Here is a 132,030-nt window from a genome sequence, read left to right as displayed (position 1 = left end):
TTAAAAAGTTGTGTGTGACTTTCTAGGTTGTAGCATGGTTCGTGTATTCGACCACACTTTCAAAAACATGCCTACACGTGATTTGAATCTTCAAACTTGAGTCGTATATTTGTTAAACTTGTTTGTTGGGGTCTTCTAATGATGAGAATACTCCATCCGTTTCAAAATATAAGCAAAATTTATTTTTTAGTGTCATTCATTTAATGATGTATGTGTGGTCACATACATCATTAAATGAATGAATCTAAAAAGTGAATTTTGTTTATATTTTGAAACGGATGGAGTATATGTCAAATTAAATTGATAGCTCTAGCAATGTCATCTTCTTCGAGTCTTCCTACGTCATCATCCATTATTTTCCATGTAGTCAAGCCCATGATTGATTCATTTAATTTTTTAATAACGACTTCAATAATTCAAGTGGGATAAAACTATTAAAAAAAAGGCTAAAACCCACTTTTTGCCCCCTAAGTTTGCAAAAGTTGCGATTTTGGCCCCCTATTAAAAAAAATAGCATTAGTGACCCCCTATGTTTAGGGAAATATGCTCTTTTGACCCTCTAACATAAGGGAAATATGCTTTTTAGACCCCTTATCTTTAGAAAAAGTTGCAATTATGCCCCTTTTTTGGGACACGTGGCCTCTTCTCAATAATTTTTGGACGAAGGGTGCCAAAAATGCTATTTTTTTTAATAGGGGGCCAAAATCGCAACTTTTGCAAACTTAGGGGGCAAAAAGTGGGTTTTAGCCTAAAAAAAACCACAGATAGTACTTAAATTTTAATTTCATATAAAAATTGGCATTGATTAGTCTGAGTTCCGAACTTCTGAATAATTTATTTGGTTTTTTTAGAGAAATTTATTTGGTATTCTCATAAAACACATAAAATTACACGAAAATTACTATGACTTATCTGCCTTAAAGTCGCTGAATCACAATACAAATACACTCGATGTTTGGGGTCGTATTTGAAAACAATAATATTACACCCGCTTTCCAAATAAGTATCTTAAAATTGAAAGATAAATAAGAATTTTGTAGGTTAATAAAGACTATAAAAAAAAAAAAAAGACATTATAAGTCCAAATGCTTTCTAAATGGTACCCAAGACCACTTGCTCGAAATAATAAAGACTATTTTATAGGTTAATCAAAGATCATGCATTCAAATCTATCCCTAAAAATGCACCGGTTCATACAAAAAAATGCTTTCTAAATAGTACCGGTAGTTTTTAAAAATTAAAAAAGTCATAAACTAAGAAACAAGTTTATTAGTCATTAACATAGAAATCACCTAAAAAAACAAATATGTATAAATAAAAACAATAAGATGGGGATAATGATAAAAATTAATGAGATGAGATGGAAGTAAGCTATCAATAATAATAAGTGACAATGATATCTTTCTCCCATTTACTTAGCCGCCAAGCAAATCATACACTTAAATAATTAACAATAGTGACCAAACACATTCAAGTTTGAAATTCAAAGAATATACTATACTTATGTTAAGAAATTAGATGACATTGATGTTTAATTTCACATATTCAATTTAGATCAAACACTTAACATGTAAACATTGAAGAATATTTAACCAAATAAGTAAAATGAAAATTTGACTTGTACACTAAAGTTGGAAAATTTCTGTGGTTCACATGTGCATAGGGCTGGAAATGAGTCGAGTCGAGTCGAACCTGTCTGAGCTCGACTCGACTCGATAAGAATTGGCTCGGCTCGAAACTCGGCTCGAGTTCGATACGAACCTTTTTTCTAACTCGAGTTCGGCTCGTTTAAAGTTTACGAACAACTCGGTTCGGCTCGTTAGGTTCAACTCGAGGACCATAATTCAAAAGTTTTTTTTTTTTGTTTTTGTCAAAAAAGTATATCTTGACCTTTTAATTTTCTTTTTAAAACAAAAAATGATCTAAAATAATACCATAGAATACAAATGGCCACTCGAAAAATTATACTATTGCAGCACAATATTATTAGTACTGTAGCAATACAAAAGGCCTCTCAAAATAATCTCCACTGTAGCACAATGTGTTTGCAGCACTTCGCTTTTATATATACTCCGCTTATCTAATGTTTTTCAACTCCCCGATGTGGGACTAATATTAGTTCACACATATTTGGTTAAAAGCCTACACAAGACAAGAGTATGTTATTAGCTTTTTCTTTTCTTTCTTTTCTCTCTTTTATTACAATTATTATTATTTGTTAATAGTAATTCCTCTCTAAAAACAAGTACATAAATATTACAGCAAGCTTGTAATAAATTGCATAATATATATCGAGTCAGTTTATGAACCAACCGAGTCGAACTATATACAGCTCAAGTTCAACTCATTTATTTAACGGACTTAATTCTCAGCTCGAGTTCAGCTCATTTGATTCATGAACCAAGTTCAACGAGTTAATTATCAAATCGAATTTCGAACTATTATCGAGTTGGTTCGGTTCATTGTCAGCCCTACATGTGCATAAATTTTCTAATGATCCCTAGGTTCCACCGTACCTGGATATTTCTTAGTAGGCCCCCATATGACACTTCCAAATTATTTTTTACACTTATGACAAAATCTTTGATATAATAAAGGCTTATTTGATATAATAAAGGCTTAAATAGGTCTTTCGTCTCTGCAAATATAGGTCATTTGAATTTTCGTCCTTGAAGTTACCAATCTTTCCAATCTACCACTGCAAATATTAATCATATGAAAAATGCTCCTAATTACATCTGATTAGTAACTTCATGGACGAAAATTCAAATGGCTTATATTTGCAGGGACGAAAGACCTATTTAAGCCAACTACCTCTCCCAATCATCACTTGCCACATGGGCACCACGTCGCTAATGACAACCTACCTCAGCAAAAAAAAAAACTAATTAGGACCAAAAGTCAAATTATTAATATTTGCAGTGGCAGATTGGAAGGATTAGTAACTTCATGGACGAAAATTCAAATGACCTATATTTGCAGGGACGAAAGACCTACTTAAGCCTATAATAAATAATCACTAAACAGAACCACATAATCACTATTATTCACAAACTACTATAATCATCTTCCTGAAGCTTGTGTTAATGTTGTTTTTTCTTGTTACATTGGTAGCAAGTAAAGATAACAGTTTCATCTATAATGGTTTCCAATCATCTCATTTGTATCTTGATGGTATTGCTAATTTAACCTCCAATGGCTCACAAAGACTCACTAATGATACCATGCAAGAAAAAGCACATGCTCTCAAGGCAATTGTTTTCTCTTAGCACTGCTTTAGGATAGGATTCCGACTCGAGAAAATCTCTTTTCTATGAAAATTAAAGTTGATCCTAGTGGTGTTTCTTGTGTTTTTTTTGTTGTTGCAAGAGTTGTGTTATTTGAACAAACAATTATATGATAACTTTTGAAACAACCAAAATTTTACAAGGAAATGAAAGTATTAACAACAAGAGAGAGAGAGAGAGAGAGAGAGAGAGAGAGAGAGTAAAAACGTAATGTGAGTAAGAGAGAGAAATTTGTCACAAATGTTGTTAAAAAATGCTGTACAAATATCATTTCTCCTTTTGTAATGAGACTGTTGAGTCGGTTAGTCACCTTTTTATTAGATGTCCTTTTTTATGTTAGGTATAGTATCATGTGTTTAGGTAGTTGGGCTGGGAGTTTGTTTTTGCGAGTATTCTTAGTTTTATGTTCGATTTAGGTGGGGGAAAAATGAGAGGTTTGATTTCTTATTAATCGTGCAAACTGTTATGTGGTCCTTGTGGAGATCCTGAAACACTCACATCTTTTTGGGGAAGGAGACGTTTGTGCTCCAGATGGTGGATATTGTTAAATTCACCTCTTTGAAAGTGGTTTTTAGAAAAACACTTTGGTCACACTTGTTCCTTCTATGAGTGGGATCATGAACCAATTATGTCTTGGCACTGTTGGTGACTTGTGATAGATTTGTCTCGGGTTGGTTGACTGAGGGGTTTTGTTCCTAGTCTTTCTCTTGTTCGGTTGTGGTTGAGTGTTCTTGATGGGAGTTTAGCTGTTTTCCGTTGGTGTTTTAGTTTTCTCTCTTGTTTTTCTTTGAGAGGGATTCTATGTATTTTTATTATTGCTTGACTTGAGTACTACTTGTACTCTAATTTCTATATGGTTGTATTCTTGCATGAGATTTCTCCTTTTTATGTATAAAATATATATTTGTCATTAAAAAAAAAAGAAGTTATCCAATATATTTACCAAACAGAGCCTAAATGAAGTTCTTATTCTTTTTTAAATTATGAAACTCAAATAAATTTCATCCGATAAATAAAAAAAGTATCAAGATAATTGTTGCTAATACATTTTCTTTAAGATTTTTTTTTTTTACGAAAATAAAATACCTCGTATATTGAAAACAAGAGACCACAAAGATCATTTCGGAGACAAATTGAGAAACAATGTAAGACGGGAACTTCTATCCACACAGCTTTTCTATAATCTATCTTTCTAAGTTGTCTTATTTTAGCAACTAGAAAGCGTAATGCAACCGAGTCACTATGAAAACAATCACAATTTCAACAAATTTCTAGTGATTTTGAAAATTATAATTCATTCATACACTCAAATATCAAATAGAGTTCCAATTATTGTAGGGAAAAAGTTGTGACTTTGAAGACCGTAGCATAGCATGCTTCATGTATTCAACCACACTTTCAAAAACATGCCTACACGTGATTTGAATCTTCAATCTAGATGTTAGACTTTGTTTGTTGGGGTCTTCAAATGATGAAGATGTGTCAAATTAAATTTGATATAGCAATGTCATCTTCTTCGAGTCTTCACACGTCATCATCCATTATTTTCCAAACAGCCAAGCCCATGATTGATTTTTATTTTTTTTATCAACTAGTTTAATTGTTATAAAATTCACTCTCTAAAGTTTGAACCCTATATTCAAGATACTGCAACATTCTTATCAATTGAGTTATGCTAATGACTTCAAAACATTAAAGTGAATTACAAGTAAAAATCTTTGTGAGAGATTAAGGTTTCCATGTTTCTATATTCCCAATTATAGAGTCACTGACTTATGTTTGTCTCCTTTTACACCGTGTATTAATGGATTTCTTTATCTATTTAGAAAATATATTTAGAGCTTGATAAGAATGTTGCGAGACTTGGTAAGATGACACTTTCCAAGAAAATAACTCAAGTTCGACAGTAGAGTCACCTATTTAAAAGGTAATTTAGCCTTGGTAAAAAAAAAAAATATCAGATGTCTCATTGTCGAGTTGAAGATTATTCTCATAGTGAAGTCAAAGAGCATCAGCCATGACGATCTCTTCGAGCTCTTACTTGGGATCAAAGACTTTCATTACGGTTGCTTAGTTAATAAAAAGGAACATACTTTAGGTGTAAATACTATCAATGTTTGCGATCGTATTTGAAAAACAATAATATCACTTCCGCTTTTAAATATAAGATTCTTGAGAAAAAAATGTGTGCATATTTTTTCTATTCTAAAGAGCCTAGAATTACGCATTCATCGTTGAGAAGTGGAAAATTGTAGATTTGAATATGTATCCCATAAAATCTCTAGTTTTCTATCATTTGAATAGTATTTACCAGACCTTTTTTGTCCCATTTTGCAAGATTATCTTTTAATTTTCGGTTGTATTTATTTTTCTTTTATCAACATTCATCTAATTATTTACCCCTTCTTTATTTTTTGGTAAAATTTTTACCCCTTCTTCTACAACCTACAATAAATATTATAATCTGTCAAAAAAATAAAAAATAAATAAGAAACAAACTTAATCTCTTTGTTTTTGAGAGAACTAAATCTCTCTTTCAAGAAACAAACTTATGAAAAATATAAAAACTATTATCAAATTTAATATATTAATGCCAACTTTCTTAAATTTAGTTACTTAGCCAAAATGTCTTATATTTAAGGACAGTGTGGTGATTGATTCTTATTGGGCGCCAATATAAAATTATTTATATACACTAATGGTGCATATATGTTTCTTATATCTTTCTTAACTGATACTATAGGGAATAATATTTGAACTAGTTTGCATGATAAAATATATTAAAATTGAAAGATAAATGAGAATTTTGGATAAAACAAAAGATATTATAAGTTCAAATGCTTTCTAAATAGTACCAGTAGTTTTTAAAAATTAAGTCTTACTAAGACGACAAGTTTATTAATCAAAGAGTCAAAAAAAAGTTTATTAATCGAACGTCTCTATTTTAACAATAAGATGGATAAGATATCAATAATCAGTGACAATGATATCATTCTCCAATTCATCCCACCACCTCTTCATTCATTATTTACTTAGCCGCCAAGCAAATCATAGACTTAGATAATTACCAATAGTGACCATTCAAATCCACACATTCAAGTATGAAATTAAAAGAATATACCATACTTATTTTAAGAAATTAGATGACATTGATGTTTGATTTCACACATTCAATTTATATCAAACACTTAACATGTAATGATGTAAACATTGAAGATATTTATGCAAATAAGAATTTGACTTGTACACTAAAGTTGGAAAATTTTTGTGGTTCACATGTGCATAAATTTTCAAATGATCCCTACTACAGGTTCCACCGTTCCTATTTCTTAGCAGGCCCCCATATGACACTTCCAATTTTTTTTTTCTTTCACTTATGACAAAATCTTTGATATAATAAATAATCACTAAACAGAACTATAGAATCATTATTATTCACAAACTACTATAATCATGTTCCTCAAGCTTGTGTTGGTGTTGTTTTTTCTTGTTACATTGGTAGCAAGTAAAGATAACAGTTTCATCTATAATGGTTTCCAATCATCTCATTTGTATCTTGATGGTATTGCTAATTTAACCTCCAATGGCTTACTAAGACTCACCAATGATACCAAACAAGAAAAAGCACATGCTTTCTATCCAAATCCTATAGTTTTCAAGAACACTTCTAATGGAAGTGTTTCATCTTTCTCAACTACTTTTGTATTTGCCATAAGACCTCAATATCCAACTCTTAGTGGCCATGGAATTGTTTTTGTTGTTTCTCCTACAAAAGGGCTACCAAATTCACTACCAAGCCAATACCTTGGTCTTTTTGACAAATCCAACAATGGAAATACTAGCAACCATGTTTTTGGTGTTGAACTTGATACTATTATTAGTAGTGAGTTTAATGATATCAATGATAACCATGTTGGAATTGATATCAATGATTTGAAATCAGTAAATTCAACTCCTGCAGGATATTATGATGGTAATGGTCAATTGAAGAATTTGACACTTTTCAGTGGCTATCCTATGCAGGTATGGATTGAATATGATGGTGAAAAGAAAAAGATTGATGTTACTTTAGCTCCAATTAATGTTGTTAAACCAAAACAACCTTTGTTATCATTGACCAATGATCTTTCTCCAATTTTGAACAATAGTATGTATGTTGGATTCTCATCAGCTACTGGTTCAGTTTTCACTTCTCATTATATTCTTGGTTGGAGTTTTAAGGTTAATGGTCAAGCTCAAGATCTTGTTATTTCCGAACTTCCTAAACTACCAAGATTTGGTGAGAAAAAAAGGTCCATGTTTTTAACTGTTGGATTGCCTTTGGTTTTGCTAAGTTTGGTTTTCATGATAACTTTAGGGGTTATTTATTATATCAAAAGGAGGAAGAAGTTTGCTGAGTTGCTTGAAGATTGGGAGCATGAATATGGCCCTCATAGGTTTAAGTTCAAAGACTTGTACTTTGCTACAAAGGGTTTCAGGGAAAAGGGTCTATTAGGAGTTGGTGGATTTGGTAGAGTCTACAAAGGTGTGATGCCAGGTTCCAAGCTTGAGGTTGCAGTGAAGAGGGTTTCACATGAATCAAGACAAGGGATGAGGGAATTCGTGTCGGAAATTGTTAGTATCGGTCGTCTTCGTCATAGGAATCTTGTTCCGCTTCTCGGCTATTGCAGGCGAAAAGGTGAGTTACTCCTGGTCTATGATTACATGCCTAATGGAAGTTTAGACAATTATCTATACAACCAACCAAAAGTGACCTTGAATTGGAGTCAAAGATTTAGAATCATCAAAGGTGTTGCTTCGGGTTTGTTTTATCTACACGAAGAATGGGAGCAGGTTGTGATTCATAGAGACATAAAGGCTAGCAATGTGTTATTAGATGGTGAATTGAATGGTAGATTGGGAGATTTCGGTCTTGCAAGGTTGTATGATCACGGTGCAGATCCTCACACAACTCATTTGGTTGGAACTGTAGGGTATCTTGCTCCTGAGCATACTAGAACAGGTAAGGCTACTAAATTTTCTGATGTGTTTGCTTTTGGTGCATTTCTTCTAGAGGTTGCTTGTGGTAGAAGGCCGATTGATAATGTAGCGGAAAATGAAAGTGTAATTTTGGTTGATTGTGTCTTTGAGTGTTGGAAAAGAGGTGATATTCTTGAGGCAAAAGATGTAAATTTGGGGACAAACTATGTGTCTGAAGAGGTTGAGTTGGTGTTGAAACTTGGATTGTTGTGTTCACATTCAGAGCCTTTGGCTAGACCATGTATGAGACAAGTTGTGCAGTATTTGGAGAGGGATATACCTTTACCAGATTTGTCTTTGCTTAGTTTATCTTCTTCTGGTTTAACTTTTGGGTACCAACAATGTTTTGAGGACTTTCCTTTGTCTTATCCTTCTTCGATGGGCAACACAATGTCACAGACTTCTGTGTCTATCGCTGATTCACTTCTCTCTGGTGGTCGTTAGATTTTGGTAAAATGGATTAAAGAGAGATTGTTAAATCAAATGTAAAATCATATTTGAGTTAATAGTGTAATAGATACATTTTTTTTTGTTTTTTTTTTGTTTTTTTTGACAAATATAGTGTAACAGATACATGAAATCGTGTTTTTATGTATCCAAAATAGTACCAGTTACATGTCATTATATGCCATAGAAATGTTATTATAATGGATACCATAGTATAGGCCAGCATGACAGCATAACATTTTAGCTACAAGCAACACTGAACTAATTTAGCACAACATTAGTTGATTTTTATCATTTATCACTAGTTCAACTTCAACCTGAACCTAGCAGCAGAAGATGGATCAATTTACAGAATCCTCCAAATACGAGCATCAATAACCAGACATATATTTGCTTCTGTATTTTCTAGAATATCATCGAAATACATCTTAAGGTTTTTCCATAAAGCCTCAGCAAAGTTCTTTAGCTTTTCTCCTTCACTCTTTCTATTTTCTTGAACACTTGTACTTTTAGATATCCACCTATAATATTGAGCAACTAATCAATATCAATAAATAGGGCTTGTCAGGATTAAGTTATCAGCATGCATAGAATGAGCCTTAAATATAAATATAAACATTGTAGCCATCAAGAATTTTTAGGTAAGCACCACCTAGCATAGGCAGATCATATAACATAAAACAAAAGACCGAATAACCTATTTGTCTTAAAATAGTATTCGTCGCGACATCGTGCAAGTTATCCCCTAAAATTAACATATTCTAAAATGATCATTGAAATTGAAAATTTTCAATCACATTAGTCTCTTCAAGACAATTTCAAGGACTATATTGACCAACCAAAAGGACTAACGTTAAAAAGCCCCATAATAACACCATAACTAGGGTAAGAAAAACAGAAACTATGATAAAGTGTTGGACAAAAAATGAAGAAGAACCAGAAAATTGAAAAGAGAGTAAAGTTTTTGGAGAACAAAGTTATGTTATTAGGTTACTTTTTAAGGATACTCTAAACCTCTAAATTCCTTAAAAATTCTCTCTTTTAGAGTAGAAAGATTGCTCAACAAATATGTCAAAAACTGTATTTTATAGCTGTCAATCCCGAGTAAACTGCCTCGTGATTTACCTCCATCTCCCCGCAACTTGCCAGCACATATGACCTATGAAACAGGCTGACTTGAAATGGCCTACGATTTTTCCATGAAGAAAAACACGAAATTTTGACTGAAAACCAACATTATCTTTATCCATCCTTCCACAACATATTCATTCATCATTTTCTTAGCAACCAAGCAAATCATAGACTTAGATAAATCAATAGTAACCGGTCAGATCCACACTCAAGTGTGAAATTTTTTTAAAAAAAAACTATGCTTATTTGAAGAAATTAAAGGACATTGATGTTTGAATTTAACATATTCAATTTAGCATCAAACACTCAATACGTAAACATTGAAAATGTGTAGTTGGGAAAGAAAAAAAACGGTGGTTCAAATGTGCACAACTATTCAAATGGTCCCAAATGAGTTCCACAAAAATTCATTTTTACTAAACTAAATGAAGACATTTCTTAGTAGGACCTAAATGAGATACGCAATTTTAGTAACCATTTGATGTTTCTTTTGGTGATAATTCATAGCATAGTTAGGTTCCAAGACATTTCTTAGTAGGAGCCAAATTAGACTTGCAATTTTTTCTTCACTCAGGACAAAATCTTATAAATAAATAATAAATAATAAACACTGAACAGAACTGCATAAGCATTATTATTCACAAACTATAAGCATGTTCCTCAAACTTGTGTTTATGATGTTTTTTCTTGTTACATTGGTACCAAGTGAAGACAACAGTTTCATCTATAATGGATTCCAATCATCAAATTTACATCTTGATGGTATTGCTGAGTTAACCTCCAATGGCTTACTAAGACTCACCAATGATACCAAACAAGAAAAAGCACATGCTTTCTATCCAAACCCTATAGTTTTCAAGAACACTTCCAATGGAAGTGTTTCTTCATTCTCAACTACTTTTGTATTTGCCATAAGACCTGAAGATCCAACTCTTAGTGGCCATGGAATTGTTTTTGTTCTTTCTCCTACAAAAGGGCTACCAAATTCACTACCAAGTCAATACCTTGGTCTCTTTGACGATTCCAACAATGGAAATCCTAGCAACCATGTTTTTGGTGTTGAACTTGATACTATTATTAGTAGTGAGTTTGATGATATCAATGATAACCATGTTGGTATTGATATCAATGATTTGAAATCAGATAATTCAACTCCTGCAGGATATTATGATAGTAATGGTCAATTCAAGAATATGAGCCTTTTCAGTGGCTATCCTATGCAGGTATGGATTGAATATGATGGTGAAAAGAAAAAGATTGATGTTACTTTAGCTCCAATTAATGTTGTTAAACCAAAACAACCTTTGTTATCATTGACCAAAGATCTTTCTCCAATTATTAACAATAGTATGTATGTTGGATTTTCATCAGCTACTGGTTCATTTCTAACTTCTCATTATATTCTTGGTTGGAGTTTTAAGATTAATGGTCAAGCTCAAAACCTTGTAATCTCTGAACTTCCTGAGCTACCAGTATTTGCTGAGAAAACGAAGTCAAAATTTTTAACTGTTGGGTTGCCTTTAATTTTGATAAGTTTGATATTCATGATAACTTTAGGGGTTATGTATTATATCAAACGGAAGAAGTTTGCTGAGATTCTTGAAGATTGGGAACAAGAATATGGCCCACATAGATTTAAGTTCAAAGATCTATACTTTGCCACAAAGGGTTTCAGGGAAAAGGGGCTACTGGGAGTTGGTGGATTTGGTAGAGTCTACAAAGGTGTGATACCAAGTTCCAAACTTGAGGTTGCTGTGAAAAGGGTGTCTCATGAATCAAGACAAGGGATGAGGGAATTTGTGTCGGAAATTGTTAGTATCGGTCGTCTTCGGCACAGGAATCTTGTTCAACTTCATGGCTATTGCAGGCGAAAAAGCGAGTTACTTTTGGTTTATGATTACATGCCGAATGGAAGTTTAGACAACTATTTATACAACCAACCAACAATGAGGTTGAATTGGAGTCAAAGATTTAAAATCATCAAAGGCGTTGCTTTAGGTGTGGTTTATCTTCACGAAGAATGGGAGAAAGTTGTAATTCATAGAGACATAAAAGCTAGTAATGTGTTGTTAGATTCTGAATTGAATGCTAGATTGGGAGATTTTGGTCTTTCAAGGTTGTATGACCATGGTGCAGATCCTCACACGACTCATCTGGCTGGAACTATTGGTTATCTTGCTCCGGAACATATTAGAACAGGTAAGGCTACTAAATATTCCGATGTGTTTTCTTTTGGTGCATTTCTTCTTGAGGTTGCTTGTGGTAGAAGGCCTATAGCTAATGTAGGGGAAAATGAGAGTGTAATTTTGGTTGATTGCGTATTTGAGTGTTGGAAAAGAGGCGAGATTCTTGAGGCAAAAGATGTAAATTTGGGCACTGATTATGTGTCTGAAGAGGTTGAGTTGGTGTTGAAACTTGGCTTGTTGTGTTCACATTCAGAGCCTTTGGCTAGACCAAGTATGAGACAAGTTGTGCAGTATTTGGAGAGGGAACCTTTGCCAGATTTGTCTTTGCTTAGTCTATCTTCTTCTGGATTAACCTTTGGGTACCAAGAATATTTTGTGGACTTTCCTTTGTCTTATCCTTCTTCTATGGGCAACACAATGTCACAGACTTCTGTGTCTATTGCCGACTCACTTCTCTCTGGTGGTCGTTAGATTTTGGTAAAATGGATTAAGATGAGTTTGTTAAATCAAATGTAAAATCATATTTGAGTTAATAGTGTAATAGATACACGAGTTTTATGTAGTGTTTGAGTTTTAATTGTAGTATTTTTCTCCTATTTGAGTTTTAATTCATTGATTAAAGTACTAATATTTGCAACACCATGAAATATCTATCTGATGCGTCGCCATAGTCACCACTTACATGTCATGAATATAAGCCAGCATAACAGTTTAACTACAAGCAACACTTGCACAAAATTAGTTTATTTTTATTATTTATCACTAGTTCAACTTCAACCTGAACCTACAGCAGCAGAAGATGGATCAATTTACAGAATCCTGCAAATACCAGCATCGATAACTGGACATATATATATTTACTTCTGTATTTCCTAGAAAATCATATGAATACATCCTACGGTTTTTCCATAAAGTCTCAGCAAAGTTCTTCAACTAGTCTCCTTCACTCTTTCTATTTCCTAGAATGAGCCTTAAATATTAAATTTGAACAACACAGAATAATTATAATCACTGTCATGGACGATGTCATAAGTTACCAACAAATACAGTGAGGAATTTCAAATTTTCCATTCATCAGACAGCATCAACATATGAACTAATGTAGCCACACCTAGCATAGGCACATCATTTAACATAAAACAAGAGTAGATAACCTATTTGAGTCCCAAAATAGTGTTGGTCACGGCGTCGTCACATGATTTAGCCCCTAAAATTAACAAATTCTAAAACGATCCTTAGAATTGAAAATTCAGTCACATTAGTCTCTTCAAGACAATTCCAAGGACTATACTGACCGACCCAAAAGGACTAACATGAACAAAGATTTTCAAGTTAAGGATTATTTTGGACTTCTAAAAATGAGAAGTAGTCGAATAGTTAGAGATAAAGAGAAACCATAAAAAGCTCTAGAATATGTAGAATTAATACTTCATATTGAAGGTGTGTTTGAGTGTGTAACATGTGTCGTGTCGTGTCTGGTGTTTGTGTGAGTATTTTATTGACTGTATGCAGTATGCCTAACTAATGAAAGATCTAGAATTAATTTATATTCATAGATGTAGTCCATGGTAAATATGATGTAGTCATTAGATACATGTAATAGACCCTAGGAACGCTATGAGAGATAGTAGATGATGATATAATTTTATACCAAAGATTGTATATCCAACATAATTATTTTATGCTGTATGTAAATAAATTTTCAAAGAAATAAAAAAAAGTTATAAAATTACAGACATTCATAATTAACAACCTAGTATAGAAAAACAGAACAATGGGGGATTGAGTAGCAGCGGAGCAAGAAAGTAGGGTTAAAGAAAAAGACAAGTTGCAAAGAGGATTATGAACAAATGAGTAAACAAAGGACTAAGAAGAAGAAGAATGTGTGTGGTTGAGGTTGAGTAGCCGGAAATGCTAAAAACCAGTAGGGGTGCCAAAAAATGTCAGTACGAGCTGGAAATACCATAACTGATCAGTGAGCTATAACCAGTATTGTCTATTGCGGCATAGCGGTTCGTTCAAATTCTACTATGGTACAGTACTATAGTGCTGCTATAGCTGTTATTAATGACAACATTTTTGTATAAAAGGGCTTATTGCAGAACAATAGCAATTTGGTCAAATTCTTCTACTCATCATCAGTACTATAGCGCCTCTAAATTTGACAGCATTGGCTATATAACACTCTGCAAACTGAAATCTGTAAAGCAGCCACCAGCCATAATGCACTGGTACAAAACACAGTTGATGACACTGATTTACTGTGTACATATCTTATACATATAACATAATACATGGACATTATGTGATTAACTAGATTTTGACCCGCGCGTTGCATGGATGCTTTGAACTATTTTCACATTTGAACTATTTAGTTGATTGGAAATCTATAAGAATAGATGGATTTTTAGGCTTTTTATTTAATTTACTTTGCTTATAAATTTTTGATTGTTAAATCACACTTCAACATATTAATTCACGAGTGTTTTATTTGAATTTTCCTTTGCAGTCGGCTTTTCTATTCAAATCATCCATTCTAAGGAAACATCCAATGTCATGTGGCATAAATGGTAGATATTTGAGTCTCTTGAGCATTTGTTTTAGGGTACCTGGACTGTGTGAATGAAAAAGAGCTCATTTATAGATTATTGGATCTCAGTTACCTCGTGGGATTAGTCATGGATTTGCGCAAAGGTTATACCTTGATTTAAAAAATAAATAATACTCTATGGAAAGGAAATCAAGTTATCTCCATTTCAGGCCAAAAAAAAGGTGGCCATCATTTTTTAAATTTGACCATCATTTTGATTTAGTTCAAAGATATTGAAGATAAAAATAAAAATTAAAGCTAGTGGAATAAGAGAATAATTGTAGTTGTACAAAATAGAGAAAATGAATTACAAAGATATATACTAAAAGCAAAAATCTTCTTATCATCGAAAGAAACAAAATTCCAAGAGTTGTATATAGGATCACACCATCAAAATCATGATTTGTGAATTGTACAGCAGACGTAGAAAGAAACAAAATATATCTAAATAATTAAAGTTGATAAAAAAGAAATCAAATGGACACAGTGTATGAAAAACTAATTAAATAGAAAGAATGCTAAAGATTTATTGGGTTATTTGAAATTAAATTTAGTCTTCCACCACTTAGAATGAGACATTTCTTAGTAGGACTCAAATGAGATACGCAATTTTAGTAACCATTAGATGTTTCTTTTGGTTATAATACGTAGCAAAGTTAGGTTCAGGTCCTTTATTAGTAGGTCCCAAATGAGACTTGCAATAAGACAAAATCTTGTAAATAATTAATAATAAACACTGAACAAAACTGTATAAGCATTATTATTCACAACCTATAATCATGTTCCTCAGACTTGTGTTCATGTTGTTTTTTCATGTTACATTGGTAGCAAGTGAAGACAACAGTTTCATCTATAATGGATTCAAATCATCACACTTATATCTTGATGGTATTGCTGAGTTAACCTCAACTGGCATACCAAAACTCACCAATGATACAGAAAGAGCCCAAGGGCATGCTTTCTATCCAAATCCAATAGTTTTCAAAAACACTTCTAGTGAAATTGTGTCTTCTTTCTCAACTACTTTTGTATTTGCCATAAGACCTCAATATGCAAATATTGGTGGCCATGGAATTGTGTTTGTTATTTCTCCTACAAAAGGGCTACCAGATTCACTACCAAGTCAATACCTTGGTCTATTCAATGAATCAAACAATGGAAACAGTAGCAACCATGTTTTTGGTGTTGAGCTTGACACTCGTCAAAATTTTGAGTTTGATGATATCAATGATAACCATGTTGGTATTGATATCAATGATTTGAAATCAGCTAATTCAACTCCTGCAGGATATTATGATGGTTATGGTCAATTCAAGGATTTATCCCTTTCCAGTGGATATCCTATGCAGGTATGGATTGAATATGATGGAGTGAAGAAAAAGATTGATGTTACTTTAGCTCCAATGAGTGTTGGTGCTAGTAATAAACCAACACAACCTTTGTTATCATTGAGCAAAGATCTTTCTTCAATTCTCAACAGTAGAATGTATGTTGGATTCTCATCTTCAACAGGGTTAATGGTAGCTTCTCAGTATATTCTTGGTTGGAGTTTCAACGTTAATGGTCAAGCTCAAAACCTTGAAATCTCTGAACTTCCTAAACTACCAGTGTTTGCTGAGAAAAAAAAGTCGAAAATTTTAACTGTTGGGTTGCCTTTGATTTTGCTATGTTTGGTATTCATCATAACTTTAGGGGTTATGTATTATGTCAAATTGAAAAAGTTTGATGAAGTTCTTGAAGATTGGGAACATGAATATGGCCCACATAGATTTAAGTTCAAAGATCTATACTTTGCCACAAAAGGTTTCAGTGAAAAGAGGCTACTAGGAGTTGGTGGATTTGGTAGAGTCTACAAAGGTGTGATACCAAGTTCCAAACTTGAGGTTGCTGTGAAAAGGGTGTCTCATGAATCAAGACAAGGGATGAGGGAATTTGTGTCGGAAATTGTTAGTATTGGTCGTCTTCGGCACAGGAATCTTGTCCAACTTCATGGTTATTGCAGGCGAAAAAGCGAGTTACTTTTGGTTTATGATTACATGCCGAATGGAAGTTTAGACAACTATCTATACAACCAACCAAAAGTGAGGTTGAATTGGAGTCAGAGATTTAGGATCATCAAAGGTGTTGCTTCAGGTGTGGTTTATCTTCATGAAGAATGGGAGAAAGTTGTTATCCATAGAGACATAAAAGCTAGTAATGTGTTGTTAGATTCTGACTTTAATGCTAGATTGGGAGATTTTGGTCTTTCAAGGTTGCATGATCATGGTGCAGATCCTCAAACAACTCATTTGGCTGGAACTATTGGTTATCTTGCTCCTGAACATATTAGAAGAGGTAAGGCTACTAAATTTTCTGATGTGTTTTCTTTTGGTGCATTTCTTCTTGAGGTTGTTTGTGGTAGGAGGCCTATAGGCCGTGTAGGAGACAATGACAGTCTAATTCTAGTTGATTATGTGTTTGAATGTTGGCAAAGAGGTGAGATTCTTGAGGCAAAAGATGTACATTTAGGAACAAATTATGTGTCTGAAGAGGTGGAATTGGTGTTGAAACTTGGCCTGTTGTGCTCACATTCAGAGCCTTTGGCTAGACCAAGTATGAGACAAGTTGTGCAGTATTTGGAGAGGGATACACCTTTTCCAGATTTTTCATCGCTTCGTTTATCTTCTTTTGGTTTAACTTTTGGGTACCAATTATTTGTTGGGGACAAGACAGTGCCATATGCTTCTGTGTCTATTGCTGAATCTGTTCTCTCGGGTGGTCGTTGATTTCAAATGGCACGTCTAATTGATGCTTAATTGGTGCATTTTGATTTTGTAATGTATTAGATTTTGGTAAAAAGGATTAAAGACAGTTTGTCATCTAAATAGTGAAATCATGTTTGCGTAAATGGTTTAATAGTTACGTAAAAGCATTTTCTCATTAAACTTTTTTTGTTTTGATTTTGCATATACTTTATCGAGTCCAAGTTTGTATCTATTTTGAGTAGACGAGAGACTACAATTATTATTCAGTAATATCACAGAGATCAAAGGGTAAACAAAGAAATAACCTGCAAAACCTCAAATGCAATAAGGCAACCACTAAATAATTCTGCATATGCACATATAAGATTAAGTTATTGGGATGTATAGAATGAGCCCTAAAATTGAACACATCATAATCACTATCATGGACGACTTCATACGATACAAACGAATGCATTGATGAATTTCAAATTTTCCATTCATCATAATACTCATACTTCTAAAATGATCACTGAAATTAAAAAATTTCAACCAAATTAGTCGGTATGAAACAGTTTGAGAGTAAATTGACCAAAGCCCTAGGAAAGAATAATCTAATTGAGATCCAAGGAGAAAACTAGAAAAAGAGTTTGATATTTACTCTAATGAGATCTCATTATCCAAGATGTTTACAAATTGTTTTCCAACATAAGAATATCAGGCAAAAACACTCAACCCTCACCCTATTAGTTCCTTAACTCCATTAGAGTAGAAAGATTGCACAACATGCAATTTTTCAAAAATCTTATCAATAATAAACACCGAACACTCGAACAGCTAGAACTACAGAAGCATTATTCATTCACAAACTATAATCATGTTCCTCAGACTTGTGTTTATGTTGCTTTATCTATAAATACAGTTGATTCCAATCATCACATTTATATCTTGATGGCAATGCTTTCTATCCAAATCCTATAGTTTTCAAAAACACTCGGTAAAAGTGTGTCTTCTTTCTCTACTACTTTTTTATTTGCCATAAAATCTGAATATAAAACTCTTAGTTAGAACAGGTAAGGCTACTAAATTTTCTGATGTGTTGTTTTTGGTGCATTTCTTCTTGAGGTTGTTTGTGGTAGGAGGCCTATAGGTCGTGTGGGAAACAATGAGAGTCTAATTCTAGTTGATTATGTGTTTGAATGTTGGAAACTCTGTTGTCAATGCAGAAATGCGGCGCGGCGCGGCCAACTCAATAGTTGGCGTGGTGCGGGAGCGGGGCGCGTAGCGGGCGCTATTTCGGTAGTGCGGCCACTAATAAATTTAATACTAGATACCATACTATTCAAAAAGAAATACTAAAATACCTTAAACATTACTCAAAATTTCACGAAGTATTCATAATATGAAATAAAAGGGATAGCAAAATCGAAAATGCCTAATACCAATTATATACAACTAGTATAAGTTATTGTTTTACTATTTATAGGTCCGCTTTGGCCGCTTTCAACTTTTGACACGCGCTGATGCGGCCTGGTGCGGTGGTCCTGATTTTTCCGCTATAGCGGTCGGCGCGGCCACTATTGACAACAGAGGTTGGAAAAGTGGTGAAATTCTTGAGGCAAAAGATGTATATTTAGGAACAAATTATGTGTCTTCTGAAGAGGTGGAATTGGTGTTGAAATTTGGCTTGTTGTGTTCACATTTAGAGCCTTTGGCTAGACCAAGCATGAAACAGGTTGTGCAGTATATTGCTGAATCCGTTCTCTCTGGTGGTCGTTGATTTCAAAAGGCACCTCTAATTGATGTTTAATTGGTGCATTTTGATTTTGCAATGTGTTAAATTTTGGTAAAATGGATTAAATAGGTTTGTTATCTTACAAGTGAAATCATGTTTGAGTAAATAATTTAATAGATACATGAAAGCATTTTCTCATTAAAAAAATTTGTTCTGATTTTGCATATACTTTATTTTGTCCAAGTTTTATCTATTGAGTAGATCTAAGAGACTACAGTAATTATTCGGCAATAGCAAAGAGATTCAAAGGGTAAACAAAGAAATAACCTGCAAAACCTTCAAATGCAATAAGGCAACCACTAAATAACTTCAGAAATTCTATTTGTGGTATAGACTCGGAGAAGCTCTTTATTTTTGCTCCTGCACTCGTTCTATTTTCGTGGACACTTCAGTAACTCTGCATATGCCCATATAAGTTATCAGGATGCATAGAAATAGAATGAGCCCTAAAATTGAACAGATCATAATCACTATCATGGACGACTTCATACGATACCAACGAATGCAGTGATGACTTTCAAATAGTAGGCAAAGCCCACCAAAGCATTTCTTCTATAACACATACAATAAGACATGCTTCAATCTTCCCTCAAAAAAAAAAGACATGCTTCAATCTTTACTAGCTAATCACTGGTTAATGAACACAACAGTCATGATAGAGAAATTCTACTTGATATAAGAATTAATCATTTTATTCTTAAGTTCAATGCGAAATGCATAATTATCACTCATCATTAACGCAACCATTTAATCATAGATTATAAAGGATCAAAGAATCCATCTTATCGTTTACAAGAGCCAGTATTTCACTTTTATCTAACGTTGGTGCAGCAAAAATTAGGTTTCTGTGTGTGTGTGTGTGTGTGTGTATTCAGTGTGTACATACCTATTGATGTAGATAACATACAGACATAATGGAAACAAGGGGGACAATAATATTTACCTTCAGACTCACTTTGCATCGGTGGAGAGTTCAGAATATTCCATACGTGAACGAAGATTTTCAATTTAAAGGATCATTTTGAAATTTTAACAATTTCAACCCCTATAATCTCATAGACTTTTGGTGATTCACTCTAAATCAAATATAACATTTTAAGGAAAAAAAACATTGTATTGGCCATAAGATGAGCACAAAAAGTACTCAAGTCAAGTCTAGCCAAAACAAAACAAAACAAAAGGAGCACTCCCACATTAAAACAAGACTAAAACAGTAGAAAATCATCTAAAACCTCTTGTCAGGATCATCCAACCTCATCCGAACAAGAGGAAGACTAGCACTACAACATATATGAGATTTAGTAACACTTGAAAATTGTAACTAAATCAAAAAACAAATGTAACTATTTAGATCTTGTAAAATTTGATAAATGTTAGGCAAAGCCCGTGTTAGTAAATGGTTTTAGTAACACTTGAGAGTCTTATTAGTAACAATTAAAAAATGTAACATTTTTTATAGTTAATTAGTAGCCACTAGCCAATCTCTAACGAACAATTTTACCTAATTTTAGCAAATTCTGCTGTGATAAACAAGATCAAAGATTGAATACATCAATCACCAATCACCAACTAGATTTTGTGCACTAAATATACAAAAACTGCAAGTTCTAAAATAATAAAATTAAGAATAACAAAAAAAATGGTTTCTTATCATGTCTTTGTATTCCTCTTGCAACATTTTTTAGGTGTTTCACATTACATGAAGTACAAAACACCAAGCTCATTTTAGCAATGTTATTAAACACAAATTGAAACAATTTTGTTGGGAGATACTCACACGGCAGTGGCATCGTTTAATACTGAAGTAACGGTTCATCCACCTCATTCCTGGATAAGCACGCAATTGCAAAATAATAGAGTAAAATTTCATTGAGTCAAATTATCAAACACCTCACACGCAACACAATAATACAAAAGGAAGAAGAGTAAGAGAGAGTCACATAATTAAGGTTGAGATGAGGGTGACAATGATGGAAACGATGTCATCTTTGGCCGCGAATGGAACATCGATGCTCCCACATTCAAGGTGTTTCTGACAAATTCAATGAGGATTAGACAAATAGATGAAATCTTCTCAGGAAATTACCATGAATTGAGAAAATATCCTTCATAACACTAAGATGAAGATTCTGAGACAAACACCATAGATAAGTGTTGAATTGGGAGATGAACAAAGTGAGCAATCGATTGAAGAATTGAGCGATGAACGGAATTGATGATGATGATGGTGAAGAATTGATGATGAACGGAATAGAGAAAGAAAGTTAAAGTAGAGGAAATAAGAAAATCAAGAAATCTTAATCCTTTATTATAAAAGCTAGAGTTGTTTGGCTACAATGTTTGCCCTAATTCACCATATTTTGCCATAATGCCTAGCATTTTTCCCTCCTAAACAAGTATTAATTGCTACTCTAATATCACCGTTCAAACTCTATTTTCACATTTGATCACACCATTGATTCAAACTCTAAAAATGTTTCCTCATATAACTTCGTTAATGCAATTAAAGACGTATTAAATGCTAATCAATTCATTCAACAATCCCCTACACTAATTGTTAATCAAAAAAATCATAAACATCCATTAAAATGAACTTATATCAATTGGTCACGAAAAATAAAAGCTAGACTTGCTTGGCTACCATGTTTGCCCTAATTCACCCTATCCTTTATTATAAAAGCTAGAGTTGTCAAGCTATCATATTTGCCCTAATCACCCCCTCTTTTTCCCTCCTAAGCAATTAAATGATCTTAGCCGTTTATGTGAATTCCTTGCTAATCTAATCTCAGTCGTTGATTCAAATGATATGTTTTAAACTACTCATTTCCTATCTCATACAGATGCGTCATAATGTCCATTAAAATCGTAGTTAATGTCAATCAAATCACCATAACTCCCAACGATTAGTAAACTTTTCTATTTAGGGAATCATATCGTATGTATTCATTTAGTGAGTAAAATCGTAACTACTCATTTCCTATCTCATACAAATGTGTCATAATGTCCATTAAAATCGTAGTTAATGCTAATCAAATCACCATAACTTCCAACGATTAGTAAACTTTTCTATTTAGGGAATCATATCGTATATATTCATTTAGCAAATAAAATCGTAGTTAATGCCAATTAGTGCCCTAATTACCCCCTTTTTTCCCTCCTAGTCAATTATATGATCGTTGCCATTGATGTATTCATTAATCAATGCAAATAATGCAAATAAAATCGTAACTACTCATTTCCTATCTCATACAGATGCGTCATAATGTCCATTAAAATCGTAGTTAATGCCAATCAAATCACCATAACTCTCAACGATTAGTAAACTTTTCTATTTAGGGAATCATATCGTATGTATTCATTTAGCGAATAAAATCGTAGTTAATGCCAATTAGTGCCCTAATCACCCCATTTTTTTTCCCTCCTAATCAATTATATGATCGCTGCCATTGATGTATTCATTGTTGGTTACTGTGGTTGATGGAAAACTATCTTGCAAATGATGCAAGGAATGCAAAAGCGCTGTTCCGAGGTAAATATGCCGCTTTTTATATGAAACATATCAATGCAAATAATTAAATTGGATTATAACTGATATCATTAATCAATCCATTGTAGGTTCAAGCTGCATGTCATTGTCATGGATGATTCTGGCTCGACAACATTTGTTCTCTTTGATCGTATTGTCACCCAGTTCATAGGAAGGAATGTCCAAGACTTGATTGCAGAAATTAACAAGGTTGCTTTCTTATTCTTAGTTTTATATTTTATATGCAGATTCAAGTCAACACTAATCACTACAAACTCTCATTTGCTTGGTGCAGCCTGAGAACAAGTCAATTGGTTATCCTATTGATTTCAACTTTTTTGTGGACAAAAAAATGCTCTTTAAGGTGGAGGTTAGTGATGGTAATATCAATAGGAAGTGGAGGAACTATGATGTCAAAAGGGCTACTGATGATGTTGAAGTCATCAATGAATTCATCAAGAAATACAATCTCAAGGTTTTTTTTTGTTTATATTTTTTTGTACTATCATATAGGTATGGATTCTTGCGCATGCCGTTATATATTAGAATTTTGACACGGAAGAAACTGTCTTTTTAACAGGATTCAACTGATGATGATGGTGTTGATAAGGAATTAGAGTTGACTGCGCTGGGTAGTGATGCCAATAATTTGGTGAGAAATTTATAAGCAGACTAATTGATCTTATGCCTTTTTTAGCATCCTGATGGCCGAATTATATCAAGTCTAATATTTTTAAACATTTCAGTCACTTTTGCGCAATCACAACTATATGAAAATTAATCGTTTTGCATATATCCTCTCTCAGGTGGGGTGTAGCATTACTACAGATACCTTTGTCAACATGCTGCAGGTTTCAAAGATGATTTTGTTGGAACAAAATGTGTTTAACAATGAACCTTAAAGGGTTTTGATGATAACAAGGTATTAAAAATTGTAAATTGGACTAGCTAATATTTGTTCAAGTGTACAGGACCATAATTATAAAGTTACATCATCATTGGTTCTGAATGAGCAAATAAAGAGCTATGGAAACAACAAAAATTTGAAGCTTGGACGCTCCTGAAGGCATCTTGCTACTGAAGAGAAAAAGCGCTCCTGAAGAAATAGCGCTCCTGAAGTAAGCTGCTCCTGAAGAATAGTGCTTCTGAAGACAAGAGGTCCAGAAGCCACATCATCAGAAGCTGCGTCATCAGAAGCTGCAGAAGTCATATCATCAGAAGCTGCCTCATCAGAAGCCATTTCACCAGAAGCTGAATATCAACTGGATTTGCAAAGAATCAAGAATTGAAGAATCATCAATGCAAAAGCTGTCTATTGGATTCGAAAACACAAACAAAGGATTAGTGGAGTTTGCAACGGTCATTTCAAAGGTGTTTGAAGGCGTGTGTTTGCAATTTGGACGAAAGCGTTGACATTGTACTTTGTACGAATTGTACAACCACGTTCTCCACTACTCTGTTTTGTGTCCGCACTACAGGACAAGAAAACAGCTCCAGAATACGGTTTCGCCTGCATAGATGTTCCTTTGGATAAGGAATGGATTTCAAATTTGTTCTTCATAGGACAACAGCCAAATCAGGCAAAAGATTATTGGTGAAAGATCAAGCTTCAACAACGACTCTTTGGTGTGTTGGCAATTTCACAACGTCTCTCTCACACCTCTATATAAAGGAGTGAAGACTTAGAGAATTGGTAATGCAAGAACGCTGAACGAAAGACTCACAAGATTTTCACAAGTACCAAACCTCTGCTGAAATTGTTCTGCATTCACTTAGAATTTCTGTGTCTCAAAGTCATATCTTAGAAATTCTTAAGTCCATTGAGTCTGTATCTGATTTGTATTGTGAGCACCTCTGATTGTATATCAAGTGTTCAACCTTAAACAATTTTCTGTGTAATTTTGTTTAGTTAGGAAGTCTCTTGCAGTTGTGCTTGAGCAGGAAGTCTCTTGATTGTGTTCTTGAGCAAAGGAAGTCTCTTGCTTGTGTGCTTGAGCATTGGAAGTCTCTTGCTTGTGTGCTTGAGCATTTGTAATCAGATATTACTCATAGTGAAATCTCCTTGGAAGTGCAAGGGGGACTGGACTACTTCCGGATTGTGGAAGGAACCAGTATAATTGCTTTGTGTCGTTCTTCTTCTCTCTCTCTCTGTTTTATTCCGCTGCATTTAGATTCTGATTATCACTTCAGAAGCTGTCTCACTTAGCTTCTGATCAGTGTGTTCAGTTTTTAGGAGAAACGAAGAATTTTTCAAAAACACAATTCAACCCCCCTTCTTGTGTTTTTCTCACCTTCAATTGGTATCTAGAGCCTTGGTCTGTTGTGTATCACTTAACCGTGCAACAGTCAAAGATCTGAGAAAAACATGACTACTCCTCCTCCTGATGGTGATACTAGCTATAAAAATGTTTCACATGATTATAGTGATAGTAAGAAAACCAGTGTTGGAAAAGTTCCAAAGTTCAATGGAGATGCTGAAGAGTTCTCTTGGTGGAAGACCAATTTTTACAGTTACATCATGAGCCTAGATGAAGAATTGTGGGATATTCTGGAAGACGGCGTTGGTGGTTTAGTCCTTGATGAAGAAGGAGCTGCTGTGGATAGAAAGAAACATACTCCAGAACTGAGGAAACTTTACAAGAAGCATCATATTATCAGAGGAGCTCTTGTCACTGCCATACCCAAAGCAGAATACATGAAGATGAGTGACAAATCCACTGCTAAAGCTATGTTTGCTTCTCTCTGTTCAAATTATGAAGGGAGCAAGAAGGTCAAAGAAGCAAAGGCTCTCCTGCTTGTACATCAGTATGAGTTATTCAAAATGAAGGATGATGAAACTATTGAGGAGATGTACTCAAGGTTTCAAACCTTAGTTTCTGGTCTACAGATTCTAAAGAAGAGCTATGTTGCTTCTGATCATGTAAGCAAGATTCTCAGAAGCTTACCTGCCAGATGGAGACCGAAGGTGACTGCCATTGAGGAAGCTAAAGATTTAAACACTTTAAGTGTCGAAGATCTTGTTAGTTCTCTCAAAGTTCATGAGTTAAGTCTTAATGAACATGAGTCTACTAAGAAGAGTAAATCAATAGCTCTTCCATCCAAAGGCAAGTCATCAAAAGCTCTCAAAGTGGTTGAATCTGAAGAGGAAGAACAGTCAAGTTCAGATTCTGAACCAGATGCTGCAGAAATGGCCATGCTCTCAAACAGACTTCAATATCTGGCCAAGAAGAACAGAAAGTTTCTCTCCAGAAGGGGTAACTCCAGAAGCTCAAGGAAAGAAGATCAGAAGGGATGCTTCAACTGTAAGAAGCCTGGACACTTCATTGCTGAATGCCCTGATCTTCAAAGAGAAAAGTCAAAGGACAAGTCAAAGAGGTCTACATTTAAACCAAGCAAACTCAAGAAGCAGATTAAGCAGAGTTTAATGGCAACCTGGGATGATTTGGGTAGTGAATCTGGATCTGATAAAGAGGAAGCTGATGAAGATGCAAAGGTAGCTGTTGGGTTGGTAGCAACAGCAACTTCAGAAGCTGGATCAGATTCAGACTCAGAAGATGAAAACGAGGTATATTCCAAAATTCCCAGAGATGAACTTGTTGAGTCACTTAAAGAACTTCTTACACATTTTGAAGTAAGAACCAATGAGTTGAAGGATTTAAAAGAAAAATATGCTGATTTGGTACAACAGCAAAAATCAACTCTATTGGATCTGAAAGCTTCTGAACAAGGACTTAGGGGCTTTGACTTCATGTGTAAAACATATGAAGATCAGCTCAGGTTCTTATGTCAGAAGCTACAAGAAAAGTGTAATGAAAAACCTTTAAGTAACCATGAAATTGCTCTTGAAGATTTTATTATATCTGGCATTGACAGAAGCAGAGTAGCTTCTATGATTTATAGCATTTACAAGAACAATGGCAGAGGAATTGGTTTTCCAGAAGTGAAACTTGATAAAACCAATCTAAAGTCTTGTTGTGAATGCATCAAGGAAGGTCTGAAAACATTCTTTGTACCAGAAGGGGCTGAGTTGGAAACTGTTGTTCAATCAGAACCTGAAGCTTCTAGTTCTAAGGCTAAGATTACTTCAAAGCCAAAGAACTCTAAGTCAAAGGCTATGATCAAATCTGATTCCAAAACTTCAAAGGTTAGGATCCTGAAAAGATCAGAACCTATTCCTCAGAGTCTGGTGAAACCAAAATCTGGGATTCTGAAGTCTAAGTTTCAGAAGAAGACAGTTACTGCTTCTGAAGTACCAAAACCTAAGGTGATGGTTAATCAGAAGCAACCCAACTCACAGCACAAGGTACAAGAAGTGAAGAGTAAAGCCTTAAGTACTAACCTTCCAGGACCCATAGAACAATGGGTACCTAAATCTAAAAATGTCAATGATGCAGGTATGTCTAAGAGCAGTGCCAAAGCAAAGATCATGGTACCTAGACAGTGGTTGCTCAAGACACATGACAGGAGACAAGTCCATGTTCCTCAGCCTAACAATGAAAGAGGGAGGAAATGTGAAATTTGGAGGCAACCAGTCAGGCAAGATCATAGGTACAGGAACTATTGGTAACTCCTCTACCTCAATTAATAATGTATGGTTGGTAGATGGTCTTGAACATAACCTTTTGAGCATTAGTCAATTTTGTGATAATGGTTATGATGTGCTTTTTGAAAAACCCAACTGTACAGTAATCAACAAGGAAGACAAATCCATTGTGTTTAAGGGAAAGAGAGTTGACAATGTCTATAAAATCAATTTTTCTGAACTGGCTGATCAGAAGGTGGTTTGCCTACTATCAGTGAATGATAAGAAATGGATGTGGCACAGAAGGTTGGGACATGCTAACTGGAGGTTAATCTCTAAGCTTAGTAAGTTACAACTTGTGAAAGGGCTACCAGACATTGACTATCATTCAGATGCACTCTGTGGTGCATGTCAGAGAGGGAAAATTGTGAAATCATCTTTTAAAACAAAAGATATTGTTTCAACCTCAAGACCTTTAGAATTACTCCATATTGATTTATTTGGACCAGTGAGTACTGCATCCCTATATGGAAGTAGATATGGATTAGTCATTGTTGATGATTACAGCAGATGGACTTGGGTGAAATTCATAAAGAGTAAAGATGTTGCGTGTGATGTATTCAGTAGCTTCTGCACTCAAATTCAATCTGAAAAAGAATCAAAAATTTTGAAAGTCAGAAGTGATCATGGTGGAGAATTTGAAAATGAGCCATTTGAAGCTTTTTGTGAAAAACATGGAATTTTCCATGAATTCTCTTCTCCTAGAACACCACAACAAAATGGGGTTGTAGAGAGAAAGAATAGAACTTTACAAGAAATGGCCAGAACCATGATTCATGAAAACAATTTACCAAAACATTTTTGGGCAGAAGCAGTGAATACAGCATGCTATGTTCAAAACAGGATCTATATTAGACCTATTTTGGAGAAAACAGCATATGAACTCTTTAAAGGAAGAAAACCCAATATCTCTTACCTTCATCAATTTGGATGTACATGTTACATTCTGAACAACAAGCTCTACCTAAAGAAATTTGATGCCAAGGCCCAAAGAGGAATCTTTTTAGGTTACTCTGAAAGGTCAAAGGCATACAGAGTGTATAATTCAGAAACACTTTGTGTTGAAGAATCTATGCACGTTAAATTTGATGACAAGGAGCTTGAAGATAAAACTTCAAAGCAAGGTGAAAGTTCTGCAGAGATACAGGTTCCTGAAGCTACTCCAGAACCTGATCAGATAGCTGAATCTGAAGATAGTTCAGAAGCTGAACCCACATCAGAAGCACAAGATGAAGCTGCTTCTGATGAAGCACAAGATGGCTCACATCAAGCAGATCCTCCCAGAAACACATTCAAACACAAGTCTTCACATCCTGAAGAGCTAATCATTGGAAACAAAGATAGTCCAAGAAGAACAAGATCACATTTCAGACAAGAAGAGTCAATGATTGGACTAATCTCAATGATTGAACCTACAACAGTTGATGAAGCACTTTCAGATGATGGATGGATCCTAGCTATGCAAGAAGAGTTGAATCAATTTCAAAGAAATGATGTGTGGGATCTGGTACCCAAACCTCAGCACAAGAACATTATTGGAACAAAATGGGTATTCAGAAACAAGCTGAATGAGCAAGGTGAAGTAACAAGAAACAAAGCCAGACTTGTTGCACAAGGGTATAGTCAACAAGAAGGCATTGATTACACTGAAACGTTTGCTCCAGTTGCAAGATTGGAAGCAATCAGGTTACTTCTTTCCTATGCAGTTAATCATGGCATAATATTATATCAGATGGATGTCAAGAGTGCATTTCTCAATGGTGTCATAGAAGAAGAAGTGTATGTTAAGCAACCTCCTGGATTTGAGGATATTAAATATCCTGACCATGTTTTTAAATTGAAGAAATCACTATATGGCTTGAAACAAGCTCCCAGAGCTTGGTATGATAGACTAAGTAATTTCTTAATCAAAAATGATTTTAAGAGAGGACAGGTTGACACTACACTCTTCAGAAGGACCCTTGGGAAAGATATTCTTGTTGTGCAAATATATGTTGATGATATAATATTTGGTTCTACTAATGCATCTCTTTGCAAGGAATTTTCTGAGTTAATGCAGGATGAATTTGAAATGAGCATGATGGGAGAGCTGAAGTTCTTCCTTGGCATTCAAATCAATCAATGCAAAGATGGAGTCTATGTTCATCAATCAAAGTACACAAAGGAGCTTCTGAAGAAGTTCAAACTCGAAGATTGTAAAGTGATGAACACTCCAATGCATCCTACGTGCAACCTGAGCAAAGAAGATGAAGGAACTAAAGTAGATCAGAAGCTGTATAGAGGTATGATTGGTTCTTTGTTATACCTCACTGCATCTAGGCCAGATATTTTATTCAGTGTATGCTTGTGTGCAAGATTCCAATCAGATCCTAGAGAATCTCATATGACTGCTGTCAAGAGAATCTTCAGGTATTTGAAAGGAACGACCAATCTTGGACTCCTTTATAGGAAATCCTTAGATTATAAGCTAATTGGATTCTGTGATGCTGATTATGCTGGTGATAGGATTGAAAGAAAGTCAACCAGTGGCAATTGTCAATTTCTGGGTGATAATCTTATATCCTGGGCTAGCAAAAGACAAACAACTATTGCTATGTCTACAGCAGAAGCAGAATACATTTCAGCTGCAAGTTGTTGTACACAACTACTTTGGATGAAACATCAGTTGGAAGATTATCAGATAACTGCTAACAGTATTCCCATTTATTGTGATAATACTGCTGCTATTTGTTTGTCTAAAAATCCAATTTTGCATTCAAGAGCGAAGCACATTGAAATCAAACACCATTTTATCAGAGATTATGTTCAAAAAGGAATTTTAGATATACAATTCATTGATACTGAAAATCAATGGGCTGATATATTTACTAAGCCTTTAACTGTTGAAAGATTTGATTTTATTAAGAAAAATTTGAACATGCACTTTGTATCTGATTAAATGCTTGCTTGCTCCTGAATAGGATTTTAGGTTCTGAAGTTAGTTCAGAAGCGGTAGTCCATCAGAAGCTCTTTATTGAGGTTCTGAGGAAAACTCGCTTCTGATGATGACGTCAGCATCTGAAGTCCAGAAGCTGGATTTGTTGCTTCTGAATAGTTGAATTAGTGGAAACGTTGGAAGTTACCTTTTAAAAAGTAACTTCTGGCCCACTAACTTGGTAGTTACTCTGTGAACTTCTTACGTGGCCTATATGTGTTGGTGTATAACTAAAAGGGCAATGATGATTTAATAGCTTTGAAAGTACTTTTCACGCGCCCCCAATTCTGTCATTAATGTTATGTTTGTTTGTCTCTTTTGAATTGCAATCGTTTTACTTTTAACACTTTGACAATTCACACACTACTCACTCACAACAAACACATTTGCTCTCAAACCTCTTGCGAAGTAAGCGCATTCTCTCAACCTTAGAACCCTAAAATCTTCATCTTCTTCAAATCTTCGTAAATCATCAAATGGCATCATCAAGCTCGCAACGAGAAGATTCAGTGTCTACTTCACGAATGGTCCCTGAATATGACTACAGAGGAAGAAGCATGAAATTGGAAGAATGGGATTTGCAGGTTCAGATAGAGAATCCAGTGGACTTTGATTCTCTGAATTTTCATAGGTGTTCAATCAGAAGCTACTATGAAGAGCAAGGACTCATGGATTATTTCAAAATGTTGAATGGACCAACATATGAAGCTCTGGTTAGACACTTCTGGGTAAGAGCAAAATTCTACAACAAAGCGGCATCCTTAGCTGAGGAAAGTCAGATGGTGCTAATGTATCCTGAATTAGAAGGGAAAACAAGAGAAGAAATGGGTCTTGCGCCATTTGTGGAAGATGAAATCAGGTCCAGCATCTGTGGTATTCCAATAAGACTTGCACAATGGCACATAGAGTATGTTCTCAAGGCTGCAGCCTCTGGATACTACTCTGGAATTGATCTTTCAGATGCTGCTGAAAAACGCATTTGGAAAAAGCAAGCCAACTTGGTGATATACAATTCTGAGAAGGAGAAGAAATATGCTGAATTGAGCATGGGAACTAAGATGCTTCTGAAGATTCAGAATGAGAACCTGTTTCCAAGTGGTGACTGTGTAAAACCAAATCTAGCTCAGAAGGTCCTTCTCCAGCACTTCATCAAGAAGGAAAAGGTGAATGTGCCCAAATACATGTTCAAGTACTTGGTAGAGTGTTTGAAACAGAGTCAGCTACTGGATAAACCCTTGGTTCCTTATGGAAGACTCCTCTCAGAGATATTCTATCAAGGAGGTATCTTGGACAGTCTCAGTCAATCTCAAGGCTTCACAGATCAGCTACTTGACACAAAAACTGGAAAATTCATTAATGCTCATACTCTCTTGAATATGAAGCTAATCAGTGAAGTCACCAAACTTCAAACTGATTTAAGTGAATCATTTGTTAAGTCTGATCTTATGAAGGACTTTCCACCCATCTGCAAGAAGGATCCCATTGAAGTGCAGATGTACTATATCAAGGAACATTTTGAGGCAACCAATGAGAGAATCAGATTGGAAGATATTCCAGAGGAAATGTATGGTGGTGCTCTGCCACGAGCCAGAGGCAGAAAGTCAAAAAGGAAGATAACTGCAGAGCAATATCTAGAGGTTGAACAACCTGCTAAAAAGGCAAAAGTTGCTACTGACAAGCTCAAAATTGGTAGTTCATCAGTACCTTCTATTGAAGAAGCCATTGAAGACATGGATTCCAGGTTGATCATGGGTGTTGGCATTTCTCTTGATCAACCTGCTATACCAAAGAGGAAGAGGAAGCCAGCCTTGAGGAGGACCAAGGATTTTCCTCATATCACCTCTACAACTCAAGATTCTTCTGATTTGGAGTTAAAGGAGTTACAAGAGTCTTGGAAATTGCTGCTGAGCTACAAGAGTCTGTAGTCTCAGAAGCCAAGAAAATGTTGCAGATGACCAGTGAGTTTGCTCAAGAGGATTCTGATCCTGAACCAGAGAAGGTAATTAATATATCATCAGATTCCGCATCCAAATCATTATCAGACTCTGATGATTCTGATGATGATATACCCTTAGCTCAACTGTTTCGAAAACCAGTAAAAAGCCAATCAACATCATCCAAAACCAACGATAAGCCCTCTCAGTCAACTACTTATGAACCAGTTGGTCACATAATTATTGAGAAGTTGGCTGAACTGGCTGAGCAGAGAGAAAGAGTCATTGATACTATTTTTCGCCTTCACCCTCAACCTCTTAACATTCAACCTCTCAACATGATTCCTCCAGAAAATGTTGAGTCTACAACAGAAAAGGCCTCTGAAACAACTCCAGAAGCAGCTGCTTCTGAAAATGTTGTTTCAGAAAACCCCCATCAACAAACACCTGAACCACAAAAACCCACAACACCCCCACAATCACCAATAGCCATCATTGACCCCCAACTCAACAATCAAACAACAACTTCACCACAACAACCACCAACTGAAACTGAATTTCAACCTTTACCTGAACACTCTCCAGAACCAACTCCCATGGATGTTGACATCTCTCTAGTCAATGTTCAAGACTCAACCTCCACCACACACATTGATTCTGACCAGCCTTCATCTTCAAACACACAAACACACTTTACCATTCCAGTTCCTAACCCTGTTCAAGATTTGGAAATCAGTGATTCTGATCTTGAAATCCTTGAACAACCACCCTCAAACATCCTGGAATCTGGATATATTAATTCTGAGCTTCTCTCAATCCTGAGTCAGTTGCATAATCTTGTGGATCAACGAAGGACAATTGATCTCACAAGTGCATATGATGACTCCTGGGCATCTCTTCAGAACCGGGCAACTGAGCTAATTGAAAGCATAAGGGTTAAATGCATCAGAATCAAGCAAGCTTCAGTCAGAAGGCTAATGGAAAATCTGAATCAGAGTCTTAGAGTAAGAAGTTCTACACTGCTCCTGGCAAACCAGCCTTTCTTCTTTGAAACTGATTACTTAACCAGAGAAGCCAGGTTGTGTAAGCTTCTGAAGAAACAGATGGCACAGCAGCAGCAAGAAGCTAGAGAAAGGGAACAAGCTCTTCTTCAGAGGCAACAACAACTTGAAGAACTGTTGAAGAAGAAGATTGAAGAAATGGAAGAGATGAAGAAACAACAACAAACCAACCCTTAGTTTCACACCCTTGTGTTTTTCTTTGTTTGTTGTCTGTTTTAAAATTTCTTAGTCCATGCTTCTGAAACCATCTTGTCTTATTTCTCTTGCTTCTGAATGCTTACTGATTCTGACTGTTTAGCTGCTTCTGACAATTGATATGCATGTTCATATATTTTGCTCTGACTTATTTAGTTCATTTTCTTTTATACTCTCTCCTGTTTGAGTTTTTCTCATATCTTTTTGTCTTTTATGCTTAAATTTATTTTAATTTTTTTTGATAATGACAAAAGGGGGAGTATATGTGACAAGTATTTAAAGGCTCTGAGCCCCATTAATGGCACTTGAAATTTTTGAAAACCTTCTATCATTTTTTTTACCTTATTGGTATAAGCTATGAACGAACGAAGGAGTATCAAAATTCAAGTAAAATTAATTGAACCATTCTTCTTATCTATAAATTAATTCTTTCAATGATTCAATTTTGTTTTTAAGCTCTGATAATATTATTGTGCGAAAAATGAATTTAATTAACCTGGATAGAACTTAGGGGGAGCTTACAAACCTCACCTTAAAGACTATCAGACTCAGGGGGAGTTTGAGCTTACAAACCTCAGATTCTGAGCTTACAAACCTCAGAACCCCAAAGTCAACTTGTTAATTAGATTAACAACAATTGATCAATTTTAAATACTTTTGTTTGTCATCATCAAAAAGGGGGAGATTGTTGGAACAAAATGTGTTTAACAATGAACCTTAAAGGGTTTTGATGATAACAAGGTATTAAAAATTGTAAATTGGACTAGCTAATATTTGTTCAAGTGTACATGACCATAATTATAAAGTTACATCATCATTGGTTCTGAATGAGCAAATAAAGAGCTATGGAAACAACAAAAATTTGAAGCTTGGACGCTCCTGAAGGCATCTTGCTACTGAAGAGAAAAAGCGCTCCTGAAGAAATAGCGCTCCTGAAGTAAGCTGCTCCTGAAGAATAGTGCTTCTGAAGACAAGAGGTCCAGAAGCCACATCATCAGAAGCTGCGTCATCAGAAGCTGCAGAAGTCATATCATCAGAAGCTGCCTCATCAGAAGCCATTTCACCAGAAGCTGAATATCAACTGGATTTGCAAAGAATCAAGAATTGAAGAATCATCAATGCAAAAGCTGTCTATTGGATTCGAAAACACAAACAAAGGATTAGTGGAGTTTGCAACGGTCATTTCAAAGGTGTTTGAAGGCGTGTGTTTGCAATTTGGACGAAAGCGTTGACATTGTACTTTGTACGAATTGTACAACCACGTTCTCCACTACTCTGTTTTGTGTCCGCACTACAGGACAAGAAAACAGCTCCAGAATACGGTTTCGCCTGCATAGATGTTCCTTTGGATAAGGAATGGATTTCAAATTTGTTCTTCATAGGACAACAGCCAAATCAGGCAAAAGATTATTGGTGAAAGATCAAGCTTCAACAACGACTCTTTGGTGTGCTGGCAATTTCACAACGTCTCTCTCACACCTCTATATAAAGGAGTGAAGACTTAGAGAATTGGTAATGCAAGAACGCTGAACGAAAGACTCACAAGATTTTCACAAGTACCAAACCTCTGCTGAAATTGTTCTGCATTCACTTAGAATTTCTGTGTCTCAAAGTCATATCTTAGAAATTCTTAAGTCCATTGAGTCTGTATCTGATTTGTATTGTGAGCACCTCTGATTGTATATCAAGTGTTCAACCTTAAACAATTTTCTGTGTAATTTTGTTTAGTTAGGAAGTCTCTTGCAGTTGTGCTTGAGCAGGAAGTCTCTTGATTGTGTTCTTGAGCAAAGGAAGTCTCTTGCTTGTGTGCTTGAGCATTGGAAGTCTCTTGCTTGTGTGCTTGAGCATTTGTAATCAGATATTACTCATAGTGAAATCTCCTTGGAAGTGCAAGGGGGACTGGACTACTTCCGGATTGTGGAAGGAACCAGTATAATTGCTTTGTGTCGTTCTTCTTCTCTCTCTCTCTGTTTTATTCCGCTGCATTTAGATTCTGATTATCACTTCAGAAGCTGTCTCACTTAGCTTCTGATCAGTGTGTTCAGTTTTTAGGAGAAACGAAGAATTTTTCAAAAACACAATTCAACCCCCCTTCTTGTGTTTTTCTCACCTTCAGATTTATGTAGTATTTCCTTCCCACGAACATATAACTGTCTACTACGTTTTAAATGTATAGTTTTTTTCATATAATAAAGAAATTTATAGAATCATCCTAACCGTTTTCTTATGACTTTACAAAGCAATACGCGGTTAAAACTTTTAATTGCTGCAATTAATAGGAATTACTACCAATTGATTTACAGTGATCATTTACATTAAAAACTTTCTATAAAGCCATACGTGGTACAAGTGAAAATTTCCATGAATTATTTCTTATGACTTTACAAAGCAATACGCGGTTAATGCTTTTAATTGCTGCAATTAATAGGAATTACTACCGTTTGATTTACAAGGGTCATTTACATTAAAAACTTTCTATAAATCAACGCGCAATGCAAGAGAGAATGTCCATGAATTAACGTTGTGAGTATTTACAAAGCAATACGCGGTTAAGGCTATTAATTGCTGCAATTAATAGGAATTAATACCAATTGATTTACAATTGTTATTTACATTAAAAACTTGAGTAAATTACACCCACCTCCCCTTAAAGATGCTTGAATTACACTCCCCTCCCCTCTTATGTTAAAATACACACTTCCCTCCCCTCTTATTCAAAACATATTAGAAATTTTTTCACTCCCCTCCCCTGAGAGAAGCTTGAATTACATTCCCCTCCCCTCTTATGTTAAAATCTACACTTTACTCCCTCAATATTTTTTTTTATTTCTAATAATCTAGCAAAAAAAAATAATAATCTAACACAATTCGAAAAAAATAGTATTGCGATTCTATTTTAATATAATAAAAATTTGAATACATATTTTTTCGCTATTTTTTATTCATAATTTCATTAACATGTAGTTTTAAACTATGTTATAAAATATGAACAACCCAAAATAAAATTAAAATATGTGAAAAATTACTAAACACAATAAAACATGGTTATTTAAAAGTTAATTTTATACCACAAATTATAAAATCAATAGCAAAATATTTAAATTTAATTATCATTGACATTTAAATTATAAAGAAATGAATTAATTTTTCTTAAATGGTGATTCAAAATTAATGTATATCATAAAAATATTTATTTATATTAAAATAGATTAAAGTGTAGTGCACGTTTAATTATTAATGGAGGGGGTTGTAATTCAAGCATCTTATAAGGGATGAGAGTATAAATTTTACTTTTCAAGGGAGGTGAGTGTATCTTTTAACATAAGGGAGGAGGGGAGTGTAATTCAATCATCTTTGAGGGGAGAGGAGTGTAATTTACTCTAAAAATTTTCTATAAAGAGTTGTCTTCTCCCTATAACTTTGTGCAGATTTTCGATTCAAAGGGTGCGATATTCGGCGATGTACGTGTAAGTGAGTTTCTGTTTATATATTGAAGTCATATTTATACATCTAGCCATTATAAACTAACCTATTGGCGCTATATAATATATATTTTAATTTTTTTGTTGTTTTGCTTTTTTTCAATTCCAGTAATTTATACGATTGAGTTTCAAACCTTTTTGTTATGTATACTACCATTTCATTTTGTTATGTATGATATAAAACTTCTATCGCCAATGTATGGTTACATTATTTTTATTGTTCCGATCAACTTTTACGTGGTTGGACCCGTGCGGTAGCACAGGTCATTGGTCTAGTATATATAAATGTTAAACAGTTCTGATAAGTTTGCCCTAATTAATCCTGCCTTTTTTGGTGGATCTGAGTAACTTTTATTAAAAAAAGAGTTTGCAAGGAATTGAACCAGGTACCCTATGCTTGGACCCGTGCGGTAGCACAGGTCATTGGTCTAGTATATATAAATGTTAAACAGTTCTGATAAGTTTGCCCTAATTAATCCCGCCTTTTTTGGTGGATCTGAGTAACTTTTATTAAAAAAAGAGTTTGCAAGGAATTGAACCAGGTACCCTATGCTTTCACTTTACAAGTATAACCACTATGCCACTTCAATTTTTGTTGAAATATTGTTGCTTCCAAAATTGAAATACATGACTAAAACATTTTTTTTAAAGCCCCAACCACCTTAGCAGTTTCCTCTCTCATAGCAGTTATTTTTTATTATTAGCGGTACCTTTATTGATAGTAGTTCTTTTTCATATTTTTTTTGGTGTACGCTTACTACGTTATACGATATTAAAGTTGCATCTTTAAAATTGTAGATAATTTGACTGATCTAGATGATAATTTTACAATTAGAAACTTCACTTTTTTCTGTAATTTTGCCGACCTCTTTGTTTCTCCTATTAATAGTTTAAATTGGTGTAATTTTTGCAATTTTTTGTTGCTTTTTGCAGTCATTTCATAGCATAGTATTGAGTATAATCAATATGATATTTATATATGAAATTCTACAAAACCCGTGCATCGCACGGGTTAGAGTGTAGTTGAGCTAAAAATAATGTTGAAGTACATATTAAAATGAGTGCATGCAACATTTTTTAAGAAATGTCACCATAAGACGTTGCTAAAAATAAATTTGAAATAATAATATTTTAAAATGAAATTCAAAAAAGAATTTTAATTTTATATCATATATATATATATCTTATATAATTTTTTTTTTTAAGAAACAGAAATTAAATATACTAACACTGACACCGCAATTGTCACAGCACAAGGTGTGCCAAAACAATCACGAAAAGAATACAGTCAAGTCAATCATACACAACAGTCAGTTGATCCCCATACATAAGAGCGGATTCGACCACCGACTATGAATATCGAAGCTAAAAACAACATTACTAGCTTTCAACCACCACAAGGAATAGGATTTGACTTTATCTAACATTTGTGGTAGAGAGCTTTGTTTGTTTCTAAATAACCTGTCATTCCGATCATTCCATATAACCCAAACACATAGGCGCCATATAAGGTGAAATAAAGATGTCCGCGATTTCAAACCACCTACATAATGGATAAATTGCGACAAATGGTCTGAAATAACATGAGATTCAACCCCTTCAACTCCGAGCCACGCCCGCACTAATGACCAAGTTTAAATAAAATTACTTCTGCTTCCTTGGCAAAATAATTATAATGATTTCATTCAAAAATAAATAGTAGCAAACTTTAAATATCAATTTCTTAAACCATTTATTCAAAATAAAAATAATTTAGGATAGCTTGAATCAAGAAGTAACTTTAAGGTAAGTTACTCAAGCTAATAACCAATTATAAACATGAATTCACTAATTCATAAGACAAATATTTGTAGTCAATAAATAAAGGAAAAAAAAAACAAATGTGTAATCTTTGCTCCTAATACACACAAAAATGTGGAACAAATATATATCACCTGAAAAGAAAGTGTTATTTTTCATTGATACATAAAAATACATAACAAATTTCAAAGAATTGATGCTATGAACAACGTTGTAGAGAGGTGCACACCCTTGGAGAAGACTTTCTTAATCTTTTCCCACACTTTATAGCAAGTGGTAAAAGCTTGGTACTGTACTTGAAGATGGGGTGCTATTAAAAACCATATCACGTTGCATATGGATGCATCATTTTTTTTTTTCATTTTGTGTGATGAACCGTGGCAATATCTTTGCTTGTTTGGTCAAGTGATCTTCAAGACTTTGACTGTGAAACCAGAGCTTGACTGCACAAGCCCATGTGTTGTAGTTTGTTGTTTTGGATAGTTTCTCGCACGAGGTGAGCGGAACTTTGGTAAAAGTGAAGGAATCAATGCTAGAATTATCACCCATGAGTGTTGGAAGGTGAAATTTGTTATACAGAGGGGTGTTTGGTGGTGGGAAGGGAAGTGAAGATTCTAACATCCAAATTTTTATTATTAGTTTATTAATATTATAATTATGTGAATATTAATAATATTACTAGTATTTAGTAATTTATGTGTTATTACTTTTATTTAATGTCAATGAATTGATGGTTAGTTAATTATGAGAAATTAAGTAAATAGAAATGTATAAGCAAATAGGAGGTTTAAGTGAGTAAATGAGTAGTGGTTTATTTGTGGAGAAAATAAACATGATAGAAACTAAGTCCATTAAGTGAGGTTAAAAAACCAAACCCAAACAAGAGAATATACATATAAAGAAAGTATACAATGATCGTCATAAATTCAAAAAAGCAATTAGAGGTGACAAGATAGAGATATAATATCTAGTGTCAAAGTTGGAAGAATCCAAATATGTTTATTTCACAAAAGCAAAATGTTAGAGTGAAACTATCCAGGATATATTTTGGGCTCATTCCCCAGATCAGTTAAGTTGTCTAACAATTTCCCGACTGTTTTGATTATGGATTTCAAGTACAAAACCAATATGTATAGGATGTCATTGTTTGAGATAGTTGGAGTCACCTCAACCGATATGACATATTCGGTTGGTTTTGCATTTATGACGGCTGAGAAGGAAGATAACTTTACTTGCGTTTTACAGATGTTGCTTAAACTTCTTAAGTAAAATAGTGATATGCCTAAAGTGGTTGTGACTGACATGGATACAACTTTGATGAAAGCGGTAGCAACTATTCTCCCTGAAACTAGTGCAAAACTTTGTTATTTTCATGTTGGTAGAAATGTTAGAGCAAAATGCCTAACATACTGTAGAGTGAAACCAAAGGTTGTCAAAGTGGATGGGAAAGAGAAGATTTTCAACAAGGTGAAGCCAACTGAGATAGTTGATACTTTAGAGCATGAGAAAATGTAGTAGAATCTCCTACTCAGGATTCGTATACAAGTGCGTTAATGCAGTTCCGAGTTATTTGTAAAATATTTCCAAAATTTCTTGACTATCAAAGTACAATTTTGGATATTGTTAAGGAGAAAATAGTGAGGGCATGGACAAACCGTGTCTTGTATCTTGGGTGCAGAACCACCAACAGAGTTGAAGGGACTCATGGTAGAATCAAGAAATATTTGAGCCAATAGTGTGGGTGATATGGGTACTTGTTGGGAAAAAATACATTAGATGTTGATAATCCAGTTAACGAGATAATGCATCTTTTGGTAACAGTATTAATAGAATAGTCATACTTATGAATAACTGTGTTGAGAAACATGGCACTCAATATTAATAGAATAGTCATACTTCTATGGTTTAGTCATACTAAAATCACAAAATAACAATCATTATTCACACCTACTGAAAATTTTACAATATCAAGGATAACACTTTTCTACCACATTCTTAACATGAACCGTTGTTAGTCACACATGTTCTACATACAATTGAGAACAATAATAAGCTCATCGTCTCTCATATCATATATATTATTCAAGTATGTGCACATAAACTATATTATATCTATATTGTGCCAAACAGTATCCATTTAGAAATACTATGAACTATCAGTTAATAGGTTGTATTTTCTCTTTGTTGCAATGAACAAAAATCATCTCAAATTACTATGGAACTTAAATCATAGACTGCATTATCTCTTCATTGCAAAAAATGGTTATCATTAAGACTATGAACACTTAGCTCATAGGCTGCATTCTCTTTTCATTGCAGTGAACGGTTATCACTTTCTTGATCTTCACAGGAACTGTTTCATATATTGAAAGCAATGTTTCAATCCCTTTTGCCTCAATAACCCTTTTTATCCTCCTTCTTCTTCTCCCAACACAACCCCTATTCATCTTTCTCCACCTTCCAGACTCGGGTGAAGAATAAAAGCCAATCTTATATCTTTTATGAAAAAATATTCAATTTGCCATTGTTAAACCATGGCCAAATCACGTTAGAAAACGGGATTTTTTTTTTTTATTTTTTTTTTTATTTCCTATAATGAGATCTCATTATCTAAGATGCATATAAATTGTTTTTTCCAACCCTTAACCAAAAAAAAAAAAAAAAATTGTTTTTCCAACCTAAAAATATATCTCAAAAACACTTGACCCTCATGCTTTAAGTTTCCTAACTCCATTGGAGTAGAAAGGTTGCTCAACAAATGGGTGAAAAACTGCATTTTATAGTTGTCAATCCTAAGCAAATTGTCCACCGATTTGCCTCCATGAAGAAAAATATGAAATTTTGAGTGAAAACGAACATATTTATCTTTGGTCTTTGGATAATGCTAACCAGGGGCACTGGTTAAGGAAGCAAAAAGTGGAAATTTTAAGCCAAAAGAGGAAGTATTTAATGCATTGATTACACAACTTTAAATGCAAATATTACCCTTTTTTGGTCATTATTTAAGCATTTAATGTAAATATTACTATATTTGACTTCTTAACCAGTGCCCCGGGACACCGGTTAGCATGGCTCATTATCTTTTTATCCCTCCACCTCGTATTCATTCATCATTTTATTTGCAGCATAATTTTTTTGGTTACAAAAAGTTTAGGTGGATTCGGCTCCGGTCACCACCAGGGTCAGGGCACGCCTCCGGGCCCAAAGGGCACTTATAGAGGTACTTACAGATCACCCACCAACACTGCCCTCACATCGGCAGAAGGAATCAAACACACAACCTTCTGCAAGGAAGTGACCCGTTCCTTACCAACTGAGCCAACTGAGCCAAGGAAGTGGCAGCATAATCAATAGCATTCAAGTGTGAAACTAAAAATAATAATACTTATTTTAAGAAATTAGACGACACTAACGTTTTGATTTCACATTTATTTATTCAAATGTGTAACACATTCTTTTCACTAAACTAAATTAAACATTTCTTAGTAGTAGCCATGTGATGTTTCTTTTAATAATAATAATTCGTAGCTAGTTATATTCCAGGACATTTCTTAGTAGGACACAAATGTTGACTTGTAATTTTTTCTTAGGACAAAATCTTATAAACAATAAACATTGAACAGCAGAACTACAGCAGTGTTATTCATTCACAAACTATGATCATGATCCTCAAGCTTGTGCTTGTGTTTATGTTGTTTTTTCTTGTTACATTGATAGCAAGTGAAGAAAACAGTTTCATCTATAAATACAATGGATTCCATTCATCACATTTATATCTTGATGGTATTGCTGAGGTAAACTCAAATGGCTTACTAAGACTCACCAATGATACAGAAAGAGCCATAGGATATGCTTTCTATCCAAATCCAATAGTTTTCAAAAACACTTCCAATGGAAGTGTTTCTTCTTTCTCAACTACTTTTGTATTTGCCATAAAATCTAGGTATCCAGCTACTTGTGGCCATGGCCTTGTTTTTGTTGTTTCATCTACAAAAGGGCTACCAGATTCACTACCAAGTCAATACCTTGGTCTCTTTAACAGTTCCAACCTTGGAAACAGTATCAACCATGTTTTTGGTGTTGAGCTTGACACTGTTCAAGATATTGAGCTTGATGATATCAATGATAACCATGTTGGTATTGATATCAATGATTTGAGATCAGCTAATTCAACTCCTGCAGGATATTATGATGATTATGATCGTCTCAAGAATTTATCCCTTTCCAGTGGATATCCCATGCAGGTATGGATTGACTATGATGGAGTGAAGAAAAAGATTGAGGTTACTTTAGCTCCAATTAGTGTTGGTTTTAATAATAAACCAACACGACCTTTGTTATCATTGACCAAAGATCTTTCTACAATTTTCAACAATAGAATGTATGTTGGATTCTCATCTTCAACAGGGTTAATTTTAGCTTCTCATTATGTTCTTGGTTGGAGTTTTAAGGTTAATGGTCAAGCTCAAAACCTTGAAATCTCTGAGCTTAATGAGCCAACAGTATCTGCTGCCAAAAAAAAGTCAAAATTTTTAACTGTTGGGTTACCTTTGATTTTGCTAAGTTTGATATTCATGATAACTTTAGGGGTTATGTATTATATCAAATTGAAGAAGTTTGATGAGGTTCTTGAAGATTGGGAACATGAATATGGCCCACATAGATTTAAGTTCAAAGATCTATACTCTGCCACAAAGGGTTTCAGGGAAAAGGGGCTACTGGGAGTTGGTGGATTTGGTCGAGTGTACAAAGGTGTGATACCAAGTTCCAAACTTGAGGTTGCAGTGAAAAGGGTGTCACATGAATCAAGACAAGGGATGAGGGAATTTGTGTTGGAAATTGTTAGCATTGGTCGCCTTCGGCACAGGAATCTTGTTCATCTTCATGGCTATTGTAGACGAAAAAACGAGTTACTTTTGGTTTATGATTACATGCCGAATGCAAGTTTAGACAACTATCTATATAACCAACCAAAAGTGAGGTTGAATTGGAGTCAAAGATTTAGAATCATCAAAGGCGTTGCTTCAGGTTTGGTTTATCTACATGAGGGATGGGAGAAAGTTGTAATTCATAGAGACATAAAAGCTAGTAATGTATTGTTAGATTCTGAATTCAATGCTAGATTGGGAGATTTTGGTCTTTCAAGGTTGCATGACCATGGTGCTGATCCTCACACAACTCATTTGGCTGGAACTATTGGTTATCTTGCTCCTGAGCATATTAGAACAGGTAAGGCTACTAAATTTTCTGATGTGTTTTCTTTTGGTGCATTTCTTCTTGAGGTTGTTTGTGGTAGAAGGCCTATTGATAATGTAGGGGAAAATGAAAGTGTAATTTTGGTTGATTGTGTGTTTGAGTGTTGGAAAAGAGGTGATATTCTTGAGGCAAAAGATGTAAATTTGGGGACAAACTATGTGTCTGAAGAGGTGGAGTTGGTGTTGAAACTTGGTTTGTTGTGTTCACATTCAGAACCAATGGCTAGACCAAGTATGAGACAAGTTGTGCAGTATTTGGAGAGGGATACACCTTTGCCAGATTTTTCTTCGCTTAGTTTATCTTCTTCTGGTTTAACTTTTGGCTACCAAGAATTTTTTGAGGACTTTCCTTTGTCTTATCCTTCTTCTATGGGCAACACAATGTCACAAACTTCTGTGTCTATTGCTGATTCACTTCTCTCCGGTGGTCGTTAGATTTTGGTAAAATGGATTAAGGTGAGTTTGTTAAATCAAATGTAAAATCAGTTAATAATGTAATTGATACATTTTTTTTTGGACAAGTATAGTGTAATAGATACATGAGTTTTATATAATGTTTTGAGTTTTAATTTAGTCTCTTTCTCTTATTTGAGTTTTAATTCATTGATTAAAGTACTAATATTTGCAACACCATGAAAAATCTATCTGATGCTTAGCCATAGTCAACACTTACAAGTCATTATATGCCTTAGAAATGTTATGTAAATGACAATGGATATCATTGTATATGCCAGCATAACATTTTAATTACAAGCAACACTATGAACTAAATTTTGTACAAATTTAGTTTATTTTTATCATTTATCACTAGTTCAACTTCACCCTGAACTTACAGCAGCAGAAGATGGATCAATTTACAGAATCCTGCACATACGAGCATTGACAACTGACCATATATTTGTTTCTATATTACCTAGAAAATCATCAACACACATCCTACAGTTTTTCCATAAAGCCTCGGCAAAATTCTTCAACTTTTTTTCTTCACTCTTTCTATTTTCTTGGACGCTTACTAATTCTAGATATCCACCTATAATATTGAACAACTAATTAATATCAATATACAGGACTTGTCAGGATTAAGCTATCAGCATGCTTAGAATGAGCCTTAGATATTAAAATTGAACAACACATAATAATGATAATCAGTTCAACATAACAGCGGCTGTCGATACCGTTTTGTAACGGCCGTTTCTGTGGTACCATGCCGTTTTTTAAAACCTTGATATTAATCACGTGATGAGGTACAAATTTTCCATTCATCAGACAGCATCAACATGTTAATGTAGCCATCAGGAATTTTTAGGCAAGCACCACCTAGCATAGGTACATCATTTAACATAAAAACAAAAATAAAGGACAACCTATTTCAGTCCCAAAATAGTCTTGGTTACGGCATCGTCACATAATTTAGCCCCTAATTAACAAATTCTAAAATGATCCTTAAAATAGAAATTTTTCAATCACGTTAGCCTCTTCAAGACAATTCCAAGGACTATATTGACCGACCCAAAAGGACTAACGTGAACGAAGATTTTCAAATAGCTAGAGACAAAGAGAAACCATAAAAAACTATGGAATATGTAGAACTAATACTTCATATTGAAGGCGTGTTTGAATGTGTAACATGCGACATGTCTGGTGTTTTTGTGAGTATTTTATCGACTGTAAGCCTAACTAATGAAAGATCTAGAATTAATTTATATTCATAGATGTAGTCCATGGTAAATATTATGTAGTCATTTGATACATGTAATAAACCCCAGGAACGCTACTGAGAGATAGTAGATGATGATATAACTCTATACCAAATATTATATATCCAACATAAATATTTTATTCCTTATGTAAATAAATTTTCAAAGAAATAAAAAATGTTACACAAAATTACAGACAATCATAATTAACAACCTAGTCTAGAAAAACAAAACAATGAGGGATTGAGCAGCAGCAGAGCAATAATGTAGGGTTAAAGAATGAGACAAGTTGCAAAGAGGAGTATGAACAAATGAGTAAACAAAGGACTAAGAAGAAGAAGAATGTGTGAGGTTGAGGTTGAGTAGCCGGAAATGCTAACAACCAGTGGAGGTACCAAAAAAATGTCAGTACGAGCCGGAAATACCATAACTGATCAGTGAGCTATAACCAGTGTTGTGTGTTGCGGCAGTTTGTTCAAATTCTACTATGGTACGGTACTATAGTGCTGATATAGCCGTTATTAATGACAACATTTTTGTACAAAAGGGATTATCGCGGAAATATAGCAATTTGGTCAAATTCTTCTATTCATCAGCACTATAGCACCTCTAAATTTGACAGCACTGGCTATATAACACTCTGCAAACTGAAATCTGTAAAGCGGCCCCCAGCCATAATGCACTGGTACAAAACACAGTTGATGACACTGATTTACTGTGTACATATCTTATACATATACATAATACATGGACATTATCTGATTAACTAGATTTTGACCCGTGTGTTGCATGGATGCTTTGAACTATTTTTACATTTGTAGAAAGATATTTAGTTGATTGGACATCTATAAGAATAGATGGATTTTTAGGCATTTTATTTAATTTACTTTGCTTATAAATTTTTTATTGTTAAATCACACTTCAACATATTAATTCACTAGTGTTTTATTTGAATTTTCCTTTGCCGTCGGCTTTTCTATTCAAATCATCCATTCTAAGGAAACATCCAATGTCATGTGGCATAAATGGTAGATATTTGAGTCTCTTGAGCATTTGTTTTAGGGTACCTGGACTGTGTGAATGAAAAAGAGCTCATTTATAGATTATTGGATCTCAGTTGCCTCGTGGGATTAGTCATGGATTTGCGCAAAGGTTATACCTTGATTTAAAAAAGCCGACATTTCAGGCCAAAAAAAAAGGTGGCCATCATTTTTTAAATTTGACCATCATTTTGATTTAGTTCAAAGATATTGAAGATAAAAATAAAAATTAAAGCTAGTGGAATAAGAGAATAATTGTAGTTGTACAAAATAGAGAAAATGAATTACAAAGATATATACTAAATGCAAAAATCTTCTTATCTTAGACGACCTTGATGATTCAAGGGTGCTGTTACTTTCATTTTGAACCTATCCCAAGAGTTGTATATAGTGTACATATAAATTTTGCAAATTTGATTATCACACATCAAAATCATGATTTGTGAATTGTACAGCAGATGTAGAAAGAAACAAAATAGATCTAAATAATTAAAATTGATAAAAAAAAAATATCAAATAGACACAGTATATGAAAACTAATTAAAAAGAAAGAATGCTATAAAAATTTGGTTAAATGCATTATGTTTACAAAGTGTTCCCAACCCAACAATCTCACTTAGCCTGTGTTTGGTTGAGGTGAAAAAGAGAAGAGAGAAGTTGGTGAGAGAGAAATTGAAGAGAGAATGCCAACTTCTCTTATTTGGAAGACCAAAGAAATACGGGAGAGATGCTAATTTGGTGTGGGTCCCACTCTTTTGATCTTCTCCCCAAACCTGCGATGAAAGACGAGAGAAGTTCTACTTTTCAATTTTTTTTCCATTTTTGCCCTTATCTTCTACATTAGCGGATGGATGGCAAAATCATAATCAGTCTACACAACTTGTTCATGTGCTGGTTGATGAGTGGGTGACATTTTCTATCTATTATCCGTTTCCTTTTCTTTGATACATGACAGGTATCATAATCAGATCTGTGTGTTAAAGAGTGAGCTGAACTGTTGAAGCAGGGGAGTATAGTGAGCTGATATTCATTTGATTTTAAATTAAAAAATGGAAAATGCTAACAAGTGCCCTTAGGGTACTTGATAAGAGACTTAAAGTAGTAATTTTTTTTTGGAAATTGTGCATTCAACTTATTGAAATAGTAAAAAGTAACTTTTTCTACATGAAATTTCACAATTATTTCCTTTTTTGATTCCTTAACCATTGCCCTAAGGGCACTGGTTAGCAAGACCCTTAAAAAATACATGGAGGTGGAGAATGGAATGGATAATTGAGGATTGAATTGGTGAGGATGCCGACATGCCGTTACGGTGGGGGAGTGTAAACAGTGCATTGTTGAATTTTCTTGTATTATTTTTTTAACGTGATTTGGGATTTAAAAAATCAGGGGTATTTTAGTATTTTCAAAAATAACCAATACTTCTCTCTTCTCTATTTCTTCTCTCTTTCTCTTATACCAAACCATACCTCAAATCTACTCTATTTCTCACTTTTTTCTCTCTTACTAACTTCTCTCTCACCTATTTCTCTCTTCACAACTTCTCTTCTAAACCAAATACACGCTTGAAGACACTCAACTCTTACTCTTACTTCTAAATTTCCTAAAAATGATCTCCTTTAGAATAGAAAGATAAAGATTCCTCAACAAATGCATTTTATAGCCATCAATCATTTACCTCCATCTCCCCCGCAATTTGCCAGCATATGTGACCGATGGAACATGCTGACTTGAAATGACCTACAATTTTTCCATGAAGAACAATATGAAACATTATCTTTATCCAACCTTCAACCGCTTAGAATGAGACATTTTTTATTAGGACTCAAATGAGATACGCAATTTTAGTAACCATTTGATTAATGTTTCTTTTGGTGATAATACTCCCTCCGGTCCTTATTATAAGAAACAATTGACTTTTTTGGTTCATAGAATAATTAATGTATCTTGTTATAAATATAGACTAGATATATCACTTACACAATGAACCTAAAAAGTCAATTTTTTCTTATAATAAGGACCGGAGGGAGTACGTAGCTAAGTTAGATAAAGGGACATTTATTAGAAGGTCCCAAATGAGACTTGCAATAGGACAAAATCTTATAATTAAACAATACTTCCTTCGTCCCTTATATCTAACCACCCATTTGACTTTATTTTTGTCCTTAAATCTAAACCCCTTTTCAAATTACTAGATGCATTTATTATTTTTTCCTAAACATACCCCTAATTAATACTACTAACTTATCTTGAAATTTAAAATGTCAAATTTAATACATATACAAACAAAGGACAATATGGTAATATTAACACACAAAACAGACATAATAATTACACTAACAGTTTTTTTTAAGAAATGTGAAAAAAGCGAAGGGAGGTTACATTAAGGGACGAAGGGAGTAATAAATAATAGGCTAAAATGCACTTTTCCCCTTAACTTTTAAAAACTTGCAATTTTGGCTCCGTAAGTACAAAAACTACAATTCTGACCCCCTAAGATTTAGCCCCTTTGCATCTTTAGTTGTTTTGGTCAATTTTGACCGGTCAATGCCTATGTGGCACGCCACGTGTGTAATTATTAAATTAAAAAAATTAAAAAAACCATAAAATCATTTTTAAATTAAATTAAAAAAATTAAAAAACCATTAAATTGTTCTTGCCCTATTTCTATCTCCTGCTTCATCCTTCAAAAAAAAAAACATCATCATCTTCATAATTCATAAACCCTTCAAAATAAAAATCACCCTATGTTCTTTCAAAAATTACAATTTGTTCTTTCAAATCTTTCTCCTGCATCTACAAAATTCAAAAGCTTAAAATATCATCATCTCTTTCTTTCAAACCCAGAAATCATCTCTATCACTGTTTGAATTGAAACCCAAAAATTATCACAAATATGGCAAACCGTAATTACAAAAATGAAAAATTGACTTGGGGATATGAAGGGAAACGTTTTGACGAAGATGATGTAGATGATTAGGGTTTAAGGGGCTGGTTTTTGGGTCTCAGTTTTGATGTTTGAAGGGAGTTGGTCGCTGTTGCTGTTCGGTGTTGGGAGAACTTGTATATAGCTGTTTTTTGTTCATTTTTTGGCTATACCCAATTCTGTAACTTTCATTTCCTGCCTTGTTCCTGTTGCTGTTTCGGTTTGGCGGGTAGCAAGGGACTTTTTTGTAACAGCTAGCGAGTGAAAGATTTGAGGGAATGTAGCAACGGTTCTTAAAAATCATCCTATGTGCCCACCAATTTTTCACTTTTAAAAACATTGTTTGAAGAACCAACAATGTTTATACGCAGATTTAGAATTTGAATGGAGGTTTCCAGGTTTGGATTTAATGGTTTGGAGTTTTAAAGATTGTGTTTTTAGATGATTTTTAAGATGAAATGGTTTGGATTTTTTTTTGGTTACAAAATGGTTTGGATTTAAGATGAAATGAAGATTAAGATTTGATTTTTTTTTCTCTTATTTTTTTTATTTTTTTGATTTAATTTTTCATTTATTTAATTTAAAAATATTTTATGATTTTTTAATTTAATAATTACACACGTGGCGTGCCACGTAGGCATTGACGTAGGCATTGACAGGTCAAAATCGACCAAAAGGACCAAAGATGCAAAGGGGCTAAATCTTAGGGGGCCAAAATTGTAGTTTTTGTATTTAAGGAGCCAAAATTGCAAGTTTTTGAAAGTTAGGGGAAAAAGTGCACTTTAACCTAAATAATAAACACTGAACCGAACTGTATAAACATTATTATTCACAACCTATAATCATGTTCCTCAGACTTGTGTTCACGTTGTTTTTTCATGTTACATGGGTAGCAAGTGAAGACAACAATTTCATCTATAATGGTTTCCAATCATCTCATTTGTATCTTAATGGTATTGCTGAGCTAACCTCAACTGGCATGCCAAAACTCACCAATGATACAGAAAGAGCCAAAGGACAAGCTTTCTATCCAAATCCAATAGTTTTCAAAAACACTTCCAGTCAAAGTGTGTCTTCTTTCTCAACTACTTTTGTATTTGCCATAATACCACAATATACAAATATTGGTGGCCATGGAATTGTTTTTGTTATTTCTCCTACAAAAGGGCTACCAGATTCACTACCAAGTCAATACCTTGGTCTATTCAATGAATCAAACAATGGAAATAGTAGCAACCATGTTTTTGGTGTTGAGCTTGACACTCGTCAAAATTTTGAGTTTGATGATATCAATGATAACCATGTTGGTATTGATATCAATGATTTGAAATCAGCTAATTCAACTCCTGCAGGATATTATGAAGATTATGGTCAATTCAGGAATTTATCCCTTTCCAGTGGATATCCTATGCAGGTATGGATTGAATATGATGGAGTGAAGAAAAAGATTGATGTTACTTTAGCTCCAATAAGTGCTGCTGCTAGTAACAAACCAACAGAACCTTTGTTATCATTGACCAAAGATCTTTCTCCAATTCTCAACAATAGAATGTATGTTGGATTCTCATCTTCTACAGGGTTAATGGTAGCTTCTCAGTATATTCTTGGTTGGAGTTTTAAGGTTAATGGTCAAGCTCAAAACCTTGAAATCTCTGAACTTCCTAAACTACCAGTGTTTGCTGAGAAAAAAAAGTCAAAATTTTTAACTGTTGGGTTGCCTTTGATTTTGCTAAGTTTGGTATTCATGATAACTTCAGGGGTTATGTATTATGTCAAATTGAAGAAGTTTGATGAGGTTCTTGAAGATTGGGAACATGAATATAGCCCCCATAGATTTAAGTTCAAAGATCTATACTCTGCCACAAAAGGTTTCAGTGAAAAGAGGCTACTAGGAGTTGGTGGATTTGGTAGAGTCTACAAAGGTGTGATACCAAGTTCCAAACTTGAGGTTGCTGTGAAAAGGGTGTCTCATGAATCAAGACAAGGGATGAGGGAATTTGTGTCGGAAATTGTTAGTATTGGTCGTCTTCGGCACAGGAATCTTGTCCAACTTCATGGTTATTGCAGGCGAAAAAGCGAGTTACTTTTGGTTTATGATTACATGCCGAATGGAAGTTTAGACAACTATTTATACAACCAACCAACAGTGAGGTTGAATTGGAGTCAGAGATTTAGGATCATCAAAGGTGTTGCTTCAGGTGTGGTTTATCTTCATGAAGAATGGGAGAAAGTTGTTATCCATAGAGACATAAAAGCTAGTAATGTGTTGTTAGATTCTGAATTTAATGCTAGATTGGGAGATTTTGGTCTTTCAAGGTTGCATGATCATGGCGCAGATCCTCACACAACCCATTTGGCTGGAACTATTGGTTATCTTGCTCCTGAACATTTTAGAAATGGTAAGGCTACTAAATTTTCTGATGTGTTTTCTTTTGGTGCATTTCTTCTTGAGGTTGCTTGTGGTAGAAGGCCTATTGCTAATGTAGGGGAAAACGAGAGTGTAATTTTGGTTGATTGCGTATTCGAGTGTTGGAAAAGAGGTGAGATTCTTGAGGCAAAAGATGTACATTTAGGAACAAATTATGTGTCTGAAGAGGTGGAGTTGGTGTTGAAACTTGGATTGTTGTGTTCACATTCAGAACCAATGGCTAGACCAAGTATGAGACAAGTTGTGCAGTATTTGGAGAGGGATACACCTTTGCCAGATTTTTCTTCGCTTCGTTTATCTTCTTCTGGTTTAACTTTTGGGTACCAATTATTTGTTAATGACGAGACAATGCCACATACTTGTGTGTCTATTGCTGAATCTGTTCTCTCGGGTGGTCGTTGATTTCAGACGGCACGCCTAATTGATGCTTAATTGGTGCATTTTGATTTTGTAATGTATTAGATTTTGGTAAAAAGGATGAGAGTTTGTTATCTAAAAATTGAAATCATGTTTGAGTAAATGGTTTAATAGTTACATAAAAGCATTTTGTCATTAAACTTATTTTGTTTTGATTTTGTATATACTTTATTGCATCCAAGTTTGTATCTATTTTGAGTAGATTAGAGACTACAATTATTATTCAGTAATATCACAGAGATTCAAAGGGTAAACATAGAAATAACCTGCAAAACCTCATATGCAGGAAGGCAACCACTAAATTAACTTCAGAAATTATATTTGTGCTAAAGACTCAGACAAGCTCTTCATCTTTTCTCCTCGACTCGTTCGATTTTCCTCAACACTTCAGTAATTCTGCATATGCACATACAAGATTAAGTTATCGGGATGTATAGAATGAGCCCTAAAATTGAACACATCATAATCACTAGCATGGACGACTTCATACGATACCAACGAATGCAGTGTTGAATTTCAAATTTTCCATTCATCATACATAATACTCATACATCTAAAATGATCCCTCAAATTAAAAAATTTCAACCAAATTAGTTTGTTTGAAACAATTTGTGAGTAAATTGACCAAAGCCCTATGTAAAGAATACCTTTACCATTCTTGTAGACAATAAGAACAATCTCTAATTTCTATCCATTTTTCAAGTCACTCAAACCTAAATTGAGATCCAAGGAGAAAACTAGAAAAAGAGTTTGATATTTACTCTAATGAGATCTCATTATCCAAGATGTTTACAAATTGTTTTCCAACATAAGAATATCACGCAAAACACTCAACCCTCACCCTATTAGTTCCTTAACTCCTTTACAGTAGAAAGATTGCACAACAACAAGGTCTAAAATTGCATTTTATAGCTGTCAATCACGAGTAAATTACCCGGTGATTTGCCTCCATCACCCTGCGATTTGCCAACACATGTAACCGATGGAACATGTGGCTCAAAATTTCACCACGATTTTTGCATGAAGTAAAATATTCCCTCCGTCCTTTTTTAGAAGAACACTTTACAAAAATCACGGGTACTAATAAAAGTCTTTGGAGTAATAAATTTGTCTGAAATGTGTGTGACTATTTCTAAATTACCCTTTGTATAAGAGTGCATTCAATGTTAATTTTCATATTCTAAGATAAATTGATAGTAAGGGGTGTATTGGAAAAAAAGAGCAATAAATGTAATTAGTAATTTGTAGAGGAGTCTTATATTTAGAGACAAACATTTTTTTTTTTTTTTTTGCAAATAGTCTTATATTTAGAGGCAAACATTTTTTTTTTCTTTTCAAATAGTCTTATATTTAGAGACGGAGGGAGTGAGTATGAAATTGAGTCAAACCAACATATATCTTTTTATCCTTCCACCACATATTCATTCATCATTTGATTCTAAGCATAATCAATAATCAATAGTAACCGGTCAAGTCCGCACATTCAGGTTTAAAAAAAAAAAACTACTTATTTTAAGAAATTAGAACACATTGATAATTAAATTTCACATATTCAATTTAGCATCAAACACTTAATATGTAAATGTTAAAACATATTCACCCACTACTACAGTTGGAAAAAAAAAATTGTGATTCAAATGTGCACATTTATTCAAATGTGTAACACATTCTTTTCACTAAACTAAATGAGACATTTCTTAGTAGGACCCAGATGATAAGGCAATTTTAGTAACCATGTGATGTTTCTTTTAGTAATAATTCGTAGATAGGTTCTAGGAAATTTCTTAGTAGGACCCAAATTAGACATGCAATTTTTCCTTCACTTAGCACAAAATCTTATAAATAATAAACACCGAACACTCGAACAGAACTACAGAAGTATTATTCATTCACAAACTATAATCAAGTTATCTTACAAGCGAAATCATGTTTGAGTAAATAATTTAATAGATACATGACAGCATTTTCTCATTAAAAAATTTTGTTCTAATTTTGCATATACTTTATTTATTCCAAGTTTAATCTATTGAGTAGATCTAAGAGACTACGGTTATTATTCAGCAATATCAAGGAGATTCAAAGAGTAAACAAAGAAATAACCTGCAAAACCTTCAAATGCAATAAGGCAACCAATAAATAACTTCAGAAATTCTATTTGTGCTAAAGACTCGGAGAAGCTCTATTTTTTCTCCTGCACTCGTTCTATTTTCGTGGACACTTCAGTAATTCTGCATATGCCCATATAAGCAATCAGGATGCATAGAAATAGAATGAGCCCTGAAATTGAACAGATCATAATCACTATCATGGACAACTTCATACGATATCAACGAATGCATTGATGACTTTCAAATAGTATGCAAAGCCCACCAAAGCATTTCTTCTATAACACATACAATAAGACATGCCTCAATCTATACTAGCTAATCACCGGTTAATGAACACAACATTCATGAAAGAGAAGTTCTACTTGATTTAAGAATTAATCGTTTTATTCCTAAGTTCAATGCGAAATGTGTAACACCCCGTTCTCAAACAATGTAATATTAATAATTAAAATCAGAGTAATCACACAACGGAGTGTCACACTACTTTTCAAAATTTCATAAATAGAAAATATCTAATTATTTAAATACCAACATTTAGAATATCTTAATAAACTGCAGCGGAATAGTTCTTTAAAAATATAATTTCAACTAAATCCTACATCAACGAAATTATTGGCACAAAGGCCTCAACGTAATAGGCATTATCCTCAACAATAATAAATCCAACAACGATGTCTTTTCAAAATATGATACATAAAAGAAATGAAGAAGACATTCGCAACGATCCCCATCCTAATATGTATCAGAGCCCTAGACACTTGAGCCAATCAACCTACAGGCCATCATTACCTGCACATTACCCACGGTCGAGACAACATATACGCAGAAGGGGTGAGAAACTTATCCAATAATAATAATATATAATTCATCAAATTAATGAAAATAACAATATATCACAACATGCATCATTAATAATGTATATAAAGAATGCATGTAACAACAACATAATCATTTTCAGCAACAAGGTACAACAACAACAACAACAACAACAACTTTACCCACAACGACACCGATAACTCGACAATTCGACAACGACAACAACTCGACAATACTACAACGACAACAACAACTCAACAATGCTACGACAACAACAACTCAACAATGCTACGACAACAACAACTAATGCATCATGCAAGTGGTACCAATCTACGCGCGTTGAATGCTAAGCATTCCAGGGCATAAGCCCCCAACAAATTGGATGGTTAAAGCATCCCAGGGCATAAGCCCCCAACAGATGAATGATAAACATTCCAGGGCATGAGCCCCCAACAGATGTGAGTATCCAAATGGACTCAACTTGTGTATATCAACGTACAACTTCAACAACGACAACAACAACAACAACGTATGTGCCTAAAACAATTATGACACACTCCCCAACTTCGACAATCGAATGATACAACAACGTCAACGACGGAAAGGAAACAAGATAGCATATATATAAATCAATTACATTCATCTCAAAGTCTAAAACATCCCCCAAAAGCAATTAAGTTTTGATCAATAGAACATAAGTCAAATATCCATAAAACACCTCAAATAAATCCCTAACACTTAAGTTTGAAGTTGGGAAACCAACCATAAGTTTTTGGACTAACTTGGGATTAGTTATGCTAAGTTTTCTTAAAGTTTTCTGAAGACCCACTTGGACTATTTTCATCATAACTCAAAAACTATGAATCATTTTCATGTCAAATCAAAACCATTAGAAAGCTAACTCAAATATCTACAACTTTTATGTTTACACCGAAAGCTAATTCAACACGGAAAGGGGTGAAAAAGACACAAGAACACAACAATCGAAGTTCTGACAGCACGCAACGAAAACACAACAAGCAGTCACCCATGAGGGGCTGCCTTGCTGCGCCCAGGCGTGGAAAACTGCGCCCAGGCGTGGGAAGGCAGTAGCCACCTGCGCTGCAGCTCTGTGCAGTCCCATTTTTTTCGGTTTCACCGTTTCGTTCGTAAAAACCTAACCGTTACTCCGAATCCGATTCCGTTTTCGCCTACGCGTTCTATTCGACAAATCCTATTATATTTTACTGAAAAATCATATTTTCAAATCTCAAAAACAGCTTATCCCAGAATCACTTATTTCTCAAAAACACTTAAAATCACTTTTTCTCATAATCTCAATTTTCATCAACCCAACCCTAAATTTGATAAGGAACATTGCCTATGATAAATCTAAGACCTGAACATCAATTTAACATAACTTCAATGAATTTTCTATTCTATTAACAACCAAACACATCTTCAAAACCTAATTTCTCAAACAACCAAAACTATGAACATCAAAATAAGATTTACCCTAATCCCCAAAACTCACAACCTGCAACCTTTGCCAAACCCAATTTCAGAAAACATACTTAAAATTAGAGAATATGAATCCCAATTTCTGATCACCCAAACCCCCAAATGATTTGCAACAATGTTTGTAGGTTCTATGGGAAACATAGCAGTCAAAACAACATAGAAAACATGCATTCTCAACATAATTCATTTCATTATAGCAACCTAGCATAACTTGCTAACCCTAAAATCAAGAACACAACAATTCATCAAATTTCAGAATTATACATATTATTAGTGAAAGGAATCCCACCCTTACCTTAATTCAGCAAATTCTACAGCAAAAATGGTTGGATTCTCTCTTCCTAGCTCTTCTCCTAGCTTCCTCTTCCTTCTCTCAAAACCAGTTTCTAAAGTTTTTACGTGAAAATGTTTCTGCCTCCTTTTCTTTCTTTTTTTCTCCCAAAAACTATAACCTCCCCTCTTTTCATTTAACTCCCACTAAACTCACATAATTACTATTTAATTCCCTTTAATTAAAATAAATAATAATTCTATATTATTTCTATTTCTCATATTATTTCCTCAAATAATAAAACATTATTCATTCAAATAAAACACAACTCCATAAATCATATAATAAAATAAAATTACACCATATATCACAAGTTAGCACTACCTTTTTTTTTTCTTTTAATAAATAGTCTTATATTTAGAGACGGGTTGACTATGTCAAAACAAACATACTCCCTCCGGTCTTATTTATAAGAAACATTTGATCTATTTGATTCATTGCATAAATGGTGTATTTGGTCTACATTCTAGACAAGATACATCAATTACTCAACGAATCTAAAAAGTCAATTTTTTTCTTATAAATAGGACCGGGGGTATATCTTTTTAAGGAAATGCTAATGAGGGCCTCAAGGGCACTCTTTAAGAACTTTAAATAGTACTCCCTCCGTCCCATTTTAAGTGAGCATTTTGCTCATTTCACACGTATGTATAAGTGAAAGAGAGAAAAATGTTTTGAGTGCCCTTGTCAAGTATTGATGTATTCCTCTTTATCATAAGTGCAACGTAGAATATATTGAATTGGAAGTAGTGAAAGTAGTATTAATTATACTTATAATTGGAAAAAAGTAATTAATATTATATTAAAAAGTGAAATGAGTCAATTTTTTTGGAACAATATTTTTTTACAAATGACTCGCTTATTATGGGACGGAGGGAGTAAATTTTTATGAAAAATTGTGCATTCAATGCATCGGAAATTGAAGTGTTAAACTTTTACAATGAATAATTTCTTAATTGAGAAACCTTAAAGAGTGTCTTAAATGCACTCGTTAGCGAGACCCATCTTTTTATCCTTCCACCACATATTCATTTATCATTAGATTTGCAGCATAATCAATATTATCCTGTCAAGTCCACACGTTCAAGTTTGAAAATAAAAAAAATAAAAAACTTATTTTAAGAAATCAGACGACATTGATGTTTTAATTTCACATATTCAATTTAGCATCAAACACTAAATATGTAAACGTTGAAAAACATTCCCCTGCTACTACAGATGGAAAGAAAATTTGTGGTTCAAATGTGCTCATTTATTCAAATGTGCTCTTTTCACTAAATTAAATGAGACATTTTTTAGTAGGACCCAGACGATAGGGCAATTTTAGTAACCATGTGATGTTTCTTTTAGTAACAATTCGTAGCTAGATTCTAGGAAATTTCTTAGTAGGACCCAAATTAGACATGCAATTTTTCCTTCACTTAGCACAAAATCTTATAAACACCGAACACTCGAACAGAACTACAGAAGCATTTTCATTCACAAACTATAATCATGTTCCTCAAACTTGTTTTTACGTTATTTTTTCTTGTTACATTGCTAGCAAGTGAAGAAAACAGTTTCATCTATAATGGATTCCAATCATCAAATTTATATCTTGATGGTGATGCTGAGGTAACCTCAAAAGGCTTACTAAAAGTCACCAATGATACAGATACAGCCAAAGGACATGTTTTCTATCCAAATCCAATAGTTTTCAAAAACACTTCCAATGGAAGTGTTTCTTCTTTCTCAACTACTTTTGTATTTGCCATAAAATCTATATATCCAGCTCTTTGTGGCTATGGATTTGTTTTTGTTTTTTCTCCTACAAAACGGCTACCAAATAATTCACTACCAAGTCAATACCTTGGTCTCTTTAACAGTTCCAACACTAGAAACAGTAGCAACCATTTTTTTGGTGTTGAGTTTGACACTATTCAAGATTTTGAGTTTGATGATATCAATGATAACCATGTTGGTATTGATATCAATGATTTGAAATCAGCTAATTCAACTCCTGCAGGATATCAGGATTATCATATATTCAGGAATTTATCCATTTCCAGTGGACATCCTATGCAGGTATGGATTGAATATGATGGAGTGAAGAAAAAGATTGATGTTACTTTAGCTCCAATTAATGTTGCTAAACCAATACAACCTTTGTTGTCATTGACCAGAGATCTTTCTCCAATTTTGAACAATAGTATGTATGTTGGATTCTCATCAGCTACTGGTTCAATTTTCAGTTCTCATTGTGTTCTTGGTTGGAGTTTTAAGGTTAATGGTCAAGCTCAAAAACTTGATATCTCTAAACTTCCTGAGCTAAGAACATTTGATCCTGAGCTAAGTATACTTGTTGAGAAAAAAAAGTCAAAATTTTTAACTGTTGGGTTGCCTTTGATTTTGCTAAGTTTGGTATTCATGATAACTTTAGGGATTATGTTTTATATTAAATTGAAGAAGTTTGATGAGGTTCTTGAAGATTGGGAACATGAATATAGCCCACATAGATTTAAGTTTAATGATTTGTACACTGCCACAAAGGGTTTCGGGGAAAAGGGGCTATTAGGAGTTGGTGGATTTGGTAGAGTCTACAAAGGTGTGATACCAAGTTCCAAACTTGAGGTTGCTGTGAAAAGGGTGTCTCATGAATCAAGACAAGGGATAAGGGAATTTGTGTCGGAAATTGTTAGTAACGGTCGTCTGCGGCACAGGAATGTTGTCCAACTTCATGGCTATTGCAGGCGAAAAAGGGAGTTACTTTTGGTTTATGATTACATGCCGAATGGAAGTTTAGACAATTATCTATATAACCAACCAAAACTGAGGTTGAATTGGAGTCAAAGATTTAGAATCATGAAAGGTGTTGCTTCAGGTTTGGTTTATTTACATGAAGAATGGGAGAAAGTTGTAATTCATAGAGACATAAAAGCTAGTAATGTGTTGTTAGATTCTGAATTTAATGCTAGATTGGGTGATTTTGGTCTTTCAAGGTTGCATGATCATGGTGCTGATCCTCACACAACTCATTTGGCTGGAACTATTGGTTATCTTGCTCCTGAACATATTAGAACAGGTAAGGCTACTACATTTACTGATGTGTTTTCTTTTGGTGCATTTCTTCTTGAGGTTGTTTGTGGTCGGAGGCCTATAGGCCGTGTAGGAGACTATGAGAGTCTAATTCTAGTTGATTATGTGTTTGAATGTTGGAAAAGAGGTGATATTCTTGAGGCAAAAGATGTAAATTTGGGGACAAATTATGTGTCTGAAGAGGTGGAATTGGTGTTGAAACTTGGATTGTTGTGTTCACATTCAGAACCTTTGGCTAGACCATGTATGAGACAAGTTGTGCAGTATTTGGAGAGGGATACACCTTTGCCAGATTTGTCTTCGCTTAGTTTATCTTCTTCTGGTTTAACTTTTGAGGACAAGACAGTGCCATATGCTTCTGTGTCTATTGCTGAATCGGTTCTCTCTGGTGGTCGTTGATTTCAAATGGCACGTGAAATTTATGCTTAATTGGTCCATTTTGATTTTGTAATGTGTTAGATTTTGTTAAAATGGATTAAAGAGAGTTTGTTATCTAAAAAGTGAAATCATGTTTGAGTAAACAGTTTAATAGTTACATGAACGCATTTTCTCATTAAACTTTTTTTGTTTTGATTTTGTATATACTTTATTGCGTCTAAGTTTGTATCTATTTTGAGTAGACGAACGAGACCACAATTATTATTCAGTAAATTCAAAGGGTAAACAAAGAAATAACCTACAAAACCTTCAAATGCAATAAACCAACCACTAAATAACTTCAGAAATTCTGTTTGTGCTAAAGACTCAGACAAGCTCTTCATCTTTTCTCCTCCGCTGTCCACTCGTTCTATTTTCTTCGACGTTTAAGTAATTCTGCATATGCACATTTAAGATTAAGTTATCAGGATGCATAGAATGAGCCCAAAAATTGAACAGATCATAATCACTATCATGGACGACTTCATACGATACCAACGAATGCAGTGATGACTTTCAAATTTTCCATTCAACATGATACTCATACTTCTAAAATGATAGCCGAAATTAAATCATTTCAACCACATTAGTTTGTTTGAAACAATTTGAGAGCAAATTGACCAAAGTCCTAGTAAAGAATAGATTTACCCTTGTTGTAGACAATTGAAGTACTTGTAGTAAGGTAAAGCCCATAAAAGCATTTCTGCTATACCACATACAATAAGACATGCATCAATCTGTACTGGCTAGTTACCTGTTGATGAACGCAACATTCATGAACGAGAGCTTCTACTTGATTTAAGAATTCATCATTTTATTTCTACGTTCATTACGAAATGCACAATTATCACTCGTCCATAACACAACCAATTAACCATAAATTATCAAAGAATCCATCTTACCGCTTACAAGAGCCAGTACATCACTTCTATCTACCGTTGGTGCAGCAAAAGTTAGGTTTCTGTGTGTGTGTGTGTGTGTATATATATATATATATATATATATATATATATATATATATATATAAATAGGATTCATTATTGAATGTGTACATATCCTATAGATTATAGATAACAGAGACATAATGGAACCAAGAGGGAATAATATTTACCTTCAGACCACTTTGCATTGGTGGAAAGTTCTGAATATCCCATTAGAATCCAAATTGTATTTGAAGCTTTGAATACGTAAAGTTCTTGAAGCTCTGCTTATGGCAAAGAAAGGTTGTTGAGGATTTGAGTCTGGTTTGCATTTGAATCCAAATTGCCTTTGAATGGCGTCGAAATTGCAGATTGCTCAATCTGAGTAGTTAAATTGTTACTGTTTCCACCTGAAGCTGAACGTTTGGAGAGAAATTGCACATTTTTTGTTTTTAGAAACTGAGAATGAACGAGGGATTTCAATTTTAAATCCTTGGAGATGGAGAGACTTTCATCTGATCACACGTAATAATTCAATAAAATCAAATCAAATTTTGACGAGATTTTTCGATGGATTTTTGTTGTTGGGATCCAAGAGAGAAAGGGAGAAATGATGTCTGGACAATCACTTTTTAAAGTATTTTTATGACGACTTATCTTTCATATTTACAATATATTTTTACTTTCTCTGCTTTAATTTTTGTGTCAATACATTTTTTTTTTGGTAAAATTATGGTTGTTCAAATAACACAACTTTTTATTTGTTCTATTGTTGTTGTTGTTGGTGTTTCACATGAGGAGGAAACATAAGAGAGAAGATGAAGAAGAGGAATAGACCGGAAAAGGAGAGTGTTTTAATTTTTTTTTGGGCAAAGACCCGATTAGCTTTTAAGTTTCAAATAGGTGATTTAAGTTGTTAATTTGATACATTCAGTTGAAGTTTTTTAAATTTTTAAGTTTCAAAAAGGTCTTTAAAAGGGTATCAGTGTGCTAAATTAACAACTTAAAGGACCAATTTGAAACTTAAAAAACTTAAAGGTTTAATCCAGTATTTTTTCAAATTTTTTCAAACTTAAAGAATTAAAAGAGGTATTTGGCGTTTATTTTTTCTGGGTTTATTTTAGGGAAAGTTTGAAGATTTTTATGAAGGTATGAATATGAATGATTAAGATGAAGAAGATGAAGAAATGTGAAAAAAGTTTGGTGTTGATGGTACACTATTAGATTTAGTAGACATGCATTATCTAATAGTTGTCGTTTCAGAAAAAAAAAATTAAATGGTTAATATTAAATAAATTAACGACGTCTTTGGTGGACCACTTACAACGTGTATCCATCTTATACATTGTGAACGGATTTGACTGAGATGATTTATTTGCCTGACGAAAGATAACTTAAGGGACCAAAACGTAACATTAATTAGTTAGGGAACCAATATCCATGTTAGTGCTGTTCTATTCGGGTTCTCGGATGGTTCATAGAGGGTTTTCTAGATTGTGATGCAGGGGTATTCTTTTGGCGGCGCTACCATAGTTTATTTCGGTACTTTGCTAGGTTTGTTCTTTGTTTTTAGATATAGCCTGGTGTATACCTCGCCCTCATAATTGCTTTTGTATTTCTTGTTCTTTCCGCGAGTTTGGGTGTTTCTTTCACCCTCTCGACGATGAATAAATTTTGTCGTTTCAACAAAAAAAAAAAAAGGGAACCAATATAAAAACAACAAATAAATTAAGGGATTAAATATGCAATTTAGCCTAATTTTTACTACCAAAAAACTTAACTCAAGTTTCCCGGAAAACTTTTAAAAATTTATTATTTTTTGAGTGAAGTTTTTTTTTGAATTTGCAAATATTATTACGCTAAGCTTGCACGAAATGCGCAAAGCCCGCAAAAGAGGAAAAAGAGGTGCAAATATCAAATATACGTCCGGCACTATGACAGCCTGACTACTCAAAAAAAAAAAATGCTAAAAATTTGGTTAAATGCATTGGCAAGCCGTACATGGTTGGAAATGCAGATTTTGGTAGGGTTCACTGTCACTCTCTCCTTGTGGGAACGGCTTGTCATGGTCTCTTAATGCCTATGTAGGTTCTCAGACATATCTACACAACAAAAGACAATAAAAAAATCAATGAAAAACTCATTCAAGCATTTCATCAAACACTTGTAGTACAAAATATACAACATTGATCTATTGTATTATTTCAACTTTTACTACAGCATTGAACTTAAATTTAGTTTAAACAACATTTATAGCCAAAATATGCATATATATATATATATAGGATCACAACCTACCCAAAATATCAATAATTTATCCAATCATAAACACTTAACATTTCTACCAAATTTTGAAGAAAAAAATCATATAAAACTAACTAGGGGTGTAATTGGTTCGGACAAAACCAACGAAACCGAAAGTCCAAACCGAAAAAATATCCGACCTTGTTTGGTTCGGTTTGAAACCAACCGAACCAATCAAAACCGATCTAGTTTGGTTTGGTTCACGGTTTTTCATTTCGCGATCCGTGAAACCGATGATAACAACACTCCTTATTTTACTAATATTATCCTACCTCACACAAACTTATGTTAGGCCCAAAATTAAAATACAACAAAAAATAATTTTTAATCCATTCATTTTCTCTCATCATCATCTTCATCTCATCTCAACTCTTTCATTTCTACTAAAAAAGAAACTCTAGCTGTCAACCACACCAAAACCATTGTTCATCGCCATCGGTCACCGCTGAGATCGTTCATCTCTTGGTTAGTTTTATCATGTTTATGCCATTGATTTATACTCACTATATTTCATTGTTTTCCATGTTCATTTTCTATGCCATTGATTTATACACGTTTTCCATGTTCTTTTTGGAATTTTTGTGTTTGTTGATGAATGATGCATGTATGGATCATGGATGATTGAAATATTTGAGTTTGATGAAGTTATTTTTGAAGAATGATGGATGAATGGATCTTGGATCATGTGTATGAAATATTGAGTAAGGTTAGTTATAAAAAGTTGTTTGAAAAATAGAGAACATGAAAAGAAAAAAACAAAATATGAAATACAATTATACAAAGTTCTATGAAATGTTTTGTGAGAATATGATTTATTTTTTTAGTTGTATTTTTAAACAAACCGATCAACCGAACCAATCCAAACCGAACCAAACCGATTATTTTGGTTCGGTTTCTTTTTTGAAAAACAGTGAAAACCGAACCAATCCAAACCGATGAAGGTTTCATCGGTTCGGACATTTTTTTGACTAAAAACCAATCCAAACCGAACCGTTACACCCCTAAAACTAACAATGTCATTAGAAGAGATTATTAATACTTGTAGAATTGAAGAAATTGGATGAGATTCGTTTGAGTGATATAGGAGGGAGTGGGTTGAGTTTTCGTGTTTCAAACAAAAGTGTTAACTATTTTTTCTTTTATAGAATAAGTCCAGAACACGTGTTATTACTGTTTTGGAATGACACAACTGCATTTGAAAGCAATTACAGTTGCAAAATGACCGAACGACAGTTAACGGCCGCTGGGTAGCGAACGACAGTTAATTGCCAGGTATTAAGGAAATTGTAGGATACAAGAGTAATTTTTGAAGCTTAAAAGCGATTTTCATATTTGTTTACCCAATTCAGCCCAAAATTACCTATGTTAGAGGAAGAGATAATCTTTCCAATCCATTATGCAATGAGTGGTAAAAAGAGGTTACAAGAAATTAGATCTGAGAGCTCACATGAACAATCTTTAAATTTCTACCTATTTTTCAAGTCACTCAAGTCTTCCTCTAATGAGATCTCCCTATCCACGTGTTTACAAAGTGTTTCCCAATCCAACAATCTCACTCAAAACACTCAACTCTTAACCTTAAAGTTTCCTAAAAATTCTATCCTTTAGAATAGAAAGATTCATCAACAAATCGGTGAATAACTGCATTTTATAGCTGTCAATCCCGAGTAAATTGCCCCAGTGATTCACCTCCATCTCCCCGCAATTTGCCAGACATGTGACCGATGGAACATGCTGACTTGAAATGCTGATTTTTCCATGAGACATTTATTAGTAGGACCCAAATGAGATACACAATTTTAGTATCCATTTGATGTTTCTTTTGGTGATAATTCGTATCTAAGTTAGGTTCCAGGACATTTCTTAGTAGGATCCAAATTAGACTTGCAATTTTTTCTACACTTAGGACAAAATCTTATAAATAATAAAATAATAAACACTGAACAGAACTGTATAAGCATTATTATTCACAACCTATAATCATGTTCCTCAGACTTGTGTTCATGTTGTTTTATCTTGTTACATCGGTAGCAAGTGAAGACAACAGTTTCATCTATAATGGATTCCAATCATCAAATTTATACCTTGATGGTATTGCTGAGTTAAACTCAACTGGCATACTAAGACTCACCAATAATACAGAACATGGAATAGGTCATGCTTTCTATCCAAATCCTATAGTTTTCAAAAACACTCTCAGTGAAAGTGTGTTTTCTTTCTCAACTACTTTTGTATTTGCCATAAGACCTCAATATCCAACTCATAGTGGCCAAGGAATTGTTTTTGTTGTTTCTCCTACAAAAGGGCTACCAAATTCAAAAGCAGCTCAATACCTTGGTCTATTCAATGAATCAAACAATGGAAAGAGTAGCAACCATGTTTTTGGTGTTGAGCTTGACACTCGTCAAAATTTTGAGTTTGATGATATCAATGATAACCATGTTGGTATTGATATCAATGATTTGAAATCAGCTAATTCAACTCCTGCAGGATATTATGATGGTTATGGTCAATTCAAGGATTTATCCCTTTCCAGTGGATATCCTATGCAGGTATGGATTGAATATGATGGAGTGAAGAAAAAGATTGATGTTACTTTAGCTCCAATAAGTGCTGGTGCTAGTAACAAACCAACAGAACCTTTGTTATCATTGACCAAAGATCTTTCTCCAATTCTCAACAATAGAATGTATGTTGGATTCTCATCTTCAACAGGGTTAATTGTAGCTTCTCGGTATATTCTTGGTTGGAGTTTTAAGGTTAATGGTCAAGCTCAAAACCTTGAAATCTCTGAACTTCCTGAGCTAAGAACATTTGATCCTGAGCTAAGTATACTTGATGAGAAAAAAAAGTCAAAATTTTTAACTGTTGGGTTGCCTTTGATTTTGCTAAGTTTGGTATTCATGATAACTTTAGGGGTTATGTATTATGTCAAATTGAAGAAGTTTGATGAGGTTCTTGAAGATTGGGAACATGAATATGGCCCACATAGATTTAAGTTCAAAGATCTATACTCTGCCACAAAAGGTTTCAGTGAAAAGAGGCTACTAGGAGTTGGTGGATTTGGTAGAGTCTACAAAGGTGTGATACCAAGTTCCAAACTTGAGGTTGCTGTGAAAAGGGTGTCTCATGAATCAAGACAAGGGATGAGGGAATTTGTGTCGGAAATTGTTAGTATTGGTCGTCTTCGGCACAGGAATCTTGTCCAACTTCATGGTTATTGCAGGCGAAAAAGTGAGTTACTTTTGGTTTATGATTACATGCCGAATGGAAGTTTAGACAACTATCTATACAACCAACCAACGGTGAGGTTGAATTGGAGTCAGAGATTTAGGATCATCAAAGGTGTTGCTTCAGGTGTGCTTTATCTTCATGAAGAATGGGAGAAAGTTGTAATTCATAGAGACATAAAAGCTAGTAATGTGTTGTTAGATTCTGAGTTCAATGCTAGATTAGGAGATTTTGGTCTTTCAAGGTTGTATGATCATGGTGCAGATCCTCACACGACTCATTTGGCTGGAACTATTGGTTATCTTGCTCCGGAACATATTAGAACAGGTAAGGCTACTACATTTTCTGATGTGTTTTCTTTTGGTGCATTTCTTCTTGAGGTCGTTTGTGGTACGAGGCCTATAGGTCGTGTGGGAGACAATGAGAGTCTAATTCTCGTTGATTATGTGTTTGAATGTTGGCAAAGAGGTGAGATTCTTGAGGCAAAAGATGTACATTTAGGAACAAATTATGTGTCTGAAGAGGTTGAATTGTTGTTGAAACTTGGCTTGTTGTGTTCACATTCAGAGCCTTCGGTTAGACCAAGTATGAGACAAGTTGTGCAGTATTTGGAGAGAGATATACCTTTGCCAGATTTGTCTTCGCTTAGTTTATCTTCTTCCGGTTTAACTTTTGGGTACCAAGAATGTGTTGAGGACAAGACAGTGCCATATGCTTCTGTGTCTATTGCTGAGTCCGTTCTCTCTGGTGGTCGTTGATTTCAAAAGGCACGTGAATTTGATGCTTAATTGGTCCATTTTGATTTTATGTGTTAGATTTTGGTCAAATGGATTAAAGAGAGATTGTTATCTGAAAGGTGAAATCATGTTTGAGCAAGTAGTTTAATAGATACGTGAAAGTTTTTCTCATTACTCTTTTTTGTTCTGATTTTTCATATATTTTAGCGTGCAAGTTTGTATCTATTTTGAGTAGACGAATGAGACTACAATTATTAGTCAGTAATATCATAAAGATTCAAAGGGTAAACAATAAATAACCTGCAAAACCTTCAAATGCAATAAGGCAACCACTCATTCTATTTTCTTGGACACTTTAGCAATTCTGCATATGCACATAAAAAATGAAGTTATCAAGATGCATAGAATAAGCCCTAAAATTGAACTGATCATAATCACTATCATGGACGACTTCATACCATACTGACAAATGCAGTGATGAATTTCAAGTTTTTCATTCATCATAATACTCGTACTTCTAAAATGATGCCTGAAATAAAAATAATTCAACCGCATTAGTTTGTTTGAAACAATTTGAGAGTAGATTGATCAAAGCCCTAGGTAAAGAATGCCTTTACCATTCTTGTAGACAATTGAAGTACAAAGCATTTCTTCTATACCACATACAATAAGGCATGCATCAATCTGTACTGGCTAGTTACCAGTTGATGAACACAACATTCATGAAAGAGAGGTTCTACTTGATTTAAGAATTCATCGTTTTATTTTTACATTCATTACAAAATGCATAATTATGACTCGTTGATAACATAACCAATTAATCATAGATTATAAAAGGATCAAAGAATCCATCTTACCGCTTACAAGAGCCACTATATCACTTCTATCTACCATTGGTGCACTGCAGCTCCTACACAAAGAAAGTTCGGTTTCACTATTAATCCCTTATTCATTGTGTACATATCCTATAGGCACAGATAATACACGGAGATAATCGAACGAAGGGGAACAATGATATTTACCTTGTATGGGCCATCCTTTTGTTTTTAATGGCATATATATAAGGAAAAAACTCCTAAAAGAGTACCGACAGATGCAAAGAATGAATACAAAAAGTACTCAAGTCAAGTTCAGCCAATACAAAACAAAAAGAGCACTCCCACTGTAAAACAAGAGTGAAACTAAAACAACACTAGAAAATGATCTAACCTCTTAAGGATCACCCAACCCCAGCTGAACAGGGGGAAGACTAGGAGCAGAACTCCATAGTCAACCAACGCCTAGACAAATACACATGACACTATCGGTGCCAACACAAAATGAATTCATGATCCTATTAATAAAGGAAAAGGTATGACCAAAATGTTTTCCTAAAAGCCAACTCCAAGAAGTGAATTTAACCATATCCACCAACTAGAGCACAAACGTCTCATGCCCCCAAAAAAATGTGAGCATTACAGAATCTCTACAAGATCACATCACAGTTTTCCAGACTAATAAGAAATGTATGGGCCATATTTGAAATGCACTAAACTCTAAAGAATGCCTTAATGCATGTAAGACAGTTGAAGGACCTATAGTGGCTATAATTGTTACTAGTTAATGAAACAGAAGTTCTACTTGATTTCAGCAAATCATTTTAATGGTACATTCAATGTGACATGCATACTAATCACCCGTCGATAACATAGTCAATCAATCATTGATTATAGAGGATAGAAGAGTTCATCATACCTATAGCAAGAAGAGCCAATATGTCACTTCTCTTTACCGACAATGCAGCACTGACAAAAAGAAAGTTAGGTTTCATAAATAATCTCGTCCTCCTCCTTCCATCACTGAGGTTATGTGCCACTCTCCTCCAGTGGGTTGGTTTCAAGCTAATATAAATGGTGCAACCCGTAGTTCTCCAGCCTCTTTTGCTACCGGGGGAAGATCATATTGGTTCTGCTCTGGGTTATCTTAGAATCTACTAGGGTGTTCGTTTTGTCATCCATATGGAGTTATTTCTTGCTATTTGCGCTATTGAAATAGCGTATTTGTGTAATTGGCAGAGTCTCTATCTCGAATGTCATTCTAAGTTGGTGGTTAAAGCTCTCCATATGGGGTTCCTTGGAGTCATGCTACTAGATGAAGGAATTATTTGTATCTTTGTAGTCGGATAAATTTTAGAGTTTCTGACATCTTAAGGAAAGTTAATGTTTGTGCCAACAAGTTAGCGACCTCTAGTATTTCTCATGATTCACATTGGTGATCGATCACTCTTAATTTTGTTGTTGAACTTGAAGTCATTTTTAAAAGAACAATGATATTTGTACAACTATGTTTTTCTCTTTTTTATTGGTTAAAAATAATGGAAAGAGAAAAAAGAAGAGAGAGGAAAAGAACGTCGTGTAAGTATGTAAGAGAAAGTTATCCAAAAATTGTCACAATACAGTTGTACACGTATCATTTTTATTTTTAAAAATAGGGTTACGCCCCCTAATGATTGTTTTCATTAAGTCTCTTTGTGACGTTTTTGCTAAGCTTTCACTTTGTACCTTTTTTTCTTCATAGTTTTATCGCATTGGATTTTCATGATTTTAACAAAGCAATTGCTTTTACTGATATAGTCCCCGGTATTGTTCTTTATATTTTCTTTTATATTAATGTTATTTTCTGAGGTGTTGCCATAACTTTGGGATGGCAACTTAGTTAGGATGTATTGTGCTTTCTAAATACTAGCATTTAATTATATCAAAAATAAATAAATAGTAGTAGCGTTTAAAAATTGGCTTAAATATTGTTCCAATCCCCCTATTTTAGCAAATCATTTTTAATTGTATAAAATTTGCTGTCCCCTGTTTCAGAAATTTTGACTAACACATTATTTCAATCATTCATTCCCACTCTCTTGTATTATTTTAGTTTACCTACTTTTGGCTTTGAATACTTGATCACGACTCATTTTCACACCCTATTTTTTAAGAAGACTCTCATAATTATACCCTTCATTTTCAAGTAAGGTTAGCTAATTGTTTTGCCACAAAATCAAATTGGGTGTCAAAATCATGGATAATTCAAACTTTTTAAAATAGGGAATCAAAATTGCGAAATTAGAAATTGAAGATCAAAATTGTGATTTTGCCAAAACAATTAAGGGGACCAAAACTACATTTAAGGATAAAAAAATTAAAATCAAATTAACAAGATAAGTTTATTTATTAATCAAGTGTATCAGTGTATGTATTAATTTTAATAAATAAACTTATTAACATAAATAAATTGAAGAAAATAACCATTTTGGTCCATCGAAGTGCACCTCATTGTCATAGTAGTCCCTAACTTAAAAAAAAAACACAAAATAATCCACCACTCTGAAGGTTAACTGAAGGTTTGCCAGCTTATGTGGTAGTTGAAGAGGCCACTAGGCATATTGAGGTGTACCCAGGGACAAAAATGAAAGTAAATTCCTTTCATCTTTTTCCTTCATTCTTCACACATCTTATTTCATATCTCTAATCTCCAAACATTTCTCTATTGTTTTTTTAAATCTTTGAAGCTAGGATCACAACTTAACAAACACAAATCTAGATTGATTTAAAAGTCATTATCATCATCAACAAGAAAAGCAAGGTTGTCCCTCCTCTACTTTCCGTCTCTATTATCACAATAATTGTTTATTAAATCTGAAATAAGCCGATTCCTCCCAATTTTTTTATGGAGAATGTTAACCAGGGTCTCGGGACATTAGTTAAGCATCAAATAAAATAAGTTTTTATTAAAAAGTAATGTAATTATCACTTAATAAAAAGTGACAGTTTACTTCTTCAAAACAAAAAAGTGATAGTTTATGTTTCCAAGACAGAAAATTCTATTTATAGATTCCTTAATCAGTGTCCTGGGGACCTTGGTTAACAAGACCCTTTTTTAATTTATAAGAAATAGGATTGAAAGGAATGGTTTTGAATATTTGTGAGTGATGAGAAGTCCGTATATTTAAATGAGTGTTTCAATCTCTTTTGTCTCAATAAGACAATAACTAATAACAATATTATCCTTTTTCATTCTCTCTCCATGCATCATTAAATCTTTAACAAGGTTGGTTTCAAATTTCAATATTCATTATCAATGTGATGACGTCTTTAACAGATGATCTATTAGTAGCATTGTAAGCATTTATTGAACCTTAAGGTCCGCATTGGCCCTGGTGAGCCCCAGAAGTCCAACTCATCTAAACTTTTGTATTTAGTGAAAATATTTAAAAAGTTGATAGTTTTTCATGACCTTACATGGGGTGTGCTTTATTTAATCTGTTTTTTTTATTATAAATAAAAGAATGAATTGCAATATAAGTAACTTGAATTACACTCATCTTAGAAAGAGGGCGTCTGGTTTATAATACCGAACTAAGAATTTTAAATTTGAAACTGCACTCAGACTCCCTAGACCTCAGCAATTCCAGCTAGCTAGACTCGTTTTATTTCAGCAGTCTTAGACATCCCCAGGATCTGCCGTTATTTCCTGACTATCGAACAAAGGATTTTCCCTATTGTTAGACACATTAATTTTTCCATCTACATTACTTTCCTGTATTACAACGAAGCACCGGTCACCCTCCTTATTATAGTAGAAGCCATGTGATTCATTGAAATTAACTTCTTGAGCCTTCTGTTCCATCACCCCTTTGCATCTTTTACGTTTCTTAAGATCAGAACCTTCTTCCAGCTCCTCATTTGAATTGTTATCCAGCAGCATGCGAGATTCAGTTAACACTAGCAATATCCAAACAGCCAGCCATACCACTAATTGGTACAGTATTCAGAACAAGAGATGTCCCAACTTGAAATGAAGTTTGCATCGTGTCTGCCGTTTCACTAGTTGTAGCTGCGGGCACATCCTCCTTAGCAACATTAGAATTGTTTGCATATCATGTCTTTCACATCCCTGGACCACTTGTTCTCGTGCAACATTTTATTTCCTTTATAGTCTGACTTCAGCACATCAGACCACAACCGAACAACATGATCAATCTCCTCTTCATAACGCTTTGAACAATTTTTGTCCAAATGCTATAGAATCCCACACCTGTAGCAAATGGAACTAGTAATTTATAGCGAGTCTTGTATTTAAGGACAAACAATTTTTTGTAAATAGTCTTATAATTAGGGACAGATTGAGTATGAAATTGAGTCAAAACCGACATACATATTTTTATCCTTCCACCACGTATTCATTCATCATTTTATTTGCAGCATAATCAATAGTAATCGGTCAAGTTCACACATTCAAGTATGAAATTAAAATACTTATTTTAAGAAATTAGACGACATTGATGTTTTAATTTCACATATTCAATTTTGCATCAAACACTAAAAAAATATGTAAACGTTGAAAAACATTCACCTGCTACAACAGATGGAAAAAAAAAATGGTGGTTTAAATGTGTGACACATTCATTTATACTAAACTAAATGAGACATTTCTTAGTAGGACTCAGATGATAAGGCAATCAATTTTAGTAACCATGTCATGTGATGTTTCTTTTAGTAATAAAGTAATTCATAGCTAGGTTCCAGGACATTTCTTAGTACGTAGGACCCAAATTAGACATGAAATTTTTCTTTCACTTAGCACAAAATCTTATAAATAATAAACACCGAACAGAACTAAAGAAGCATTATTCATTCATAAACTATAATGATGTTCATCAAACTTGTGTTTATGTTATTTTTTCTTGTTACATTGGTAGCAAGTGAAGACAACAGTTTCATATATAATGGATTCCAATCATCACATTTATATCTTGATGGTATTGCTGAGTTAACCTCAAATGGCTTACTAAGACTCACAGAAAGTGATACAGAAAGAGCCAAAGGACATGCTTTCTATCCAAATCCCATAGTTTTCAAAAACACTTCAAGCGAAAGTGTATTTTCTTTTTCAACTACTTTTGTATTTGCCATAAAACCTCAATATGCAACTATGCGTGGCCATGGAATTGTTTTTGTTCTTTCTCCTACAAAAGGGCTACCAAATTCACTACCAAATCAATACCTTGGTCTCTTTAACAATTCCAACAATGGAAACAGTAGCAAACTTGTTTTTGGTGTTGAACTTGACACTGTTCAAGATTTTCAGTTTGATGATATCAATGATAACCATGTTGGTATAGATATCAATGATTTGAAATCAGCTAATTCAACTCCTGCAGGATATTATGATGATGATGGTCATCTGAGGGGATTATCCCTTTTCGGTGGATCTCCTATGCAGGTATGGATTGAATATGATGGAGTGAAGAAAAAGATTGATGTTACTTTAGCTCCGATTAATGTTGGTTTTAATGTTGTTAAACCAACACGACCTTTGTTATCATTGACCAATGATCTTTCTCCAATTCTTAACACTAGTATGTATGCTGGATTCTCATCTTCAACAGGGATATTAACAGGTTCTCATTATGTTTTTGGTTGGGGTTTTAAGGTTAATGGTCAAGCTCAAAACCTTGAAATCTCTGAACTTCCGGAAATAAGAATATTTACTACTGAGCCAAGAATATTTGATGAGAAAAAAACGTCAAAATTTTTAACTGTTGGGTTGCCTTTGATTTTGCTAAGTTTGGTATTCATGATAACTTTAGGGGTTATGTATTATATCAAACGGAAGAAGTTTTCTGAGATTCTTGAAGATTGGGAACATGAATATGGCCCTCATAGATTTAAGTTCAAAGATCTATACTTTGCCACAAATGGATTCAGGGAAAAGGGGCTACTGGGAGTTGGTGGATTTGGTAGAGTTTACAAAGGTGTGATACCAAGTTCCAAACTTGAGGTTGCTGTGAAAAGGGTGTCTAATGAATCAAGACAAGGGATGAGGGAATTTGTGTCGGAAATTGTCAGTATCGGCCGTCTTCGACACAGGAATCTTGTTCAACTTCATGGCTATTGCAGGCGAAAAAGGGAGTTACTTTTGGTTTATGATTACATGCCGAATGGAAGTTTAGACAACTATCTATATAACCAACCAAAAGTGAGGTTGAATTGGAGTCAAAGATTTAGAATCATTAAAGGTGTTGCTTCAGGTTTGGTTTACCTACATGAAGAATGGGAGAAAGTTGTGATTAGAGACATAAAAGCTAGTAATGTGTTGTTAGATTCGGAATTTAATGCTAGATTGGGAGATTTTGGTCTTTCAAGGTTGCATGACCATGGTGCAGATCCTCACACAACTCATTTGGCTGGAACTATTGGTTATCTTGCTCCTGAACATATCAGAACAGGTAAGGCTACTAAATTTTCTGATGTGTTTTCTTTTGGTGCATTTCTTCTTGAGGTTGTTTGTGGTAGGAGGCCTATAGGTCGTGTAGGAGAATATGAGAGTCTAATTCTAGTTGATTATGTGTTTGAATGTTGGAAAAGAGCTGAGATTCTTGAGGCAAAAGATGTATATTTAGGAACAGATTATGTGTCTGATGAGGTGGAATTGGTGTTGAAACTTGGCTTGTTGTGTTCGCATTCAGAGCCTTTGGTTAGACCAAGTATGAGGCAAGTTGTGCAGTATTTGGAGAGGGATGTACCTTTGCCAGATTTGACTTCATGGCTTGTTGTAATCTTCTTCTGGTTTAACTTTTGGGTACCAAGAATGTGTTGAGGACAAGACAATGCCGTATTCTTCTGTGACTATTGCTGAATCTGTTCTCTCTGGTGGTCGTTGATTTCAAAAGGCACATGAAAATGGTGCTTAATCGGTCCATTTTGATTTTGTAATGTGTTAGAATTTGGTAAAATGGATTAAAGAGAGTTTGTTATCTGAAAAGTGAAATCATGTTTGAGTAAATGGTTTAATAGTTACATGAAAGCTTTTTTCATTAAACTTTTTTTTGTTTTGATTTTGTATATACTTTATTGTGTCCATGTTTGTATCTATTTTGAGTAGACGAACGAGACTACAATTATTATTCAGTAAATTCAAAGGGTAAACAAAGAAATAACCTGCAAAACCTTCAAATGCAAAAATCCATCCACTAAATAACTTCCGAAATTCTATTTGTGCTGAAGACTCAGACAAGGTCTTCATCTTTTCTCCTCGACTCGTTCTATTTTCTTGGACACTTCAGGAATTCTGCATATGCACATAGAAGATTAAGTTATCAGAATGCATAGAATGAGTCCTAAAACCGAACACATCATAATCAATATCGTGTCTGACTTCATACGATACCAATGAATGCAGTGATAAATTTTAAATTATTCCATTCATAATAATACTCATACTTCTAAAATGATCCCTGAAATTAAAATAATTCAACCACATTAGTTTGTTTGAAACAATTTCAAAGTAAATTGACCAAAGGCCTAGGTAGACAATAAGAATACAACATTAGAATCCAAATTGCCTTTGAAGCTTTGAATACAACATTAGATTAAGTTATGGCAAGGAAAGGTTGTTGAGGATTTGAGTCTGGTTTGCATTTGAATGGCGTAAAAATTGCAGATTGCTCAATCTGAGCGGCACCAATGCACCTCTATGGCGGTGAAGAAAATGGCTTATCATCGTTAAATTGTTACTGTTTCGACCTGAAGCTGAAGATTTGAGAGAATTCGTGTTCGTCGCCACGAGTAGTATCGAATCCAGATCCGCGGGCAACAATTAACTTTTTATGTTAATTTTTAGGGTAATTTTCATTCCATATTTCCATTGCTAAACGAAATCAGAGGAGACGGGACGTGAAACCAAGAGTGCAGAGAGAAGCAGAATGAGCGCGTTGGTGAGACAACATAGGAGGGACAGTTGAAATTAAACAAAAATATTATCTGAAAAGTTAATGTTAATCTAACGGCTCTTATTGATTGCTCTCATCTCTCACGTTAAAAATTCCTCTCCTTTCAAGTGCACTTTCATACCAAAAAAAAAAGAGGATGTTATGGCTGGAAGGGCTAACCAAAATTCAGGCTATATATATTATATAGATAGATTAGATATATAGACCAAATGACAGTTTTTGAAAGTTTTAGCACAAAATAAGCTTCTTTTTTTAAACAAAGGAAACTTGCCAGGGAAGCAAGCTCCATAAAATATATTAGAAAACAAAAGAAGGGGGGGGACATCAACCTAAACCCTCAAGGAACTCAGCAAAATCTACAATAAGGTAAATACATCCTATTTCTAAAAAAGTCTGTTCTAATTTGAGGTGGAATATTATCCCACTATACTTATTTTAAGATAGTAGACGACACTGATGTCTTGATTTCACATATTCAATTTAGCATCAAAAACTTAACATGTAAACATTGAAAAAACATTTACCCACTACTACATTTGGAAAGAAAATTTGTGGTTCAAATGTGTAACACATTCATTTTTACTAAACTAAATGAGATATTTCTTAGTATGAATCAGATGATAAAGGCAATTTTAGTAACCATGTCATGTGATGTTTCTTTTAGAAATGATTCGTAGCTAAGTTATGTTCCAGGACATTTCTTACTAGGACCCAAATTAGACTTGCAATTTTTTCTTCACTTAGGACAAAATCTTATAAATAATAAACACCGAACAGAACTACACAAGCATTATTCATTCTCAAACTATAATCATGTTCCTCAAGCTTGTGTTTATGTTGTTCTTTCATGTTACATTAGTAGCAAGTGAAGACAGCAGTTTCATCTATAATGGATTCCAATCATCACATTTATATCTTGATGGTATTGCTGAGTTAACCTCAGATGGCATACCACGACTCACCAATGATACAGAACAAGTAATAGGTCATGCTTTCTATCCAAATCCTATAGTTTTCAAAAACACTTCCAGTGAAAGTGTGTCTTCTTTCTCAACTACTTTTGTATTTGCCATAATACCTCAATATCCACCTTTTACTGGCCATGGAATTGTTTTTTTTCTTTCTCCAACAAAAGGGCTACCAAATTCACTACCAAATCAATACCTTGGTCTCTTTAACGATTCCAACAATGGAAACAGTAGCAACCATGTTTTTGGTGTTGAACTTGACACTTCTCAAGATATTGAGTTTGGTGATATCAACTATAACCATGTTGGTATTGATATCAATGATTTGAAATCAGCTAACTCAACTACTGCAGCCTATTACGATGATCACGGTCAAATCAGAACTGTAGACCTTTCCAGTGGAAATCCTATACAGGTATGGATTGATTATGATGGAGTGAAGAAAAAGATTGATGTTACTTTAGCTCCAGTTTATGTTGTTAAACCAACAGGACCTTCGTTATCAATGACCAAAGATCTTTCTCCAATTCTTAACAATAGTATGTATGTTGGATTCTCATCTTCAACAGGGTTACTTGCAGCTTCTCATTATATTCTTGGTTGGAGTTTTCAGGTTAATGGTCAAGCTCAAAACCTTCTAATCTCTCAAGTTCCTTATAAAAGAAAGTCAAAAATTTAAACTGTTGGGTTGCCTTTAATTTTCCTAAGTTTGGTATTCATGATAACTTTAGGGGTTATTTATTATATCAAACGGAAGAAGTTTTCTGAGATTCTTGAAGATTGGGAACAAGAATATGGCCCACATAGATTTAAGTTCAAAGATCTATACTTTGCCACAAAGGGTTTCAGGGAAAAGGGGCTACTGGGAGTTGGTGGATTTGGTAGAGTCTACAAAGGTGTGATACCAAGTTCCAAACTTGAGGTTGCTGTGAAAAGGGTATCTCATGAATCAAGACAAGGGATAAGGGAATTCGTGTCGGAAATTGTTAGTATCGGTCGTCTTCGGCACAGGAATCTTGTTCAACTTTATGGCTATTGCAGGCGAAAAAGGGAGTTACTTTTGGTTTATGAGTACATGCCGAATGGAAGTTTAGACAACTATCTATACAACCAACCAAAAGTGAGGTTGAGTTGGAGTCAAAGATTTAGAATCATCAAAGGTGTTGCCTCAGGTGTGGTTTATCTTCATGAAGAATGGGAGAAAGTTGTTATCCATAGAGACATAAAAGCTAGTAATGTGTTGTTAGATTCTGAATTTAATGCTAGGTTGGGAGATTTTGGTCTTTCAAGGTTGCATGACCATGGTGCAGATCCTCACACAACTCATTTGGCTGGAACTATTGGTTATCTTGCTCCTGAACATATTAGAACAGGTAAGGCTACTAAATTTTCTGATGTGTTTTCTTTTGGTGCATTTCTTCTTGAGGTTGTTTGTGGTAGGAGGCCTATAGGTCGTGTAGGAGAAAATCAGAGTCTAATTCTAGTTGATTATATGTTTGAATGTTGGAAAAGTGGTGATATTCTTGAGGCAAAAGATGTATATTTAGGAACAAATTATGTGTCTGAAGAGGTTGAATTGGTGTTGAAACTTGGCTTGTTGTGTTCCCATTCAGAGCCTTTGGTAAGACCAAGTATGAGGCAAATTGTGCAGTATTTGGATAAGGATATACCTTTGCCAGATTTGTCTTCGCTTAGTTTATCTTCTTCTGGTTTAACTTTTGGGTACCAAGAATTTGTTGAGGACAAGACAGTGCCATATACTTCTGTTTCTATTGCTGAGTCTGTTCTCTCTGGTGGTCGTTGATTTCAAAAGGCGCGTGAAATTGATGCTTAATTGCTCCATTTTGATTCTGTAATGTGTTAGATTTTGGTAAAATGGATTAAAGATTGTTTGTTATCTGAAAAGTGAAATCATGTTTGAGTAAATAATTTAATAGATACATGAAAGCTTTTTCTCATTAAACTTTTTTGTTCTGATTTTGCATATACTTTATCGTGTCCAAGTTTGTATTTATCTTGAGTAGATGAACCAGACTACAATTATTATTCAGTAATAGCACAGACTCAGAGATTCAAAGGGTAAACAAAGAAATAACCTGCAAAACCTTCGAATGCAATAAGTCAACCATTGATTACTTCAGAAATTCTATTTGTGCTGAAGACTTAGACAAGCTCTTCATCTTTTCTCCTCCACTCGTTCTATTTTCTTGGACACTTCAGTAATTCTGCATATGCACATATAAGATTAAGTTATCAGGATGCTTAGAATGAGCCCTACAATTGAACACATCATAATCAATATCATGGATGACTTCCTACGATACCAATGAACGCAGTGATGAATTTCAAATTTTATCAACATAATACTCCTACTTCTAAAATGATCCCTGAAACTAAAAAATCCAAGTCTCAAGTTGTATGAATTCTAATGATTTAGAATAGAATTTGATACAAAAGAGAAATTATAATAAGCTAATTCACTAATACTTGTTTACTAATACTTTGTTCCTGTAACAATCCCCTCCCCTTCAAACATCCTTGTCCTAGAGGATGAATAATCACAAGTGCCATGTTTAAGAGGCAAAGCTTTCCAATTGATTAGAACTTTAAGAGCAGAGACACTTCCCCAATTGATAATTTTCTGATGTAGAATGGCCATAACAGGGTCAATATTAGCAGCAAACTTCCAAGTACCATGCTTAGGAGGCAAATTCCTCCATTTGAGCATAATTTGATAAACAACAATAGTTCCCCTATCAACCATTTTTCTATGTAACACAGCTACCAACTTTGTGTCTTGAAAGATTAGCAAATATCCCTTTGTTAAAGGGTGCTGGTGCACATATATTTGACCATTGTACATAAATTTGAATTACTCTTTCTGCCAGATCCATATATCCATCATGGTCAAACTTAACGACTATGCATAAAAATTTATTCCCAGGAATCACAAGTCCATAATTTCTCACCATCATGTTAAAATTTAGTGCAACATCAGCAATTAAACCTACACTTTGAACTTCAGCACAGGCAGCTTGGTCTGGTGTGATTCCAAGGGAGATTGGCAGTGCCTCACAACAGTGCAGTTTCAAAATAGTAGAGATGTGTGAATCTGATCCATTTTGTAGCATGAACAAGGTGTTTGTTTTCCATGACTCGTTGCTAAAATGATACTCCCTCCGTCCCGGAATAACTGACCCATTTTCTAAAAAAAAGTGTCCCAAAATAATTGACTCATTTCAATTTTCAATACAACTTTCATCATTCCCAATACAATATAACACTAAATAATACTATTTTTATCATTCCCAATACAATATATTCCATTTTCCCCTTTATTTATACATTTTTCTTAATATGTGTGAAAAACAAAATTGTGTCAATTAAATTGGGACGGAGGTAGTAAAACAAATGCTGAACACAAGATTAATGGACCATGCCTTTGGATTTTGCCAATTTTTTAGCCTCATGGTTCTAAAAGCATCTTTAATTATCCTGGCAGAACTTTCAGATAAGAATTTCACAGCCTTCAATTCTGAAATAAACGTCATATTGTCTTCAATCTTCATGATGCTGGAGAATACATTTTATATTCAGATCCCGCCTCGTCAAGGAATAAAACTCAAGATGTATTAACACAACAACTATGTTTCCAACAAATTTTTTCATAGATGCAGACAAGACTTCTTCCACAAGTATTGTTGCAACATTCATAGAGAAAGTGAAAAGTTTATTGGCATTAATCCCTTACACCACCAAAAACACAGAGAAGTTGGGCAGCAATATGACAATGGGTCTCAATATCATGGTCATAATTGGTGTAAGCAATAGATTTGAGGTAATTATCATTAGGTGCACAAAACTGAAAGCCCAAAACATATCTCCATGGTGGAGTATGATGTTGTAATTCCTTACAAGCTATGAAGCAAGGACACAGACACCGGAAACGACACTCACACAGACACATCAACACCGATCAAATTTTGAGAAAATGACATAATTCATTGTACTCACAAGTGTCGGTGTCTGACACGACACTTGTCGGACACTGGGATACACCTTCAATCAGAAGTGTCGTTGCAACAGAGCTTACAAGTGGTGATCTTCAGGACCAAGCATCCATTATAGGGAATAAGGAAAAATTGAAGGATTGTGACAATACCCTCTTCATCAAAGTTTGAGCGCCGTCTTTCCAAACAATTTTGTCATTCCCCGGTTAAGGAAATGTTCATACCAAAAGCAAGAGAATGAAATGATATTGATGGACAACCAAATCTCATTCACCAAGAGATTCTTGCTACGTCTCTTTGAGCACACTTACCATTCATCAATAAAGATCTAATGGCAGGAAAATTTACCACAGCATGATGATGCCTTCCAAAATTTAAAAACTCCAAAGAGCACAAAAGAAATATGTTGAATACAGTGTAACGACCAGGAGCAATACATATCAAAATTAGGCCTTTAGACAAATGCAAAGTAACATTTTCCATTATTCATGTACCTGCTACTGATAGCATTCCAAACAGCAATATGACACTTTCACATTTCATCAAACAGCTGGTGGACAGTTAGCGGCATTGGAAACAAATACATTTCTGAATATTGGATTGATGTGATACACATGGTGGTAACTGGTAAGTAACAGATACAAATTAAGCAATGAAAATTTACCGGTATCAGGTGGTTTTGGTGGTGGTGCAATCAGTCAGTGATTAAATTTGGAGTGTAAAGGTGTTATGTGCTTTGGTGGTCAAGAATCAATGGAAGGTATTCTTCTGGTTGTGACAATCCATTGGTGTGTGATGCTGAAAAGCCCTCGCATGGTGCTCGAGACCTTCGCTTTCTACTTCAACTTCGTCTTCATTCATATCCATCGCTTTCGAGTTCCATGAACTTTCATCCTTGTATTCTTCAGGTTCGACTTTGTCTTCATGGATATCTTAACGTTCTTGTGCTTTAATTGAAAATGATCCAAAGTAAGAGGTTCATCGCATAAGTATCAAATCTCGGATACATGACGGTACATCATCATAAATGTGGGAGCTAGCATGAGATGGAGCTACCCTAACTAATTCATGAGCGACCCCATTAAAAAGTTAAAAATAACTAAATGATGTGTATTTTTAATAATTAATTGATATGTATTTGTGTATATGTATGTCCATATAATGTGGCGAAATGTTTGTGGTCATATAAGACTTACTTCCATAGAAGACACTAAAATTGAGTCTAAATGAAGATTTGTAGAAAATTCTCTAAGTTTTCTAACGAATCAAAGATCGCGTCCATCGCACATCTAAAACTCCAAATATAAGTAAAATAAGAAAGGAGGACGTCACCAACGAAAACAACACTTTAAACAAAAATTAATTTAGTTCTTTTAAAGTGTGCATTATCCACCTTAAAAAAGAAATTATATTATTAAAATGTTCAAGGTGATCTTTAAAATGTTCAAGGTGATCTTTACAACTTAGATCTTTTGAACTTGTTATGATCCTATATTTTGAGTAGGCAGCTAGACATTTCTTCAATTTATACAAAAATAGATCGTCTTTTAAATAGGTGAATCTAAGAATCGAACTCAAGTTCTTTTCCTTGAGAGAGGGATCCCAACACCATGTTTATTATGTTATGTATTTTTATTGGTTGCTGAATTTGTTATTGGTTTCTTACATACCAAACCAAATTTTATGGATACCACTACGTTCACCTTATAATTTGAACTCAAGTAGATTTCAAAGAGAGGCTGTTAGGTTAGACCAAAGTTTTTAAAAAGTTACATTAAGCTTAAATTAAAGGCTTAAATACATAATACACCAAAGTCAATTTTTCTATTTTTTAAAATATACCAAGTCTATTAGCAAAGTCTAACCTATTCACCCCTCTAATTACAAAAAAGATCACTTGTTTTTGTCTAAAGTGACTCATAAAATAAAAGTAGCATCCCCTCAAATTTCAGAGGACTATACTACAATTTTCATTGCAACTGTTAAATATAGTCATCACTTAGTCTGAAATTTTGACTTTTAACAAGTTCTCAATAATAAACCTAATCCATTGATTAAAGTACTAATATATCCAACAATGGATATGACTACTTCCATAAAGAATTTATCTGCTGCTTTCACCATAGTCACCACTTTCCGTGTCATTATACGCCAACATAACATTTTAACTACAAGAACCACTCCCTATGAACTAATTTTCAACAATATTAGCTCATTTTTTTCATTTATCATTAGTTCAACCTAAACCTTCAGCAGCAAGATAAGCAGCAGAAGATGGATCAATTCACAGAAGCCTGCAACTTGACATACACTTGCTTCTGTATTTCCTAGAAAATCATCAAGAGACATCCTGTTGTTTTTCCATAAAGAGTCGGATAATTTCTTCATCTTTTCTCCTTCAGTCTGTCGATTTTCTTGGACACTGAGTAGCTCTGCATAACCACCTATAATATCGAGCAACTAGTCAATTTCAATGTCAATATACAAGAATTGTCAGGATTAAGAAACAAGCAAGCATACATTGAGCCTTAGACTTGAACACATCATAAATATAATCACTGTCATGGACAATGTCATACGAATAGAGTGATGAATTTAAAAATTCCCATTCACTGTACAACATCAAAATATGAGCTGATTAAACCACCATGAATTTTTAGGTGAGTACCACCTAACATAGGCACTCCACAAAAGAGTGAATGATTTATTTAGTCCCGAAATTTATGGATCGGGTGATTTAGTCTCTAAAATTAACAAATTTTAAAATGTTCAGGGAAATTGAAAATTCTCAAACACATTATTTTATTCAAGAATATTTCAGGGACTAAATTAACCAAACCAAAATGACTAACTTGATCCAGGATTTTCAATTTAATGATCTTTTGGAATTTTGTTGATTTCAAAAACCAAACTGTACGACCCCTGAAATTTCATAGACTAAAATGGTGTGATTTCACTGTGAAAAAAAATGTAACATTGTATGAGCCACATTACTAAAGAATGTCTTTATGCTTGTAGACAATTTGAATTACCTAGTACACAATTCCCACCTAAGCATTTCTCCTATACCATATGCAGTAAGATATGTATCGATCTGTAGTGGCTATAATTGTTACCATTTGATATTTATGAAAGAGAAATTCTACTTGATTTAAGAAATCATTTTATTTGTATATTCACTGTGACATGCATAATTATCACTCATTCATCGATAACACAGTCATCATAGATTATAAAGGATCAAAGAATCCATCATACCACTTGCAAGAGCCACAGTATCATTTCTCTTTACCGAGGACTAACGTTAAAAATTTCGACCCCTATAACATTTATTGAGCCATATTTGAAATGCACTTGGCTCTAAAGAATGCCTTAGTGCATGTAAAACAGTTGAAGCACCTATAGTAAGCAAAGCCCACAGCCCACTTAAGCCTTTCTTCTGTAGTTGCTATAATTGTTACCAGTTGATGAACACACCATTCATGAAACAGAAGTTCTACTCGATTTAAACAGATCATTTTATTCAAACAATTCATTGTGACATGCATAATTATAACCCGTCAATGACATAATCAACCAATCATTGATTGTAGAGGATCAAAGAGTTCATCATACCTATAGCAAGAGCCAATATGTCACTTCTCTTTACAGACAGTGCAGCACCTAAAAAAGAAAGTTTGGTTTTACAATTAGTCCATTACATAGTTTTTAACCCCGAATTAAATAAACAGTACAGAAAAAGTTGAGATGGCTCCATTGTAGAAAAAATGGTAAGCTCATTTTAGGTGGTGTGGGCATGTGTGAAAAAGCCCCATAATAACACCATAACGAGGGTGAAAAAAAACAGATACTATGATAAAGTGGTGGAGAAGAAATGAAGAAGAACCAGAAAATTGAAAAGACGGTAATGTTTTTGGAGAACAAAGTTATGTTATTAAGTTACTTTCTAAGGTTACTCTAAACCTCTAAATTCCTTAAAAATTCTCTCCTTTAGAGTAGAAAGATTGCTCAACAAATTTGTCAAACTGTATTTATAGCTGTCAATTCCAAGTAAATGAGACATTTCTTAGTAGGACCCAAATGAGATATGCAACTTTAGTAACCATTTGATAATACGTGGCTAAGTTAAGTTCCAGGACATTTCTTAGTAGGATCCAAATTAGACTTGCAATTTTTTCTTCACTTAGGACAAAATCTTATAAATAATAAATAATAAACACTGAACAGAACTGCATAAGCATTATTATCCACAAACTATAATCATGTTCCTCAGGCTTGTGTTCATGTTGTTTTATCTTGTTACATTGGTAGCAAGTGAAGAAAACAGTTTCATCTATAATGGATTCCAATCATCAAATTTATATCTTGATGGTATTGCTGAGGTAAACTCAACTGGCTTACTAAGACTCACCAATGATACAGAACAAGAAATAGGCCATGCTTTCTATCCAAATCCTATAGTTTTCAAAAACACTTCCAATGGAAGTGTTTCTTCTTTCTCAACTACTTTTGTATTTGCCATAAGACCTCAATATCCAACTCTTAGTGGCCATGGAATTGTTTTTGTTGTTTCTCCAACAAAAGGGCTACCAAATTCATTACCAAGTCAATACCTTGGTCTCTTTAACAAATCCAACAATGGAAACATTAGCAACCATGTTTTTGGTGTTGAACTTGATACTATTCAAAATAGAGAGTTTGATGATATCAATGATAACCATGTTGGTATTGATATCAATGATTTGAAATCAGCTAATTCAACTCCTGCAGGATATTATGATAGTAATGGTCAATTCAAGAATATGAGCCTTTTCAGTGGCTATCCTATGCAGGTATGGATTGAATATGATGGTGAAAAGAAAAAGATTGATGTTACTTTAGCTCCAATTAATGCTGTTAAACCAAAACAACCTTTGTTAACATTGACCAAAGATCTTTCTCCAATTCTTAACAATAGTATGTATGTTGGATTTTCATCAGCTACTGGTTCATTTCTAACTTCTCATTATATTCTTGGTTGGAGTTTTAAGATTAATGGTCAAGCTCAAAACCTTGTAATCTCTCAACTTCCTGAGCTACCAGTATTTGCTGAGAAAACAAAGTCAAAATTTTTAACTGTTGGGTTGCCTTTAATTTTGATAAGTTTGATATTCATGATGATAACTTTAGGGGTTATGTATTATGGCAACGTATAGTTTGCACCACCAATTATATGGGTCCAAGTTGGACCACTTTTTTCTACCATTAAGATTGTATCACCCATAAAATCTTATCATGGTCTATACACACTAAATCCAACCCTCAATTACATCTCTCTCATCTAATTCATTCATCTCTCTGCATTCTCTATTAACTAGTATAGTGACCCCCAAGCACAGGAAAATAAAAAACTTTTTTTATCAAATGTATAGATTTTATATTATGTTATCTTAAAGTTATAAGTGTGGTTATAATTCAAATTTGATATGGAAAAAAATATCATCTTAATTTTGTTAATTTTGTATATATTTTGAAATATCTAAACATTGCACATAACGATAAAAGTATTTGGATTTATACTTATACTAATTATTTGTAGTATAAGATGTACTAATTGTTAAACTTAGCATATGTAATATTTTTGCAAAAATACACCGACGTATTGTATATTATTATTTGTTGACATAATGTATTTTATTAATCATAAAAACTAAAAAATTTGTATTTTTTTATATCATAGTCAGTGTCAGATGTATACACCTAGTCTGTGAATGAACCCGTTAATTTTTTACGGGTGTGTATAAATATAGTTTGGGCTACAAAAACGCCGATTGTTATTTGTTTTTATTTTTTACAAAACCAATGCTCTAGTGTAAATATTAGACATGGCAACGGGGCGGATCGGAGGCGGGTTTGAGTATCCCCGTCCCTGCCCCCGCCCCCGTCCCCAAACCATATCGGGGGTAAAAATTGAACACCCAACCCCGCCTCCAATGGGGACGGGTCTCCCGGCCCCGCCCCAACCCCCACCCGCGAAAACTTTATTTTTTATAAAATATTTAAAAAATGCATATTATTTCATTTTTTCATAACAACAAAAACACAATAATTATATTAATAATTTTCTATGTAATAAACTTATTTCAAAAGAGCAAAATAATTATTATAAATATGTTTCTAAAGAGTAATAATATATTAAAATAGGTTGGTGCTTATGGAAATAAGATTATAAAATCTAATAAACAAAATTTTAAAAAGCGGGTGCGGGGCTGGGTGTAAGCATCCCCTGCACCCGGCCCCGCTCCCGTACTAAAACTCCAAATTTCCCCCACATCCGCACCCGGTTAAATCGGATTTTCCCCGTTAAATTCGGGGCAGGGGCGGCTGGATCTGGCGGGGGCTGGGTTTGCTGCCATGTCTAGTAAATATTGTATTTTAGGGTAACAATGATGTAAAAAAAAATAAAAAATTTCGCGTATTGTTATACCTGAAAAGTGCATTAATTAAAAGTCAATGGTAGGAGGATCTGCTTATATAGAAATTGCATGTCCTGTAATGACCAGTACGCCTTACAAAGAAATTAAAAAAAACGACTTGCAAACAATACGCAACTTTAGTTTTCTAAATTATAGCAACAACAATTCTAAAACATAATCAATGATCATACTTTTTGAAAAAACTTCACGATACTCAACATTTGTGGTCTCCTTGCAAACATTATTATCTTCATCCAAGATGAGCAGCTTCAAACCTTTTCTAGAATTAACTCGAGAGACAGCGACATAGAGTTGTCCATCCGTGAACACGGGTTAGGAAGATAAACTCTCACTCGAGATAAAGATTGACCATGACTTTTATTTATTGTCATTGCAAAACAAAGTGTCAATGGAAATTGTCTGCGCCTGAATTTGAAGGGTAGTCCTAGATCACTCGGAATAAGATTCATCCATTCCTGGGAATGAATACCCTGGTACCTGTCCTTTTTCCTGTTATTACGGTAGCAGCTATCGTGCTCTTCCCTAGATGTGTAACTGTCAGCCTCGTACCATTACACAGTCCATTGACCTGATCGATGTTTCTCAATGATAAGCTAGTGTGATACCCATGCTAAGCACGGGAAATTAACGTACTTATTTTTTTTTTTACTTAAGGAATTAACGTATTTATTAATGTTTTATAAAATACTATTTTTAATCGAAAACTAATTTACACAAAGTTAACGAGTATTTAAGTTATTTGATATATAAATCAATATAATTTTAAAATAACTTTAATATAAATTATAAAGCTTTTTGACAAAAACTATAACTTGTAATATTGGTAGTTTTTGTAAAAAAATATTATATAGTTGTATTAAGATATTTACTTTTACAAATATAAAGTTTATATATGCAGTTTACAAATATATATATATTTTTAAAACTAATACTTTTATCCTAACTAATAAATTGTTTCGGGGGAAGGACAATTGTTTGAATCTCTCCAACATGATAATATTTACCCCAAGAATATATTACATTGACATTTAAAAAAAATAAATATTTACTATTGTCAAATTCACCTTTTGAAAATGGTTTTTCCTATAAGGTCTATGGTAGCCCATGTTCCTATTATGATTAGCAAGTCTTTAAAGATATAGATACACACTTCGAACCCGTACCGAATGTAGAAATATATTAATATGTAACATGCAAGTCTCTAAATATTATCCATACTTTTGTGATATTTTGTAACTTTTTAAGATTTTTTTTAAAAAAAATTATGTGTAATTATTTATTGATCCAACCTAACGAAACTTCATTGCATCGGGTAATAGATTACAATGAAAACCGATCCATCCTGTGAACACCTATAGGCGTGGATGCAACAACATGTATGAAACACCAAGTATATATAATCACAAATGGTTTGACCAATTTTCTAAACTTGCAATTCTACAGTTATCTTGTAGATATCTTTCACATGAGTATTTTTAGAAAAAATTTGGTGTGATTATAGTCACACCAAACCATATGGTGCATCCGCCCATGGACACACACAAACACGCTCATAAGAATGATATAAAATATCATAATTTTTTTTAAAAATCAATAAATAATATATTAATGTAATACATTTGTAAATGTTTGGTCTGATGGTAAAAAGATAGATCTTGGACATTAAAGAGAAATCAACAAATTATATCAACTTGTGATAAAATGAAATGGATTGGTTTTCCCTTTTTATTTTAATAATACTTAATATTTTAATCTATTAATGTATAATTATAGTTATAAAAAATTGAATTTTTTATTTATTATTATAATTATAATTATTAAAATTTGAAAATAATGAGAATGTCCTTATTTGAAAAACATCATTACTCATTAAGGAAAGTATTCATTAAAATTAATATTTATTGAAAATATTACAATTTGATAATATCATTAAAATTGCTTATGATTCTCTTAGATATTTGTCTTCCTTCTGTAACGCCCAGTTTGAAATTGTCTAGAATAATCAATGGCGCATTACAAAGTGATATTGGATACATTAATTATACAATATAAAGTCATCTTCAAGTCGAGAGTCAAGATACAAAAGTCTCCGAGTCATATGTTACATTATTACACGCCAAAGTTTTTGCTCTTAAGTCTAGATACATGGTCTACGACACAACTTAAATAATATAACATATGCATCTCTAGTCCAACTTCGCGTTGGTTTCTTGCATCCCGATCATTCCAAAGCTTTTTCCTTACCTTTTCCTTGCGTAACCTGTGAACCTGAACAAATAAGGAGTTGGGTGAGACATAATGCCTCAGTGAGTTCTATCTAGCCCTAGGCTAGTGATAACCTCGGGGAAAACTTATGGTTATCACGTGTTTAGGATACAACCTGCCGGTTGATTATACGTGTGTGGTTTATCTTAACTAGACGGTTGTGCATACTAGGCCCGTCGTAGTCTCTTCTCAACTTGTTATAGGTTTAACATCCTACACGTGTCATGGCGGCTAGGGGAAGATATCTAAGCCGCTATGCCAAGATTCGCTCTATGCATCAAGGCCTAAACAAGTCATGATCACGAGGTGAAACTAAACCGAACGATTAGGGAAACCTAAGATCGTAGACGGCATACTTCTTAATCTTGCTTCTAAACTTATACATAACAAACAATGCTTTACGTACATATGCACAATTTATATGTTCATATATATATACAATCACTAAATTAAAAGTTAGCATTGAACAATCAAGATTATCTGAATACAACTTTTACGGATTAGTCCCGGGTGGAGTAACCCCGGAAGTTAATCCCTTACTACCGGTAGTTATGCCTAACAAGGTGTACCGGACTCCCTTAGTGAAGTGCGGGTCCCTTACGGCTTACCCCATTCCCTTATGAGAACCTTTTATATCCAACCTTGGAAGGAATACAAAAGACACCACACTTTTACTTCTTATCGGCCTTGGCCATTTAATTCATAACTTAGCTTACTTAACTTCGTATGATAAGACATAAAATCGTACATGTCCTAGACTTATTAAACCCTAGCTTGACTATCTACTTCTCAACTATCTATGTCGAGGTTCTAGGTTATTACCCTTACTTTGTCATACAACAAATTCTATCCGATCATAAACATTTCTTCGCTCATGTGTCATGCCTTATGTAACACCCCATTTTCCCAACGTAAAAATTTCATCATAAATCAGAGTTTTTCGTAAATCATAACGGAATGTCACATACTTCATGAAAATCATAAAATAGATAATAATAATTATCTCTCAAAACTCAACATCAAAATCTAAAATCTTGCAGCGGAAAATAGTTCAACATGATCAAAGTCTTGGCACGCAGGTCTTATTAGAAAATCTCATAATTTTAATTCAATACTTAATCATAAAAAGGTTCATCAAGGACACATAAGGAAAGATTGAGAGAACCCAACTCTTTACCAACACCCTTAGCAAACCTTACTTTGTTCTATCTTATGGAAGATTGAGAGAAGATTGAATGATGTTGTGTGAAGATCATGTGTAGAGGGAAGTAGAGGAAAGAAAATTCTTAGAGAGAAGGAAGAGCAAAGTTGTAACCCTAGAGAGAGAGTGGAGAGAAAATTATGAAGATTTGTGGTCCTAACCCACATAAATTATCTTCTCCACATGAAAGGTCCAAAATACCCCTTGCCTCATCGCTTGCATTTTATCGTTCCAATTAATACATCAGTCTCAAAAAGCGGGATGTTACATTCTACCCCCCTAAAAAAAAAATTCGTCCTCGAAATTAGAGCATACCTGAAAACAAATGCGGATACTGATCCAACATTTCTGACTTAAGCTCCCACGTAGCTTCCCCATCCGGTGAACCTTTCCAAAAAACTTTCACTATAGGAATTTCTTTTTTCCTGAGGGTTTTGACATCACGATCTATTATTTCTTCTGGTTCCGGCTGAAATGTCAAATCCGATCTCAAATCTATAGAATCTAACTCAACAGGTTGGAAAGGGTCCGGAATGTACTTCTTCAATTGCGATACATGAAATACATCATGCAATCCCGACATAGCTGGAGGTAAAGCTAATTGGTAAGCCACTGGTCCGATACGCTTGAGTATCAAAAACGGTCCCACATACCTTGGACACAACTTCTTAGTTCTGAAAGCACCCCTTAAACCTAACTTAGGGGTAACCTTGAGGAATACATGATCACCCTCACTAAACTCCAACGGTCTTCGTCTCTCGTTCGCATAACTCTTTTGACGACTCTGAGCTATTCTAATCTTTTCCTGAATTGACTTGATTTTCAGAGTTGTCTCTTGAATGATTTCAGGTCCAATAATGCTCTTATCTCCAACTTCAGCCCAACACAAAGGAGTTCTACACTTCCTACCGTACAAGGCTTCATATGGTGCCATTCCAATACTTGAATGATAACTATTGTTGTAGGAAAACTCTATCAAAGGCAAGTGATGATTCCAACTTCCACCATCTTCTAGAATACAAGCACGTAACATATCTTTTAGGGTTTGAATGGTTCTCTCCGACTGACCATCAGTCTGCGGATGATGAGACGTGCTTAGCCTCAATTTAGTTCCCAATGCTCGATGAAAAGCCCTCCAAAAGTGTGAAGTGAAGATTGGATCCCTATCTGATACAATACTCACTGGAACACCGTGTAACTTAACAATCTCTGAAATAAACAAATCCGCATATTGCGATGTCTTGTAGGTAGATTTAACCGGTAAGAAATGAGCCGACTTGGTTAACCGATCCACAATTACCCAAATTGAGTCATGTCCTCCTTGAGTACGGGGTAGACCCCCTACAAAATCCATAGTAATACACTCCCATTTCCATTGAGGAATCTCTAATTGTTGTAACATCCCAGCCGGTCTTTGATGTTCTATCTTGACTTGTTGACATAGTATACACCATGCTATAAATTCTGCAATATCAGTCTTCATACCAGGCCACCAGTAATCCTTCTTTAAATCCTGATACATCTTGGTGGAACCAGGGTGAATTGAGAAACTACTCTTGTGAGCCTCTTCCAAGATCAGTCTTCTAAGTTCTTGATCATTTGGAACACATACTCTTCCTTCAAACAAGATTGCCCCATCCGAAGCTATAGAGAATTCCGGGTGAACACTTCTTTTCTGGAGTTCTGAATCAACACTCTGCGCTTAAACTATTCTTGACCTCAAATCGCATGAGACTTCCAAATTATGCAAACAAATACCTTCACCAATCTCCGTGACTCTAAGGTTAAGGTCACGAACCTTCTCATACATTTTACTAACGTGCATCATAACTTCAGCTTGAACTAAGACCTTGCGACTTAAAGCATCCGCTACAACACTGGCCTTACCCGGATGATACTTCAAATCGAAATCAAAATCCTTAAGATACTCCATCCAACGCCTCTGCCTCATATTTAAATCCCTTTGGTCAAATAAATATTTCAGGCTCTTGTGATCACTAAACAACTCAAAATGTGCTCCATAAAGGTGATGCCTCCATATCTTCAAAACAAAAATTATAGCTGCCAACTCTAAGTCATGAGCGGGGTAGTTTTCTTCATGCGTCTTGAGTTGTCTAGATGCGTATGCCACCACATTGTTTTCTTGCATAAGTACTCCACCAAGTCCCTTAGACGAGGCGTCACAAAATACAACATACTTCTTTTCTGGGTCTGGAATTGTTAAAACTGGTGCCTGCGTTAACTTCTTCTTTAGAGTCCTAAAACTCTTCTCACATTCTTCATTCCACACAAAAGGCATATCCTTCCTTGTGAGTCGGGTCAAAGGTAAAGCGATTTGGGAAAACTTCATGATGAATCGCCGATAATAACCAGCTAATCCCAGAAAGCTTCGAACTTCAGAAACATTCTTTGGCCTAGTCCAATTCTTAACGGCTTCTACCTTTGATTGATCAACGGCTACACCACCCTGAGAAATAACATGACCCAAAAACTTGACTTCCGATAACCAAAATTCACACTTACTGAACTTTGCAAACAATTGCTTCTCGCGAAGGATATCCAACACTATCCTTAGATGTTGAGCATGCTCTTGCGGATTCTTAGAATAAACCAGAATGTCATCAATGAAAATAATGACAAACTGATCTAAATAAGGTTGGAAAATCCGATTCATATAATCCATGAAAACTGCTGGAGCATTTGATACTCCAAAAGGCATAACCAGAAATTCATAGTGCCCGTAACGCGTTCTGAAAGCTGTCTTGGACACGTCAGAAGACTTGATACGTATCTGATGATAACCCGATCTAAGATCAATTTTTGAGAACACAGACGCTCCCTTAAGTTGATCAAGGAGATCATCAATTCTTGGCAAATGATACTTGTTCTTGATAGTCACCTTATTCAGCTGACGATAATCAATACACAGCCTCATGCTGCCATCTTTCTTCTTGACCAGCAATACCGGCGCACCCCATGGTGACACACTAGGTCTGATAAAATGCTTCTGAATAAGATCTTCTAATTGCGATTTCAGTTCCTTAAGTTCCAAAGGAGACATTCTATAGGGCGCTACCGACACAGGTTCGGCTCCCGGAATCAAATCAATCGAAAACTCAACCTCTCTTTCCGGTGGCAAGCTTGTGATGTCGGCCGGGAAGACATCCAAATACTCACTGACTATTGGAATATCACTGGGGCTTAATGCTGATTCTGGCGTCACAGTGAGCATTACATAAAAACCCTTATCTTGCGCACAAATAAACTGAGCCATCTGACACGTGTGCTTTATCAGTTCTGACAACACTACTCCTTCTTCCGTGTTACTGGTAGGCATGTAAATAGTTTTCTCTGCACACCCTATATCTACATGGTTCACTGACAACCAATCCATGCCTAATATCACATCTAGTTGCTTCATCGGCAGACACACCAAATCTATATAATACGTCTTACTAGACACGGTAATAGGACAATTTTCACAAACATGGTTCGCTACGATTCCTCCATCTGTAGCCGTAGTTACCATCATAGGAGGATTTAATAACGAAACTGATAACTGGAGAGCTTCGACACATGAAAAAGAAATGAAAGAACAGGATGCACCACAATCAAATAAAACATTTACAGGATTCTGACCAAGGAACCACCAATCAAATCTTCATTAGCCTGCGCCTTCTTACCATCCAATGAGTACACCCTTCCTTTGCTCATTGCGGTATTCACACCTTTGCCCTTGTTCCCTCTAGTTGGACAATCCGCCATAAAGTGTCCTCTCTGGCCGCAAACATAACACGAATCGTCACCCAACTTGCATGGCCCAGCATGAGTCCTCCCACACTTCCGGCAAGCAACAAAAGGGTTGGGTGAACCCATCTGTCTTCCCTTCTGAGGAGACCCCTTCCGAGGAGACCCCCTTGGCTTCAACTTGTCATGATGTCTATCGACGAAATTGCCTCTTCTTCTATCAAAGGACGTGGTACCCTCTTTGACAGCTTTATCAAAACCTCTTTCAGCCTCCAAACTATTATGCACCATCTCATCGAAATTTGTTAACCTTTGCTGACTGACCACAGCATAGAGTTCACCTCTCAAAGCATGCTTATATTGGTTAACTTTCCACATCTCATTACCTGCATACTCATGATGAGTAGAGTAATAAGATAATTCCTCAAACTTCTTCGTAAAATCTGTCACCGACATGTGACCTTGCCTTAAGTGTAAAAATTCATGTTCCTTCCTGACCTTGTATGACAAGGGAAGATATTTCTCTTTCATCTCTTGCTTGAAATTCTCCCAGTTCAACTCTATCCCATTAGTCACCATTCTACGGCGAGCAGTTTCCCACCAATCCTGAGCTGCACCTCGGAAAAGATTCGTTGCAAAAACCACCTTATTCGCCTCAGTACAATGGACCATCAGAAAAATCTTTTCCATTTGCTTGATCCACCTCTTAGCTTCGGGTGGCTCACCGCTACCATCGAACTCCGGGGGATGGTTTCGATTAAATTCTCGAAAAGCTGGATTCCCCACAACTGGAGGTGGTGGAGGGGGCTGATGATTAACACCCGGACCTTGCTGCATAGTTGCAGCCCACTGCTGCTGAGCCTGAGTGTTCTGCTGCATCTGCTACTGCATCATATTCAACATCTGTTGGTTCTGTTGCATCAACTGTGCCCACATCTGAGCATCAGGGATAACATTCTGATTAGCTCTTGGTCGGCCTCGTCCTCTTTGTGCTCCAGACATTCTCGCTCAAACTGTCATATTTAAGTCAAAGTGATCAATTTCAACCAAATATAACAATGAGGACAACATCCTAAACTCAAAAGAACAGCTACTTGGATTGTATTATTAATGACCCAAGGCACGATCTGAATCGACCGGCTCTGATACCAAAATGTAACGCCCAGTTTGAAATTGTCTAGAATAATCAATGGCGCATTACAAAGTGATATTGGATACATTAATTATACAATATAAAGTCATCTTCAAGTCGAGAGTCAAGATACAAAAGTCTCCGAGTCATATGTTACATTATTACACGCCAAAGTTTTTGCTCTTAAGTCTAGATACATGGTCTACGACACAACTTAAATAATATAACATATGCATCTCTAGTCCAACTTCGCGTTGGTTTCTTGCATCCCGATCATTCCAAAGCTTTTTCCTTACCTTTTCCTTGCGTAACCTGTGAACCTGAACAAATAAGGAGTTGGGTGAGACATAATGCCTCAGTGAGTTCTATCTAGCCCTAGGCTAGTGATAACCTCGGGGAAAACTTATGGTTATCACGTGTCTAGGATACAACCTGCCGGTTGATTATACGTGTGTGGTTTATCTTAACTAGACGGTTGTGCATACTAGGCCCGTCGTAGTCTCTTCTCAACTTGTTATAGGTTTAACATCCTACACGTGTCATGGCGGCTAGGGGAAGATATCTAAGCCGTTATGCCAAGATTCGCTCTATGCATCAAGGCCTAAACAAGTCATGATCACGAGGTGAAACTAAACCGAACGATTAGGGAAACCTAAGATCGTAGACGGCATACTTCTTAATCTTGCTTCTAAACTTATACATAACAAACAATGCTTTACGTACATATGCACAATTTATATGTTCATATATATATACAATCACTAAATTAAAAGTTAGCATTGAACAATCAAGATTATCTGAATACAACTTTTACGGATTAGTCCCGGGTGGAGTAACCCCGGAAGTTAATCCCTTACTACCGGTAGTTATGCCTAACAAGGCGTACCGGACTCCCTTAGTGAAGTGCGGGTCCCTTACGGCTTACCCCATTCCCTTATGAGAACCTTTTATATCCAACCTTGGAAGGAATACAAAAGACACCACACTTTTACTTCTTATCGGCCTTGGCCATTTAATTCATAACTTAGCTTACTTAACTTCGTATGATAAGACATAAAATCGTACATGTCCTAGACTTATTAAACCCTAGCTTGACTATCTACTTCTCAACTATCTATGTCGAGGTTCTAGGTTATTACCCTTACTTTGTCATACAACAAATTCTACCCGATCATAAACATTTCTTCGCTCATGTGGCATGCCTTATGTAACACCCCGTTTTCCCAACGTAAAAATTTCATCATAAATCAGAGTTGTTTCGTAAATCATAACGGAATGTCACATACTTCATGAAAATCATAAAATAGATAATAATAATAATTATCTCTCAAAACTCAACATCAAAATCTAAAATTTTGCAGCGGAAAATAGTTCAACATGATCAAAGTCTTGGCACGCAGGTCTTATTAGAAAATCTCATAATTTTAATTCAATACTTAATCATAAAAAGGTTCATCAAGGACACGTAAGGAATAGAAGTAAAAGCAGGTTCCCATCCCGTTACGTATCAGAGCACCTAGACACAATGTGAGGAGTCTACTCACGAACACAGCTAGTCATGGTTACCTGCGCGTTACCAACGTAAGGGCAACATTACAACAGAAGGGGTGAGATTTCTCAAACAATAATATTAAACATATAAATCATATAAAGTACATTCAACAACTTAAACATCATTAACATATCTTAAACTCCATTAACTAACATCATTAATCACCTACATTAGTCATATACTTCATCAAATAGCTTCAATTATTAATAATAAAACATCATCAAATAATAGTCGCAACACATTATTATAATCATGTAACATCTTATCATAAATCACATAACATCTAACATCAACAATAATAATAAGCATCAACATCTAACATCAATAATAATAATAATAACCATCAACATCTAACATCAATAATAATAGGCATCACCATGTAATTCACGTAATAGCATTATCAAAACATAGCATTTATTGGAAACAACTTCATAACCAAGTTCAATAATCAACTTCGTAAACAACATCATCATCATTAAATCATAATCACAATCAAATACCATCATCGAATATCATCATTAAATCATCATTAAATATAAGTTATGACGACTCTACAATGCAACAACAACTTCAACAACAACTTAGACAACTTCAACATGCATGTGGTACCACCAGGGCATTAAGCCCCCTTCGCTAAGGTCATATTTGGATATGTCGGGCGTTAAGCCCCCATCGCTAAGGTCATAAAGAACATGTCGGACATTAAGCCCCCATCGCTAAGGTCATAAAGAACCTGTCGGGCATTAAGCCCCCATCACTGACTATGCAACGACACAATCTTCCTACAACTTGGAAAACAACGTGAACATCTTATACAATTCCATTAAAATGGACAACTTCTTAAATCATGACAACTTAGACTGACTTATACATCTTCACTAAAACTCAACAGCAACAAAGACAGCGTATGGACAGCTCACAACATATTATCATCATTGAATGCATTACACTAACTTTAAGCATCACAGTTATTTACTTAATGTATTTATAACAACGTCACTTTACTTATAACATTAAATCAAGGTTCAACAGCAACAAACAGCGGCAAATACAGCATATAACAGTGCTTGAATATCATATCATCATTAAAGAATTGTATCATATCAACTTAATCATCAAAAAGAATCACATAAAGCATATTTATCAATATCATATTAATCACAACCTATACCATATTAATTTGGTTTCCTGGACAGCTCCTAATGTCCTAAACAATCTTCATCTTACTTCTTGGATCAACTCATAACTATTAAGGCACTCAAAACCATCTAAAACTTGGCCTAAATGCAACATCATGATTTCTGCCGGTTACTCGCCACTGCGAGTGATTTGCTCGCCATTGCGAGCTTCTGGTATTACTCGCCACTGCGAGCGATTTGCTCGCCATTGCGAGCGGCTACTGGTTACTCGCCATTGCGAGCGATTCGCTTGCCATTGCGAGCGATTTGTGTCAGTACGGCCAGAATCCTAAAAATCTCAACTTTTCATCTATTCTCATGTTTCTAACCATCAAACTACTTCTAATAACATTCCTATGGGATATCTAAGGTCTGTTCATGATTCTCTCATCAATTTTACGGTTCTTCATCATCTAATCATCAAAATCGCTCATAAACCCTAATCCTCTTAATCTCACAAATTCTCCCCAACTTTGTTAGATGTAATCTAATGGTTTACAGACTTAATATTAAAGCAAGATAGTCTCACCCTTACCTTAGATTATTTCCTGAATCAGCAGCAGCGTTCTTCTTTCTTAAGGTATTCTCCTCTTCTCTTGACTTTTCTCTTCTCTTCTCTTCTAACCCCCAAATCCACTCACACTAATAATCCTCATATTCTAATAAATAATAGGCTTAATTAAACCTTTGGTCCTCTAACTTATTTCTTGTTTTCATTTTGGTCCCATAATTTTAAAATTTTCCTTTTTGGTCCCTCAAATATGCTCTGTCAGTCAAATTGATCCAAGTCTGTTAACTTTAACTCCAAATGTCTATGGTGGACCAACATTATAGATGGTCCACCATAGATCTTATTAATTTTGTTAATTTCGACCCTTTGATTTTTTTTATCATAAAGGAGACCGTTAGATCATGTAGATCCATTATATCTTATGATACACCGTCAATAACTAATTTATGTACCAATTCTTCCTCTTCTTCCTCCTCCCTCATCACCATACATTATTCATCATAATATCATCTTAAGCTCTAAACCCAGGAATCATAAAACATAAATCTATCAAAATCCACAAATCAGTAATCACAAAACACACATAAAAGCTTTCCCTTTCATACACACTGCAATTTCTAAGATTCAAAATTTTCCCTTTCAAAATCAAAATCCATAAAAGCTTTCCCTTGCATCTGACAACAATCGAAATCCATAAAAACTTTCCCTTTCACGCGTATAACCCATACACTTCTCGAATTCACCCAAATCCCTAATCGCTCGTGGATTTCTATCTCCCTTTTAACCTCAAATTGACGCCTCAGATTAAACCCAGATTCAATTCTCCAGTTGCATTCACAAAACCGCTTCCCATGTCAAAAGAAGTAGGTGGAGTTTGGCTTAGATCTGGAAAGGCATATGGTCGTTGAGCCATTATTGGTCCACCACTCTTGTCATTCTGAGAAGCAGTAGTTGAAAGTGAAGAACCAATGTCAACGGGACTGAAATTTGGAAACTTTTGCTTAATTAATGCAGCAAGACCTGCAATATGTGGTGTCTCCCTTTTGGTTTTTGATTTGTATTCAACTTTTGATTTAGATACAAGGTTTGTATTTTATTGTTGATTTTGAGTTGGATTCTTCATCTTTTGTGTTTCATGATTGATTCTGCGTTTGGATTTAATCTAAGAAGGAGAAGCTTGGGATGTTGTTGATTTGGATTTTGTAGATTATGAATTAACTATTTGGATTTGATGATAACGATGAATAAGAAGAGGGAGGCTGGGTTTGAAGATGAACATGAGGGGAGCAATTAAATTGAATTGAAAAAAAAAAGGAGGCTGAGATTTTAATTCAAGAAGTGTATGGGTTTTTAATTCAAGAAGCTTTATTTTTTTTTTCGTTTGATATCAATATGAAATAAATTGAATCGAAATCCATAAGTTGAAGATGATGAAATCCATAAATTTGATATTTAAGTGAAGGATTCAATCAATTCTAGCATTGTTTGAGTTTGGTTGTTAAAAAAATTCTGGGTTTATGTGAATATAATGTTGAAGATGAAGAATAAGAAGATTGAAGGAGATGAATAAAAGTAAAAAGATTAGGTGTTGATGGTTCACCATTAGAAGCAATAGACAAGCAATCAAACGGTTAAAATTACATCATGAAAATTATGCATTTAAAGACTAACGGTGAGGACTACTATTACTAACGGAGATGTACTTGAGGGACCAAATGGGAAAAATTTAGAGTTATGGGACCAAATTGAAAACAACAAATAAGTTGAGGGACTAAAGGTTCAATTAAGCCTAAATAATATTTCTCTACTAAATATAGTCTTCCACTAAATATATAATAATACACCATATAACAAATAATAACATATTTCATCAAAATATATATGTATATAATATTTTAACACCAAATAACAAATATACCTCTTCATCAAATAACAAATATATTTCTACACAAAATAATCCCACAACTTAATATTTATTTTATTTTCGAATCTTATTTTATTAAACAATAAAATAAGTCACAACGTCTCATAAATTTCTCTAAAATCATATAAATCACATAAATCTTATAAATCACACTAATCATATAAATATATTCTAAACTCATTTAAAATAATTAAATAAAAAGGAGGGCGTTACACCTTATACAACTAAATACTTGTCTCACAATCAAGAAAACATTTTTAAAGACCACGCCTTGGAGTCATGTATTGAGGGATTTTCTACTGTAAAAGAATGCTCGAAGAAACCGGACCGAAGTTCGTTAAAAAGGGGATGAATCGAGCAAACAGGGTGATGTGTCCCTGTAGCTCGCCATTGCGAGCTTGCTTACTTGCCATTGCGAGTTCACTAACTCGCCACTGCGAGTTGGTTGCGAGTGGACACTCCAGGACGAGTGTTTTGCTCGCCTAGGCAAGCTGTTTGCTCGCCGTTGCGAGTTATGACAGTCCAGACCTGCAAAAGTGGTGATTTTGACCCAAAAACCTCAATACAAAACATCCCAAGGCATATCATGGTACTAGAGGTCTTATGGAACTTGTAAAACATCCATTGAACAAGTATTCACAAGTATAAAGATGCATGTCACAAAAGGGGTAACTTTCCTATGTAAAAACCCTAGAAAAATTTATAGTTTTCTTACAAGAATATCACACATCCCTTGGATAGGATCTAACTAAGAACTCACCTTAAATAAGTTTGACAACAAGCCCAAATTCTTGGAGACAAAGTCCTAAGAGCAAAACCCTAGTTGAGAGAGAAGTGTGTTGGAGTAGCTTGCTTCCAACTCTTTACCAACACCCTTAGCAAACCTTACTTTGTTCTATCTTATGGAAGATTGAGAGAAGATTGAATGATGTTGTGTGAAGATCATGTGTAGAGGGAAGTAGAGGAAAGAAAATTCTTAGAGAGAAGGAAGAGCAAAGTTGTAACCCTAGAGAGAGAGTGGAAAGAAAATTATGAAGATTTGTGGTCCTAACCCACATAAATTATCTTCTCCACATGAAAGGTCCAAAATACCCCTTGCCTCATCGCTTGCATTTTATCGTTCCAATTAATACATCAGTCTCAAAAAGCGGGATGTTACACCTTCATAGGTTTCTTTTAATATGAAAAAAAAAAATTATATAACTATAATATTTAAAATCTTAACAAATTTAAAAATAAATATCAAAATCATTTTAACCATGTACATTAGATTAAAAATGATTTGAATTTTAGAAAAATCAAAGTATTTTTATTTATACTTGTTCAACAGATTAAATGGTCATGTCTATTGAATGGTGAATATTTCCTCATTAAAGGTCTAAGACAATGGTAATGCCTATTGAATGGTGAATATTTCCTCATTAAATGTCCATTAAAACAATGGTTTCTTAAGAGCAGAGACACTTCCCCAATTGATCATTTTCCGATGTATAATAGCCATAACAGGGTCAATATTATCAGCAAACTTCCGAGTACCATGCTTAGGAGGCAAATTCCTCCATTTGAGCATAATTTGAGAAACAACAATAGTTCCCCTATCAACCATTTTTCTATGTAACACAGCTACCAACTTTGTGTCTTGAAAGACTAACAAATATCCCTTAGTTTAAGGGTGGTAAGTAGCATAACGTGTTACTATCCTCAAGACTGCTGCTGCACATATATTTGACCATTGTAGATAAGTTTGAATTACTCTTTCTGCCACATCCATATATCCATCATGGTCAAACTTATCAACTATGCATAAAAGTTTATTCCCAAGCATCACAAGTCCATAATTTCTCACCAGCATGTTAAAATTTAGTGCAACATCAGCAATAAAACCTACACTTTGAACTTCAGCACAGGCAGCTTGGTCTGGTGTGATTCCAAGGGAGATTGGCAGTGCCTCACAACAGTGCAGTTTCAAAATAGTAGAGGTGTGTGAATCTGATCCATTTTGTAGCATGTAACAAGGTGTTTGTTTTCCATGACTTGTGGCTAAAATGATAAAACAAATGCTCAACACAAGATTAATGGAACATGCATTTGGATTTTGCCAATTTTTGAGCCAGATGGTTCTAAAAGCATCTTTAATTATCCTGGCAGAACTTTCAGATCAGAATTTCACAACCTTTAATCATGAAATAAACGTCATAGTGTCTTTGTGATACTAGAGAATACATTTTATATTCAGATCCCACCTCGTAAAGGAATGTAACTCAAGATGCATTATCACAACAACCATGTTTCCAACAAATTTTTTCATAGATGCAGACAATACTTCTTCCACAAGTATTGTTGCAACATTCGTAGAGAAAGTGAAAAATGTATTGGCATTAATCCCTTCCACCACCAAAAACACAGAAGTTGGGCAGCAATATGACAACGGGTCTCAATGGTCATAATTGGTGTAAGCAATAGATTTGAGGGAAGTATCATTAGGTGCACAAAACTGAAAACCCAAAACATACCTGCATGGTGGAGTATGATGTCGTAATTCCTTACAAGCTATGAAGCACAGACACAAACACCGGAAACGACACTGACACGGACACGTCAACACTGATCAAGTTTTGAGAAAATGACATAATTCATTGTAATCACAAGTGTCAGTGTATTGTCGGTGTCTGACATGACACTTGTCGGACATTGGGACATGCCTTTAATCATAAGTGTCGGTGCAACAGAGCTCTTGCTTTTGGTGAACATATGCTTAATTGGGGGAATGAGAAAAATTGTTTGGAAAGACAGCTTGCTCACACTTTGATGAAGATGGTATTGTCACTTCAACGGTGCAGGTCGAAGCACAATCCTTCACTTTTTTCTTATTCCCTATAATGGATGCTTGGTCCTTAAAATCACCACTTGTAGGAGCAATACATATGAAAACTAGGCATTTAGACAAATCAAAAGTAACATTTTCCATCTTATTATTCATGTACCTGCTACTGATGACATTCCAAACAGCTATATGACACTTTGGCATTTCATCAAACAGCTGAAGGACGGTTAGCGGCATTGGAAACAAATACATTTCTGAATATTGGATTGATGTGATACACATGGTGGTAACTGGTAAGTAACAGATACAAATTAAGCAATGAAAATTTACCGGTATCAGGTGGTTTTGGTGGTGGTGCAATCAGTCAGTGATTAAATTTGGAGTGTAAAGGTGTTATGTGCTTTGGTGGTCAAGAATCAATGGAAGGTATTCTTCTGGTTGTGACAATCCATTGGTGTGTGATGCTGAAAAGCCCTCGCATGGTGCTCGAGACCTTCGCTTTCTACTTCAACTTCGTCTTCATTCATATCCATCGCTTTCGAGTTCCATGAACTTTCATCCTTGTATTCTTCAGGTTCGACATTGTCTTCATGGATATCTAAACGTTCTTGTGCTTTAATTGAAAATGATCCAAAGTAAGAGGTTCATCGCATAAGAAACATAAACTCATTTCCATCTTTTCTTCAACTGCAATGGCAGTCAAAATTTTCATTAGTGTGTATTTAGCAGTCATAATCACACAAGTACACAACCAATTAATCATAGATTATAAAGGATCAAAGAATGCATCTTTACTGCTTACAAGAGCCATTATATCACTTCTCTCTACCATTGGTGCAGACCTACACAGAAAGTTAGGTTTCACTATTAATCCCTTATTTGAGAAAAGTTAAAAACTTTTTTTTTTTTTGAAGAAAGAAATTCATTGCTTTTCATTAGCTATCAAATCTCGGATACATGACAGTACATCATCATAAATGTGGGAGCTAGAGATGGAGCTACCCTAGCTAATTCATGAGCGACCCCATTAAAAAGTTAAAAATAACTAAATGATGTGTATTTTTAATAATTAATTGATATGTATTTGTGTATATGTATGTTCATATAGTGTGGCGAAATGTTTGTGGTCATATAAGACTTACTTCCATAGAAGACACTAAAATTGAGTTTAAATGAAGATTTGTAGAAAATTCTCTAAGTTTTCTAACGAATCAAAGATCGCGTCCATCGCACATCTAAAACTCCAAATATAAGTAAAATAAGAAAGGAGGACGTCACCAACAAAAACAACACTTTAAACAAAAATTAATTTAGTTCTTTTAAAGTGTGCATTATCCACCTTAAAAAAGAAATTATATTATTAAAATGTTCAAGGTGATCTTTAAAATGTTCAAGGTGATCTTTACAACTTAGATCTTTTGAACTTGTTATGATCCTATATTTTGAGCAGGCAGCTAGACATTTCTTCAATTTATACATAAATAAATCGTCTTTTAAATAGGTGAATCTAAGAATCGAACTCAAGTTATTTTCCTTGAGAGAGGGATCCCAACACCATGTTTATTATGATATGTATTTTTATTGGTTGCTGAATTTGTTATTGGTTTCTTTCTTACATACCAAACCAAATTTTATGGGATACCACTATGCTCACCTTGTAATTTGAACTCAAGTAGCTTTCAAAGAGAGGCTGTTAGGTTAGACCAAGTTTTAAAAAAGTTACATTAAGCTTAAATTAAAGGCTTAAATACATAATACACCAAAGTCAATTTTTCTATTTTTTAAAATATACCAAGTCTATTAGCAAAGTCTAACCTATTCACCCCTCTAATTACAAAAAAGATCACTTGTTTTTGTCTAAAGTGACTCATAAAATAAAAGTAGCATCCCCTCAAATTTCAGAGGACTATACTACAATTTTCATTGCAACTGTTAAATTAAATATAGTCATCACTTAGTCTGAAATTTTGACTTTTAACAAGTTCTCAATAATAAACCTAATCCATTGATTAAAGTACTAATATATCCAACAATGGATATTACTACTTCCATAAAGAATTTATCTGCTGCTTCATCATAGTCACCACTTTTCATGTCATCATACGCCTTAGAAATGTTATGTACATGACAATGGATACCATAGTATATGCCATCATAACATTTTAACTACAAGAACCACTCACTATGAACTAATTTTCAACAAAATTAGCTCATTTTTTTCATTAATCAATACTCCAACCTAAACCTTCAGCAGCAAGATGGCAGCAGAAGATGGATCAATTCACAGAAGCCTGGAAATACAAGCATCAACAACCGGACATATACTTGCTTCTGTATTTCCTAGAAAATCATCAAGAGACATCCTGCTGTTTTTCCATAAAGAGTCGGATAATTTCTTCATCTTTTCTCTTTCATTCTGTCGATTTTCTTGGACACTGAGTAGCTCTGCATAACCACCTATAAGATCGAGCAACTAGTCAATTTCAATGTCAATATACAAGAATTGTCAGGATAAAGAAACAAGCAAGCATACATTGAGCCTTAGACTTGAACACATTATAAATATAATCACTGTCATGGACAATGTCATACGAATAGAGTGATGAATTTAAAAATTCCCATTCATTGATTAAGCCACCATGAATTTTTAGGTAAGTACCACCTAACATAGGCACTCCATAAAAGAGTGAATGATTATGGATCGGGTGATTTAGTCTCTAAAATTAACAAATTTTAAAATGTTCAGGGAAATTGAAAATTCTCAAACACATTATTTTATTCAAGAAAATTTCAGGGACTAAATTAACCAAACCAAAATGACTAACTTGATCCAGGATTTTCAATTTAATGATCTTTTGGAATTTTGTTGATTTCAAAAACCAAACTGTACGACCCCTGAAATTTCATAGACTAAAATGGTGTGATTTCACTGTGAAAAAAAATGTAACATTGTATGAGCCACATTACTAAAGAATGTCTTTATGCTTGTAGACAATTTGAATTACCTAGTACACAATTCCCACCTAAGCATTTCTCCTATACCATATGCAGTAAGATATGTATCGATCTGTAGTGGCTATAATTGTTACCATTTGATATTTATGAAAGAGAAATTCTACTTGATTTAAGAAATCATTTTATTTGTATATTCATTGTGACATGCATAATTATCACTCATTCATCGATAACACAGTCATCATAGATTATAAAGGATCAAAGAATCCATCATACCACTTGCAAGAGCCACAATATCATTTCTCTTTACCGAGGACTAACGTTAAAAATTTCGACCCCTGTAACATTTATTGAGCCATATTTGAAATGCACTTGGCTCTAAAGAATGCCTGAGTGCATGTAAAACAGTTGAAGCACCATTCATGAAACAGAAGTTCTACTCGATTTAAGCATATCATTTTATTCAAACATTCATTATGACATGCAGAATTATAACCCGTCAATGACATAATCAACCAATCATTTATTTTAGAGGATCGAAGAGTTCATCATACCTATAGCAAGAGCCAATATGTCACTTCTCTTTACAGACAGTGCAGCACCTAAAAGAGAAATTTAGGTTTTACAATTAGTCCATTACATAGTTTTTAACCCTGAATTAAATAAACAGTAGAGAAAAGGTTGAGATGGCTCCATTGCAGAAAAAATGGTCAGCTCATTTTAGGTGGTGTGGGCATGTGTGAAAAAGTCCCATAATAACACCATAAGAAAAGTGGTGGAGAAGAAATGAAGAATAACCAGAAAATTGAAAAGACAGTAATGTTTTTGGAGAACAAAGTTCTGTTATTAAGTTACTTTTTAAGGTTACTCTAAACCTCTAAATTCCTTAAAAATTCTCTCTTTTAGAGTAGAAAGATTGCTCAACAAATATGTCAAAAACTGAATTTTATAGCTGTCAATCCCGAGTAAATTGCCTCGTGATTTACCTCCATCTCCCCGCAGCTTGCCAGCACATATGACCGATGGAACAGGCTGACTTGAAATGGCCTACGACTTTTCCATGAAGAAAAATATGAAATTTTGACAGAAAACCAACATTATCTTTATCCATCCTTCCACAACATATTCATTCATCATTTTCTTAACAACCAAACAAATCATAGACTTAGATAATCAATAGTAACCGGTCAAATCCATACATTTAAAGTGTGAAATTAAAAATAAAAAAAACTATGCTTATTTGAAGAAATTAGACGACATTGATGTTTTAATTTCACATATTCAATTTAGCATCAAACACTCAATACGTAAACATTGAAAATGTGCAGTTGGGGAAAAAAATGGTGGTTCAAATGTGCACAACTATTCAAATGGTCCCAAATGAGTTACACAAAAATTCAATTTTACTAAACTAAATGAGACATTTCTTAGTAGGACCCAAATGAGATATGAAACTTTAGTAACCATTTGATGTTTCTTTTGGTGATAATTCTAGCTAAGCTAGGTTCCAGGACATTTCTTAGTAGGATCCAAATTAGACTTGCAATTTTTTCTTCACTTAGGACAAAATCTTACAAATAATAAATAATAAACATCGAACAGAACTACACAAGCATTGTTCATTCACAAACTATAATCATGTTCATCAAACTTGTGTTTATGTTATTTTTTCATGTTACATTGGTAGCAAGTGAAGACAACAGTTTCATATATGATGGTTTCCAATCATCAAATTTATATCTTGATGGTATTGCTGAGTTAACCTCAACTGGCTTACTAAGACTCACCAGTGATACAGAAAGAGCCAAAGGACATGCTTTCTATCCATATCCTATAGTTTTCAAAAACACTTCCAGCGAAAGTGTGTTTTCTTTTTCAACTACTTTTGTATTTGCCATAAGACCCCAATATGAAGCTTATGGTGGTCATGGAATTGTTTTTGTTATTTCTCCTACAAAAGGGCTACCAAATTCACTACCAAATCAATACCTTGGTCTCTTTAACAATTCCAACAATGGAAACAGTAGCAACCATGTTTTTGGTGTTGAGTTTGACACTGCTCAAGATTTTGAGATAGGTCATATCAATAACAACCATGTTGGAATTGATATCAATGATTTAAAATCAGCTAATTCAACTCCTGCAGGATATTATGATAATAATGGTCGATTCAAGGATTTATCCCTTTCCAGTGGATATCCTATGCAGGTATGGATTGAATATGATGGAGTGAAAAAAAACATTGATGTTACTTTAGCTCCAATTAGTGTTGGTTTTAATGTTGTTAAACCAACACGACCTTCGTTATCAATGACCAAAGATCTTTCTCCAATTCTTAACAGTACTATGTATGTTGGATTCTCATCTTCAACAGGGATATTAACAGGTTTTCATTATGTTTTTGGTTGGAGTTTTAGGGTTAATGGTCAAGCTCAAAACCTTAAAATCTCTGAACTTCCTGATATAAGTAGATTTGCTACTGAGCCAGGAATATTTGATGAGAAAAAAAAGTCAAAATATTTAACTGTTGGGTTGCCTTTGATTTTGCTGAGTTTGGTATTCATGATAACATTAGGGGTTATGTATTATATCAAACGGAAGAAGTTTGCTGAGATTCTTGAAGATTGGGAACATGAATATGGCCCACATAGATTTAAGTTCAAAGATCTATACTTTGCCACAAATGGATTCAGGGAAAAGGGGCTACTGGGAGTTGGTGGATTTGGTAGAGTTTACAAAGGTGTGATACCAAGTTCCAAACTTGAGGTTGCTGTGAAAAGGGTGTCTAATGAATCAAGACAAGGGATGAGGGAATTTGTGTCGGAAATTGTCAGTATCGGCCGTCTTCGACACAGGAATCTTGTTCAACTTCATGGCTATTGCAGGCGAAAAAGGGAGTTACTTTTGGTTTATGATTACATGCCGAATGGAAGTTTAGACAACTATCTATATAACCAACCAAAAGTGAGGTTGAATTGGAGTCAAAGATTTAGAATCATTAAAGGTGTTGCTTCAGGTTTGGTTTACCTACATGAAGAATGGGAGAAAGTTGTGATTCATAGAGACATAAAAGCTAGTAATGTGTTGTTAGATTCGAAATTTAATGCTAGATTGGGAGATTTTGGTCTTTCAAGGTTGCATGACCATGGTGCTGATCCTCACACAACTCATTTGGCTGGAACTATTGGTTATCTTGCTCCTGAACATATCAGAACAGGTAAGGCTACTAAATTTTCTGATGTGTTTTCTTTTGGTGCATTTCTTCTTGAGGTTGTTTGTGGTAGGAGGCCTATAGGTCGTGTAGGAGAATATGAGAGTCTAATTCTAGTTGATTGTGTGTTTGAATGTTGGAAAAGAGCTGAGATTCTTGAGGCAAAAGATGTATATTTAGGAACAGATTATGTGTCTGATGAGGTGGAATTGGTGTTGAAACTTGGCTTGTTGTGTTCGCATTCAGAGCCTTTGGTTAGACCAAGTATGCGGCAAGTTGTGCAGTATTTGGAGAGGGATATACCTTTGCCAGATTTGTCTTCGCTTAGTTTATCTTCTTCCGGTTTAACTTTTGGGTACCAAGAATGTGTTGAGGACAAGACAGTGACAGATGCTTCTGTGTCTATTGCTGAGTCCGTTCTCTCTGGTGGTCGTTGATTTTAAAACGTACGTGAAATTAATGCTTAATTGGTGCATTTGGATTTTGTAATGTCATAGATTTTGTTAAAATGGATTAAAGATAGTTTGTTGTCTAAATATAGAAATCATGTTTGAGTAAATGGTTTAATAGTTACATGAAAGCATTTTTCTCATTAAACTTTTTTTGTTTTGATTTTGTATATACTTAATTGCGTCCAAGTTTGTATCTATTTTGAGTAGACGAACGAGTTTACAATTATTATTCAGTAAATTAAAAGGGTAAACAAAGAAATAACCTGCAAAACCTTCAAATGCAATAAACCAACCACTAAATAACATCAGAAGTTCTGTTTGTGCTAAAGACTCAGACAAGCTCTTCATCTTTTCTCCTCCACTCGTTCAACTTTGACATTTCAGTAATTCTGCATATGCACATGTAAGATTAAGTTATCAGGATGCATAGAATGAGCACTACAATTGAACAGATCATAATCACTATCACGGACGACTTCATATGTTAGCAACGAATGCAGTGATGACTTTCAAATTTTCCATTCAACATGATACTCATACTTCTAAAATGATAGCCGAAATTAAATCATTTCAACCACATTAGTTTGTTTGAAACAATTTGAGAGGAAATTGACCAAAGTCCTAGGTAAAGAATACCTTTACCCTTGTTGTAGACAATTGAAGTATAAGGTAAAGCCCATAAAAGCATTTCTTCTATACCACATACAATAAGACATGCATCAATCTGTACTGGCTAGTTGCCTTTACCCTTGTTGTAGACAATTTGATTTATGAATTCATCTTTTTATTCCCACAATCATTAGGAAATGCATAATTATCACTCGTCGATAACACAACCAATTAACCATAGATTATAAAGGATCAAAGAATCCATCTTACCGCTTACAAGAGCCAGTACATCACTTCTATCTACCGTTGGTGCAGCAAAAGTTAGGTTTCTGTATATATTTAAATAGGATTCATTATTGATTGTGTACATATCCTATAGTTATTGATAACAGAGACATAACTATACGTAAAGTTCTTGAAGCCCTGCTTATAGCAAAGAAAAGTTGTTGAGGATTTGAGTCTTGTTTGCATTTGAATCCAAATTGCCTTTGAATGGCGTCGAAATTGCAGATTGCTCAATCTGAGTGGTTAAATTGTTACTGTTTCCACCTGAAGCTGAAGGTTTGGAGAGAAATTGCACATTTTTTTGTTTTTAGTGGTCTGTTGATTGAGAAACTAAGAATGAACGAGGGATTTCAATTTTAAATCCTTTGACTCAAAATAAACTGGTAATTAACCATACTTTGAAACTTTGAATTTTAACAAGTTCTCAATAATAAACCTAATCCATTGATTAAAGTACTAATATATCCAACAATGGATATTACTACTTCCATAAAGAATTTATCTGCTGCTTCACCATAGTCACCACTTTTCGTGTCCTTAGAAATGTTATGTACATGACAATGGATACCATAGTATATGCCATCATAACATTTTAACTACAAGAACCACTCACTATGAACTAATTTTCAACAAAATTAGCTCATTTTTTTCATTAATCATTAGTTCAACCTAAACCTTCAGCAGCAAGATAAGCAGCAGAAGATGGATCAATTCACAGAAGCCTGCAAATACGACAATCGACAACTGGACATACACTTGCTTCTGTATTTCCTAGAAAATCATCCAGAGACATCCTGCTGTTTTTCCATAAAGAGTCGGATAATTTCTTCATCTTTTCTCCTTCACTCTGTCGATTTTCTTGGACACTGAGTAGTTCTGCATACCCACCTACGATATTGAGCAACTAGTCAATTTTGATGTCAATATACAAGACTTGTCAAGATAAAGTTACAAATGCATAGAATGAGCCTTAGAATTGATCACGTCATAAATATAATCACTGTTATGGACGATGTCATACGAATACAGAAGATGAATTTAAAAATTCCAGTTCATTATACAACATCAAAATAAATAACTGATTAAGCCACCAGGAATTTTTAGGTAAGTACTACCTAACATAGGCCCTCCACAAAAGAGTGAATAGTTTATTTAGTCGCAAAATTATATGGATCGGGTGATTTAGTCTCGAAAATTAACAAATTTTAAAATGTACAAGGAAATTGAAAATTCTCAATCACATTATTTTATTCAAGAAAATTTCAGGGACTAAATTAACCAACCCAAAATGACCAACTTGATCCAGGATTTTCAATTTAATGATCTTTTGGAATTTTGTTGATTTCAAAAACCAAATTGTTCGGCCCCTGAAATTTCATAGACTAAAGTGGTGGTTCACTGCGAAATAAATGTAACATTGTATGAGCCACCTTACTAAAGCATGTCTTTATGCTTGTAGGCAATCTGAATTACATATAGTACGCAACTCACACCTAAGCATTTCTCCTATACCATATACAGTAAGATATATATCGAACTATAGTGGCTATAATTGTTACCATTTGATATTTATGAAAGAGAAATTCTACTTGATTTAAGAAATTATTTTATTTGTACATTCATTGTGACATGCATAATTATCACTCATCGGTAACACAGTGATCATAGATTATAAAGGATCAAAGAATTCATCATACCGCTTGCAAGAGCCACTATATCATTTCTCTTTACCGTTGGTTTAGCAGCAGCAGCAGCACCTACACAGAAAGTTAGGTTTCAGTACTGAAATAAATAAATGGCGGAGAAAAAGTTGAGATAGCTCCAATTGTAGAAAAAATGGTAAAGCTTGTGTCAAGTGGTGTGGGCGTGTGTGAAGATGACCTGTTATAGTTAGAGATGCTATGAAAATGTTCGAATATTTAGAAGCAAAGAGAAACCAGAGAAACATATATATAGGCCTAACTAACAAGAGAGATCTAAAATTAAAGATATACATGTAGATATAGTCCATGATAAACATTATGGTATCATTTCATCCATATAATAGACCCATAAAAACGCAATTGAGAGATAGCAGGTGATGAGAGGGCTTCTATACCAAAGATTATATATCTAAAATAAATACCTTATGTTTTATGTATAAATATGCTCTCAAATATGAAAGTTTCCCAAAATTAAAGACACTCATAGTTAAAATTTTAAAAACCTTAGTCTAGAAAAACAGAACAGGGGATTGAGTATGATTAAAGTGAACTAAGAAGAAGTGCGTGTGTGTGTGTGTCTGTTGGGGTTGAGGACAGTTTCCAATTATCTGACACCAAATGTCAGGGAATGATGAAAATCTAAAAAAATAAGTGTTGGAAAGTCACAAAAGCGACACAAATGGCCACAAATGGACATGGTTGTGGCAATGAAACACCAGCACAGTGCAATAGCGTTCTACAAACTGAGATCTCTAAGCGGCCACCAACCATAATGCACTGCTGCTATAAACTACAATTGACAACCTTGACTCATTGCGTACATATCTTATAGATATAGATAATACATAATAAGTGGGCATATAAGGTAACCAAGCGGCACAATAATATTACCTTCAGGTTCAGTTTCAGGTGGTGGAAACTTAAAAATCTCTGAAACTCTTCTGTAGAGACCCTGTCAATGATTTTCCAGTTACAATTACTAATTGAATTGCAATAAAAATTATAGGTGGGGCATCAAAAAAAGCATGGCAATGCTAAAAATTTCAAGTGAGACATTCTTAGTTTTTTTTTTTTTTTTTGTCAAGTAGCCTAGTGGCTAGAAATTCACCTTTTTATGGTGGTGAATAAGTAAGGAGTCCGGGGTTCGAACCCCGGACCTGGCATATATAATGCAATTGCAAACCCTACCAACTGGGCTAAGCTCACAGGGACAAGACATTCTTAGTTTTGATGTTCCATGAGAAGTTTTAATGTTATAATAGTACTTGAAAATATTTGTATTACAGAACTAAACCCCTATAGCCCCCCAAAGCCAAAGCTCCTCAGAGGAGAGGCTTTCCTCTCTCTGACCAACCCACAAGGTTCCTGTAAAAGAATGTAAACTATGTGTATTATGTGTGTCTATAATGAGATCACACACCTTGTATTTATAATGGTTTTACAATAAATACATTGAATGCTTAATGAGTAAACACCAGCCTAGGAAGTTGCATACTCTAGGAGTAATAACAATCAATCTAGAGTTGTACCATTAGAGGAATATCTAAAGATTCTTAATTTTAACAGTTTGTAAGTGAACAGATGATGAATGATACCCTCACATTCCCTTATATTGAAAACAAGTCACACAATAGACTCCCCCTCTGCCAAATCGCATTCCACGCTCCACATTCCTATATTTTCCTAATAAAATTATGCACACAGTGCCGCTTGGGCAACTGCTGTACCATTTTTCCTTTTGGTCCCACATTCACATTTTCAGTCCTAACAACTTGTTAGTAAATAATCCCTCTTTAATATTTATGAAAAAAAAAATCTATCATAAAACAAATGGCACTAGATGTTTTTAACAAACTATATTCGTTAAAAACTCAACATTCAGAGAGTTCTAACCTCTTGAACCACAAGCGAACTTGACTTCTGCTCAATCGCTTTACGCCTATACATAAGAGCCATATTTGTTAAGACAGCACCCAGCTTGGGATGTTTTTCGCCTGCAACAAATACAGAACAACAAGACATTAGGAACAGTATGCCACAACCAGGCTCAGTGATAATGCAGTATGAACTTTTAAATTGAGTTCAGGTAACAGTAACAGATCAAAAGAATAGACAAGTCACCATAGATCTGATCTGCCTTAGTCAGTGCCTTTGTCAAAAGCTCCTCTGCATTACGGAAGTTCCTAAAACAAAAGTTATTAATTATTACCGATATAGCATGTTTGACGACATAAAAATTAAAAACGAACATTTCGTAAGGAAAACCATACAAAAACCATGAAGCCTACCCCAAATGTGATTCAAGCTGTCCTAAAGCGCACATGGCTTGCATCATTAAACCCTCCATGCTCATGTTACCACCTCCTAAGTATACATTGCCCCTCTCTTTAAGTTCAGTGGCTCCTACTAAAACATTCTGGTAAATCTCTTTTGCCATTGAGTAGTTCTGCCTAGTTTGTTGGAACTCCGCATACGAAAGAGCAGCAGTGCCTACATTACAATTTACAAAACATCAATCCACGGTCGAAGAATGACTGATACAGTACCACAGAAAGAAAGTTACCATCGCATATGCGGAGAGCTTTGTCAAAGAAAGGTTCAGCTGCAACAGGAGCATACATAATAAGCATTTGTCACAAATCAGCAATAAATTGAAAACAAATAGGCAATTACCAGCATTTAGCACTACCTGACTTAATATCTCCCTTCACAAGTTCAACCAGCCCTTTAATCGCTCTAGCACGAACATTTAGAGCTTCATAATCTTCTGTTTTCTCGTTCTCCACAAGCTCAATACATTTATCAGCCACCGCAGATGCCATATCATCCTATGTTTGAAAAAAATATGTAAATAAACACAAGTGTTCTGTAAAAAAGCGGCCAAGTAATTTACATCAACTAACAGATATCAACCTGTTCCAACTCTAGATGAAGTCCTGCCTGAGCTTCATATGCAGCAACTACAACAAGAAACCAAGATACAACTTAAAAAACACAAAAAAAATCCTCACTAAAAATAAAAACAAAAACTCTAGCGAATGCAGTAAGCAACAAAAGATGTTCAAAAGAATTTACCTCTGATTCCCAAGTAAGAATTACTCAATTCTTGAACACCATTGAGCTGCTCAATTGCATCATCATAATCTCCTCTAACAAAATTAAATGAAAAACATATATCTAATGAGTTTTAACAACCAACCACAAAATTTAGCTCAAAAATGAAAATTAAGAGACCAATCTCAAAGAAATAACCTCTCACTAAACAATGTAGACATAGTAAGCAAAGCAATTCCTTTGGAATTCTCATGTTTTGGGTCATTTCCTTCAGTTAACTCAGTAGTAAGACAATGCTTCAACACCAAATAACCCATGCCATATGATCCAACTATTCACACAAAAACAAACAAACCCAAAAATCAAAACCAAAAAGATGTTAGCTTTCAACAAAACACACAAAAGAGTCATCAAAAAAACCAAAAAAACGTTAACTTTGAACAAAACACACAAAAGGGTCATCAAAAAACCTAATAAAAAAAACAAAAACGATGTTAGTTTTGAACAAAACAAACAAAAGGGTCATCAAAAAACACAATTTTGATAAAAAAAAAAAAAATTGAATTTTTTTCTGACCTGATTTTTCAGACCTAGCTTGTCGTAAAGCATATTCACTCATCCGAACAACATCATCAACAGCTAAACTTTTGTCCAAGGCCAAACCAGTGTTGAATGATCTGAATGAAATGGGAGAGGGTTTTGATGTGAGAGAAACAAGAGCTCTTGGAGAAACTCTTGATGAGAGTTTTGAAGCTATGCGAAACATTGTTGGTTGAAGGATTGAGGGGTTTGAGAGAAGAATGGTGGTGTTAGGAATGTGATGCGATTGAGATGGGTTTAGAGTGAGGGTTTAGAAGAAGACGAGTTTCTTTTCTTCCCCTAGGTTTAGGATTGATTCAAATGAGTTTGTTGCTTTGTTTAGGTGTGGCAAATTCTTAGGTTGAGCTAGTGTTTTGGTACAATACAAGACCAATTCATTTATGTAAATTTTTTTTTTTTTTTTAAAGGATGTAAAAAAATTGAATGTATAGTTTTTTTAGAGGAGACCACCAAATTAATTCTCGAATGTTTACTATCAATTTAATCTCGACTCTATTAATATTTTAAATCAATCTTTGTATTAGTCAAAAGTTTTTCAATTAAGTTTTATCTTTATGCTTTTTTTGTCACATGATGAACAGGGACGGATCCAGAAATATTGTTAAATGGGGGCAAAATAATATACTAATTTTTTTTTTGCTAAAATCATATACTATAATAATTTTCATTAAAAAATAAGTGATATTATTATCACCAAAATAGCAGAGACTAGAATAGCAGAGACTACAAAAATTATGTGATTTTGAGTATTGTCGAATATATTTTTATGTGTATGTCAACAATCAATTATTCAATAATATTAATTATCTTTTACCTCAAAAAAAATAATATTAATTATCTTTCATACTGTTGCATATTAATTTCTTCACAAAAAATTATTCCATTCGTCCCTATATCTAAGCACCTTTTGTTTTTTCACATTTCTTAAGAAAGATAGTTAGTGCAATTAATGTGTCTATTTTTTTTTGTTGACAAATACAAAACGATATTCGTTCATTCAAATCAATAGAGTACATCAGATACAAACATCGCTGAAAACGTAAAGGGTGAATCTGCGAACAAACTCACAGCACCCATGTTAATAGCATAAAACGGTAAAATGCCTACAAATAATATGATAAAACCTAATTCACCGAAATACACATACTTCCGGATCTGCAACGTTGACGCCCAAATCATTGGTTGAATTTGTAATTGACTGATGTCGATCTTTCAATAGGAACTAAATGAACACCACGATAAGACGCAAAATCAAACGCCGCACATGACGACGAACAAAACAACGCCACACTTAGACGACGAAATCACAAAAACACAAAAGGAAAAACTTGATACATGTGAAAACCACTTATTTAGATGGAAAGAAAAAAGAAAATAGATGTTGAGAGGTGATTATAGGTCAAAAAATGATCTAAAACCACCTCTCCTCGATGAACAAAGAAGAAAGAAAGTTTAGAGAGAATTTATTTTATGTGTTAATATTACCAAATTGTCTTTTGTTTGTATGTGTATTAAATTTGACTTTTCATATTTCAAGACAAGTTAGTAGTATTAATTAAGAGTATGTTTAGAAAAATAAAAATAATTGCATCTAGTAATTTCAAAAGGGGTTTATATTTAGGAATAAATTTGTAATCAAATGAGTGTTTATATGTAAGAACAGAGGGAGTATTTAGTAATATTTTGTGAGGAGAATACTTATTTTTAATGGTAAAAAAGTAAAATTACTTAACAAATTTATGTAAAAGTAATAGAGCATGTGGGGTCAAGTGCCCCCAATTAGGTGTACTTGTATCAGTGCCCCCAATTTTTGTATCATTATTTTTTATACTTCTCAATTTTTTTTTCTATTTTTCAAATGGCATAACATAAAACAGATTGAATCAAATTGTTAACATGCTAGGCTCTAATCTAGGCAGACTTCCTTTTACAAATCTTGGTGCTCCAATTTTTAAAGGTAGGCCAAAAGCAAGTGCTATTCAACATATTGCTTATAAAATCATAGCTAATCTTGCTGCTTGGAAGGCATACTTCTTTCTATTGTAAGGAGAGTCTAGCTAGCTAAATCAGTTGTGCACAACATGTTGCTTCACACAATGTATGTCTACTCTTGGCTTGTATATTTGATAAAGGAAATTGAGAAGTGGATCAAAATTAACTTCATTTGGAGTGGTGACATCAATAAAAGAAAATTAATCATCGTGCCCTTGAAAAAGGCTTGCTTTGATTATGTTGAAGTGGGGCTAGCTAGGAATTAAATCATTGTTATGTCTTAATGAAGCTACAACTTGAAATTTTGGTGGGAGCTTTTACACTCTAAAAAATAATGGATCAGAGAGAATGGGCTTCAAGTTACTTTTTGGACTGATTCTTGGTGTGGGATTAATCTTGTCACTCAAGTTACCTTGCATATTAAGGAGAAAAATGATGAATTAATTTGGAAACACACCACTTTTAGTAAGCTGCCATTGAAAGACGCCTTCTCCATCAAGAAACACAGTTATATCAAGCGACCTTCGACCAAATGTGTTTGGAATAAGGATGTCCCTCCTTCAAAAACTGTTTTAGTTTGGAAGTTATTGTTAGACAAGCTTCCAACGGATGAAAATCTCCATCAAAGAGGTTGTTTAATACCTTCTATGTGTTCTTTATGCCACATAAATGTGTGTCCTTATGCTGTGAATATTTGGTGTTGGCTCTCAACTATTCTGAACACTACTATTCATTTTCAACCTATGTAAAATATTTGGTCCATCTGTGATAAATTCTCTAATTTACAATGCATATTGGTCCTTAATTATGCTATCATCAACATTATGAATGCTATTTGGTGTTCAAGAAACCAAATAAGTTCAATTGCAAGAAGATAAGCTGGATAAGCTCCATATCATGTATTATTGCAAATGTATCTCTAGCAGGTAACCAATGTGCATATAGTCTTGTAAACATTAGATTATCTTTAGATCAATGGACTGTTTGACATACTGTCCCAGATCCTCTTAGGGATTCCTTTGTAAAGAACAAGTTAGGATGGCCTAACTTTAGGTTTACAATTAACTGAGGGGGTTTTGGCCTAGTCCCGTCTCCCCCCTTCTTTGTTTGTTTTGCTTTTATCTATATATATTTGGTGGTAGTAGCTGTTACTACTCCACTTTTTGTCTAAAAATATTTTAAAAAAATTATATTTTTCAAAACTAGTTTTTTTTTATTTGACATAAATATCTTAACAAACTACATACATTACTTTTGTTTTTTCATTGGAAAGCCATCTCACCTATCGTATTTACTTTTTACATATGGAAAATACTATATATAGCGAACAATATTCTCACGAAAGCATCGTGATTGACTGTCATTTGCGTTTTCTTTTCTTTCCTGTGTTTTTTTCACCCATTGGTATCTTCTTACACAACCCTTCATGTCAGCTTCCCACCTCTTCTCTAACATTTAGAGTTGTGTGTGCTTTAACACCTGTCCATTTTTTAAATCAACTATGAGGTACCTCAGATGATATTTGTAGCGGTGGATGTTCAATTCTATTATTTTGTGATATCTTTAGGAAAGGATTATTTATGATTTATATAATAAACTTTAAAGAAAAGGCACATGAACGTAAAGAAAAAAGGCATATGGCAATTGAAAATATCTTTTCGTGAAGCATTTGCGAGCATATGTCTCGTGACATATAACATCCCTCTTGACTATTATTAGAGTATTAGCTGTAATGGAAACATAATGAGTAAATAGTCAATTACCCCTTGAAATTGTAACTTTCGTCAATTATCCTTTTGAAATTAACAAAACTTCAATTATCCCCCTCAAATTGCACAACGTTAATCAATTTACCCCCTCCGTCAAATTTTTCTGTTAGTCAACATGACGTTTTGCAAATACCCCCCCCCCCCCTGAAGTTTTGCACTTATTAGCTAAGTTTTGACAGTATACAATCATATATTGGCAGTATAGTAAAACAAAACTTAGCTAATATGGACTAATTATCCAAACAATGTAGTTTAACCCAATCATTTTAAGCACTTCTTAAAAACACACCACTCACTAAAATTACTCTATCTAAACAGACATTGAGGTTTCTCTCTGTTTGCGACATTAAGGAATTCTAGCAATAGGAAAGTGAATCAATGAAAATTTGACTAGTTAAAGAATTCATAATCGAGGCTCCAACTTCTAACAACCTTAAGACAATACTAACTACCTACAAATATGATTAGAAAATGGTAGCTAAGAATGTATAGAATCCAGAAAATGGTAGCATATATTGCACCATCCTTTTGAACATTATTGTAGGGTTTACCAAATACTGTCAATTTGTTCTACCATACTGCCAATATATGGTTGTATATCATCAAAAATTAGCTAATATGCTCCACAATTTGGTGATAATGCAATCACTTTTAAGGATAAGAAAAAGATATATAAATTTTCAAGTTCAGGAGGCATTTTGAACATAAGTGCAAAACTTCAGGGGGGTATTTGCAAAACATCATGTTGACTAACAGAAAAATTTGACGGAGGGGGTAAATTGATTAACGTTGTGCAATTTCAGGGGGGTAATTGAAGTTTTGTTAATTTCAGGGGGGTAATTGACGAAACTTACAATTTCAGGGGGGTAATTGACTATTTACTCGAAACATAATAGTTCATTTAATGACTTACATGTTCTAATCTGAGCCGTCCTTTTTCTTTTATGATTTGTTAACCACTAATTTTTTTTGTTGTTTTTGATGTAACATTTTTTTATTTCAATTTTATCCTTCATTTATTTAATTAGTTTTACCCATTTTATCAATTTTTTTCCAATACAAACATAAAGACAGACATCCCGTCTTGACGTTAGATTTTTATAATCAATATCACAAAAAATAAAGTATAACTCGAAAAATAATCTTATATATTTCACACGAAATAGGCTAGTTAAAATTAAAAAGAATAGACTTTTTATAACATTATCAATACAAACATAAAGACAGACATCCCGTCTTGACGTTAGATTTTTATAATCAATATCACAAAAAATAAAGTATAACACGAAAAATAATCTTATATATTTCACACGAAATAGGCTAGTTAAAATTAAAAAGATATAACATTATCTTATTTAATTTCAGTTATTCATTGACATCAATGAATAATTGGAATTCATTGACATCAATGAATAATTGGAAATCCCTAGCCTAATTTCATGAAAAATCTCTTTTATCATTCTTCTTTTTATAAATCATTATTGGACACTAGTATATCTAGAATCAAAAGCATACAACATTGTTCAATTTGGGACTTCTAACTTTTTAAATATATATGCTCCTCTGAAAAAAAATATAAGCATTATTGGCTTCAATTCATTCTCTTGTCCAATACCAACTAGCTTAAATATCCTTAATTCTCTCACTTTCATATCTTTTCAACATAGTCATCTCTCAAGTTCTATTCTTAACTCATGGGGTGGTAGCTTCTTCAAAATCGGATTCTTTAGACTTCAAAATCTCATCATGGATCATAATTTCTTGACCGGAAGCATTCCTGCCTCTTTAGGTAATTTACTAATTTAAGGAAACCGAGAGATTTCTCATAGTCATAACCAATTTAGTGGTCACATTCCTAAAAAAATTTGAAACATTTCAAATCTTCAACAACTTGATTTCTCATAATAATCTCTCTGGTCCTTCAACTTCTTGTCCCTCTCCGGCTCCTTCTAAAGGATGGAGTGTCGAATTGCACCTTTTAAAGCATCCAAACACCACGATCACAAGAAAATAGGTACCAAAGACATAATCTGTTGTAAATTTTGAATATATTTCAAAAGTTTCAAATATTGTGTCCCATATTTTTAATTAAGAAATATTGAAAAATATTTTTAATAGAAACTTATTATTATTATTATTATTATTATTATTATTATTATTATTATTATTATTATTATTATTATTATTATTATTATTATTATTATTATTATTATTATTATTATTATTATTATTTTACTAGACATGGTCCAATCCCTTTAGTCATATATTGAACTAGGTCTAAACATATTTTCCTATATAATTCCTTTGAGTGCATGTTCTCTTGCTTTAATTTACCAAGTCAAAAGGGATTTGCATGTGTAGTAGGATAACGGTTCAAACCTTAAATTTTGTTGAACAGTAACCGTGTGTTTTAATTGGTATTGATAATGCTTTTTACTCATAATTAAGAACTGGTTCTTTGGCAGACACAAATAACAAAAACCATCCCCTCATATTCATGAGATATATACAGAACCAAACAGAGAATAATTTTGATGAGTTTAAGGCACAATTCTGGGTTACATCTTCTTGAAAATATTTCTTCTTGTCAGTTCTGAATCCTTGATTTTAAATCAAGAAGGGTCTGTTAAATCCTGGGGGATTAGCGTATAATTACGCGGAAAATCCTTAAGGACAGTGCGATCAGCACGTCTCAAACTAGTTTCATTGTTTGTTCATTTTGTAGCTGTCTTGTTGAATTGATGATCAAAGATGTTGTTAGAATTGTGTCGGTGACCTAATTCTACAACAATCTCAAGACAGATAAGTTTCCTTGAATTCTCCCTTGATTATTTCCATTAACATAAATTGATTCTTATATTTATATTTTGATTATTATTTGTAGAGATAATTTATGCCTAAATTTTACAACAATCTTAAGGATTTTCATAATTTAAAAATTATCTCTATCAAACTTTTTCTAAACACTAGACCTTTTGATTCACGTTCAAAATTGGTTCCGAATTTTTTCCAACCTCACGAATTGCTATCCAATTTCCATTAATAACTATGATATGTGTTATTAGATTTGGAATATTGGACACTAGATTGCGCATGAAAATGAGACTGCCGTGTTTCATCATCAAAGAAAGCATTACATTGAGTTTGATGATGGTAAGTTGGTAACTTCCCAATGAAAATGATGAGGTTGCTCAACCTATTGATGATAACAATGCAAGGTAAGTGTACTAACTATTTTGGTAAATTTTCATAGTGATACACATCTTTGAACATCTGACTTTTGAAATTGTTTGTGCCATTTTTCTGCAACTTATAATTACTTGGATAAATGAATGTCTTAATATATAGATTCATTTTTTGGTTGTTAGATAAAAATTGACTTTTGTAGTCTGGAATAAACTGCATAATTGTTGTTTTGAATGATTACAGTGAAATATCAATCGAGGTTTTATATTATTAGAAGTATACAAGTTTATCAACTATTCAATTTTTTGGATTAATTGAGCAAGTTATTGTTACGGTTGCTTATGATCATTTTTGTATACTGTGATCAAATGTGAATTTCCTTGTTGTGCTGCTAGTGTTTTTGGTAGTTGTATGGTTATCATTTTTTATTGGCTTTTGTTTTTGGCTTTAATATGTTGTGCTATATTTATCAAAAAGGAAAAAAAAATGGTTGTGATATTAAGTTTTTCTTCGGTGCATTATTATCGTATATGTGGTTCATGATTTTGCTTGAAATTTTATGGCATAATGAAACTCAAACTTATCTCGTTCAAAGTGATGCATATGAAGAATTGATAATGAAGAGAATCATGTGGGTAGCTTTGAGTTTGTGTTAATATTTTGTGTAAGTTCATAAGATGTCTCCCGAATATATGTTATTGAGAAAATTATAAAAATATATTATGGATTATTCATTGTATTAAAATAATGCAATGATGTTTAATGAAATTTGTTTATGAGAACATATATTTATGAGATTTATTTTTCATTGTGGAACTGTTGTCACTTGAAAATTATTCAAGTAGAACTGTAAAATAAATCTATACATAAGAGTTATATTTTCTCAATGTGGGGGTTTGTCGATTAGAGCTCAATGTGGGGGTTTGTCGCTTAGAACTTATCTAAGTAGACCTGATGAAGTATATCAATGAAGTCAGTTTGATAATATATGAAATATTGTTTAGAGTAGATAAACCATTGCATCAAAATAATGCAATGATGTTAATTGAAATTGAAATTCAATGAGATTAAATCAAAATGTATAATTACAATTTACTTATTGTGGGAATGTTGTCGCTTGAAGTCATTCAAGCAGACCTATTAATAAATCTACAAATAGATTTATATTTATCCACATTGATAGTGATGTCGCTTAATAATAATGTAAGCAGACATGTATAAAAATAATTATAGAGATCAAGTTTATTGTTATAGACTTTGATAAATATATGAGGTTGATTGACTTAGAGACGTCTTAGTCAATCTTATATGATGAAAGAAAATTGTTTCATCATTTGTGTAGAAAGTAGCTACTAAACAAAGCCCCTTGGGATGAAATAAATTTGTGTACATCGAGGGGATTGGGACTTAAGCCACTCGAAATTAATAAGTGATGGGAACCCAACCTTTGTGATTGAAGATCCCATGAATAAGGTTCATATGGGTAAGAACAAGTCAATTATTAGTTCTGCTAGCACCAAAAATTAGTTAATTAATTTTTGTTTTCGTCCCTTTTCTATGGCGTGTATAAGAAATGCTAGACACTGCATTATTGAGAGGATAAGCCTATAAAGCTTTTAATGAATTTCATATCCCTTATGGGTGGTGTATGATTTGCAGCATACACTTGATGAAATCACCTATGCGATTGTCAACTGGGGCCGCTTGTATGAGATCTTGGCGAAATCTCTGGAGCACTCATGAAATAATCCAGGCACGCGCACGACCTATTCGCGCACCACATCGCCAAGAATTGTGGGGGTGTGATGCGAATGGTATACCGCTAACATACATCAAGTGATTTTGGTTCATATAGCTTGCTACACCAACTTCACTGTGTGTTAAGTATTATCATTCTAGAGCTGGTTCATATAGCTTGCTACACCAGTATGATGCATCACATCTAGGATGTTAACCCAATAAGTCCTTTTTCTAACTTATTTTAAACTTTTGAAATATGTGGGGGATTGTTGTAAATTTTGAATATATTTCAAAAGTTTTAAATATTTTGTGTCCCATATTTTTAATTAAGAAATATTGAAAAATATTTTTAATAGAAACTTATTATTATTATTATTATTATTATTATTATTATTATTATTATTATTTTACTAAACATGGTCCAATCCCTTTAGTCATATATTGAACTTGGTCTAAACATATTTTCCTATATAATTCCTTTGAGTGCATGTTCTCTTGCTTTAATTTACCAAGTCAAAAGGGATTTGCATGTGTAGTAGGATAACGGTTCAAACCTTAAATTTTGTTGAACGTAACAGTAACCGTGTGTTTTAATTGGTATTGATAATGCTTTTTACTCATAATTAAGAACCGGTTCTTTGGCAGACACAAATAACAAAAACCATCCCCTCATATTCATGAGATATATACAGAACCAAACAGAGAATAATTTTGATGAGTTTAAGGCACAATTTTGGGTTACATCTTCTTGAAAATATTTCTTCTTGTCAGTTCTGAATCCTTGATTTTAAATCAAGAAGGGTCTGTTAAATTCTGGGGGATTAGCGTATAATTACGCGGAAAATCCTTAAGGACAGTGCGATCAGCACGTCTCAGACTAGTTTCATTGTTTGTTCATTTTGTAGCCGTCTTGTTGAATTGATGATCAAAGATGTTGTTAGAGTTGTGTCGGTGACCTAATTCTACAACAATCTCAAGACAGATAAGTTTCCTTGAAATCTCCCTTGATTATTTCCATTAACATAAATTGATTCTTATATTTATATTTTGATTATTATTTGTAGAGATAATTTATGCCTAAATTTTACAACATAATCATCATAGTAGCAGCAGGATTGCTTCTCTCCCTATAGCCTTTCCATTTTGATCTAGAAGCTAGCTTCTTTCCAAATATTGATGTTTTCTTCATTGCCCAGTCTAATCGCAGTCTTTCTTTAAAATACATCTAGCATGAAGGATACTTCTCCAGTAATAGCTCACAGTATTTTCCTATTTGCATTAAACACCACAAAATTCTTTAATTATGAAATTGACTTTTAAAATCTCTTAAAATTCTAATTCAACACTACACCCTTAAGAGCATATTGGATATTTGAGACATAAGCTAGTACGGCTCATTACCACCGTTGCCTTGTAGAGCCATCCATTTCCTAAATCATTTTTAATTAAAAAAATAGTATAACTTAAAGTGCATATCGTGGGGTGACCTTTTCTTTTTACAGAAGTACATATTATGTTATTCAATATATATTTTTAATTTAGTTTTCTTTATTTATTTGGATATTTTGACTTATTTTAAATATATGTTATTTTCTTTTTAATGCATTTTGATATAATTGAATTAATTTGTTTATACATTTTATATATTAATGTAAAAATATATATTTGAAGTATATTGCAGGATTAATGTGATCCATTTGAGAGTTTTGATATGAATATTAGAAAGATATAGTTGGGTTGTTTAAATAATTGAAAAACATGAAATAATACAAAAAATATATATTTAAAATAAAGATGGAGTAACTCAGAGAATTGATAGAATAACTTTGAATTCACTACCAAAAAAGAATAACTTTGAATTCAAATGATGAAAGAATGAACTAAAATTGGTTATTAGAAAATAAATGTATATGAAACTCAAATGAAAGCCCAACTCTAAACACCTTGCTTTTGTCAAAGATAACACTTTTCTTGCAAATCGGTCTTACTTGGTGTGAATTGGTTCACACCTTTCTTGCTTCACTTGAATCAATTCATACGTCTATTTTGATGTAATTTGAATTTGGATAGGTTGATGATGTAATTTGTCTTTTTTAAATATCATATTTATAAAGAGGTGTGTTATTTAAACAACTATTTGTATGACAACTTTTGAGACAACCATATATTTACAAAGAAAAATAGGTATTGACACGAAAACCAAAACAATAGAGAGAGAAATTAAAAACATAGTCTGAGTATGAGAGAGAAAGTTGTCACAAAAGTTGTTACAAATTGGTTGTACAAATATCATTTATTGTTTACAAATTTGTAACGAAATCAGATGAGAAGTGGAAATCGTTCAACAATATAGACTTTTTTCTATGGCCATCCCAAGGCATAGATCGAGGGTGCAACGACTTAGGGCCGATTCCCGTAGGGGGCCCAAAAAAATGTATGAAGGGGGGCGTATATAGCAATACTTGGTTTATAAGGGGTGTATATAGCAATAAGCGCAAAGATGGTCCAAACATTTACCAAACTTCAACTCATCAACTGTTTCATCCTATTGTTTAGAACCCAACAACATTTCATTTTCACACCCCCCCAGCCCATCACTTTCCTTTTCACCCCCCAATGTTTCATTAGCCAAAACACAACTTAGAAGTAAAACATAAATCGCAGAAGCAACACGTAAAATGCAAAATATCAACTCCTCCCCATAGACCACTTTTGTTTAATATTTTGAGGATTCTTTTTTGGTGTTTCAGATTGAAACTAATTTGAATTTATATTTAGATTTCATAATATAATATGACTTTCATCATTAAAGTTTCATGTTTGGGACGAAAAATTTGGTCTTTTGTAATTTTGGATAAGTAACATATCATTTTCCATTGACAAATGATAATATATTTTCATGTTATAGGATATGAGAGAAGAGTATTTTATAATATTATTATGGATTTACGATGACGAATGATAATAAAGCTCTTTGAGAAATTTTAGAGGTAGTAAATCAATTGAATCATCAAATCAGATTATGAACTTTATATAAAGCTTCGTATGTCTATTATCGTTTTACTAAGTTTTGTTGGGTTTAGTTCGGCCCGCCCAATTTTTTTGCTTTAATTTGTTATTATTTTTTATTAATAATATATAGGATGAGATGCATTTGACACGCGATGTTTTGGAGTGTCAGTATAGTTGAGTTTCAAAACATCGTATTATGGTGACTACCATACTTAATGCATATCTCATTCACCATTTATAAAAAAAAAAAATGATATGTTATATAAAGGGTCATTTTCTCAAACTTTGCCTAAGGTCCATAAAATGCTAGGAACGAGCTTGCTTTTTCTGATTAATTTATCACAAAATTATATAAAAAAACTACATTAACACAAAATGTTAAGACAACCTTAACTTAATTTCTTTGGTTATTAAAGACATATCCAATACTATTGTAACAAAAGTAGATATGCAATACTACTTTTTTTTTTAGGGATATATGCAATACTACTGTTTACGCTTCTAATCAAGCTTTATCGGTCACTATATGCAACCCACTTTGTTTAATTTTTAAATCATACACATAAGTGTCATTAAGAATAAAAGAAAATCTTAAGCTACAAGGCTTAAAAAGTAGAAGGCATAATATCTTGTAACGTGTGCTATGTTCCTTTCCATTTTTAGATAGAACCAGATATTGCTGATGTCATAAGCCAAAATTTGTTTAGTGTATTAATCAATTTCCAATTGGAAATTAATACTATATTATTGAAGTTTATGATAAGAACATTCCCTAATCAAACTAAAGTTCATATCACATGGTACATACTTCTTTATTGCTTTATTTTTCTAGCAAGTTGTCTAAAAAAAATCCAAATTATTTAAATAGCTTATAGCTATGTTAACTATTTTATTATTTTAATGAAACATTTACTTGAAAAAGAAATCTCCAGGAAGAAGCAATGCATATATGCTCCTATGTTATTATGAAAGAGAAAGGTGAAAGTAAGGCTAGAAAATAAAGGGAAAAAGCTTAGTGATGGTCACAGATGGAAGTTACAAAACCGTCTTGTGCTTTTTTATATAGAAAAAAGTTAGCACTTGTCACACACTATCACTTATGCACTATATAATACGTAGCATTGCCTCTTTATCTTTTACTAGATGAGATTGATATTGAACTGAAACTATGTCAAGAACTTCCACACTTCTCTACTACTTGGTGGCCTTTTGCTCCATCATACTCATAGGTAACACTTCTTCCACATCGGATTATTTTTCTATTTGTAAATTGTAATAAATGTCCACACGCAAAAACTATATTACACTTGGTATAATAAAATTCTATTTTTTTAGACCATACAAATCCTCTTATAGTGTTGTAATTCTGTTTAGCTCAAATGTGAACCATTAGATTAAGACAACGGCCAAGAGTCTTAGGTGTCTGTTTATTAGTTTTTAAGAGTCAAGATCATGTTTGACTAGTTTTAGGGCCGTCCTTGGGGAGGTGCAAACAACTCTATAGTGCGGGGCCTCCAAAATTTTGGGGTCCAAAATATATTTTTTAATATATAATGCATGTAAAATATAGATATATACTAGTAGCTTTGTAAAATGTGCAACGCTGAAAACATGGTGTAGTGGTTGAGCTCGGTGGTATAATTCTTGAGGTCCTGGTTTTAACTCTTAGGATGGACGGTCCTCCGTTAATAAACAAATCAATATTTGATATTATATGTACATGCATAACAAATCATAGACAATTAAAATATCAACCTAAGAATATAATCTTTTTGTATTAAACGTTACATTTCTAAACATTTATATATTGTTTGATGCAGATGGTGCTCAACTAATTCTAGTGAACAATTGTGGAGAAAGTGTATGGCCAGGGATACTAGGAGGCTCAGGGCAACAAACACCAAAAGATGGTGGATTTCATCTAGGTAGCGGCGACGAAGTAGTATTAGATGTACAAGAAAAATGGTCAGGAAGAATTTGGGGAAGACAAGGCTGCACTTTCGACAATGACGGAAACGGTAACTGTCTAACAGGTGATTGCTTTGGTAAACTACAATGTGCAGGACTAGGAGGAGTTCCACCTGCAACAGTTGTTGAAATGACATTAGGATCCTCATCTTCACCATTACATTTCTATGATGTAAGCTTAGTAGATGGTTTCAATTTACCTGTTTCAATGAAACCTATTGGTGGTGGAATTGGTTGTGGAATAGCTTCTTGTGAAGTTGATTTGAATGTTTGTTGTCCATCAGCACTTGAAGTGAAGAGAAATGGGAAAGTGGTTGGTTGTAAAAGTGCCTGTTTGGCTATGCAATCTGCTAAATATTGTTGCACTGGAGATTATTCTGATCCTAAAACTTGTAAACCTACACTTTTTGCTAACCTCTTTAAGGCTATTTGCCCTAAGGCTTATAGTTATGCTTATGATGATACTAGTAGTCTTAATAGATGCAGGGCTCCAAGGTATGTTATCACTTTCTGTCCTCCGCCGTAGTGACCGGAATTCGGATGCCGAAATGAAGTTGAAGCTGCTGTCAAAAAATTGCAAAGATTATGTTTTTAGTCATAGTGAAGAACTAAATATTTTAGTATTACTTGTGTTTTTAATCTGCATAGTTATGTTTTTAAGTTTTTTTCATGTTCTTGAATAGTTATTGTTCTTGATCATTATATTTTAAAACAAGGATAGATTGATAATAAATAGAATTTTACTCTTTTCTCTATATACTCATGAAGATTTGGTATTTGTACACAAAAATAGAAATTCAATTAGAATCTATGAATTGACAACACAATTCAACGCTACCAAACGAACTTGTTGAGTGAGAGATGTCTCTCACTTATAAAGTCATTTTTCATTAAAACTTTATCTAATGTAAGACTCCTAACGCAACTAGTAAATTAATCTTTCAATTTTTTCTTCAAGATAAAAAGTTTCATGCAATATAGTGAAAATACATTGAACATTATCTTCAC

The 132,030-nt window shown here is 34.0% G+C and overlaps 4 protein-coding genes, 3 long non-coding RNA genes and 11 pseudogenes across 21 annotated transcripts; 14 read left to right on the top strand and 4 right to left on the bottom strand.

Annotated features, from left to right (window-relative positions):
- Positions 1-6,519: 6,519 nt before the first annotated feature.
- On the top strand, positions 6,520-8,954 carry LOC146907601 (L-type lectin-domain containing receptor kinase IV.1-like). Its single transcript, XM_085726996.1, has one exon. The coding sequence runs from the start codon at positions 6,741-6,743 to the stop codon at positions 8,748-8,750; it is 2,010 nt and encodes a 669-aa protein (XP_085583122.1). The 5' UTR covers positions 6,520-6,740; the 3' UTR covers positions 8,751-8,954.
- A 115-nt stretch (positions 8,955-9,069) lies between these two features.
- Positions 9,070-12,678, top strand: LOC146907600 (L-type lectin-domain containing receptor kinase IV.1 pseudogene; annotated as a pseudogene). The gene has a single exon (XR_015019296.1). The product of XR_015019296.1 is annotated as an L-type lectin-domain containing receptor kinase IV.1 pseudogene (transcript).
- A 344-nt stretch (positions 12,679-13,022) lies between these two features.
- LOC146907599 (L-type lectin-domain containing receptor kinase IV.1 pseudogene) lies at positions 13,023-17,584 on the top strand (annotated as a pseudogene). The gene has a single exon (XR_015019297.1). The product of XR_015019297.1 is annotated as an L-type lectin-domain containing receptor kinase IV.1 pseudogene (transcript).
- A 1,857-nt stretch (positions 17,585-19,441) lies between these two features.
- Positions 19,442-21,468, bottom strand: LOC146907598 (uncharacterized). Its single transcript, XR_015019298.1, has 3 exons — positions 21,119-21,468; positions 20,956-21,005; positions 19,442-19,575 (listed from the first exon to the last, which is right to left on the bottom strand). It is a non-coding gene; the product is annotated as an uncharacterized LOC146907598 (long non-coding RNA).
- Positions 21,469-22,368: 900 nt separating this feature from the next.
- On the top strand, positions 22,369-23,606 carry LOC146907597 (uncharacterized). Its single transcript, XM_085729129.1, has 5 exons — positions 22,369-22,707; positions 22,794-22,914; positions 23,000-23,179; positions 23,285-23,356; positions 23,511-23,606. The coding sequence occupies exons 2-5, from the start codon at positions 22,816-22,818 to the stop codon at positions 23,604-23,606; spliced, it is 447 nt and encodes a 148-aa protein (XP_085585255.1). The 5' UTR covers positions 22,369-22,707; positions 22,794-22,815.
- Positions 23,607-42,267: 18,661 nt separating this feature from the next.
- On the top strand, positions 42,268-44,560 carry LOC146907596 (L-type lectin-domain containing receptor kinase IV.1 pseudogene; annotated as a pseudogene). The gene has a single exon (XR_015019293.1). The product of XR_015019293.1 is annotated as an L-type lectin-domain containing receptor kinase IV.1 pseudogene (transcript).
- Positions 44,561-47,257: 2,697 nt separating this feature from the next.
- LOC146907594 (uncharacterized) lies at positions 47,258-54,998 on the bottom strand. The gene is made up of 3 exons (XR_015019295.1): positions 54,596-54,998; positions 52,762-52,891; positions 47,258-48,464 (listed from the first exon to the last, which is right to left on the bottom strand). It is a non-coding gene; the product is annotated as an uncharacterized LOC146907594 (long non-coding RNA).
- On the top strand, positions 49,216-52,619 carry LOC146907595 (L-type lectin-domain containing receptor kinase IV.1 pseudogene; annotated as a pseudogene). Its single transcript, XR_015019294.1, has one exon. The product of XR_015019294.1 is annotated as an L-type lectin-domain containing receptor kinase IV.1 pseudogene (transcript).
- A 3,708-nt stretch (positions 54,999-58,706) lies between the features above and the next one.
- Positions 58,707-60,866, top strand: LOC146907593 (L-type lectin-domain containing receptor kinase IV.2 pseudogene; annotated as a pseudogene). The gene has a single exon (XR_015019292.1). The product of XR_015019292.1 is annotated as an L-type lectin-domain containing receptor kinase IV.2 pseudogene (transcript).
- A 5,003-nt stretch (positions 60,867-65,869) lies between these two features.
- Positions 65,870-68,159, top strand: LOC146907592 (L-type lectin-domain containing receptor kinase IV.1 pseudogene; annotated as a pseudogene). Its single transcript, XR_015019291.1, has one exon. The product of XR_015019291.1 is annotated as an L-type lectin-domain containing receptor kinase IV.1 pseudogene (transcript).
- Positions 68,160-72,257: 4,098 nt separating this feature from the next.
- On the bottom strand, positions 72,258-80,025 carry LOC146907588 (uncharacterized). The gene is made up of 3 exons (XR_015019290.1): positions 79,763-80,025; positions 75,908-76,037; positions 72,258-73,001 (listed from the first exon to the last, which is right to left on the bottom strand). It is a non-coding gene; the product is annotated as an uncharacterized LOC146907588 (long non-coding RNA).
- On the top strand, positions 73,578-75,788 carry LOC146907591 (L-type lectin-domain containing receptor kinase IV.1 pseudogene; annotated as a pseudogene).
- Positions 77,512-79,629, top strand: LOC146907590 (L-type lectin-domain containing receptor kinase IV.2 pseudogene; annotated as a pseudogene). Its single transcript, XR_015019289.1, has one exon. The product of XR_015019289.1 is annotated as an L-type lectin-domain containing receptor kinase IV.2 pseudogene (transcript).
- LOC146907589 (L-type lectin-domain containing receptor kinase IV.1 pseudogene) lies at positions 78,385-79,629 on the top strand (annotated as a pseudogene). Its single transcript, XR_015019288.1, has one exon. The product of XR_015019288.1 is annotated as an L-type lectin-domain containing receptor kinase IV.1 pseudogene (transcript).
- Positions 80,026-83,703: 3,678 nt separating the features above from the next.
- LOC146907585 (uncharacterized) lies at positions 83,704-117,713 on the bottom strand. Of its 6 annotated transcripts, none has more exons than XM_085726989.1 (12): positions 117,332-117,713; positions 116,954-117,086; positions 116,777-116,850; positions 116,615-116,661; positions 116,391-116,529; positions 116,265-116,303; positions 115,990-116,191; positions 115,823-115,884; positions 115,595-115,695; positions 114,592-114,653; positions 113,696-113,751; positions 83,704-84,120 (listed from the first exon to the last, which is right to left on the bottom strand). In XM_085726989.1, exons 1-12 carry the CDS (start codon positions 117,519-117,521, stop codon positions 83,918-83,920), a joined length of 1,308 nt encoding a protein of 435 aa, XP_085583115.1. In that variant the 5' UTR covers positions 117,522-117,713; the 3' UTR covers positions 83,704-83,917. The 6 variants fall into 6 exon arrangements, with proteins under 6 accessions (XP_085583115.1, XP_085583114.1, XP_085583120.1 ...); XM_085726988.1 differs by having other exon boundaries at positions 113,696-113,755; positions 114,593-114,653; XM_085726994.1 differs by lacking the exon at positions 83,704-84,120 and adding an exon at positions 106,469-106,943.
- On the top strand, positions 85,939-87,017 carry LOC146907587 (L-type lectin-domain containing receptor kinase IV.1 pseudogene; annotated as a pseudogene).
- Positions 108,633-111,249, top strand: LOC146907586 (L-type lectin-domain containing receptor kinase IV.1 pseudogene; annotated as a pseudogene). The gene has a single exon (XR_015019287.1). The product of XR_015019287.1 is annotated as an L-type lectin-domain containing receptor kinase IV.1 pseudogene (transcript).
- A 12,373-nt stretch (positions 117,714-130,086) lies between the features above and the next one.
- On the top strand, positions 130,087-131,777 carry LOC146907584 (Pathogenesis-related thaumatin superfamily protein). The gene is made up of 2 exons (XM_085727255.1): positions 130,087-130,283; positions 130,875-131,777. The coding sequence occupies exons 1-2, from the start codon at positions 130,223-130,225 to the stop codon at positions 131,546-131,548; spliced, it is 735 nt and encodes a 244-aa protein (XP_085583381.1). The 5' UTR covers positions 130,087-130,222; the 3' UTR covers positions 131,549-131,777.
- The last annotated feature ends 253 nt before the right edge of the window (positions 131,778-132,030 follow it).

The sequence above is a fragment of the Medicago sativa genome, chromosome 7, assembly GCF_051527215.1.
Source record: "Medicago sativa cultivar Bolivia chromosome 7, Bolivia_mono, whole genome shotgun sequence".
Taxonomy (NCBI): domain Eukaryota; kingdom Viridiplantae; phylum Streptophyta; class Magnoliopsida; order Fabales; family Fabaceae; genus Medicago; species Medicago sativa.
Note: the sequence above shows the minus strand (reverse complement) of the source record. Positions and strands in the feature narration are given on the sequence as shown.

Bases quoted from the DNA above. Each gene is read 5' to 3' on its own strand.
- LOC146907597 (XM_085729129.1), top strand. From the start codon at position 22,816: ATGGATGATTCTGGCTCGACAACATTTGTTCTCTTTGATCGTATTGTC. The intron at 23,180-23,284 runs GTTTTTTTTTGT...TCTTTTTAACAG, and splicing joins TCAAGAAATACAATCTCAAG to GATTCAACTGATGATGATGG. The intron at 23,357-23,510 runs GTGAGAAATTTA...ATCCTCTCTCAG, and splicing joins GTAGTGATGCCAATAATTTG to GTGGGGTGTAGCATTACTAC.
- LOC146907585 (XM_085726988.1), bottom strand. From the start codon at position 117,521: ATGTTTCGCATAGCTTCAAAACTCTCATCAAGAGTTTCTCCAAGAGCT. The intron at 115,696-115,822 runs GTGACTTGTCTA...TATTTGTTGCAG, and splicing joins TAAGGCAGATCAGATCTATG to GCGAAAAACATCCCAAGCTG. The intron at 113,756-114,592 runs GTAATATTATTG...CTTTCTGTGTAG, and splicing joins ACCTGAAACTGAACCTGAAG to GTGCTGCTGCTGCTGCTAAA.
- LOC146907584 (XM_085727255.1), top strand. From the start codon at position 130,223: ATGTCAAGAACTTCCACACTTCTCTACTACTTGGTGGCCTTTTGCTCC. The intron at 130,284-130,874 runs GTAACACTTCTT...TGTTTGATGCAG, and splicing joins TTGCTCCATCATACTCATAG to ATGGTGCTCAACTAATTCTA.
- LOC146907601 (XM_085726996.1), top strand. From the start codon at position 6,741: ATGTTCCTCAAGCTTGTGTTGGTGTTGTTTTTTCTTGTTACATTGGTA.